We start from the raw sequence: 113,587 nt of genomic DNA, 5'->3' as shown, positions 1-113,587 counted from the left end.
TCACACAAAGCTGTGCAGAGACACTGCCAAACATGCTGACACAGAGCACAGGGCACCTAGATAGTCCCAGACACAACACGAAAGGACCTGGTGGCACTCCTGTGGCCTCCTCCCAGCACACGGACACACATACACACCACTCCACGTGGACACACAACACAAACATGGGCTCCTGCACATTTCAACCCCTACACACTGGGACCACTTACAGCTCTGGGACAGGGCCAGGGACCTGCCCCACCTGGCTCCACGTGGGCCCGTGACCACACACATCACAGCTCACAGCCACGCAACCTCAGGGGTGCACACACGTGTGCAAATACACCCTCACCAGCAATGGAGAGTCTGGAAGGAGCCATGTGACACCTCCGCCCCACACCCGCCCCCACCTCGGCTCTCACGCACACAACAGCACTCTCCTCCTCCACAGCTGAGGGGGAAGGGGCCCAGGACCCCAGGCTTCACGTCTGCATCTTGCATGCCCCCCTGCAGCCCAGCTCAGGACCTGACAGACACAGATGTGGGGACACAGGTCAGAGAGCCAGCCTGGGCAGGGTCCCTGGGCTTCTGGGAGCTCCTCCCCGACCCCCCACCAGCCCCCTGCCCAGCTCTGTGCTGCACACTCCACCTGCTGCATCCCCTCCCAACCCTCTTGGCTGCTGGCTGGGGGCCAGGCCGCCCAGAAGCTCAGAGAAAGGGACAGGGATACTGAAGGGGAAACAGAGGTCCTGGGAGAGGGGACAGAGAGCCGGAGGCAGGGCAGATTGTGCGTGTTTGACAGAGAAGGGGGTACAGAGACCCAGAGAGAGGGGGACAGAGACCCAGAGAGACAGAGGGACAGAGACTAGAGAGACAGGGGGACAGAAACCCAGAGACGGGGGACAGAGACCCAGAGAGAGGGGACAGAGACTCAGAGAGACAGGGGGACAGAGACTCAGAGTGAGAGGGAACAGAGACCCAGAGAGAGAGGGGACAGAGACCCAGAGAAAGAAGGGGACAGAGACCCAGAGAGAGAGGGGACAGAGACCCAGAGAGAGAAGGGGACAGAGACCCAGAGAGGGGACAGAGACCCAGAGATAGAGGGGGACAGAGACCCAGAGAAAGAGAAGACAGAGACCCAGAGAGAGAACGGGACAGAGACCCAGAGAGACAAGGGGACAGAGACTCAGAGAGACAGAGGACAGAGACCCAGAGAGAGAGATGGGGATAGAGACCCAGAGAGAGAGGGGAACAAAGACCCAGAGAGAGAGGCGGCAGAGACTCAGAGAGAGAAGGGGGCAGAGACCCAGAGAGAGAGGGGGACAGAGACCCAGAGAGACAAGGGGACAGAGACTCAGAGAGACAGAGGACAGAGACCCAGAGAGAGAGATGGGGATAGAGACCCAGAGAGAGAGGGGAACAAAGACCCAGAGAGAGAGGGGGCCAGAGACCCAGAGAGAGAAGGGGGCAGAGACCCAGAGAGAGAGGGGGACAGAGACCCAGAGAGACAAGGGGACAGAGACTCAGAGAGACAGAGGACAGAGACCCAGAGAGAGATGGGGATAGAGACCTAGAGAGAGAGGGGAACAAAGACCCAGAGAGAGAGGGTGACAGAGACCTAGAGAGACAGGCGGCAGAGACTCAGAGAGAGAGGGGGACAGAGACCCAGAGAGACAAGGGGACAGAGACTCAGAGACAGGGGGACAGAGACCCAGAGAGAGAGGGGACAGAGACCCAGAGAGAAGGAGACAGAGACCCAGAGAGGGGTCAGAGACGCAGAGAGATGGGGACAGAGACCCAGAGACGGGGGGACAGAGACCCAGAGACAGGGGGACAGAGACCCAGAGACAGGGGGACAGAGACCCAGAGAGAGAGAGGGACAGAGACCCAGAGACGGGGGGACAGAGACCCAGAGAGAAGGAGACGGAGACCCAGAGAGGGGTCAGAGACCCAGAGAGAGGGGGGGACAGAGACCCAGAGACAGGGGGACAAAGACCCAGAGAGAGAGAGGGACAGAGACCCAGAGACGGGGGGACAGAGACCCAGAGACAGGGGAACAGAGACCCAGAGAGAGAGAGGGACAGAGACCCGGGGGACAGAGACCCAGAGACAGGGGGACAGAGACCCAGAGAGAGAGGAGGGACAGAGACCCAGAGACGGGGGGACAGAGACCCAGAGAGAAGGAGATGGAGACCCAGAGAGGGGTCAGAGACGCAGAGAGAGGGGGACAGAGACCCAGAGAGGGGTCAGAGACGCAGAGAGAGGGGGACAGAGACCCAGAGAGGGGTCAGAGACGCAGAGAGAGGGGGACAGAGACCCAGAGACGGGCACAGAGACCCAGAGACGGGGACAAAGACCCAGAGAGAGAGAGGGACAGAGACCCAGAGACAGGGGGACAGAGACCCAGAGAGAGAGAGGGACAGAGACCCGGGGGACAGAGACCCAGAGAGAGAGGGGGGACAGAGACCCAGAGACGGAGAGACAGAGACCCAGAGACAGGGGAACAGAGACCCTGAGAGAGAGAGGGACAGAGACCTGGGGGACAGAGACCCAGAGACAGGGGGACAGAGACCCAGAGAGAGAGGCAAAAGAGACGGGCGGGGGGTGGGAGACAAATGCTCAGAGGGGATGCAGCGTCCTAGAGAAGTGGGGTTCAGAGACCCTGAGAGGAGAGAGAGCCAGAGAGGGGAGGACCTGACCTACAGAGGGGACACTCGCCCGAGAGAGTCGGCGCCTCTGGGGTCTCGGGAGCTGGGCTGGAGTAGGGTCCGCAGGGGGTGGTTGGGGGGCTGAGGGGCGCAGTGGGTACGGAGAGAGAGGCCAGCGCTGGGCCGGGCGGGCGCCGGTCCGAGTGCGAAGGGTGGAGCTTCTCTGGGGTTGACAGGTCGGTTTGGGGTAGGGGTGTGCGTTCAAGAGGAGGCGGGCCCGGGCGGGTGGGGAAAGCCCAGAGAGAAGGGGCAGGCTCCTGCTGGAGGGCGCGGGGACCCCAGTTCCGGGGCTGCACGGGGGCGCCGTGCCTCGCGGGCCGCGGGGAAGGCAGGGACCGAGGGAGGGAGGAGGACCCTCCCCCGACCCGCAGCCCAGGAGGTGGCCGGTCCCGGCGCCCCCGCCCAGATCCCTGCGCCGCCCGGCCCGCGTGTTTGTCTCTGGGTCTCTGGGTCTCCGCATCTTCGCGTCCCGGGGGCGCCCCGTCCACGCCTCCTCCCGGACCCCCGCCTCCCCCGCCCGTCTCTGTCTCTAGGGGTGTCTCAGCCCTTGTGTCTCGCTGCGGGTCTCCTCGCATCTCGGCGTCTCTCTCCGTCCAGGCGCCTCTGTCCCGGGCTGTCCCCAGCTCCGAGCCTCAGTTCCCTGCGCGCCTCCATTTCCCTCCTTCCCCCGCCCGGTCTCCGTCACCCCTCTGTCTCCACATCCCGCTTGTCTCTCCTCCCTGGCTCCACGTCTCTGTCTCTGTCCCAGGTTTGCTGTCGTCGGATCTCTGAGTGTCTGTGTCTCCACTCACCCCCGATCCGGACCCCCGAGCCCCCTCCCGGGTCCCCCACTCCCATTCAGGCCCGGGTTGTTGGGGTGGGGGGGCGCTGCGGCGGGAGCTGCGTGTTCCCAGCGCAAAATAGACTCTCGTTGCCATGGCGACGCGCGCCGGGCCTCCGAGACGCGAGGTTTCGGGCTTGGGGGGTGAGGAGGGGGGACACCTGGATCCGGAAGGCGGGGGCCGGGGGCGCCGCCGCCCGGTCCCAGGGGCTCTTCCTAGATCCCTGGGGAGAGGGATGCTGGGCGCTCCGACGCTGGGGGCCAGGGGACCAGACCTTCTGGGAGGGGTATGGGCTCCCAGGGTTGGCGGTGGGGGCTCCGATTGCCCAACGCGGGGCGGGCTGTATGACAGCTCTGACGCGGGTGTCCCTGAGGACTCAGGGGTGGCCTCTGAGGTCCCCAAGGTTGGCGAAGAGGCAAGGGCTGCAAATCTGGAACGGAGGAACTCTCCCTGGGGGTCTGCAGAGTTCCAACTCCTAGATCTGCAGAATTCTGGGGACCCCCATGTGGGTCCCGGAACTCCTGCGTCTGGGGGAGCTGGGACTACAAGGCTTTCAGCCCTTCCTTCCATCCGTCCATCCATCCTTCCATCCATCCATCCACCCATCCACATGGCTGTGTCTTCCTTCCTCCCCGTCTCCATGTCCCCTTGCCTCAGTTTCCCCCTCGCACCGGGGTGCGGTCTCGCTCACCTCGCTTTCCGGATGCGGGACCCTTGGGGAGCCGGGGGTGGCGGCGTGGGGGGCAGCTGGAGGCGGCGGCGGAGCGCGTGTCTGCCGGCAGCTGGGCTGGGCGTGCGCGCGCCGGCGGGGGGCGACCCCGGCCGCAGTTCTCTTCCGAGCAGATGCGCCGCGTCCGTGCAGATGTGTCAGCCGCCAGCCCTCGCCTTTGCCTCGCGCCGGCTTTGAGCCGAGAAGAGGCACCTCCCCCTCCCCACCTGCTGGGGACCCCGCTTTCTCCCTCCTGCAGCCCCCAGTCGCCCCCGGGATCCCCCCCAACTCAAGAATGGTTTGGTCCACAGCCACATATATGTTTATTCTGCGAGTCCGTGTCCCACAGTCTGAGACTCTTCTTCCCCTCCCCTTCCCGCCCCGTGAAGTGGCCCGGGGCCGAGCCCCGCCTCCACCTCGGCTCAACCAATTCCTACCCAGCTTCCAGGGGTCTCATTTGCATTTCCGGGAGCAGCTGTCCAATGGGAAGGCAGCACCCTGCCCCCCCTCACAAGGGGGCGGCACTCCTGGTGGATCGCACCACTCTTGGCATCCAGGGATGGGGGGAACGCGCTTCCACTGAGGTCCGGGCGACAGGAGGGTGGTCTTCCCTCAAGGCAGGGTTGGAGTTCAGTGGAGGAGGGACTTCTGGCCTTGGAAGAGGCCCAGCAGTCCGCTGTCTGGGGCGGGCTCCTTGATGAGCTTCTGGATCTGTAGGGGCAGAGGGCTATGGGTCAGGAAGCGTCTAGGGTCCTGATCTCCATGGATGACAAATCTGAGGGACACTTCTCCATCTTCATCTCTCGGACCTTCTGGCTAGCAGCTGCCCAAGACAACACTCCCTCTTCTCAAGACTTTTCCTGGGGCCTCCCTCTCATTACACGTGACTGGTTGAGCTCCTCACTGCCCGCCATCTTGGTGTGCTTTGCGGGCTTGGACCACTAAGGGTGGACAGCTCTGTGCTGGGGCTTCCTGTCTACACTTTCCTCTTCTTAAGTAACTTCATTTCTCCCATCCCTCTTCTGGGCCCTCAGCTCACAAATCCAGCCTGGACTTTGCCCCTGAACTCAACTCATCTATCTAACTGCCTCTTAGATAGACATGAGCAACCAACCGCATTTCATCCATCAGCAAGTCCCAGCAAGTTTATCTCCAGAAAATAAAAATAAAGAAAGAAAAAACAACAAAAAAGCCTGCATCCCCACTGCCTCATCACCGCTTGCCTGGGTGCCCAAATTAACCTCCTTACTGACAGGTCTCTCCCTCCTCCCCTCTGCCACACTCCCTAATCCACTGGTCACACAGTGCCAGGAAGAATTTTGTAAACTGCCGACCCGATATGGCCAGCTCCCCTGCATCAAACCCTGATGGCTGCCCATGGCTGAAATCCCAAACCTTTGGGCTGTGGCTCCTGTGTGAAGACAGGGTGCTGGCTCCTCCCGCCCAGTGCTCACCCTGGCCTGCTACAGCTCCTTGGACAAAGAAAGCTCAGTCCCCCCTCCCCTGGGAACACTGTGAGTGCTTGATGCCCCCTTCGCCTGCAGGTCAGAATTCAGGGCCACCCCTGCCACTCCTGCTCATCCCTCTGCAACTCCCGCCCCAATCCATGTTCAATGTGTCACTGAACATGGATTGATGCAGACTCTAGGGCTCACCACAGTGGCTGGCACGGAGTAGGTGCTCAGTGAATGTCCCACAGAGCTGAACTAGAAGGAAGGCAAGGAGCAGACCTGGGAGGGCCTGGGAATGTCAAGGTCTGGGGCCCCTCCAGCATCCTGAGGGCCAAGGGCTTGAAGCGGGGGGTCCAATACCTGGCTGACCCCAGTAGCAGGGCGGCCACTCTGAGGGCGGGTGTGGAGTCTGAGAAACTGGAGGAGGGGCACCCGGGCTGGAAGGGGCAGAGGCGGAGGAGATGGAGAATTGGAGATGGGTGTGGACGGGTCAAGGAGTTTCTATCTAGAGGGTCTCTGCTGGCCTGTTCTTCCCCAGTGTCCGCCTGGTCGCTCCCTCCTTCAGTTCATTCTAAAGTCACCTGCTCCAGGACGCCCCCCAGACCCTTCAATACAAACCCCCTCCTCTGTGCCCTGACCCTCTGGATCGCCTCCCCCATTTTATTGTTCTCTGTGGTCCTTGTGGTCCATCTGCGGGCTCCTTTCATGGATTTATGGCCGTGACAGTGACCAGCAGCCTCCCCTCCAAGAACCCGGCTTCCCCTGGAGGCAGCAGCCTGCTGGTGCCGAGATGTATTCTCAGAGCCCAAAGACAAGACCTTTGTCAGATGCAGGGGAGGTGGGGGCGGCCAGGCGGGCATTACCTCCTTGAACTGGGGGTGGGCGGCATCACCCACAAGCTGCAGAATTAGCCCTTCGCTGGTGGAGAGGAAGGCACCACTCTGTCTCATGCGGGCCAGAGCCACCAGCCGGTCCACCTGGCTGTGAGTGGGAGGGAGGGAGGGAAGGCTGGTGTGGATGCTGCAGTCTGGACACCCAGACACGCAGGCACCCTGGTGGGAATGCTGCCTGTGGCCCTTCCTGGGAGCCCCTGACGGCCCCCATGTGCACCCACCCAGGGAGGGGCCCTCTCACCTGCGTGAGGAGCAAGCGTCCACCACCACGTGGACCTGCAGCCCCCGGTCCAGGAGGTCCAGGGTCGTGTTCTGTGGGTAGAGAGAGGTCAGGGCTAACGCCGGATAAGAACAGGGGTCCCGGGTAAGGAATTGGGGATGGTGAGTCAGAATTAGGGGCCCAGAATGGGAGGAGGGAGGCTCGGATCAGAGCAGGGGGCCCCCCAGGTCAGGAGGGGATACAAGATAGGATGGGGCCCACACATGAGGAGAGAGGGCCCAGGTCAGGATGAGGGTCCTGCAGGGAAGTGGAGGTTTCTGGTCAGGGAAGGAGGTGAGAATGAGGGACCCCTGGGGTCAGTCAGCATCTCACCAAGATGCAGGCCTGTGCCTCAATGCCACAGAGCAGCACGGAGCGCAGCTGGGGCCGACTGTCCAGCTCCTGCTGCAGGGCGGGCACCATACTGAAGCAGGTCTTGGCCAGTGGCTGAAGGCCCTCAGCCCCCAGCTCGGGCACCGTGGGGCCTAGGCCTTGCGGGTACTGCTCCGTCAGCATGACTGGCACCTCAAGCAGCCGGGCCACCTGTGTCAGTGAAGGGGAAGAAAGGTCAGGGAGGTCAGGGTCTGAGGGAAGAAGAGCTGGGCCTGGACTCCTGGGTCTGAGGAAGGAGGGGCTGGGGGCCTGGACTCCTGGGTCTGAGGGAGGAGGGGCTGGGCCTGGACTCCTGGGTCTGAGGGAGGAAGAGCTGAGGCCTGGACTCCTGCGTCTGAGGGAGGAGGAGGTACGCTTGGACTCCTGGGTCCGAGGGAGGAGGCGCTATGCCTGGACTCCCAGGTCTGAGGGAGGAGGGGCTATGCCTGGACTCCTGGGTCTGAGGGAGGAGGAGCTGGGCCTGGACTTCAGGGTCTGAGGGAGGAGGGGCTGGGGGTCTGGACTCCTGAGTCTGCGGGAGGAGGGGCTATGCCTGGACTCCTGGGTCTGTGGGAGGAGGAGCTGGGCCTGGACTTCTGGGTCTGAGGGAAGAGGAAGTGGACCTGGACACCTGGGTCTGAAGGAAGAGGAGTTAGGCCTGGACTCCTGGGTCTGAGGGTGGAGGGCTGAGCCTGGATTCTTGGTCTGAGGGTGGAGGGCTGAGCCTGGATCCTAGGGCTGAGCCTGGATCCTGGGGTCTGAGGGTGGAGGGCTGAGCCTGGATCCTGGGCCTGAGGGTGGAGGGCTGAGCCTGGATACTGGGTCTGAGGGTGGAGGGCTGAGCCCGGATTCTTGGTCTGAGGGTGGAGGGCTGAGCCTGGATCCTAGGTCTGAGGGTGGAGGGCTGAGTCTGGATCCTGGGTCTGAGGGTGGGGGGCTGAGCCTGGATCCTGGGTCTGAGGGTGGGGGGCTGAGGTCATACCCTGAGCATGCGGGCAGCCACTGAGACGATCTGTGGGAAGTAGGCGATGTTGTGGCGGAACTTCTCCTGCATGTCACACAGAAACAGGATAGAGGATCCTGGGAGGACTCGGCCCAGGCTGGGCCTGGCAGCTGCCATTTTCTGGGGGTGGGCAGAGGGGCAGTGGGGTCAGGCCCAAGGGCTCCTCTCAGTGTCTCCAGCTGGCGCCCAGGTCCTCGCACCCAGAGCCTGGCAGGGCCCGAGGCACCTGCCAACCTTCTTCCCACCTCCAGGTCTCTGTGTCTGCTGTTCCCTGGGCCTGCAACAGGCTTCTTTCTTATTTCTGTCCTATTCGGCAGGGACGTGTCTTCCTTGGGAAGCCTTCTGGGCCACATCCACACATGGCTCTGGGTGTCCCCCTCCCGGTCCCTGCGTTCTCCTTGCTGAGGAATGCACACAACGCCAAGGAGTGCTTCATGATCCCGGTTACCATCCGCCCCGGTTACCATCCGCCCCGGTTACCATCAGCCCTGGTTACCATCTGCCCCAGTCACTATCCGCCCTGGTCACCATCCACCCCGGTTACCATCCGCCCTGGTTACTATCAGCCCCAGTTACCATCAGCCCTGGTTACCATCAGCCCTGGTTACCATCAGATCCCAGTTACCATCTGCCCCAGTTACTATCAGCCCCAGTTACCATCAGCCCTGGTTACTATCAGATCCCGGTTACATCAGCCCTGGTTACCATCAGCCCCAAAACGGAGGCTCCGCTGGGCGTCCTCCTGTGTTGGGCCAGCCCACTCCCCAGGGCCTCCTGAATGAAGGGTCCACCCTGATCCTCACCCCACTCCAAGAGGAAACTGAGGCCATATTCTTCAGCCATAGGAAGGAAGGGGGACCCTGCACAGGCCACAACCTGGATAGACCTCAACACAAAAGCCACTGAGTGTGTGATCCTGTTTTCCTGAAATGCCCAGAACAGGCAAATCCACAGACAGAAAGTAGATGGGGCTGGGTGCGGTGGCTCACACCTATAATGCTGGCACTTTGGGAGGCTGAGGCGGGCGGGTCACCTGAGATCAGTTCAAAACCAGCCTGGCTAACATGGCGAAACCCTGTCTCTACTAAAAATACAAAAATTAGCCAGGCAGTCGCCGGTGCCTGTAACCCAGATGCTTGGGAGGCTGCGGCAGAAGAATCGCTTGAAACCCAGGAGGTGGAGGTTGTAGTGAGCCGAGATCACACCACTGCACTCCAGCCTGGGCGACTGAGCAAGACTCTGTCTCAAAAAAAAAAAAAAAAAAAGAGACTGGGCTTGGTGGCACACACCTGTAATCCCAGGACTTTGGGAAGCCGAGGTAGGCGGATCATCTGAGGCCAGGGGTTTGAGTCCAGCCTGGCCAACATGCTGAAACCCCGTATCTACTAAAAATACAAAAAATCAGCCAGGCGTGGTGGCACGCACCTGTTGTCCCAGCTACTTGGGAGGCTGAGGCAGGAGAACCACTTGAACCTGGGAGGCGGAGGTTGCAATGAGCAGAGATAGCACTACTGCCAGTCCAGCCTGGACAATAAGAGCAAAACTCTGTCTCAAAAAAAAAAAAGAGAAAGAAAGAAAGCAGATGGTTGGCTGCCAGGGGCTGTGGCCGGGAGGAATTCAGGCTGACTGCTGAGAGGTGGAGGGTTTCCGTTTGGGATGGTGAAAATGCTCAGACTTGGCGGTGACGGCTGCACAACAGCATGACTCTATGAATGCTGCTCCACTGTACATTTTCAAATGGCTGAAAGGGTAAGTTTTATGTAAAGTGCATTTTACCACAATTAAAAAAAAAAAAAAGAAAGAAAAGAAAAAGAAAAAAAGGACAGGCTGGTGAAGCCACCCGGCCAGCGATTCTTTTGCAGGGAAGGAAACCTCCAGCCAGAGGGCCCGTTAACCTGCCCTAGGTCCTGCAGCCATACAGGGCACACCTGACTTCCACTCCGTCAGAGCGTCTACACTGTCAGAGCATCTACACCGCAGGGGCCCTGAATCAGCATGTCTTAGCCTGGGAGGCTTGTGCTTTTGGGTCTCCGAGTTTGCTGCACAACTGAGAGTTTGGGCTGGGCTTTTGTCTGCAGCTCTCTCCCCATCTGTGTGTACAATTTGTTTGTACTTAACTCATTTATTCATTAATTCACCAGGGAAATGGGAGACCCTGGAGGCTCACTGGAAGCAAGACAGAAGGTGTTCTGGGAAGCTGAAGGAGGCAGGGCACTCAACAAGAAGCTGCTATTTTCTTTTCTTTTCTTTTCTTTTTTTTTTTTTTTTTTTGAGATGGAGTCTTGCTCTGTCACCCAGGCTGGAGTGCAGTGGCGCGATCTTGGCTCACTGCAACCTCTGCCTCCTGGGTTCAAAGATTCTCCTGCCTCAGTCTCCCAAGTAGCTGGGATTACAGGCTTGTGCCACCACGCCTGGCTAATTTTTGTATTTTTAGTAGAGATGGGGTTTCACCACGTTGGCCAGGCTGGTCTTGAACTCCTGACCTCGTGATCCACCTGGCTCGGCCTCCCAAAGTGCTGGTGATTACAGGTGTGAGCCACCACACCTGGCTATTTTCAAAGCCAGGTAGTGAGGACACTGTTGTTCATTGTCTTTCTTTCTCTCTCCCGTCCTGGCCTCAAGCAACCCTCCTGCCTTGGCCTCCCTGTACTATTTTTTCTTTTTGAGACAGGGTCTCATAGTGTCACCTAGGTTGGAGTACAGTGGCGCAATCATAGCTCACTGCATCCTTAACCTCCTGGGCTCAAGTGATCATCCCACCTCAGCCTCTCAAGTAGCTAGAGCCACAGGTGTATGCCACCACACCTGGCTAATTTTTGTATTTTTATATTTTTAGAGACAGGGTCTTGCTACGTTGCCCAGGCTGGTCTCGAACTCCTGGGTTCAAACGATCCTCCCACCTCAGCCTCGAAACATGCTGGGATTACAAGCGTGAGCCACCGCGCCTGGCCTATTATTCTTTGAACAAAATCCATCTACCACAGCAAATGTTTTCTGTGTGCACCATATCTCAAGTTTAAAAACGAATAAATGGTTAAAATGGTGAATTTTATGTCGTGCAAATTTTATCTCATTAAATAAAATTGAATGGAAACTCCCTCTGAAACAAAACCACAGTGAATTAATCCCATAATTACAACTGTGATAAGTGCTGGGATTTGGAGGGAGCCAGATCCAGCTTGGCAGGGGTTGCAGGGTTCTCTGAGAGGAAGTGAAGGCAGAAAAATGATCTTTTCACAAAACACGAAGCTGACTATTACTCCCCTGTCTCAAACTGTCCCCTGACCCCCGTGGGTTCTCTCTGTCCTCAGGACTAAGATGCAGACGCCCCTTTTCCCCCCCGCACTGCTCTGAAGACCCTCCAGCCTCAGCCCAGCCACTCCCTCCTCTCAAACAGCCCTTGCGGTTTCCTCCCCCTGGAGTGACCCTCTCACACCCACTCACATGCTAACTCTTCCTCCCCTGTGCAGAAGGCAGGACCTGGGACACCCAGGCCCCAAGGGATGGTTCTGAGGGAACCAGGAGCTGGAGAGCTGACAGGTGGGTCACAAGGGCCCTGGAGTCTCTCTGCTGAGGGCAGTGAGGAGCCTTGGAGGGGCAGATCTGGGGGCCAGCATGTCCAAAAGCCTAGGACAGGCATCTGTCGCACCCAGGAACTCCCCCCGGCCTCGTAGGAGTGTGGGTCACAACTCCTAGGGGCAGCCGAGCAGCTGCATTTCTCAAAAAGGCTACACAAACCCTCTGACCTCAAAAGCTGCTCCTAAGTAAGCATTTATCCTACAGACATTCATGTGAAACGACACAGGGTTATTCATTACAGGACTCTTCCCCAGAGCAAAGGAGCAGAAGTAAGTATCGATGTCCACAATTAGGGTACTGGTTACATAAGTCACGCCATAACTATACTCTGTTATTCCTTGCAGCCAGAAAAAATTACGAGGAAGCTCTTTAAGTAACAATACGAAAACATGTTTGAGAGAAGTGAAAAAGAAGCAGAACAGTGTGTATGGAATGCTCCTTTTTGTGCCAAAGAAAAAAGGGAGAGGAAAATGTGTCTGTGTTGCCTATATCTATATCTGCTATCTCTGGCAAACAAGCAAGAAACGGGAGACTTAGGCGGGTGAAGCAGGCACCAGGGAAGTGTGTAGGAGCCTTTTCACTGGGTCCTATTCTGTTTCTTCTGAATTCTGGACAGTGTGCAACAAGTTGTCTAGTCAATACTATATAAAATAAAGGGTTGACATAAAGCCAAAACCCAGCAAAACTGATCTATGGCGTCAGAAGCCAGGACAGTGACTGCCCTTGGACCACAGTGATGGAAACGACGAGGGCGGGAGATCCTGGGATGTGGCGCATGTTTGACTTTTTTCTTTGGATACTTGTTTACACCAGGGTGCTCCCTTTATAAATATTTATTTAAGCTGTGTATTTGCAAACGTTTGATTTTCTGCGTATGTGGTATTATTCCAGAAAAAGTGTTCAAAATGCAAAATACAAAGATAGCTTCATGGCCCCGCCGTGCGGTTGAACTGGAGGCAAAGGCCAGAGAGCAGGAGGTCGGCACTGGGGCCCAGTGGGACAGGGGAGAGACTGGAAGGGGCAGCTGGGACGGTGGGGAAAGTCGGGGAGAAAGGCCCCTAGTTTCTGGTCGAGCGAGGGGCATGATCTGAAGATTCACAGGGGATCCCGGTGAGGGGAACTGGTTTTTGGGAGATGAAAAATTGGGGTAAGGGTGGGTGTGTGAGAGAGAGAGAGATGTGGAGGGGAGGTCTGGGCTGGAGAGAGTTGGGCGTGTCCTGCGGAACGAGGAGAGATTCAGCCTGGGTGGAGGGTAACCACGGCCAAAGGGGGCGTGGCTGGAGGTGGGCGGCAACAGGGGGCGGGGTAGGGCCGTTGATTTCCCCACGCGGTCTCGGAAACCCGGCCTTGGAGCCCGGACTTCCTGGCTGTGTGACCTTGGGCAAGTTTCTCTTTGCCTTAGCCTCAGTTTTCTCGTCGGAGAAATGGGGATTAAACCTGCCCACCCCGCAGCGCTGTTACAGACGCGGCAGGCGCGACCCAGGGACGCTTCGAGTCTCTGGCCAGCCAATTCTGGCGGGGCCAGGTGGAGTCCTTCTGGTCCTGTGACCTTGGCCCGGGACGCCCAGGCAGAGCCTCAGTTTCCCCATCTGCTAGGCGGGAAGGTCGGTCTCCAAATAGCGCCAGCAGCGAGAGAGGACTTACCCGGAAGGTGCCGGGTTCGAGCCCGGAACGGCCCCTCCGCAGGTGAGGCCGGGGACACCCTCACCTCTCGGCGTTCGGACGGCCACCGCTGAGGCCTCTTGCGGGCTTCCCGGGGTGGGTCACCGTTTCGTTAGGGCTGGACACGTGGCCCACCCCCTGCACCGTCCGCGTTCCGCCCACTTGGGCCGAGCCGTCCAATCGACACTCATCATGCTCTGCTCGCCCCTCTCTCCGGCCAATCCGCATGTGCCACTGCCCCTGCCCGCAATCGGCGCTCACCAACTCTCCCCGCCCCCTGCCTCTCAACCAATCCGCATATGCCGCTGCTTTGCTCCCGCCCCAGGGGAGGGGCGGTGCTGGCAAGGCTGTCAGTCTCAAGAAAATGATTAGCTCGCAAAGGCGCGGTGGGGGCGGGGCAGCAGCTCGTCCGGCCAATGGAGAGCAGTAGAGGGCGTGAGTGGCGGCCGACGGGGCGGAGTCGTGCGGTGGTCTCCGAAGGCTCAGATCCTGGCTGGAGAGAGGGCGTCTCGGCCGGCTCCATTGCACAGAGCAGATCGCCGAGGCCGGGAGAGAGCGAGAGGGGTCTTACCTAGAGTAGAGGCATGTCTGCGGTTCGAACCCTGGCCCTGTCTCAAGAAACGGAGGCTTACAAAGATACTCAGGCACTTTCCAGGAAGGGGCTGGCTGAGGGAGCGTCAAGTGAGGAATTTGACGCCCCCCTGTCCTTTGCGCTCTGTGCTGCCTCAGTTTCCCCATCTGTACAGCACCTGCCTCCTCGAGTGGTGTTTAGAATAATTTAGACTCTGTGCTTGGAAATGGTGGTTGAGAGAAAGAGAGACTTCCCTATCTGTCTTGGAATAAATCCAAACTCCTCTCAATTCATGGTCGGCCTTCCTGGTCCCTGCAGACCTCGCCTCTCACCACTCCCCCTGCTCACTCCGCTCCAGCCACATGGGTCTCCCTTTGCTGTTCCCTCAATGTCCCACCGCAGGGCCTTTGCATGTGTGCTCCCTCAGCCTGGAATCCTAGGACTCCCCACGGCCCAGCCTTCCAGGCTTTCAAAGCGTTTCCTGACCACCTGGTGTCAGGTAGCCCTAACATCAGGTCGCTGTTTTTAATTTTTTTGAAACGTCAAAAAAAAAAAAATTGCTCTATCACCCAGGCTGGAGTACCGTGGTAAGATCACAGCTCGCTGCAGCCTCAACCTCCCGGGCTCAAGCGATCCTCCCATCTCAGCCTCCTGAGTAGCTGGGACCACAGGTATGCGCCACCACACCCGACTAATTTTTTAATTTTTTTGTAAAGACGGAGGTCTCACTCTGTTGCCCAGGCTAGTCTTGAACTCCTGGGCTCAAGTGATCCACCTGCCTTGGCCTCCCAAAGTGCTGTGATTACAGGTGTGAGCCACCGCACCCTGCCTTGTGTTTTATTTTCTTTTCAGCACTAACTCCAATCTGAATTGGAAATGAATCTTGCTTTTTGAAAAATGCATGGATATACTCTTTTATTGTCAGTTCCCCGCCAAAACACACACATGCACACAGAACAGGGAGCTCCCTGAGGCAGGGGTCCTGTCTGCCTCGTTCACTGCTGAATCCTCAAGTCCTAGACCTGGGCCTGGCCCATAGTAGGCGCTCAATACATCTTTGGGAATAAATGAGAGGAGAGCAGACATTAGGCAGAGGTGAGCCTTGGTGAGAGTGAGGGGTGGATGCCGAGATGGGGCTGGGCAGAAGGAAGGGGGAAGGCAGGAAAGCAAGAATGGGGCCCCCAGAAGAGGTGGAGGGGGGCCTCTGGGCCCAGGAGGAGACCCCTGAGGCAGTGGTCTGAAGTGGGGGTCTGGGTTGGTTTATTTTCCCAGGGGCTGCCAGGAAGGCAGTGGACAGGTTGGGGGCTCCTGGAGAGGGCTGTAGAGCCGTCATGGAGGGGCTTCTGGCTTGTCCTGGGTTCTGGGCTGGGTTGTGATTGGCCTCATGGGGAGCTGGTCCCCCAACCCTCGGGGATCCCCTGAGAATCCCAGGCGCGAGGCACCTCCCACCAGTCCACCCAACCCCAGTCAGGAGCCACCAGATCAGCCTGTTCCCCCAGGGCATGCTGGGAAAGGGGCAGGGGGCCGCAGAAATGTGGAACCTGCCTCAGGTCTGGCTGGCCCTGGTCGCGATAGGACAGACCCGGCGCTGGCAGGGGAGCATCAGGACCAGAGGAGGGGTCCCATGGCACTGAGGCACACTCTGGGGTGAGCACAATGTTGTCAAAGAGGTCGAGGGTAGAGGTGTCCAGGGCAGCGGGACTCAGGCTGGCGCTGGCATGGGGAGCCTCAGTGGGGGCCACAGCACAGGCCACTCCCAGGAAGGGGGATGGAGGCGGCGGGGGTGGCTTTTGGAGCGAGGGTCTCTGGGGAGGTGCCTCCTGGGACAGGATGGAGAGGGCCAGGCGCTGGGTGGCGGCCTCAATCTTGGTGAACTGCCTGTGAAGACAGATGTGAGCAGGCTGGTCTCTAATGCCTGAACTCAAGCGATCCTCCTGCCCTGGCCTTTCAAGGTGCTGGGATTGCAGGCTTGAGCCACCATCCTGGCCAGCATATTTGCAAGGGTCACCTATGTGGTCGCATCACGCCATGCTAGTTATTTATTTTGGTGATTCCTGATCGTCCGCCACCGCCATGAAAACACAGCCTCCACGATGGCAAGGAACTTTATCTGCTTTGCTAACTGGCCTGGCACACAGTAGGCACTCAATAAATGCACGTTGACTGTTGCTGGCATCCAGCCCTGGGGGCTGCTCCTCTCTGTCTGTACCTGGTCTCCCCCAGCCAAGGGTACTGGTTGCTCCTTCCCCCTTCCCCCTCCCGTGCCCACCTTCCCCACCAGCCCCCTCACCTGCAGATCTGGTTGTGCAGAAACCTTCTGTGGTTGGGCCGCCTCTTGCGGGGCCGGGTCCGCCGGGGCTGCAGGGCCCGCAGCATGTGGGCAGCCGCCCCGCTCACAAAGGCACACAGCTCCCAGGGTCCGGGCTCAGAGACCCCAGGGCCTTCGGGGACCCCGGGGTGCATGGCCAGGGTGGTCTGGAGTAACTCCCCACAATATTGCTGACCAAAGCACCCCCCAAATCTATGAGCAGGGAGGGGCAGGGGACTCTGGAGGCCCAGGCACCCCAGGCCAGGGAGGAGGCAGGGCTGGGAATTGGGCCAAGGCCTCCCCACTGTGCCCTAACCCTGCCCCACCTCCCAGGAGCCCAACCTGAAGTCTGAGGAAGTGGCAGGTGGGGGCTGATATAGGATGGCAGGGAACAGGGAGGGGAGGGGGCTTTCTGGGACCCTCTAAGTGCCCAATTAGCGCATAGTTGGACCTGGGATATGGAACCCGCGTGCGTCAGCGGGGGGCAGAGAATGGTGCCTGGAGATGGCCAATTAAGGGAACAAAGGCCTCGTTCCGGAGGCGAGGCCTCCGGTAAGTCAAATGCAGCGATTGAACATGGAGGACCCTTAATTGGAGCCGTGGGGAGGGGGCGGGAAGGGAGCGGAGCTGGGCTGCACCTGCCCACCCACCCCCAGACACACCTGTGCCTCCCTCCCTCTGCTCAGCCTGGCGCCTTAGGAGGGGAAACTGAGGCTCCCAAAGGGGCTGGTGCGGGCCGAGGTCTCCAGCCAGCAGGAGGGGTTGGCTCCTGGGGGGTCACCCCCGAAATCCTGGGGGTCATAGAATCCTGAGCAGCAGAGTGAGGGAGGAGAGGGGAGGGGTGTGGCAGGACGGGAGGGGACGGGAGAACAGGGCGCAGTCTCCCCCAGGGTGTTTTATTGAGGGACTGGGACCCTTGGTGTCTGTGGGAGGCAGAGGACGGGCCAGGTCCCCTTGTTTCTGGAAGGGTGTTGGCGGGAGCGGGGACCCTCGGTCTCAGGTTGGGTAGGGGAGCACCGGGCGTGACAGCCGCAGTCTCTGCTCGGACCCTCACCCTTGGGGATCTGCACTGGGAGGCCAGGATGTTTCCCGAAGTTGGTGTAACAAATGACCACGCCTCAGTACCTAGAACCGCACGCACTGATTCTCCTGCCTGAAGCAGGGATTTGAACCTGACATCATGAGTTTGCTTCCCAGGCCCCTCATAGTACTGACCAGCAGTACTATAGGCAAGGTAAGCAGCTGAGGTCCTACCAGGCCTAGGGTGGGGGCCAGCGGGCAGCTGGCGACATACTGGGAGCTGGGGCTGAGTGCAGCCAGTGATGTTGCCAGAGGTCCAGTTTCCTGTCAGCAGGGCATGGTGAGACCAGCTGCAGTAGGACAGCCAGACACCCAGTGCCCTCACCAGCCACGGCACGCACACGTTAACTGCTACCCCTGCCATGCTGAACACTACCACTGCTGAACCACTGCACAGGTGGGGCTGCTGGGCCTGGTGTGGCTGGTGTCTGTGTCGGGGACATCATGGGCCTCCCATGTGTCTCTTGGGTGTCTCCAAGGGTCTCCAGCCTCCTAGACAGCCTCTTGTACTCTACCTCTTGGTCCCTCTGCCTGCCAGCTGTCTGTGACTCACACTAGCCCCATTGCTATCTCTCCATCTCCCCCGCCCTTGCTCTTTCTTCTTCTGCTCCTCCTGGCTTTCTGTCCATCCCTGGGTTGTCTACAATTCTCTCAACTATCATCTATCTATCACCTGCCTATCTATGGATCCATCATCTATGTATGTGTGTATGTATGTATATATCTCTTTTTAGAGACAGAGTCTGGCTCAGCCACCCAGGATGGACTGCAGTGGTGTGATCCTGGCTCACTGCAGCCTTGACCTCTTGGGCTCAAGGGATCCTTCCACCTCAGCCTCCTGAGAAGCTAGGACTACAGGCACCTGGCACCATGCTTGGCTAATTTTTTTCTTTTGTAGAGATGGGGTCTCACTATGTTGCCCAGGCTGGTCTCAAACTTCTGGGTTCAAGTGATTCTCTTGCCTTGACCTCCCAAAGTGCTGGGACACAGGTGAGAGCCACCGCGCCCAGCCTCTCTCCTCTGTATTGTCTCTCTGACTTCATCTCCCCCCTTTGTGTTCTGGTTCCTCTCCCTGTCTCTGTCTCTTTCACTGTCTCTGGAGTTTCTTTTAGTGTTTATGTTTTAGACTCTGAATGCTCTTCACTGCCTGTCTCTCAGCTTCTCTGTTTCTGTCTCTCTGTCTTCCCCAGGGCAGGGTGTGTGTGTGTGTGTGTCTGTGTGTGTGTGTGTGCTCTGTCTTCCCCAGGGCAGGGTGTGTGTGTGTGTGTGTGTGTGCGCACGCGTGTGTAATTGTTACTGGATGGTACTGTGCAGTTCCAGTCTCCTGGTGTCCAAAACAAAGAATTGGATGAGACACGCACAGACAGCAAAGGAAAGGAGCAAATGTTTATGAAGCACAGTATTCCACTCTCAGAGGGGACAGCGGACTGAGCTCTCCGAGATGAGATCAGCCCCAGTTTGTTACATTTCATGACCTTTTTTTTAAAGGACTCTTTTAAAATTTATTTTTTATTTTTGAGATGGAGTCTTGCTCTGTCGCCCAGGCTGGAGTGCAGTGGCGCGATCTCAGCTCACTGCAACCTCCACCTCCCGGGTTCAAGTGATTCTCCTGCTTCTACCTCTGGAGTAGCTGGGATCACAGGCGTGCACTGCCATGCCTGGCGAGCTTTTGTGTGTTTTTAGTAGAGACGGGGTTTCACCATGTTGGCCAGGCTGGTCTCGAACTCCTGACCTCAAATGATCCGCCCGCCTCAGCCTCCCAAAGTGCCGGGATTACAAGCATCAGCCACCGCGCCCGGCCGTACATTTCATGGCCTTTTATATGTTTTTCATCACTGGCTTAACCTCACTTTATCTCTTGTAAGTTAATTGCTCATCCTTGCCTAATCTTACTTTATCTCTTTTTATCAAATTGCTCATCTTTAGCTTTATTTTTCGTGGCCAAACTGCTACTGCAAGTCCTTCTGGCTTATTTTCCTTATCCTGCATGTTCCAATTCACTGCTTCCTCCCTTATTTCGTATGTCCTGCTTCTGCCATCTGACACGTTTCGCTTCTGCTTAAGCTAACCTATGTCCAACGGTCCCCTTCGCCCCCCAAATTCCTCTGCTATTCTCCTGCCTCAAGATGTCCGTGAGTCTGGTTCACGCCTGTGGTATTGGGGGTGGCCTGAAGGTTTCCTGTCCTGTGCCGCTCCAGGTCTCAGGCACAGAGGGAAGGGTCCAGAGTCCCTTGGCAAGAGGCCGAAGGGAGCGGACCCCTGGGTCTCTGGAGGATGGGAAGGGAAGGATTGGCTCTGAGGGCCGGGAAGGGGCCGTCGTCACGTGGCTGGGGCATGACCTTTGCTACCTTGATACACACTTTATCGTGTGTATTCACATCTGGTAGCTTTTATTTCAAAATTTGCATTCCACAGTCCAGGGGCCAAAAGCAACATCCGCCGGCCAGCTCTGTCCCACTCAGGCCGGCCAGGAATGCACAGGGCGGCCGCCTGCAGGCTGCGGCCTCGGGACTGTCCACCAGGGGGCGCCCACCCAGCCGGTGCTGGGCGGCCCGGCTCAAGGGGTGCGGCCCGAGAACTTGGGGCCCTCTCCTGTCTCCTGTCATCGAGAACAATCAACCACAGCAGGGAGCTGGCTTCATGGGGTCTTTGTTGAGGACCTGCACTTCCAGGGGCTGGAAGGTCTTCCCCAGCCTCCTCTCCCCTATCCCAGCCCTTGAAATTCTGCGTGTGTTGGGGGTGGATTTAGTCATTCAACAAACATTTATTGAGCACCTTGCTTTACTGAGCAATGGAGGAGGTGAAGTCAGAGAAGCCGAGGGGGCGCGGGGGGCAGACGCGCAGGGCTTTGTGAGCCAGGCAAGGGTTGGGCCATGAGGGTAAGCATGATGGAGAACCACAGAGGGTTTGGGGCAGGAGTAGACCCTGCCCCCAACCTCCTTTGCAGGCCTTGCTACAGCTGGAATGTGGAGACCCCCCCCCCCGTCCAATCCCCCTACAATCTGGATGGGGGTGTCAGGACCAGGCCAGGAAGCCAGGGACAACCCAGGGTGTGTCCTTCCCTGTCCCCACCCGCTCATCTGCTATCTGCTCCCTCTCATCCAGTCATTGTGGGACCTTGTTTCCCTTAATTTTTTTTTTTTTTTTTTCTGAGACAAGAGTCTCGCTCTGTTGCCCAGGCCAGAGTGCAGTGGCGCGATCTCGGCTCACTGCAAGCTCCGCCTCCCGGGTTCACACCATTCTCCTGCCTCAGCCTCTCCGAGTAGCTGGGACTACAGGCGCCCTCCACCACACCCAGCTAAATTTTTTTTTTTTTTTTTAATTTTTAGTAGAGATGGGGTTTCACCGTGTTAGCCAGAATGGTCTCAATCTCCTGACCTCTTGATCTGCCCGCCTTGGCCTCCCAAAGTGCTGGGATTACAGGCGTGAGCCACCGCGCGCCTGGTCTTTTTTTTTTTTTTTTTTTTGAGACTCTCTCTGTCTCTCTCTGTTGCCCAGGCTGGAGTGCAGTGGTGCAATCTTGGCTCACTGCAACTTCTGCCTCCTGGGTTCAAGAGATTCTCCTGCCTCAGCCTACCAAGTAGCTGGGATTACAGGTGCCCCGCCACCATGCCCTGCTAATTTTTTGTATTTTTAGTAGAAACGGGGTTTCACCATGTTGGCCAGGCTGGTTTCGAACTCCTGACCTCAGGTCATCCACCCGCCTTGGCCTCCCAAAGTGCTGGGATTACAGATGTAAGCCACCGCGCCCGGCCTCAGGATCCTTGATTGCATCTGCCAAGACCCCCCTTGCCTTCACCATATCACATAACCATCACATCCACATGATGCAAAGGCACTCACACAAGGGCATGGGTCCCTGGGGGTCATCGTAGAAGGTGGCAGCCACTCTTAGGGAGGAAATTTAGCATGTATCTGTCCCTGTCCATTTTTGCACTTAAAACGCAGGAATGTTTTACCTGTACAGATGGAACCCTGTATATTGTTGCTTCCTCCAGGGAGTCTGCCCTGGTTTTCCCCAGGCTGCGTGAGGAATGTTTTACCTGTACAGATGGAACCCTGTATATTGTTGCTTCCTCCAGGGAGTCTGCCCTGGTTTCCCCCAGGCTGCGCGAGGAATCTCCCCTGGCTCCCATGTCCTGGGCAGCCTCCATGAGTGCCTGACCGTGCATGTGAGACCTGCTTGATAGGCCTTGGAAGTGGGTGGACTCTGGGGTTGGGCACATTCCTGGTCCAACCACTTCTGGGCTGCAGGAATTACTTCCTGGTTACAAGACACTACATCACTTCCTAGTTCCGTGCTTGGCCATGAGACTTCAGAGGGCCTTGCCTTACCCCACTGTGAGATGGGGATCGCACCCCTTCTGAGTGGAGAGGCCTGTTAGCTCAGGGCCGGCTGGGGCTGCCATGGGGGCCTTAAGAGATGTCAGAAGGGAGCACCGGGTGCGGTGGCTCCTGCCTGTAATCCGAACACTTTGGGAGGCTGAGGCGGGTGGATCATCTGAGGTCAGGAGTTCAAGACCAGCCAAATTACCTGGGCATAGTGGCAAATGCCTGTAATCTCAGCTACTCAGGAGGCTGAGGCAGGAGAATCATTTGAACCCGGGAGGCCGAGGTTGCAGTGAGCCAAGATCGTGCCATTGTACTCCAGCCTGGGCCATAGAGTGGGACTCCGTTTCAAAAAAAAAGAAGCATCCTAAGTCTGTAGGAGGCATGGGCCTGCCCTCTGGGTCCCCTGTCCCTGGGGATGGCCGACAAACGGTGACTCCCTTTGCCCGTCCCCTCCGCCTTCAGCCTAAATGCATCTCTGGTTCCTTACTCGACTTGTTGGTGAAAGGACGTTTTATTTTTCGTCTCTGGCCCTGGGAATCCAGTCATTACTCCAGATACCTCCTTCAGTCCCTGACCCCACTTTCTGGAGAGGGAGGGACGGAGAATGGCAGGTCCCTTCTAAAGCCTTCGGCTGATCCTCCTGGGATCGGGGTGGATGGGGAAGAATCTCCCAAGTGCGTGCAGGGCCTCTGGGCAGGAGTGACAGCGCAGTCCCCAGGAAAGGGTGGGTACCTAGAGGGGTTGAATGGTTTACCTGGCTGGCAGGGGGCAGGGCTCGGAGTCTGAGGCTGATCTAGTTGGGGTGGGGGGAACCGTGCCCCCAAAACACCTGGGGCGGGGTGTTGTTGGCCAGAAACAGAAACGTCTGGGGCCTGCAGGGGTGCAGGGGTGCGCATCCGGGCGTCTGCTTGGTCCTGCGTTTGAGGCTCTGGAGGTCCCCTCGCTGCCCTGGAGCTTTATCCACCGCTGGGCTTTGCCCTGCAGCACTGCGCAGCGGGTAGTCTGTCTTCTTTGTTACCACTGCAGGCCCTGGGAGGTTTTGTGAGCTGTGAGCTCACTGGGACGGCGAGGTTTTCACTGGCTTTCCCCCTCCACATTGCTATGACCCAGCTCCCAGGGCAGGACCTGGGGTGGAGCCCTGGTCTGGACTGTGGGTGGGAGGGCTGCTGGGCCTGGAACAGCTGCAGCTGAGGATTCTGTGTGATCTTATCCATGTTTTTGGCTATTTGATTCTGTTTTTGTCTGTTTGTTTGTTTGAGATGGAGTCTCGCTCTGTCGCCCAGGCTGGGGTGCTGTGGCACGATCTCGGCTCACTGCAAACCTCCGCCTCCCGGATTCAAGCAATTCTCCTGCCTCAGCCTCCTGAGTAGCTGGGACTACAGGCACGTGCCACCATGCCCGGCTGATTTTTGTATTTTTAGTACAGACAGGGTTTCACCACGCTGGCCAAGCTGGTCTTGAACTCCTGACCTTGTGATCTGCCTGCCTCGGCCTCCCAAAGGCCTGGGATTACAAGCGTGAGCCACTGCACCCAGCTGATTCTGTTTACTTGTCAGCATGAGGCACCTGACGACATCCCTTGAAGGGCTACACAGATGTTCCAAGGGGTTGGGGGACAACCCCACCTCCCCATCTGGGTCCCTGAGACTCCTCCTTGGCCTGGAAAGTGCTGGACACAAGGCTGGCCTGAGTTTCCTCCTGTCACTGTCTCCAAGGGGCTGCGAGACTGTTCTGAAAACAAACCTGTTGAATCCACACCACCTTTTCAGAGACAGCAGGTTGCCCAAGGTCATTGACTTCAAAACCTTTGTTCACCTTCTGGCTGCAAAGTGGGGAATGTTAAGGAGAGTAAGAGCCAGTCTTAGCCCTGCCAATCTCTCTCTTTTTTTTTTTTTTTGAGAGAGGGTCTCGCTCTATTGTCCAGGCTGGAGTGTAGTGGTACAATCTTGGTTCACTGCAGACTTAACCTCCCAAGCTCCAGCCATCCTCTCACCGCAGCTTCCTGAGTAGCTGGGACTACAGGCATGGATACCACATGAAGCTTATGTTTTGTAGAGATGAGGTCTTGCTATACTGCCCAGGCTACGTGTCCCATCCCTTTTGTAATGCTCTGGGTGGGCAGGTAAATGAGGGGGGCTGAGCTGAGGGTCCCTTTCACTATTGCAGAGACCAAAATGGCCCGAGGCAAGGGGGACAGAAGTGGGATCCACACCTCTGGCCTGGCAGCCAGCTGGGCAGAGCATTCCCATCCATGTCCCCACCCCGCATGGCAGCCGCTTTGTGTGGTTAATGCTGACGTGAAAGGAATGTTGGGCTGAGCTGGATGCCAAGGGTTTTTACACACACGAATGCACGGAGACATCACCACCAAGATGGTGTAAGGTAGGGGTGGATCCACATCAGCGCACATCAGCCCTGAGTTCTAGCCTGCTTGTGGACTTGGGAAACGGTGTGGGAGGCTGGAAAAATCCACTAATTCAACAAACAAGTACCGTCTGCTTCTCCATCAGGGCCCATGCTGGTTGTTTGGAACACCTGGGCAGCAAAGACACGAAAGGTCCTCGCTGTCATGGGACATAGATAAATGTCGCTGAGCATGTAACAGGGACACCACCTAGCACAGGAAGCTTTCCAGCGGGATCCTGCTGGGCAGGGATGGGTTAAGGGCAGAAGGGCTTTCTGACCTGAGAAACAGCATACAGAATGGTCTTCAGACTGAAAGGACTGCCTTTGAGCAGTGGCTCTCAACTAGAGAACATTTGGCAATGTCTGGAGATATTATTTTTTGTTGTTTGTTTTGACACAGAGTCTCACTCTGTCACCCAGGCTGGAGTGCAGTGGCACGATCTTGGCTCACTGCAAACTCCGACTCCTGGGCTCAAGCGATTCTCTTGCCTTAGCCTCCTGAGTAGCTGGGATTACAGGCGCCTGCCACCACGCCCGGCTAATTTTTGTATTTTTAGTAGAGATGGGGTTTCACCATGTTGGCCAGGCTGGTCTTGAACTCTTGACCTCAAGTGATCTGCCTGCCTCAGCCTCCCAAAGTGCTGGGATTACAGGTGTGAGCCACCGCGAATATCTCCATCTGGAGATATTCTGAGCTCTCCTAAGGGGTGTGTGGAGCGAGGCTGGGGGATGCTACCCGCGTCTAGTGAGTGGGGGCCAGGGATACTGCTCACACCGTAGAGTGTGTAGGACAGTCCCCGCTGCAGTGAATCCATCCCAAATGGCACTGGTGCTCTGGTTGGGAAACTGCGTTGAATGACCCTCAGAAAAGCCGATGTGGCTGGAACGCTGGGTTGGGCAGGGGTTGAGTGTGGAAAGGAGCTCTGGAGCAGCTCGGTCTCCCACTAAAACCCTAGGCCCCATAAGGAGTCTCTGGATTCCAGCCTCCCTGAACGGAACTTTGCCCAGCAGGAACCAGGTTTCTGCAGCGTCTGGATGAGCGTGCACGAAGCACACGCCCGAAAATCCTGAGCACGTGGCTCTACCGAGGGATCGGAAGCGCTCCAGGCCTCGGTTTCCCGCTGGAGCGATTACACCCTGGGGGCGGGGCCCGCTTCACGGGAGGGATTATTGTGCAACCGTGGTGCATGGAAGGATTTTTCTGCAGACGAGAGGGAATCGGGACTAATAAAGGGGAACTTGCGACCCTGCGTCTCGAGCTGGCCGTCCCTGGCCTTGGGCTCACCGGGGCCTCGGCCCCCAAGACCTGACAGCTGGAGTCCGGGACCACAACTGGGAGAACTACAACTCCCAGGATGCCGCGCACCGCCTGCGCCCGAGCTCGACGAGGCCTCGGACAGCCAATGGGAGGGTCCGGGGGCGGGAACTCGGCGTACGTGCGTTGTGACGCGCCGACGGCGACGTCGGGGTTTGTGTGCGCGAGAGGCCGCCGATAAAGGTTGGGTGCCTCGCGCCGGGGGCCGTTGGGAGGGAGTGCGCCCCTGCCCCCCCTCCCCGGCCCCCACAGCTGCACCGCCGCTGCCGGGGCCCCACCTTCCCGTCGACCCCCGCGGGAAGGTCCTGGGGCTGCCACCCTTGTTCCCCCGATTGGGGCCGCAGGTGAGAGACCGGAGGGGGTGGGGGTGGGGGGAGGGACCGGAGGGCGGAGACGTTGCAGGGGTGGGGGGTGGGGGGGTGGTGCGTGAAACCGGAAGGGGTACCTTAAAGGGGAGTCGCTATTTCACCGCCGACTTTTGCCCACTAGGCCGGCTCCGCCCTCTTAAAGGGCAAGGGGCTGCATTGAGAGGGCGGGTCAGGCTTTGCATTTTTACAGAAGCTTTCTGACTTAAAACAATGTTTTTCCCCTAAAAGGCGGTTATCTCATTAAATGCCAGTGACCGTTTCCCAGACATTGAAGCAAAAACTCCTGAATCCTGGTTGCTTCAAAGCGATCCGTAGTTTAGCTCCACAAAGGTGGAGATAGGGCTGCAGTGGCAGCATCCCCTTAAAGGGGAGGTCCAGCCTGCTGAAAGGGTGTGGCGCGGCCTTTTAAAGGGGATGCTCTCTTGCTAAATGGGACTCCGCTCCTGCAGGGCACGGATATCTCCTTTAGGGAGATGCTCGGCCTTCTCAAAGGCCCGTGTGTGCTGCTTCTTAGCACCAGTAGGTTTTTTTTTTTTTTTTTGGAGACGGAGTCTTTGCTCCGTTGCCCAGGCTGGAGTGCAGTGGCGCGATCTAACCTTATCTTTTAAAAAGGAAGTTCTTGGCTAGTCGCGGTGGCTCACGCCTGTAATCCCAGCACTTTGGGAGGCCGAGGCGGGCGGATCACTTGAGGCCAGGAGTTCAAGACCAGCCCAGGCAATATGGTGAAACCCCGTCTCTACTAAAAATACAAAAATTAGCCGGGCGTGGTGGCGGGCACCTGTAATCCCAGCTACTCAGGAGGCTGAGGCAGGAGAATCGCTTGAACCCGGGAGGTGGAGGTTGCAGTGAGCTAAGATCGCGCCACTGCACTCCAGCCTCGTTGACAGAGTGAGACCCTGTCTCCAAAAAAACCCAAGAAGTTCTTGTAGCTTGTCCAAAGGGGATGCCTAGCCTTCATTCATTTAAAACTTGTTTACTGAGCACACACTCTGCCAGACATTATTGTAGGCACTGGGATGGCATACAACAGTGAACCAGACAGAAGCCCCTATTTTCCCGGCGTTGACATTCTAGCATGGGGAGACAGAATAAAACAGAAAGCACACTGGTTATATAGTAGCGGTTCTCATCTGGGGGCAACGGTGCTCCCCAGGGGCGACACTGCGGCTAAGACTTGGAGGTGCAGGAGTGAGCTTTGTGGACAGTGTAGAGGAGGGCTTCATAGGCCGATGTCAGGCGTCCAGTGGGTCGAGGCCAGGGGCCAGGGCTGCTGCTAAACACCCTGCAGTGCACAGGACAGCCCTCAACAGAGAATGGTCTGGCCCCACATCTCAGCACTGCGGAGGCTGAGAATCCTAGTACATTAGAAGGTGATAATTGCTGTGGGGGGAAAAATAAGGCAGGAAAAGGGAATGGGGAGTTGGAAGGGATTGTAGATTTAAATAGGGCTGTGAGGGAAGCTCTCGCAGAGGGAATTTCAGTGAAGACTCGGAGGTGAAAGAGTGAGTGGCGGGCACAGGTGGAAAGGAAGGGAGTGGTTCTAGGCAGGTGCCCTGAGGTGGGAGCAGGCCTGCCTGGCCATCCTGGGTGACCAGAGTGACCAGGAGCAGGTGGCCAGTGAGGATAGCAGGAGGACAAGTCAGGGAGGGGACAGGCTGCAGGAAGCCGGCAGGCTCGAAGACCAGAACTGTGGCAGATTTCTGAGTACAGGAATGCAATGCCCAGCCGTCCCTGTTGACGGGTTCGCTTCAGCTGCTGTATTGGGAACAGACGGGTGGGCAGGGCACGGGTGGAAACACGGAGATCCGTGGGGAGGCTGTTGCAGCTGCCTGGGAGAGAGACAGTGGTGCCTCAGATCAAGGTGGAGGCCTGTGAGAAGTGGCCAGATCTCGGATGTGTTCCGGCTGGAAGGGGAATCTGTGGACAGGGGTGATCGAGAGAGAGGAGGCGAGGAGCCTTTGACCTGAGGAAGAAGACGGCTGCCATTTTCAGAGATGGAGAAGCTATGGGTGGAGTCGAAGTTGGGGGCGAGGAGCAGAAGACCATAGTTAGATTTTGGGCACGTTAAGTTTGAGGTGTCTAGTGAGGCATCCAGATGGCACCGTCTAGCAGGTGGTGTGGCATTCAGAGGGTAGGTCTCGTAGAGCTGGAGGCCTGGAGTCATTGTTCGTAGACAGTGGAGTCCTGAGAGTGGGTTGGGGCTCCCAGGGAGAGAGGACAGACAGGACCAAGTGGTGCCGGAGCCCCGGGCGCTCCCACGTCTAGAGGTCAGGGAGGTGAGAAGGAACCAAGCTGGGGACTGAGATGGGGTGACAGGTGACGGAGGGCAGCGAGGGAGCGAGGTATCCCGGAGGCCGGGGGGGGCAGGCCACGGACCCAGTGACAAGTGAGCCGTTGTGGGCCACACGCCGCCGAGGCCATGGAGTGGGGACACCAGTGTGGGACTGAAGGGGTTTGAGCTGGGAAAGAGCGCATTGACACTTGAGTTGCTCTGCTGTAAAGGAATGGAGAAATGAGTTCGTAGCTGGACAGGGAAGTGGAGTGAAGAGCTTTTTGGTTTTTAAAGATGGGAGACATAGACTGTTGGTTCCGCAGATGGGAACGGTCCAGGAGAGGAGGAAAAGTGGAGGGTGTGGGTGGGAAGGCAGGGCCCATGGGCACTGGGTCAGGCCTGTGGGAGAGGATCGTGCAGGGTTTCTGGACCTCGCACTGCTGACATCGTGGATGGGATCGTTCTCGGCTGTGGGGCCGTCCTGTGAATTGTAGGGTGTTGAGCAGCATCCCTGGCCTCCACCCACTAGATGCCAGGAGCACTTGCCTCTCTAGTTAACAGATAACCCAAAATGCCTCCAGGCATTTCCAGGTGTCCCCTGGGTCGAAGGCACAATTTGTCCCAGTTGAGAACCACTAGTATCGTGGTCAGAATGTGAGAACCTTCGCGTCTGATTGCTTTTATTTTCACAGAGGCATGATCAAGGACGGGGTTGCCTGCCAAGAACAGGAGGGGAGAGGAGGGGCTGGAGGTTTCAGGAGAAAGAAGCATGTCAGGTAGTCACCTGGGGAGTGCATGGACCAGAGACATGTAGTGTGAGCCAGGGAGGGTGATGGTGAGGGGGCCGCAGATTTTGTGGGCTCGAAGGAAAATTGAGACTGAAGCCAGGCAAGGCAAGACCAGGCAAGGGGGTGCCTGTCATGGCCACCTGCAGCATTTGTGCAGGGTTGGGCGGGAGTGAGGATGTGGGTTGGCTGGAGGCGGCAGGGCGGGTTAGATGGTAGATAGGCTGGAGTCTAAGGATTTGGGGAGTTGAAGCACCAAGTGGGAGTGACCTAGAAGGCTTTATGGTGGTAGGAAGTAGGTTGTTGCAGGCTCAAACCATGAGGGCACTTTTTCTTTTCTTTTTTTTTTTTTTTGAGATGGAGTCTCTCTCTGTTGCCCAGGCTGGAGTGCAATGGCGTGATCTTGGCTCACTGCAACCTCCACCTCCTGTGTTCAAGCAATTCTCCTGCCTCAGCCTCCTGAGTAGCTGGGATTACAGGCACCTGCCACCATGCAGGGCTAATTTTTGTATTTTAATAGAGACAGGGTTTCACCATGTTGGCCAGGCTGGTCTCAAATTCTTTTTTTTTTTTTTTTTTTTTTTTTTTTGAGAAGGAGTCTCGCTCTTTCACCCAGGCTGGAGTGCAGTGGCGTGATCTCGGCTCACTGCAGGCTCCGTCCCCCGGGGTTCATGCCATTCTCCTGCCTCAGCCTCCCGCGTAGCTGGGACTACAGGCGCCCACCACCTCGCCCGGCTAATTTTTTTGTATTTTTAGTAGAGACGGGGTTTCACCGTGTTAGCCAGGATGGTCTCGATCTCCTGACCTCGTGATCCGCCCGCCTCGGCCTCCCAAAGTGCTGGGATTACAGGCGTGAGCCACCGCGCCCAGCCGTTCAAATTCTTGATCTCAGGTGATCTGCCTGCCTCGGCCTCTCAAAGTGCTGGGATTACAGGCGTGAGCCACAGTGCCTGGCCCCATGAGGAGGCTTTAGTTAGCATGCAAAGGCTTAGGGTATGGCAGTGGGAGGAGTGTTGAGGCCGAGGTGGAGGATAAGGTCTTGGGGGAGAGCAGCAAGGAGCGGAGCCAGGAGAGCCTCTGTGCCTGTGGTCTTCAGGGACCCTGCCTGTCTGGAGAGGGAGGGAGCAGACTCCTAAAGGCAGCGCTTGCTCTCTTGAAGGCGGGGCCCAGCCTTCTCAGACCTGGCCAGCCTCCTAAGGAGGGTGACCCCCAGTTTGCTGGGGAGTTTCCATTTCAGCACTGAAAGTCCAGCATCGCTGGCACCGGCTCAAGTCCCAAGCAAACTGGGACCATTGGAGACCCTAATCCTAAGGAAGGTCCCCTGCAAAGTGGGGGACCCGGGGAGGTAGTCCCTGTCCCTTAAAGAGCCAGTGTGTGGGTTTGGAGTTGAGATGATCCAGTGCGGGGGTGAGCCGCTGACCCACAATCCCTCCCCCAGGTGTGATGGTCGGCTCCCACGCGGACATGGCGCCGGCCTCTACTGCGGAGGGGGCCGGGGAGAAGCCAGGCCCTGCGGCCCCTGCCCCGGTGGCCCAGTACGAATGTGGGGAGTGTGGCAAGTCATTCCGGTGGTCGTCCCGGCTCCTGCACCACCAGCGCACGCACACAGGCGAGCGGCCCTACAAGTGCCCAGACTGCCCCAAGGCCTTCAAGGGCTCCTCGGCCCTGCTGTACCACCAGCGAGGCCACACGGGCGAGCGACCCTACCAGTGCCCCGACTGCCCCAAGGCCTTCAAGCGCTCCTCCCTGCTGCAGATCCACCGTAGCGTGCACACCGGCCTGCGGGCCTTCATCTGCGGCCAGTGCGGCCTGGCCTTCAAGTGGTCGTCCCACTACCAGTACCACCTACGGCAGCACACAGGCGAGCGCCCCTACCCGTGCCCGGACTGCCCCAAGGCCTTCAAGAACTCGTCCAGCCTGCGGCGCCACCGCCACGTGCACACCGGGGAGCGGCCCTACACCTGTGGCGTGTGCGGGAAGAGCTTCACGCAGAGTACCAACCTGCGGCAGCACCAGCGCGTGCACACGGGCGAGCGGCCCTTCCGCTGCCCGCTCTGCCCCAAGACCTTCACCCACTCCTCCAACCTGCTGCTGCACCAGCGCACCCACGGCGCCACCACAGCCCCCGCCCCGGGTGCCGCCCCCGCGGCCCCGCCCCCCCAGCCCCGGGAGCCCGGCGGGAGCAAGGTCTTCGTGTGCGACGCCTACCTGCAGCGGCACCTCCAGCCCCACAGCCCGCCCGCGCCCCCCGCCCCGCCGCCCCCGCCCCCGCCCGTGGTGCCTGAGCTCTTTTTGGCGGCGGCGGAGACCACGGTGGAGCTGGTGTACCGCTGCGACGGCTGCGAGCAGGGATTCAGCAGCGAGGAGCTGCTCCTGGAGCACCAGCCGTGCCCCGGGCCCGAGGCGGCGCCCCAGCCCCAGGAAGCACCCGCCGAGGCGCCCAAGGCCGACCAGCCACCGTCCCCTCTGTCGCAGCCCCCTCCTCCCGCCGCCGCCCCCGCTCCTCCTGGCTTTGCCTGTCTGCCCTGCGGCAAGTCCTTCCGGACGGTGGCTGGGCTCTCCCGCCACCAGCACAGCCACGGGGCTGCCGGTGGGCAAGCGTTCCGCTGCGGCAGCTGCGACGGCTCCTTCCCGCAGCTGGCCAGCCTCCTGGCGCATCAGCAGTGCCACGTGGAAGAGGCGGCGGCGGGGCGCCCGCCCCCGCAGGCTGAGGCTGCCGAGGTGACCTGCCCCCAGGAACCGCTGGCGCCTGCTGCCCCCGCCCCGCCGCCACCCCCGTCCGCCCCCGTTTCTGCGGAGCGGCCCTACAAATGTGCCGAGTGCGGCAAGGCCTTCAAGGGCTCCTCCGGGCTGCGCTACCACCTGCGGGACCACACGGGCGAGCGGCCCTACCAGTGCGGCGAGTGCGGCAAGGCCTTCAAGCGCTCCTCCCTGCTGGCCATCCACCAGCGCGTGCACACGGGCCTGCGGGCCTTCACCTGTGGCCAGTGCGGCCTCACCTTCAAATGGTCGTCCCACTACCAGTACCACCTGCGGCTGCACTCTGGCGAGCGGCCCTACGCCTGCGGGGAGTGTGGCAAGGCCTTCCGCAACACGTCGTGCCTGCGTCGCCACCGCCACGTGCACACTGGCGAGAGGCCCCACGCCTGCGGTGTCTGCGGCAAGAGCTTCGCGCAGACCTCCAACCTGCGGCAGCACCAGCGCGTGCACACGGGCGAGCGGCCCTTCCGCTGCCCGCTCTGCCCCAAGACCTTCACCCACTCCTCCAACCTGCTGCTGCACCAGCGCACGCACTCGGCCGAGCGCCCCTTCACCTGCCCCATCTGCGGTCGCGGCTTCGTTATGGCCGCCTACCTGCAGCGGCACATGAGGACGCACGCCCCGGCCAACACAGCTCCCAGCACCACAGCCCCCGCCGCCGGCCCCCAGCCCCCTGCTCCACTGGCTGCCGCCCGGGCCCCACCAGCCACCCAAGATGTCCACGTCCTGCCCCACCTGCAGGCCACGCTGTCCCTCGAGGTGGCGGGGGGCACGGCCCAGGCCCCGAGCTTGGGGCCAGCAGCGCCCAACTCTCAGACGTTCCTCCTGGTGCAGACTGCGCAGGGCCTCCAGCTGATCCCCAGCAGCGTGCAGCCCACTACACCTCCGCCCCCTCCCGCACCTCCCAAGCTCATCCTGCTGCCCTCCTCCAGTGCTGGGGCTGGGGGCGGCCGTGCAAGGCAGGGCCCGCGGGCAGTGGGGAAAGCGGGCCAGGGGGCGGGAGTGGTCTGGCTACCAGGCCCTGGGGGTCTAGGGGTGCAGGGAGCGGCCAGCGCTGGGGTCAGCGGGGCAGGGCAGAGCCTCATCGTTCTGCAGAATGTGGGGAGTGGGGAGGCAGGGCCACATGGGGTGCAGCTCCAGCCCCTCCGGCCAGCCCCAGAAGTAACCACGGTCCAGCTCCAGCCAGCACAGGAAGTAACCACGGTCCAGCTCCAGCCAGCACAGGAGGTGACCACAGTCCAGCTCCAGCCAGCACAGGAAGTAACCACGGTCCAGCTCCAGCCAGCACAGGAGGTGACCACGGTCCAGCTCCAGCCCATGGCCGGCCAGCTCTCCAATTCCAGTGGGGGACCTGTGGCTACTGAGGCACCCAACCTGCTGGTTGTTCAGAGCGGGGCAGCTGAGGAGTTGCTCACTGGCCCGGGCCCCGGGGAGGCGGGGGATGGTGAGGCCAGTACTGGTGTGGTCCAGGATGTCCTCTTCGAGACACTCCAGACGGACGAGGGCTTGCAGAGCGTGCTGGTGCTGAGCGGGGCCGATGGCGAGCAGACTCGGCTTTGCGTACAAGAGGTAGAAACACTTCCTCCTGGGCTGACCGAGCCACCTGCCACCGGCCCACCCGGACAGAAACTCCTCATCATCCGCAGCGCCCCAGCCACTGAGCTGCTGGACAGCAGCAACACTGGAGGAGGCGCCGCCACGCTGCAGCTCCTGGCCCCACCGCCGTCAGGCGCAGCCTCGGGCCCTGCGGGGCTCCCCGGGGCTCCAGCCTCCCAGATGGTACAAGTGGTCCCCGCAGGAGCTGGGCCTGGTGTTATGACCCCGCAGGGCCTGCCCTCCATCCAGATTGTCCAGACTCTACCCGCAGTCCAGCTGGTGCACACGTTTTGAGGAGAGCCAGTGATTCCCCTCCCGCCCCACGCAGAGACCCCGCCTCACTGCCAGCCGGGGCAGGGCAGGGTGCCGCAGGCTGGGCTTGCTAATAAAGACCCGAGTCTCCCCGCCTGTGTTTTGTTTTCCTGGGGGGAGGGAAGGGGGCAAACTCATGGCCCTAGCCCCCGCCTGGGAGCGTGGAGTCTTTAAGTCTTGCGTCCTGAGTCGCAGATAGCTTGTTCTGCGTCTTGGGGCCAGCCACTGCCTAGGGCTCAGTTACCCTGTCCTGAAACCAAAAAAGGACGCAGGGGTCATTATAGTGGGGAGGCGATGGCATCGGACTCCAGGGAGTGCCGCTTGTTCACTGTAGGTCGCCCCGCTGCCCCCCTCTTGTGAGAAATAGGGGGATCCTTACGCAGGAGGGCTCTGCGACCCCGGGCGCCCCGTGGGTGGAATGGGGTCCCTGGGGATGGGGGAGTCGGGCGCCGCTGGGCTGGAGGATGCTGAGCGAATGCCCCGGCACAGATGAGAATCCACCCACTGGCGTCGCCGCCGCGGGCTCAGGTTGCTCAGCAACGAGAGAACGCGGGGCGGGAGCTCGCGCTGGTCCCCAGCCCGCCGCCCGTCTCCTGCCGGCTTCCGCATCCGTTTTTCCCCAGGTCCCCTTTCTCCGTTGCTCCTTCTCTAGGGATAGGAGAGGTCACTTCCCGGCCCTCCGCAGGGTCACAGCTCGGTTCCTCCCCGCCCGCCCTCCGGGGAGGTTAGCAACGGTTGCTACGGCCCGGAGCGGGCGCTGCCCCGCCTCACCGCGCGCTGTCTGACGTCACTTCCGCCCGCGACCCCCTTCCAGACCCGCTCCCGAAACCTTGCGGAAGGACGAAAGGCGACCCGTGCAGGTGCTTGCGGGTCCTTGTTCTTGTGGCGCGGGACGGGGACGACTGTGGGGGGGGGGCGCTGGGGACCGGGGTGGAGCGAGCGCGGTCCGTTGTCTGGCATGCGGGGAGGGTGTTCGTGGACCCCAGTGCCTGGGAGGGAGCCCCGTGCTGCAGTGTTGGCGTCCACAGCGCGTTTAAGGGTGTAGATCGCTGAATAATACGGGGGAGGGGGGATCCCGGGAGACTTTAGCAAGGTCGCTGAATATTGTGGGGGGCGCCTGTCCTGCCGAGATCCTCGCTTGTGGGCCCCGAGGGTTCTCAGTGTCCTGATCTAGGAAGTGCTGCTGCTGCTCCCCACCCTTCGGGGGAGCTTTGGGGACAGAGGTGCCCCCCTGACGCTGACCTACTTGTGTTCTCACCAGGTGCACGACGCCAGCTCCCTTCTGGGGGGCGGGGGCCTGGGGGCTGCCATGGCCCCCAGCCACCTGTCAGTGCGGGAGATGAGGGAAGATGAGAAGCCCCTGGTGCTGGAGATGCTGAAGGTGAGAGGCAGGGGCCCCAGGGGGCCTGGGAGTGGCTGCAGTGGGGGCATTGCAAGTGGATTTAGCCACCCCCTCCCACCCACCTGAGCCAGCCTGGACCCCTGGAGCCGGATCTTTTCCTCCTGAGCCTCAGCGGCCCTGCTGCTGAAAACCACAGCAGGTGTGGCAGCTGGGGGCTCACCCCCGCAGCCCTACTGGGACCCCAGCACCAACGCCCTCCCTGGTCTCCCATCTCCAGTCGGCTCTGCACGCCAGCGCAACAGCCAGCTCTGTGCCTCCGACCCCAACTCTTGAAAGCACAGCCCAGCACCCCAACCTAGCCCAGCAGCCTCCCTCCAGCCTCCACTCCAGCCTGAGGCACCCTCCCTGTCCTTACTTCCCTGGCGCCTCACTGCGGCATTGCTACTGAATTGAGTGCCCCCACAGCTCCTAATTCACTCATCCATCCATCATTCACTCTCGTTCATTCATTCACTCCATACCCAGTGTGCCACACTGAACATCGGACCGTGCTGCCTTCCCTTCCCATTTGGGAGCCCTCACCCTGCCCCGGGCAGGGTCCACCTCCTCTCTTTGTCCAGGAGGCCCTAGCGTTTTGGATGGCTGAGCCACCCCTCCTGCCCACAGGCCGGCGTGAAGGACACGGAAAACCGGGTGGCCCTCCATGCCTTGACACGGCCGCCGGCCCTGCTCCTCCTGGCGGCGGCCAGCAGCGGCCTGCGCTTTGTCCTGGCTTCCTTCACCCTGGCCCTCCTCCTGCCGGTGTTCCTGGCTGTGGCCGCCGTGAAGCTGGGCCTGCGGGCCCGATGGGGCTCTCTGCCTCCGCCGGGTGGCCTGGGGGGCCCCTGGGTGGCCGTGCGGGGCTCCGGTGACGTGTGTGGGGTCCTGGCTCTGGCCCCTGGCACAAATGCAGGGGACGGGGCCCTGGTCACCCGCCTGTCTGTCTCTCACTGGCACCGCCGCCGGGGCGTGGGCAGGAGGCTGCTGGCCTTCGCGGAGGCCCGGGCTCGGGCCTGGGCTGGGGGCATGGGGGAGCCCCGGGCCCGGCTCGTGGTCCCCGTGGCTGTGGCCGCCTGGGGGGTGGCGGGGATGCTGGAGGGCTGCGGCTACCAGGCCGAGGGGGGCTGGGGCTGCCTGGGCTACACACTGGTGAGGGAATTCAGCAAAGACCTGTGAAGCTACAGACTTGACAGCCAGGGCAGGGGAGGAGGGAGGGGCGCCAGCACCTGATGAGCGCCTACTGTGTGCGGGTACTTTTTACCTGCCCTCCCTCGGTGAGTCCTCAGCCACCCCGGGCCCAGAAACAGAGGCCTGCCGAGGGGAGGAGCCTGGCCCCTGTCCACCCGTCAGCAGTGTGAAGTCTGTAGTGTTTGAGCTTCTCAGAGTGGAATGACTCCTTTTCCTTCCTGGCCCTCAGGGCCCTCTCGAGGTCAGCCTCTCCAACCCCTACCTCAGCTCTGTCTGCACTGAGAAACCTCCCCGGCTGATGTCTGCAGTCTGTGCTGTCCGTGCCCCAGGCTGGGAGAGCTATTTGGGGAGGGGGAGAGGAGGCCGAGCAGAATACACCCCAGAGTTAGGGTTTGCGACTCCGCCTCCCTGGGACCTGGATTGGGTCAGATGCTTGTCCTTGGAGGGGACAAGGTTGACTGCTTAGGGGGCGCCGTGCACAGGGCTGCCAGGCCTGGCCCCTCTCTGGGAAGCTTGAGAGCTGAGACGGGCAGCCCTGTCCCTTCCTCCAGATGCGTCTGGTTTTTTACACCGTTTGTTAATAAAGCCTGAAACTGCTGTGTGCCTGTCTCTTCTCTGATGCCTTTCCCAGTCTGTCTCCAGACACCCCCTCCACCCCCCCCCCCCCCCCCCGGCCCCACACCGCCCGGCTCATTTCTGTCTGGCTCCTCCTTTCCCCAGTTAACATTAATTATTGGGGGGTGGTGCTGGACTGGGAGAAGGGGAGGCTGTGAGCTCAGGGGCAGCCCCAGGCCCTGCCAGCCCTTCTGAGTCACGCTCCCCATTACCGAATTTTTTCCGCCTCACAGCTGCCTGGTGTGCAGGCAGTGGGGTGTGTGTGTGTGTGTGTGAGTGTGTGGAGCCCCTCCCCTTCCCAAGCCTTGACCCTTGTGCTGCTTATCCCCCCGGACCCCAGCTCCCTCTGGGACAGTGAAGTTCAACCTCTCCTCTCTCAGCTGGGGACTGGGGGCTTCACACTCAGATCCAGGACTGGAGGGCCGGGTCCTTCAGTCTCTTTTCCTAACCCAGGAAGTCCCTCCTGGTGTCTGGCTGCAAATCTTGCTGCTGCACCAAGAGCCCCAGGTCTACCCAGCCCCCAACCCTAGCAGTGGTCTCACTGGATTTCCCTGACCACACAAGAGAGAGACAGCAGGTGGGCCCCCCCTCCCGCTCATGCTGCCCCCCCCACGCACACGTCCCCCAACCCCTGTCCTGTGCCTTCCTGCAGCCGGCCACCCCCTAAGCCTCTCTGAGCACAGCACTTCACTGGCTGGAGCCTGCCTGGCCGTCGCCTCCATCTCCCGTGTGGGTGTCTGCAGTTGGACACCCTCCCTCCCGCCCGCCACCCCCCTCCCCCCGTGCCTCCACCGCCGGCCAGCCCCCTCCCGCCCCCCCTGTCCCCTGCCGTCTCCCTGCAGCCTCTTTCTTCTTCCTGGCAAAGCATCCAGCCCTGCCTGCTCCTCCTCGGGCCTGGGCGCCTCCGGCAGGCGCTTCCCTCCCTCTCTCTCTCCCCAGCTGCCTCCTCCTCTTCTCTCCCGCTCTCCTTCCCCTTTCACCCCATCCCCTGCCCTGGCTGCAACCATGAGGGTCTTGGCCTGCCTCCTTGGTGAGTGATCCGTTCTCCTTGGGGACTCAGGGGGCCTAGGCCCCCACCTCTGAACCCTTAGCTTGTCCAGTTTAGGGACTCAAACTTCCGGGACTGGTCCCTGGTGCTCCTGCATACCCTGGCATCCCTTCTGAGGATCCCTGCCTGATCTGCCCAGCCTTCTGCCAGCCCAGAAGCCCAAGGGACCTGCCCCCTGCCTGCCCCCCTGCCCGGCCCCCTGCGGGGGATCTCCCAGACATCTGACCTTTAGCCAAGCCCATGTGGGAGCACCAAAGCCGCGGTCCCCAGCCCTGACTTCAGGGGCCAGACAGCTGCAGCCCCACCCTCCTCAGAGACCTGTGTCTCAGCCAGCCCCTCTGTCCAGAGTCCTGCCTGCCAGCAGTGGGGTTTCTGGTTCAGAGGTGTGAGGAGTGTGTGTGTGTGTGTGTGTGTGTGTGTGTGTGTTGGGGTATTCAAGATGAGGGGCCTGTGCTGGAGAAAGGGCCACCCCCAGCCTGCCCCTCACTCTGCCCCACCCTCCGCCCTCCCTTCCAGCGGCACTGGTGGGGATCCACGCTGTTGGTAAGTGCCCAGACTCCTCCCATCTGCCCCCCCCCCACACCAGCGCTAGGCCTCCCCCTTCTGCCCATCCAGGCCTGGCCTCAGCCCCACTGGGTCCCCGGCCCACCCGAATTCCACTGTGACCTTGGCCCCTGCTCCTCGCGGGAATCCCCCAGGTGTCTGGCTGCATCTCTCTGAGCACCCAGGAGTCTGGGCCCAGGGGCCAGTGAGCAGGGCCACTGGTCTACCGACAGTACCTGCAGGACAGCCCCCTGCCCCTACAGTCGCCCTGGCCCTGGGGCCCCCAGGATGCCCCTCCCCAGTCACAGCCATTCCTCCAACCCTCAGAGCGCCTGCGCCTGGCCGATGGCCCCCATGGGTGCGCTGGCCGCCTGGAGGTCTGGCACGGCGGGCGCTGGGGCACCGTCTGTGACGACGGCTGGGACCTGCGTGATGCCGCCGTGGCCTGCCGGCAGCTGGGCTGCGGAGGGGCACTGGCCGCCCCGGGAGGCGCCTTCTTCGGGGAGGGGGCAGGGCCTGTGTGGCTCAGCGAGCTGGCTTGCCGGGGCAATGAGGGGCAGCTGGGCCTCTGCCACCACCGGGGCTGGAAGGCCCACATCTGCTCCCACGAGGAGGACGCGGGCGTCGTCTGCGCAGGTGAGGACACCCTGGCTGTTCCTTCAGGGGGAGCTCCTTTGGAGATGACCCAGGAACCCCAAGTCCTTAGCCCCAGCAAGTCTGAGTGCGCAGCAGTCCAGAGACACCCAACCTCCCATCCCCTCCAAAGCCAGGTGGCTCACTCCCTCTTCCAGGGACCCAAATGGCCTGGATTCTCCTCCTCTCCTCATAGCTTCTGTCCCTGCCCCCCCACCGCAGGTCAGCGCGTGGCTAACTCCAGGGACGATTCAACGTCTCCCCTGGATGGGGCTCCCTGGCCAGGGCTGTTGGTGGAGCTGAGCCCCAGCACGGAGGAGCCCCCGGTGACACATGGTGAGTGCAGGGGACTGCCCTGCCAACCTCCACCCAGCACACCCTCCTGCTCCCTCCAAGGGGAGGGGACCTCTGCACTATGAACTCCCAGGGGACACATTGCCCGCCCCCACCCCACCCCGTCTCCTTCATAGCCTAGGGAGTCCTCCATCACTTCAGACCCTCAGAGACGGAGGCCTGGCCCCCAGGTGGGAGGAAGGATGAGGGGCTCAGCCCCTGACCCCTGGCTGTGTCCACTCCCAGCCCCCCGCCCAGCTGGGAACCCCCAGAACGCCTCCCGGAAGAAGAGCCCCCGGCCCAAGCAGGCCAAGTCCACCCGGGCCCCTCTGCTGATGACCGGAGCCCCCCGCCAAGGTAAGCTCCCTGCAGGCTCCCCCGACCCCAAGGCTAGTTGCTGTGAGGCCTGGGGCCCGGACAAACTGAGGACCTGCGGGTGCCCTCTCCTTAGCCGGGGCCCTGGAGGGATCCCAGTGTTCACCGCGTCCCTCCCCCGGGGATTTAGACGGCCAGGCCTGGTCTCCCCTCTTCTTCCTGCCCTGTCAGGAGGCCCAGGTGTCCTGGCCCACTCAGGTCGTGGACTCACCTCTTCACGGGCTGCTGGCAGGCAGATCTCAGGCCACCGCTCCCTCAGGCCTGTTTCCCCAGGTGAAAATCGAGGAAGGGGTGTTTGAATCAGTTCTCACTGGCCACACCGTCCCCTCCCTGCTCACCCCACAGAGCGGCTGCGCCTGGTCTCTGGCCCCCACAGGTGCGCCGGACGCCTGGAGGTCTGGCACGGCGGGCGCTGGGGCACCGTGTGTGACGACGGCTGGGATCTGCGCGACGCTGCTGTGGCCTGCCGGGAACTGGGCTGTGGGGGGGCGCTGGCTGCCCCCGGGGGTGCCAGATTTGGGCCCGGTGCAGGGCCCGTGTGGATGGACGATGTGGGGTGTGGAGGAGGAGAACAGGCCCTCCGAGACTGCCCCCGAAGCCCCTGGGGCCGGAGCAACTGTGACCACAGCGAGGATGCCGGGCTGGTCTGCACTGGTACGTCGGGCTGGGGCCTGGCCCCTCCTGTCTTCCTCAGACCCCGGCTCCCTCTTGCCCCTCCAGGAAGCTGCAGCGGGCCCGCTCCCAGCTCTGCCTCCTGCCCACCTGCTTTCTGCATGCCCAGCACCCACTCACCACGCTCTCCCGCCCCTCCTTCCACGGCTCCTGCCGTTCTCCTTGCCAGGAACGGGAGGGGCAGGCTTGAGGCTGGGGCTAGTGCTCAGCCCTGTTCCGGGGCCTAGGCCAGTGACCGTTGGTTTAAGCCTCAGTTTTCCTGAAGGAGCGTTGGAGCTAAGAATGCCTGCCTCAGGCTTGAGCCAAGTCCTGGAATGCAAGAAGCCCTGGCTGCCCTCTGCCACTGGGCTGGCCACGGCAGGGACCCTCTCGGAGAGCCCTTCTCTGTGGCCAACCTCTGCTCCTTCCCCGTCCTCAAGGGAGCTGGTGGGAAGGAGGGAGGGAGGTCGGTGACTTGGGGGCATGGAGGGAGACTGAGGCAGGGTGGGGATATCCACGGGTGAGCTTCTATCTCTCCTCATACACACCCCCTCAGCAGGGGGTCTAGCTGTCTCCTGGGGGGTCCCTCCCCTCTCCCGTTCCCCTTGGACCTGGGATAGAACCCAGCAAACAGCTGTTGGGGGCTGTTAGGTGAGAGCTCAGGGGCTCCCTCCCTCCTTCTCTCCTTCCTTCCTCCCTCTCTTTCCCTTTCTCTTTCCTTTCTTTCCTTCCACAAATCTTTACACACCACCATGGCAGGGCCTGGAAACCACAGGAGAAAGGCCAGGCCCCACCCTGCTGGACTGCCCGATCTATTGAGTGTAGGAGGCCGGCAGGCAGAGGGCACCCCCCTGGCGTTTCGTCAGCGCTGGGGTGGGGACAGTACAGGGGCTGCAGGCAAAGCTGGGTGCCTGCCCAGGATGGGTAGGAAATGATGACGTCAGTGGGTATCCAGGGGGAAGAGAAGAGAGAAAGAGGCTGACCCAAGTCTCTGCTGTATGCTGGGCCCTGCGCTGTGCACGTTACCTGGGGCTGCTCTGAGCCTCCCCGAGCCCCGACGGGGTGGATCCTCATCCCTCTCTTCACAGATGTGGGGCTGAGGCTCAGAAAGGTGACGTAAATGGCCCAAGACTCAGGTGCCTAGCAAGCCCCAGCCCCAGCCGCTGACCCTTCTGGGTCTGTATAGACCCATGCCCCACGCCTGTCCCACTGCACAGTGGGCTGTAGGGACGTGGTGGGGACACAGAGGTCAAAGTGGGAGTGAGGGGCAGAGAAGGCTTGTGTGGGGTGGGGGTGGTGCCTTCATGTGCCTAGTGTACAAGCTGTGGAGGTAGAAGTGGGACCTTCAGAGCGGAGTTCATTGGAGGGAAGTTGAGGCTCTGGAGAGGAGGGGGGAAGGTGCCAAGAAAGGAAACAAATGAACTAAGGCGCCCGGTGAAGCTGGGAGCTTCGCCAGCATCTGATTTAATTCTCATGGCAACCCTGGGAGGGAGACGCTCCCCTCCCCTGTCTGCAGATGAGGAAAAGCAGACAGGTGTGTTAGACTCCTCCCCAGTTCTGTGCTCTTCTCTAGAACAGTGACTGGGGCGATTCTGCACCTGCCTCATTGGGGGACAGAGAGAGGGACTCCAGAGTCCTCCAATGATGACTCAACTCTTACCCCAACAGAAATGTACCCGAAGAGCCAGGCATGGTTACAGGCTCACACCTGTAGCCCACGTGCTTTGGGAGGATTTTTTGAGGCCAGGAGTTCAAGACCAGTCTGGGCAACACAATGAGACCCTTTCCCTACAAAATATAAAATAAAAAAAATAGCAGGGCATGGTGGCGCATGCCTGTAGTCCCAGCTACTTGGGAGAGGCTGAGGCGGGAGGATCCCTTGGGTCCAGGAGGTCGAGGCTGTGGTGAGCCAAGATTGCACCATTGCACTCCAGCCTGGGTGACATAGTGAGATCCCCTCCCCCCAAAATAAAAAGATGAAATGTACCCTATGCACCCTAAGGCCAGCAAGAGGTTAGTATCTAGACTAGTGGCTCTCAGCTGGCAAGGGAGTGAGGGCTTTCTCATCCCCTTCCTCCCCAAAGGACAGCAGGCAATGTCTGGAGACGCTTTTGGTTGTCGCAGCTAGGGGGAGGGGTTGCCACTGGCATGTGGTGGGTAGAGGATGCAGCACAGGACAGTCCCCACGATAAAGGAGGATGCCCAATGCCAGTGGTGCTGAGACTTGGAAATCTGGCTCTCTAGGATCAGAGGGGCCAGGCATGGGAGGTGGATCCAGGGGACCAGAGCCAGAGCTCCCAACATCCTCAACCCCCACCGTCCCGAGGCAAGGGACATGGGGGATGCACCAGAGTTGGACTCTGGGCCAGTGACTTCCTGTCTTGGAACCTTTTCCTCATTTGGATAGTGAAGATGGAATATTTGCTTCGCAGAGTCATCTTGGGGTTGCAGCCTGCCTGAGCATAACTTAGTCCCCGCTCATCCACCCTCGTTTCCTGGCCCTGTGCTCCCTCTCCCACTATCCAGGCCCAGCACCTCGGCTGCGCCTGGCCGATGGCCCCCACGGGTGCGCTGGCCGCCTGGAGGTCTGGCACGGGGGGCACTGGGGGTCGGTGTGTGACGACGCCTGGGACCTGCGAGACGCCGCTGTGGCCTGCCGGGAGCTGGGCTGCGGAGGGGCGCTGGCCGCCCCCGGGGGCGCCTTCTTTGGGGAGGGGTCTGGACCCATCATCCTGGACGACCTTCGGTGTCGGGGAAACGAGACGGCCTTACGATTCTGCCCAGCTCGGCCCTGGGGCCAGCATGACTGTCACCACCGTGAGGACGCCGGGGCCGTGTGTGACGGTGAGGGGGCTGTGGTGGAGGACGAGGAGGTGGGTGTGCTGGTGCTTGGAACGGAGGGGCAAGTGGGGGGGGTCCCTACGCGCCCTTCCTGCCTTCTGTCCGGACTTTCCACTCCCCCATCTTATTCCCCTCTGAATCCTCACCCTGTGTGAGTGGTTCTCAGCTGGGGGTGGCTTTGCCCCCAAGGGGACATTGGACAGTGTTTGGAAACATTTTTGATGGTCACAGCTGGGGGTGGGGGTGCTCCTGGCACCCAGAGGTTAGAGGCCAGGGGTGTTGCTCAGCATCCTGCAGTGCACAGGACGCCCCCACAGCCAAGAACAATCCAGTCCCAAATGGAAACAGCCGAGGATGAGCCTCAGCCCTGTGGCAGCCCTGGCTGGCCCTGCCTCCTGGCCCCTGGCAGAAGCCAGCCTTCTCTGCAGAAGGTCGCCTCCCGCTTCTGTGTCATCCCTAAGCTACCAGCCCTCTGTTCTCTCTGTTGCCTTGCTCCGCATTCACACCCCCTCTCCCCAGGTCAGGGATGTGGAAAGTGTGGGCTGTGTCTAGGGAGGAGGTTCGGCAGGAAGAGATCTCTGCGTGCAGCTGAGAGGACTGAGGAAGGATGACGCAGGAGGTGGGGGTGCCGGCTCCAGGATGGAGGGTGTGTGTGGGTGGCAATCACTTACCCCCTGCTCCACAGGCATGCCCCTGGGCTATGTCCCTCCCACGGCCCCCACGGACAGCAACAACTCCACGCCCAGGGAGGCTGCCTCCAGGCCCCCGTCCACCATGATGAGCCAGGCTCCAGGGACGGCAGGCGTTTCACCTCCTCCAGCCTCCCCTACTGTCCTTTGGGAGCCTGGACCGGAAGCCGGTGAGTCCCTCCATGCTCTCCAAGAAGACAGCGTCCTTCCTTCTGTTTCCTTCCCTCAGCTCTGAGACTGTCTCATGGGGGTCCTCTTGCAGAGAAAGGTGGAGAAGAGGAGCACAGGGGCCTTGCCCAGAACACTGAACTGGGTTCAATGCTCTGCTGTCACGTCTGGGAGCATGTGATAATTTTTGAACAAGGGGTCCTGACTTTCATCATTTACTGAACCCCCAAAATTCTGTAGCCAGTCCTGGATAAGAGAAAGGATGGTGGGCTGAGAGTCTGCTCTATTCCCAAGCTGCACGGTGTGGCTGTAGGATCTATCATGGGGTACTCAGGCCAGCTTCAAGGAACAGCCCTGCTCAAACATTACCTTTACTTTCCAGAGTCCGATTCTTTAGCAAATGTGATCAATGGTTCTGCCTGCCTCCTTTCCACTATATATATATATATTTTTTAATTTTTTTTGTTTGAGACTGGATCTAATTCTGTCACTCAGGCTGGAGTGCAGTGGTGTGATCATGGCTCACTGAAGCCTCAACCTCTCAACCTGCAGGCTCAAGTGATCCTCCCACCTCAGCTTCCCAAGTAGCTGGGACTACTAGTTTTTTGTATTTTTTTGCAGAGCTGGGGTTTGCCATGTTGCCCAGGCTGGTCTTGAACTCCTGAGCCCAAACCATCTGCCTGCCTCGGCCTCCCAAAGTGCTGGGATTAGAGGCGTGGGCCACCGCGCCTGGCCTCTTTCATGAGTATTGAAAGGACTGTTGTTTTAAAATATAGGTGTTATTATTACCCAGGTATGGTGAGGCCAGGAGCTCAGGAGATGACAGCCACTAAAAAGATTGTGACTAACGGTTCTCAAGAGGACGGTGTGCCACACGGGGCCACACAGGGAAGCACCAGGGCCAGGCAGGAGGTAGAGGGAGTGAGGGGGAAGCACGGCAGGAATCTTTATCTATACATTTATTTAGAGACAGGGTCTCACTTGGTTGCCCAGGCTGGAGTGTGGGGGTGCAATCACAGCTCCCTGCAGCCTCAAACTCCTGGGCTCAAGTGATCCTCCCACCTCTGCCCCACTACGGCTGCATGCCACCATGCCTGGCTATTTTGTTGTTGTTGTTGTTGTTGTTGTAGAGACAGGGCCTCACTATTGTCCAGGTTGGTCTCAAACTCCTGGCCTCAAGTGATCCTCCTGTCTTGGCCTCCCTAAGTGCTGGGATTATAGGCGTGAGCCACCATGCCCGGCCAGGTGCAGGGGTCTTTCTTGTGTTTTTTGCAGGAAGGAATAGGTGAGACAGGGTAAGCAGGCTTAGAAGTGGCTGGTTTGAAGAATTTCAGCGGGGTGGGGGGCGGGGGGTGGCGGCTCATAGGCTTGTCCTTAGTCGTCTGGTACTTGGCCCTGGGGCAGTGAGGACAGGTGCAGAGTGGCCCAGGGTGTGACAGCCCAGTGGAGAAGGTGGTTTGCACACAAAAGGCATGCTCAAGCCGTTTACCATCTCTAGGAATTAGCTAACTCTGGGAGGGGCAGTCCCTCAGGATCAGGAATGCTCCAAGATGTCAAAGCATCAGAAATACAGAAAATAAAAAGGCGTGGTTAACACAGCTGTCTCCTCAAGATGGGAAAAGGCCAAACAAAAGCAGCAACTTATTTTCACCATGATCACCATTCCCAGAGGCCTCGTTCCCCTTTCCCTGAAGGTCAGCTAACACTGAATGAGCACGTACTGGCTCCTGGTGACTGATGCTGTTCCCAGTTCTCTCAGTGTCTCAGGCCAGGTGATGCTTACAGCCAGTGGTGTGGGTACTGACAGGTCTCCATGTTACAGATGAGGCAGCGCAGCTGAGAAATGGGAGAGCCAGGATTCAAGCAAAATCACTTCTTCCAGGGCTCACATTCTTTAAAAAACAATTTTGATAAGACATACATTGGCCGGGCGCGGTGGCTCACGCTTGTAATCCCAGCACTTTGGGAGGCCGAGGCGGGCGGATCACGAGGTCAGGAGATCGAGACCACGGTGAAACCCCATCTCTACTAAAAATACAAAAAAAAAAAAAAAAAATTAGCCGGGTGTGGTGGCGGGCGCCTGTAGTCCCAGCTACTCGGAGAGGCTGAGGCAGGAGAATGGCGTGAACCCCGGAGGCGGAGCGTGCAGTGAGCCGAGATCGCGCCACTGCACTCCAGCCTGGGCGACAGAGCGAGACTCCGTCTCAAAAAAAAAAAAAAAAAAAAAGACATACGTGACATAAAGTTTACCATTTTTACCAGTCTTTTTTTTTTTTTTTTTAAACAGGGTCTCGCTCTGTCACCCAGGCTGGAGTGCAGTGGCACAATCTTGGCTCATTGCAACCTCCGCCTCCCGGGTTCAAGCGATTCTCCTGCCTCAGCCTCCCGAGTAGCTGGGATTATAGGTGTGAGCCACCACGCCCGGCTCATGCCTGGCTAATTTTTGTATTTTTAGTAGAGACAGAGTTTCTCCATGTTGGCCAGGCTGGTCTCGAACTCCTGACCTCAGGTGATCTGCCCGCCTCGGCCTCCCACAGTGCTGGAATTACAGATGCGAGCCACTGCACCCGGCCTGCTCCTCCCTGTCTTTTAAAGGACTTCCTCTGAGAAGGCTTCTCCAGCTTCCCCAGGCAGAATTTTTCTCACCTTCTCCTCGTTGTGTGTCTGCCTTGCCTTTTGGGTACTTTCACTCCTCCCTTTAGCTCGCTGAGCTGTAATGAAGTGTGTGCACGCTACTTTCTCTAAAGACCGGGAGCTTTTCAAAGCAGAGGCTGTGCCTGACTGATAAACAACAACGAAACACCTTATTATCCCTGGTGGTCTAGTGGTTAGGAAAATAAAATCTAAAAAAGAAGAAAAAAAACCCTTATTAAACCAATAATAATGAGAGAAAATTAAGGGTGGTGAAAAATTGCATGGAAAAAGACTCTTAATTGAGGTGAAATTCATGTAACATAAAGTTAACCAGTTTAAGTATACAACTCAAGTGGTATTTATACATTCAAAATGTTGTACAACCACTACTATTTGGCTCCTGTGAAAGGTGCTGCTATGAACATTCACATACCGGTATCTGTGTGAATACCTGTTTTCGGTTTATTTTGGGTATATCCCTAGTAGTAGACTTTCTAGATTATATGGTAATTTGATGTGTAGCTTTTTGAGGATCCTCCGAACTCTGCCTGACTCATTATCCCTTGTGCCTAATGCAGAAAGTGGCAGAAAAAAGGCCTCATGAAATACTTGCTGCCTGGAGGAAAGGATGGATGAATGGAGGGAAGGCCTCGATGGATGAATGGAAAGGAAGATGTGGGGAGGGAAAGGTGGATGAAGAGTCAGGAGGCTGGGCGGCTTCCCTGACTCTAATTCTTTGGGTCTCTTCTACCCCAGGGTCCCCCCAGCTGCGCCTGGTGGCTGGGCCCAGCAAGTGCTCAGGTCGACTGGAAGTGTGGCATGACCAGCGCTGGGGGACCGTGTGTGACGATAGTTGGGACATGCGGGACTCAGCCGTGGTCTGCCGGGAGTTGGGCTGTGGTGGACCTCGGCAGCCAGACCCTGCTGCTGGCCGCTTTGGCTGGGGCGCGGGCCCCATCTGGCTAGATGATGTGGGCTGTGTGGGGACGGAGGCTTCGCTGTCCGACTGCCCTGCTGCTCCCTGGGGAAAGCACAACTGCGCTCACAATGAGGATGTTGGGGTCACCTGCACTGGTAAGGAGGCCCTAGCTATCTGTTGACTCCAGGAGGGCTTCCTGGAGGGGAACAGTAACTAACACGGGCACTAACATTGATTGAACTCTTCCTCAGCCCCAGCCCTGTGCTGGGTGTTTTTGCACATATGACCACATTGAAATCACATAGTAAGTCTAGGGTGGTGTGTGTTATGCCCATTTTACTGATAAAGAAGCTGAGGCACAGAGAGGTTAGGTAACTTGCTCAAGATCACACAGCAACAACTAGCTGGCAGATCTGGGATTCCCACTGAGAGAAGCTGCTGCTTCCGCTTCCTTCCAGGAATCAAGGAAATCTCCCACTAAGAAAGGAGCTTTAGCTTTCCTAAGATGAAAGGAAGCAGGCAGGGCACTGGGAGATGGAGAGAAGCCAAAGTGAGAGCCAGTTAACATAAACTCAGGCAATGCCTGTTATTAAATGGCAGAGGCTGAGCCAGGTGCAGGGTCCTCATGCTGGGCTCATGAATGGAATGAACATGGTCTTGGTCTTTGAATAGCTCATAGCTCATGGAAAGAAATACTCTAACAAATCATTGCAAACCTGTGTGACTCGTAGTTTGAGGTCACCAAGACCACTGTCAGAGTCAATATTTTGCTAGAAGAACTCAGAATCAAAGAATCTGTTACACTCAGGGTTATCGTTTATCACAGTGAAAGGATACAGATTAAAATCAGCCAAGGGAAGAGGCACCTGAGGCAGGGCTCAGGAGAGAGCAGGTGTGAGCTTCCAACTGTCCTGTCCCAGTGGAGTTGTGCAGACAGGACTTCATTATCCCAGCAACGAAGTGGGACAACACACATGAGGAACTGCCAACTAGGGAAGTTCCCCCGAGCCTTGGCGTCCAGAGTGTTCGTGGGGACTCGGCCACATACACGTGGCTGACCATAAATCACACTGTTAGCATAGGTGATCTGGCCTGGCCCAAGTCCCCCAGGGAAAAAATCTCTTATCAGGCAAGGTGTTCCAAAGGCTTCGAAGTCATCTCCCAGGAGCCGGGGAAAAGGCTAAACCTTTCTTTGGGCAAGGTGAATCCTTTACTGCACACGTGTGCTAATCAGAAAGACGGAAGATGGAGAGTGGTGTCTCAAAGGATGGAGGCATCTCCTCTGCTGAAAACTATGGCTCTTCCCTCTGTCCCCCTCTTCCTGAGGGCCACGGGGGCACCACAGAAGGATTCTAGTTCAGGAGTGCCCTGTCAGACCTGGGTACCCCACTGGTGGTAAGAATTGACAGGGAGGTAGGGAGACCTGTCAGAAGGTACAGGAAATGAGGCCCTGACTCAGAGCAGAAGCTGAAGAGATGGAGAGGAAGGGTCAGGTGTGAAAGGGTGAGGGGGTCAGTCATGTCCAGATTGTAAATGCCAAGAAGGCGGGGGCGGTGTCGGGTTTGGCTTGCCACAGCCTCCCCAAGGGTCTAATACGGTCTGTGGCTCATAGGAGGTGCTCAATAAATATTTGTGACAATAGATGAATGAATGACGAATGAATGGGAACTGGGTGACTGGAGAGAAGGAGGGGCCTGGGTAGATGATCTTGTCATCATGGTGGTCATCATGGTGACTCCATCTTCTCTTCCTGCCCCACTCACCTTCCAGGGTCCCCAGGCCTGGACTCCATCTCAGACCCCTTCAGCTGGAGCTGGATTCCTGGTCTGGGGAGAGATCGGGATGCCTGGCTCCCGGGAGAGCTGGCCACCAAGCCCTCTGCAAGTGTGACCACCAGTGTTCTGGAGAAAACAACCACGAAGGCCCCAGGGAAAGTGCCTAAGAGTACTAAGAAGTGGGTGACAAAAAATGCAAAGAGACCAACCGCTCAACCCCCAGTGACGTCAACCACGAAACACTCCAGGGCCCAAAGCCCCCCAGACCTAACCTCACAGACCACTACAGCCCTGACCACTGAGGCCTCCCGAAGACCTACCTCTGAGTTTACCAGAAGGCCGACCACAGAGGCCCCGCAGAGATGGACCTCTCACACCACTGCCACGCTGACCCCTCAGGCCCCCCGAGAACGGACCACTAAGACCATGGCAATGCTGACCACTCAAGGCCCCCAAGAAATGACCTCTGAGGCCGCTATCAAGAGAATCCCTCAGGCCTCCCTGGAGCCATCTGCTGAGATCCCAGAAGGGTCTCCAGAGTCACCCAAAGACCCGGCCCCCTCTCCCAGTGTCAGCACCACTGGGGAATCAGGTGAGTGGCGGTGAGGGGTGTGGGGAGAGAATGGGAGAGGCTGACCCTCCCTCCTGACCTAAGGGCCTTCCATGCAGGCCTGTTCCGGGTTCGTCTGGCCGATGGGCCCAACCGCTGTGCCGGCCGGCTGGAAGTGTGGCATGCCGGACGCTGGGGAACAGTGTGTGATGACAACTGGGACCTGCGGGACGCCACTGTGGCCTGCTGGGAACTGGGCTGTGGAAAGGTCCGGCCTCGAGTGGGCAAAACCCATTACGGCCCTGGGACTGGGCCCATCTGGCTGGATGACATGGGCTGTAAGGGAAGCGAGGCCTCACTGAGCGACTGCCCCTCGGGGCCTTGGGGGAAGCACAACTGTGACCACGAGGAAGACGTGGGGCTCACCTGCACTGGTACCAGGGCATGGCGGTGGTGGTGGGGTTGTCGGGGGTGGCCAGGAGAATGGAGTCAGGGTGGGGCCAGGTGATGGCACCATGATCGACTCTAAAGAACTGGGCATGAGGGGTCGGGGTAGGGAGATCCCAGAGTTGCTCCAGAAGATTCCAAAAGGGGAGGAAAGAGCAGCAGCAAGGACCTCTGAGAAAGAGGATGGGGTCAACCATTACCCCAATTTCTCCAAAGGCTACACAGACTATGATGATTATCCGCCCTGGACCTGGGACCCCACCTCAACAGAGGACCTGGCCAAGGGGAGCACCACAGCGAGGGTACCTGGACACAGTCTCCCCTGGGGCACCACCAGGCGCCCGGGGAGCTCCTCCCCAGCAACAAGGCGCCTGCCAGACACAGGTGAGGGGCCTGATGGGGGTGGCCATGGGGGGCCTCCATAAACCTCCATTCGCTTCCCTGCAGGGTTTCTGGAAAGACACTTCTCAATGAGCTGGCTGAGGCCTCGGGGTACCCCGGAAAGGTTTCCCTTGGCTCCTGAGACCCTAAACACACTACCTCCTTGAGCTCAGTGGTGACACTTCTTCAGAGCCAAGGACACCATCTAAGAGATCAGACTAAGCTCAGCAATCCTGAGTCCATGGCCCTCCTGTAAGCCACACAATATGCACGCCTGGGGCCCTTAGTCAAACCCACAACCAAGGGCCACACTGTCATCACATCATCGTCCCCACCCCAGCTCCCCCAGAGCAAAAGAAACCTTACCCATTCTTGAAGCTCACGCTCTGGTCTGGGTCTGGTATGACTCAGACAGAGGTGGGGACTCCTGGAGTGCAGCTTCTCTCCTTACCCCGGCCGTCCCCTCCCTCTGACCAGCAGAATCAGCCTCCAAGGCCACAGCTCCGTCCCCCTCTGCTCTGTGGCCTCTGTCTCGCTGTTGCAGCTCCTTCCACACCTGGGACCACACCTGGGACCTTGCCCTGCTTTGGCCCCCACATTCTTCTGCCTTTTTCTTTGCCTGTCTTCCTTGTATCCCCATCTCTCAGGGTCCCTGTGAATCCATCTCTGCTCCTGTTTTTCACTCGCTGTTGGTCTCTTTTTCTTTCATTACCCATTTCTCACCCTCATCATCTCTATCTCTGTATTGCCTGGGATGGAGTGCAGTGGTGTGATGTCAGCTCACTGCAGCCTTGACTGCCCAGGCTCAAGCAATCCTCCTGCCTCAGTCTCCTGAGAAGCTGGGACTACAGATGTGCGCCACCACACCCGGCTCATTTTTAATTTTTGTAGAGACGGGCTCACTATGTTGCCCAGGCTGGTCTCAAACTCCTGAGCTCAGGCGATCCTCCTGTCTCACTCTCCCAAAGTGCTGGGCTTATGTCTGGGCTTATACGCGGGAGCCACCATGCCTGGCCTCACTCCATTTTCCACGGTCAAATTCTCTATCTTTTCTTCTCTGTGCCAATCTCTTTTTTCCTTTCATTTTCAATTTCTCATGCTCATCTTTATGCCATATTTTTTTCATGGTAATTTCTTTTGCTCTCTCTCTCACCATCTTTCTCATTTTTTCCTTTCGTGGTCAGTTTCATATTCCCATTTCTTTTTCCCTATGTCTTTCTTTTTCAATTTCTCACCCTCATTACCTCTATTTCTCACTCCAGTTTTCGTGGTCAGTTTCTCTTTATTTTTTTTCTCCCTTGTCCTTCTGTCTTTTTGTTTCATTATTAGTTTCACACTCTCATCATCTCTGTTTCTCACCTAGTTTTTCCTGGTCAATTTATCTATCTTTCCGCCTCAGTCTTTCACTTTTCTTTCAGATCTCACCTTCACCGCCTCTGTTTCTCACTCCATTTTTCATGGTAAATTTCTCTCTCTCTTTTTTGAGACAGAGTCTTGTTCTGTTGCCCAGGCTGAAGTGCAGTGGTGTGATCTCAGCTCACTGCAGCCTTGAACTCTCAGGCTCAGGTGATCCTCCCACCTCAGCCTTCTGAATAGCTGGGATTACAGATGCACACCACTATGCCTGGCTAATTTTTGTTTGAGATGGAGTCTTGCTGTGTTGCCCAGGCTGGAGTGCAGTGGCATGGTCTCAGCTCACTGCAACCTCCGCCTCCTGGGTTCAAGTGATTCTCCTGCCTCAGCCTCTTGAATAGCTGGGATAACAGGCACCCACCACCACGCCCGGCTAATTTTTGTATTTTTAGTAGAGACGGGTTTCACCATGTTGGCCAGGCTGGTCTCAGACTCCTGACCTCGTGATCCTCCTGCCTCGGCCTCCCAAAGTGCTGGGATTACAGGCATGAGCCACGGCTCCTGGCCTGATTTTTTGTCGAGATGGGTTCTCACTATGTTGGCCAGGCTGGTCTCAAACTCCTGGGCTCAAGTCATCGGCTCGCTGCAGCCTCCCAAAGTGCTGGAATTGCAGGCGGGAGCCACCGGGCCCAACCTGTTTCTGTGCCTTCCGTCGTCTTGTCTTTCACTTTCAGTTCTCAGCTTCGCCACCTGCTTCTCACTCCATTTTTCACGGTCGGTTTTTCTATGATCACCTCACACTCTCATCATCTCCATTTCTCACTGCGTTCCCTCCCCAGGCCCAGGGCTGGGGTATCTTTTCCTTTGTCTCTTACGGTTGTTTTCTGAGTCTCCGTCTCCCGCGCCTTCCCTGCGGTCTCCCGCGTGCTCTCTTCTCTCTGCCCCTCGTTTCTCTCATGGTCAGCCCCCTTCCCTCCGTTTCTGTCTCCCGCGGGCTCCTCTGTCCGTTTCTCACCGTCCCCGCCGCCCTCGCCGCTCCCTCACGGGAGGTTTCACTCCCCACCTAAGGGGCAGCGTTTCTGTCCTCCCTCTGTGCCCGTCGCAGTCGCTCTATCTCCGTCTTCTCCCTCCATTCCACTCTCCCGTCCTGCTCGCCATCTGGGACTGCCAGGGTTTCTGCCTCTGTCGCCCCGCGCCCCGTACCTGTGCCCTCCTGAGAGGCCCAAGCCTCCCGCTCCCGCCGGAGAGTCTCGCCGCAAGCGTCCTTTCCCGCCTTTTTTTTTCTGGCGCTCAGCACGCATGTGCAGGCGCGGTGGGCCCCGGGAATGGAGGGACGGGACGGGGCAGACGTTCATTTGCCTCGCACCTCGTGACGTCACAGGCGCGCTGCGCCTCCTGATTGGCCAGCCGGCGCATCGCCAGTGGCAATAATAGCCGGGCGAAGGGCAACCAGGCCCCAAGAAGCGGACCTTGAGGTGGGGAAAGGGAGGGAGGAAGCAGGCCCTGGAGGCGCCGTGACTTGGAGGTGGGTGGGCTCCAGTTGTGAGTTAAAGCTATCATTCCGTTTCCAGAGCCAGAAGCGGGAGCTCGGAGAGGTGATGCTCCTCGTTCGAGGACTGCCAGGGTTGCAGCGCCTCCCTAGCCCATAGCGCCCCCTCGTGGTGGAGGCGGGCACGTGCTGGGCACGGCGGCTGCGGAGACGGCGGGTCCGGCCTCGGGACCCCTCCCGTAGGGTAGGGAGGCAGCCAATGAGCAGAAATAAATGCAGAATTACAAACTGCGCCGGTGAAATGAAAAGACAGCCATGTGTGCAGCCTTATTAATAGGAAGACTTGGAGGCGTATGCTGGGTGGGGTGGGAGACAAGGCAGCCATGCATTCTTAGCTTCAGGAGCAATGTAACCTTGAAAAAGTGACTTCTTCTCTTTGAGTCCCTGTTTCTTATTTATATTGTTTTATTTATGTATGTATTTATGTATGTATGTATGTATGTATTTATTTATTTATTTATTGAGACGGAGTCTCGCTCTGTCACCCAGGCTGGAGTGCAATGGCGCTGTCTCAGCTCACTGCAACCTCTGCCTCCCGGGTTTAAACGATTCTCCTGCCGCAGCCTCCTGAGTAGCTGGGATTACAGGCACCCGCCACCACACCCGGCTAATTTTTGTGTTTTTAGTAGAGACGGGGTTTCACCATGTTGGCCACGCTGGTCTCAAACCCGACCTCGTGATCCACTCGCCTCGGCCTCCCAAAGTGCTGAGATTACAGGCGTGAGCCACCGCGCCCGGCCACCCGTTTCTTTCTCTGGAAAAAAAAAATGGGGCGCCAGGGTTGTTGGAAAGGTGGAAGGAGAGCTCACCTAGTCTGTGCTGGGCATGCATGACCCCAACTGCAGGCCATAGGAACTGTCGCTACACCTGTGTTTCAGATGGGATTAAAAAGTGAGGCTCAGAGAAGCTTAACTTAGGAGCCACGATTATAATCTGTTTTAAGTGATTTCACACGTTTTGCTCCTGGGATTGGGAACCATGTATGCTGAAATAGAAGCACGAGTCTGGAGTCCGACTCTCCTACCAGGTTCCAATCATGGTTCCAACCCGGATTAGAACTAGTTGGGTGACTGCAGGCCCCAATTCAATGAGCAAAATGTGTGTGAAATTGTTTAAAACCGCGGAGTATTGCTTGTTAGGGTTATTTGCTGAAAATGAACAACAGCTGCAGGATTCCAGGGAAGGAGTGATTATTTGTAGCAGAGAAATCAAGGAAACCTCACAGGGGAGATGGTATTATTTCATCAGCAGACCACAAGGAGAAATGAATTCTCAGAGAAGCAAAGGGTGGGATAAATTTGCATTGCCAGAAATTTTCATCAGTGTTACCCATCTCTGCTAGACTTTAAGCTCTGTGAAAGGTCTGTATCTATTTCGATTGCTGCCATAATACATCGCCACAAATTTAGTGGTTTAAAACAATGCAGACTTATTATCTTGCAGTTTTGTAGGTCAGAAGTCAGACTCGCTTAGTGGGCTAAGATCAAAGTGCCAGCAGGGTGGTTCCCTTTGGAAGGCTCTAGGGGAGAGCCTTTTCCAGCTTCTAGAGGCCACCTGCATTCCTTGGCTTGTGGCTCCATCCCCCATCATCAAAGCCAGCAACATTGCATTTCTCTGACCTTTCCTCTGTCTTCGTATTTTTCTCTCTCACTGTGGCTTAAAAGGTTCTCTGATTTTATTTATTTATTTATGAGACAGTCTCACTCTGTCGCCCAGGCTGGAGTGCAGTGGTGTGATCTTGGCTCACTGCAGCCTCTGCTGCCCAGGTTCAAGCAATTCTCATGCCTCAGCCTCCTGAGTAGCTGGGGTTACAGGCGTGTGCCACCACTCCCGACTAATTTTTGTATTTTTAGTAGAGATGAAGTTTCACCACATTAGCCAGGCTGGTCTCGAACTCCTGACCTCAGGTGATCTGCTCGCCTCGGCCTCCCAAAGTGCTGGGATTACAAGCATGAGCCACCGTGCCCGGCCGGAGTTCGGATCTTTACGAAGCAGCATTTCTTCAGGCTTCCTGGATGATGGAATTTGGAGACACAGACATCAGTTCATGTGTGAAATGCCTGCTGTGTGACAGAGCATGTACTAACTACCAGGAGGTAGTGTTAGGGAGCAAAGCAGGGGAAGGGGCAGGGGAGACTGAGGGTTGCAGTTTAAAATAGGATGGACAGGCGTGGTGGCTCACGCCTGTAATCCCAGCACTTAGGGAGGCTGAGGCAAAGGGATCGCTTGAACCCAGGAGTTCAAGACCAGCCTGGCCAACATGGCAAAACTCTGTCTCTACTAAAAATACAAAAAAATTAGCCTGGTGTGGTGGTGCATGCCTATAATCCCAGCTACTCGGGAGGCTGAGGCAGGAGAATCGCTTGAACCTGGGAGGCGGAGGCCGCAGGGAGACAAGATTGTGCCACTGTACTCCAGCCTGGGCGACAGAGACTGTCTCAAAATAAATAAATAAATAAAAATAAAATAAAAAATTCACGAAGCAGGGGCGTGCTCCTGTAGTCCCAGCTACCCGGGAGGTTGAGGCAGAAGAATCACTTCGGCCCTGGAGGTTGAGGCTGTAGTAAGCCATGGTCAAGCCACTGCACTGAAGCCTGGGTGAGTGAGACCGTCTCAAAAAAAAAAAAAAAAAGGATGGTTAAGAGACATCTTACAGGCCGGGCGCGGTGTCTCACTCTAGTCCCAGCACTTTGGCAGGCTGAGGCAGGTGGATCACCTGAGGTCGGGAGTTCCAGACCAGCCTGGCCAACATGGTGAAATCCCGTCTCTACTAGAAATGCAAAAAATTAGCGGGGCGAGGTGGCGGGCGCCTGTAGTCCCAGCTACTTGGGACGCTGAGGCAGGAGAATGGCGTGAACCCAGGAGGCGGAGGTTGCAGTGAGCCGAGATCGCGCCACTGCACTCCAGCCTGGGTGTCAGAGCAAGACTCCGTCTCAAAAAAAAAAAAAAAAAGAGACATCTTACTAAGAAGGTGCCAATTAAGTGAGAAGGCCCTGAGGCCCTGAGGTGGGTGCATGCTCTGCAGTTTTAGAAATAGCAACAAGGTGGATGGGGCTGGAGCGGAGTGTTGGCTGGAAACGGCGGCAGCGGGGGAGATGGGGAATGGACTGTAGGAGCCAGTGTGGATTCAGGGAGCCCGGGAGGTCCAGGGGAGAGTGACAATGGCTCTGATCAGGGTGGCAGTGGAGACCAAGAGAGATGTGGATGTATTCAAGCCATATTCTGGGGGTTGAGCTGATGGAGCTGAGTGATGGGTTGGGGATGCTGAGGAGAGGGAGGCAGGGAACGGGTACCTTTTACCAGGTCGGGGAGCTCTGTGAGGTGGGGCACAGCAGCCAGAGTGGGGATATCGGGAGATATTAGCTGTGCATCCTGGAGGTCCAGGGAGTGCCTGGGCTGAGGATATAACTTAGCGAGATGGGATTTGAAGCTGTGGGAGTGGATGTGACTGCACAGATAGACAGCTGTGTCTAATGTAGTTCCCGCCACTGCCAGCTGGGAAGCCGGGGAGACCCGTGCATGGGGTATCGCCGGAGGTTTATCACCCTATGAGGTCATGCAGGGAGAAGAGGATCCAGGACTAAATATGAGATTAACTTTAGAGGTTGGAAGATGATGAGGATAATGGTAGCTACTATTTTATTGTGTGCTCTCCATGTGCCAGGCGCTGTTCAAAATGCATCCTGTGGTTAAACTCCCTTCCTCCCCATGCAGCCTTGTGAGATGAGTCCTATCCTTAGCTTGATTTTACAGATAAGCGAACTGAGGTACGGAGAGGTCAGGATTGCAAAAGGCTGAACTTGGATTCAAACTCCAGATTCCACACCCTTAATGGCTCTAGCCATGGAGAGTGGTTAGGACAGAATTAGCCCTGTAGAATCCAGGGAGCATACAGCAGGGATGGTCTCATCCACAGGGGATGGGGGAGGCCTCCTGAGGGCATGGCCTTTGGACTAACGCCTAAAGGATGAATGAAGGCTTGCCAGGGAAGGAAGGGGTGAGACTTGGGAGATTACCCAGAGGGAAAGAGAACCATTTAGAACCAGGTAGATCTGCTGGGATCTGGAGCTTGATGCTGTCCCTTAGCTGTGTTACCCCAAGAAAGTTTCTTGCCATCTCTGGGCGTCAGTTTGGCCATCTGTGTGAATCAGCAGCCTCCCCAGCCACCCTCTCCCCATAAGACCAGCAAAAATGACGCTGTCTGACAGCATGAAGGCTGTAGGATAAAGGTGTGAGTGAGAATCCCCATGCACTTAGCGGGGCAGGTTTGCAGTATCTAAGAAGATACACCTGCTTCCACACAGCAATTCCACAATGAGGTGTCGAGAAATTCTCGCTCATGAGCCTAAGGACATGGGCACAAAGAGCTCACTGAAGCCATATTTGTGACAGCAAAACACTAAGAGTAACCTAAATGCCCGTCAACAGGAGCATAGATTAATACCCAGCTGTATATCCATGCAATCAAATAGTATGCAGAGGTTCACAGAATGAGCCAGAGTTATGTGTATCTTTTTATTCTTTTTTTTTTTCTGGGATGGAGTCTCACGCCTGTAATCCCAGCACTTTGGGAGGCTGAGGCAGGTGGATCACCTGAAGCTAGGAGTTTGAGACCAGCCTGGCCAACATGGCTAAACACTGTCTCAACTAAAAATACAAAAAAATTAGCTGGGCATGGTGGCAGGTGCCTGTAATCCCAGTTACTAGGGAGGCTGAGGCAGGAGAATGGCTTGAACCTGGGAGGCAGAGGCTGCAGTGAGCCGAGATCTTGCCATTGCACTGGGCAACAAGAGCGACACTCCGTCTCAAAAAAAGAAAAAAAAAAAATATGCATATGAGAATGAGAAACCAGATTTCTGACAGTGCATTCTGAGATTACACAGGAGGCTGCCATTTTAAAAGGAAGACGGCTTCAATTTGTGTTCTTTTTTTTGTTTTTGTGACAGAGTCTTGCTCTGTCACCCAGGCTGGAGTGCAGTGGCATGATCACAGCTCACTGCAACCTCCGCCTCCAGGGCTCAGGCGATTCTCATGCCTCAGCCACCCAATTAGCTGGGACTACTGGTGTGTGCCACCACACTTGGCTAATCTTTGTAATTTTTAGTAGAGACGAGGTTTCAACATGTTGGCCAGGCTGGTTCTGAACTCCTGGGCTCAAGTGATCCACCTGCATTGGCCTCCCAAAGTGCTGGGATTACAGGCGTGAGCCACCGTTCCCAGCTTGATTTGTGTTCTTCATGGAGTCTTCCTAAAACCCAGCATCTTGAAAATACATCTTTTTTTTTTTTTTTAGATGGAATTTTGCTCTTGTCCCCCAGGCTGGAGTGCAGTGACGTGATCTTGGCTCACTGCAATTTCCGCCTCCCAGGTTCAAGTGATTTTCCCGCCTCAGCCTCCTGAGTAGCTGGGATTACAGGTGCCTGCCACCATGCCGAGCTAATTTTTGTATTTTTCGTAGAGACAGGGTTTCACCATGTTGGCCAGGCTGGTCTTGAACTCCTGACCTCAGGTGATCTGCCTTCCTCGACGTCTGAAAGTGCTGGGATTACAGGCGTGAGCCACCATGCCCGGCCGTTACCACTAATGGTTTTTCAGGTTTCCTAATGGGTATGGTTATCTGGTAGGATTTTATAGCTACCCTTTTAAGGTGTCTAATAGAAATGGAAAGGTATTTGATTAAGAATGGTTTATAATACGAAGGCATGACTGAGGTGTCTGCTGTGCCTGGCATCAGGGTGAAATTTGACCCTTGTTCTATCAGCATGCAGTGTGTTAGCAGGTAACACAGCAAGGATTTCTGTAATTGGGACCGCTAGCCACAGAGCTCAAGGCGACATCGGTGAACTTGCCCAAGGTCTTGGACACTGCCCTTCTGCCTGGTTTTGCGTTTGGAATGAGACAACATCCTAACGGGCTCAGTTGGGTAGGAGATGAAGAAGAAGGGAATTCCGGGTGGGGGCGGCGGCATGAGCAGAGGCTGGGAGGTGTGAAAAGCCTGCGCGTTGTGGTCGTTCCAAGTGTTTTGCTGTCACAAATATGGCTGCCGTGAACTCCTTGTACCCACGTCCCCAGGTTCATGGGCAAGGATTTCTCAGCACCTCCTTGTGGAATTGCTTGTGGAAGCAGGCATGTCTCCCTAAACACTGCAAACCTGCCCTCCTAACTCAAGGTCCGGGTCCAGCGTGAGCAGAGCATTGTGTGGGACGAGACGGCGCTGGAGAAGCTGGCAGGGGCTGGTGATGAAGGAAGATGGTGTCTGTGGGGCTCATGCTGTGGGCCGTGGGGACTCATGGAAGAGTTTAGGCTGGAAAGGGGCAGGTGTCTGCCAGTGTTTAAGAGGCCTCCAGGGTCAGTGTTGGGGGGCCAAGGTCTCAGGGGAAGTTGGTTTGATGATTCAGATAAGAACAACCAGGGCAATGAGTATGGAGTGTTCTGTTTGGGTGATGAAAATGTTCTTAATTTTGATTGTGGCGATGGTCACACAACCTTGTGACTGTGCTAAAAAAACCACTCAATTGCACATTTTAAGTTGATGAATTGCATGATATGTGAATTATATCTCAAGAAAGCTGTTGTTGAGGCCGGGCACGGTGGCTCACACTTGTAGGCTGAGGCAGGAGAATCACTTGACCCCGGGAGGCAGAGGTTGCAGTGAGCTGATATTGCGCCACTGTACTCCGTCCTGGGCGGCAGAGTGAGACTTTGTCTCAAAAAAAATAGAAAAGAAAGCTGTTGTTCTTATAAAGCTAGGACTGAATTATCATTCTATTCTCCCTAAATAAAATGGCATACATATATGTATATATATATTATACATTTATATGTTATATAAAATTGCTATTATATAGAGATTAAGTGCATTCGGCCAAAAAAAAAAAAAAGGAAAAATAGTATTATAGAGATGTTCCAGGTGGTTAATTAATAAAGATATTATGGTTTTTCCCTCGCTAGGGCAGGAGCCTTGGGGAATTAAAACAACAAATTCCTTTTTTTTTTTTTTTTTTTTGAGACGGTGTCTTGCTCTGTTGCCCAGGCTGGAGTGCAGTGGCACAATCTCGGCTCGCTGCAACCTCTGCCTCCCGGGTTCAAGTGATTCTCCTGTCTCAGCCTCCCGAGTAGCTGGGATTACAGGCGTGTGCCACCATGCCCAGCTAATTTTTTGTATATTCAGTACAGACGGGGTTTCTCCATGTTGGCCAGGCTGGCCTTGAACTCCTGACCTCAAGTGACCCTCCTGCCTCAGCCTCCCAAAGTGCTGGGATTACAAGCTTGAGCCACCGCGCCTGGCCCAAATGCCCTTTATTTTATGTGCTAGTTTAGTGACAGTTTCCGTTGTTGGTAGCCAAAAACATCCCAGCTGAATGGAGAAGGTCTCCACAAGGTCAGGGAGGGCAGAAGTGGTGGTGCAGTTGAGACGGGATGATGCCTGAACTGGGGCTGGCCCAGGAGGAGAGAGACAGAGAGTCAAACTCAAAGGGAAGTTGGAAGACTCAGTCCTCTTCCCCATATCTGTCTAGGTGGCAAAGATGGTTACAAGCTTCCCTGGACGTGGGACACACCATCAGGAAGGGGCCTGGCTGAGGGGACCCCTACTGCAGGCAAACTAGGACCCACTCTTCGGGCTGGCGCCACCAGGAGCCCAGGCCGTCCTCCAACTCCGGGAGTCCATGGAGACACAGGTGAGACACGTGGCTGGGGTGAGGGGACTGGACGGTATTTGTCCTGGGGTAAAGAGACGGATTCCAGACTCCCCAGTGGAACCCTTACCCCAGAAAGACTCAGCAGAAATATACCCTAAAACAAGGGGTTATCGGCTGAGCGTAGTGGCTCATGCCTGTAATCACAGCACTTTGGGAGGCCGAGTTGGGAGGATTGCTTAAGCTTGGGAGTTTGAGAGCAGCCTGGGCAACATGGTGAACCCCCCAGGATATGAACATTAGCTGGGTGTGGTGGTACGCACCTGTGGTCCCAGCTGCTTGGGAGGCTGAGGCAGGAGGACCCCTTGAGCCTGGGTGCTCGAGGCTGTGGTTGTGCCACTGTATTCCAGCCTGGGTGCCAGAGCGAGACCTTTTCTCAAATAAAAACAAAAACAGAACCAAGAGGTTATTATCTAGACCACTGGTCATCAACTAGGGTCGATTTTGCCCCCAAGGGGCATTTGGCAATATCTGAAGATATTTTGGATTGTCATGGCAGGAAGTGAGAGGCTACCCATTGGCACCTGATCGGTAGAGGCCAGGGATGGTGATAAACATCCACAATGCACACAACATTCCCCATAACAAAGAACCACCCAGCCCTAAATGACAATAGTACCGAGGTTGAGAAACCCCAGCCTAGATGGCATAAGTCACTGTGACAAATAGGAAAATGATAGGAAACCCTAGATGAGAAAGAGGAAAAGATACAAACAGGTGATTCCCAGAAAAGGAAGCCCAAATGGCTGAGTGTATTTAGAAATGCCCACGCTCACCAGGAACCAGAAAATACAAACTAAAACAATGGCCAGCATGGAGGAGAATGAGAAAGGTGGGTATCATCAAGTGTGAGTGAGGATGTGGGGGACAGGCAACCCCACTGGCCAGAGCTATTTGATAAAGACAATCCAGCAATATTTAGTAAAGTTAAGCATGATTAGGCCGGGTGCGATGGCTGATGCCTGTAATCCCAGCACTTTGGGAGGCTGAGGCAGGCAGATCACGAGGTCAGCAGATCGAGACCATCCTGGCTAACACCGTGAAACCCCGTCTTTACTACCAATACAAAAAATTAGCCGGGCGTGGTGGCAGGCACCTATGGTCCCAGCTACTCAGGAGGTTGAGTCAGGAGAATGGCGTGAACCCACGAGGCGGAGCTTGCAGTGAGTCGAGATCGGGCCACTGCACTCCAGCCTGGGCAACAGAGTGAGACTCTGTCTCAAAATAATAATAATAATAATAATAATAATAGCCAGGTGTGGTGGTGGGCGCCTGTGATCCCAGCTACTCGGGAGGCTGAGGCAGGAGAACTGCTTGAACCTGGGAGGCAGAGGTTGCAGTGAGCTGAGATTGCACCACTGCACTCCAGCCTGGGCAACAGAGAAAGACTGTTAAAAAAAAAAAAAAAAAAAAAGAGAGACAGAGATAAGAAGGGAGGAAGGGAATCTGCATGAGCTCCATGATGTAGATCTATAATTTTGCCCATTTCTCAGATGAGTGAAATTGAGGCACAGACATCAGTGACTCTGACATCAATAATTATGAGAGTGCTTATTCCATGCTAGACATTACGCTAAGTGCTTTGCACAACCACAATCTCCCTGAGTCCTTTTGACAGCTCTGCAAGGGAGATACGTTGATCATCCACAGTCTATAGCTGGGGAAGAAACTGAGATTCAAGCAGTGAAGTAACTTGGCCGTGGTCACCCAGTTAGGAAGCCATGCAGCTGGGGTTTAAACTCGGACAGCCTGCCTTGAGCACAAGCCCTTTACTTAACCGCTTCTCCAATCCTGCAAACAAAAAACAAGGTGGGGAAGGAATGCGCCTGAAAGACCCTGCCCTGCAGGAACAAGTGGAAATCTGTAGATCTGTGTGGTTCAATACAGTAGCTACGAACACTGGGCGTGGTGGCTCACGCCTGTAATCCCAGCACTTTGGGAGGCTGAGGCGGACAGATCACCTGAGGTCGGGGGTTCAAGACTAGCCTGAACAACATAGTGAAACCCCGTCTCTACTAAAAATACAAAAAAATTAGCTGGGCGTGGTGGCACATGCCTGTCATCCCAGCAACTCAGGAAGCTGAGGCAGGAGAATCACTTGAACCCAGGAGGTGGAGATTGCAGTGAGCCAAGATCGCGCCACTGCACTCCAGCCTGGGCAGCAACAATGAAACTCCGTCTCAAAAAAAAAAAAAAAAAAAAAAAAAGTTAAATGAATTAACACTTTGAAAATGAAACATTTGCTGGGTGCAGTGGCCACGCCTGTAATCCCAGCACTTTGGGAGGCTGAGGTGGGTGGATCACGAGGTCAGGAGATCGAGACCATCCTGGTTAACACAGTGAAACCCCGTGTCTACTAAAAATACAAAAAATTAGCCGGACGTGGTGGCGGGCGCCTGTAGTCCCAGCTTCTCGGGAGGCTGAGGCAGGAGAATGGCGTGAACCCGGGAGGCAAAGCTGGCAGTGAGCCGAGATCGTGCCACTGCACTCTAGCCTGGGTGACAGAGTGAGACTCCATCTCAAAAAAAAACAACAAAAAGAAAACATTCAGTTTCTCATTCACACTGGCCGCATTTCAAGGGCTTGGTGGCCACATGTGGCCCGTGGCTACTGTATTGGCACGGTAGATCACAGCGCATTCCCATCACTGCGGACGTGGGATTTCATTGCCTAGACGCTATGTGCAAACAACTTGGGTTCAAGTCTTAGCCCTGCAACTTGCAAACTGTGTCTGTGTGACCTTGGGCGAGTCACCTGCCCTCTTGCCCTAATTTCTTCCATCTGTAAAATGGGGATAAAATTGGCACTCACTTGGAAGCCAGCCCCAGAAGAGGGTCAGGCTCCTCCTGCTACTCAGGCCCAAAATTTAAGGGGGTGCCCAAAACGCCAAAATCAAGATACACAATATCATAATACAGTATTTTTAAAAATGAAAATTAATGCCAAAAAAAAAAACCCATGATGAACTCAGTATCAAAAATGTAACTGAAGGCCGGGCGCAGTGGCTAACGCCTGTAATCCCAGCACTTTGGGAGGCCCAGGCGGGCGGATCACGAGGTCAGGAGATCGAGACCATCCTGGCCAACACGGTGAAACCCCATCTCTACTATAAATACAAAAAATTATCCAGGCATAGTGGCGGGCGCCTGTAGTCCCAGCTACTCGGGAGGCTGAGGCAGGAGAATGGCGTGAACCCAGGAGGCGGAGCTTGCAGTGAGCGGAGATCGCGCCACTGCACTCCAGCCTGGGCGACAGAGCGAGACTCCGTCTCAAAATAAATAAATAAATAAAATAACTGAAGACAGGATCCTATCCGCCTCACTGGGCTCACCCTAATCCTGGCCCTGTTGGATCCTGTCTCTGGTTAAAATGTTAACTTTGGTTAACTGTGGATCTTTTGGATTAATTCTGATTGTTAAAAAATACTGCATAAAAACGCTTAAGCCCAGGAACTCGAGGTGACAGTGAGCTATGATCTTGCCACCGCACTCCAACCTAGGCGACACAGCCAGACTTTATCTTAAAAAATAAAAAATTCCATAAAAGTATTTATTTTGATTACTAAAATTACCCTTTGGAGCCCTCTTTGGTCTCCCTGCCTCCCCCGGCTCCCCACATCTCCCAGTCCCCTGCTGTCTCAGACTCCTCCCGTATGCTGCACGCTTCTGAGCACTCTCGCCCCCTCCCGCACCCCAGCACCCCCCCATCCCTCCCTCGCCTCACCCTCCTGCACCCGCTCCCGCAACCCGCCTGCCCCTCCGCATCCCCAAGTCCGGAGCATCCCCGCATCCTCCCGCAGCAGAGGCCGCCAGGTGGCGCCTGGAGACATCGGAGGACGTAGGGAGGAGGGGCCCTAGGGCCGGGTGAAGTCTGCCGGTGACCCATGACGTCTCGAGGCTCTGCGCCTTTCCATTGGTCGGCTCCTCGAGGGGCGGGGCTGGACGCGTGGTGGGCGGAGCCGGCTGACCTCAGACCGTCCGTCTGTCTTTCCTCCTCCTCCAGGTTCCCCGAGGAAACCGTGGCCCGAGCGCCGGCCACCGCGGCCCGCTGCGACCAAGACAGCGCCCCCAACCCCATCCCCAGCTCCCTCCGCCTCTCCGGGACCCCCAGGCCCAGCTCTGACCTCTGACTCCAGTCCAGAGCTCACTCCCCACTCAGCCTTGACGTCCGAGGCGACCTCTGACCCTCCGGACACTTCACCACCCACCCCAGACCCGGCCTCCCGGACGAACCCCGACCTCATCTTGACAAGCCCTGACTTTGCTTTGTCCACCCCTGACTCCAGTGTGGTTCCCACGTTGACCCCGGAGCCCTCACCCACGCCCTTACCCACCTTGTCCAAAGAGCTGACCTCTGACCCTTCTACACCGTCGGAGGTGACTAGCCTTTCCCCTACCTCAGAGCAGATCCCAGAATCTGACACAACCCCAGGTTTGGACACAACTCCATACTCCAGTACAGTATCAGAATATTCTAGATCCCCAGACCCCTCCCCAAGCCCTCACCCCACTACTACCCCTGATCCCACCATGACCCCTGACCCCACCACAACCCCTAACCCTACTGTGACCCCTCACTTCCCTACCACCACTCACCCCACCACGACCCCTCAACCCACCACCATCACTCACTCCACCATGATTCCTGACCCCACCGCAACCCCTCAGCCCTTCACCACCATGCAGCCCACCACAACCCCTCACCCCACAACCCCTCACCCCACCACGACCCCTCAACCCACCACCATCACTCACTCCACCATGATTCTTGACCCCACCACAACCCCTCAACCCTTCACCACCGTGCAGCCCACCACGATCCCTCATCCCACCATGACCCCTCACCCCACCACGACTCCTCACCCCACCACAACCCCTCACCCCACCACAACCCCTCACCCCACCACAACCCCTCACCCCACCACAACTCCTTACCCCACCACAACCCCTCACCCCACCACAACCCCTCACCCCACCACAACCCCTCACCCCACCATGACTCCTGATCCCACCACGACCCCTTACCCCACCACAACTCCTGACCCTTCCTCAACCCCTATCATCACTGCTAAGTCCCTTCCAACCTCCTTGGGGACAGAACTCTCCTCTCCCACTCTAGCACCAACAGTCAAGCCCAGTCTGCATCCCCAGTTGACCTTCACAGCACCTGCCCCTCACACCTCCACATCCCAGATACCCACCCTAGAGCCCTCTCCAGCCTTGGAGTCCAGCCCCTCCAGGTCCTCCGCAGCCACAAGCATGGACCCACTGTCCACTGAGGACTTCAAGCCACCCAGAAGCCAGAGCCCCAACCTAACCCCTCCACCCACCCATACCCCACACTCAGCCTCTGACCTCACTGTGTCCCCTGACCCCCTCCTTTCCCCCATAGCCTACCCCTTGGATCATCCTCCCCTTGACCCCCTCACCCTAGGGCCAACTCCTGGTCAGAGCCCAGGCCCCCATGGTCCATGTGTGGCCCCAACACCACCTGTAAGGGTCATGGCTTGTGAGCCACCTGCCCTGGTGGAGCTTGTGGCTGCTGTGAGGGATGTGGGTGGTCAGCTGCAGAGACTGACCCAGGTCGTGGAACAGGACCGGCAGGAGCGCCAAGCCCTGCTGCTGGGGCTGACGCAGCTGGTAGAGGCTGCCCGGGGTCTGGGGCAGCTGGGTGAGGCCGTGAAGAGACTGGCAGAGATGGCCTGGACCACCAGCATGCCTGCACCAACCACCACTACCCCAGAGGAAGAAGAAAGACCTCTGAGGGGAGACGTGTGACCCTCTCCAGGATTTGAGGGGCTTAAGACACCCCCGACCAAAAAAAAAAAAAAAAAACCCAAAGTATCTAATTAAAAACAAGGTGTGAATGGTGTTTTTGGGGAATCCTAGAGAGACAGAATCACAAGACTGATTTTGATATGTGAATAGCCCAGGTGCCATGCAAGGCGGTGTTGACGATGGAGATGATTATGAGGGTGGTGATGATGGTGATGATCTTGATGGTGATGGCGATGGAGATCATGATAGGATGATGATCATTGTTGTGAGGATCATGATGATAATGGTAAGATGGTGGAGGTGATGAAGATAGTGAAATCATGCTGATGACCATGAGGGAATGGTCATGGTGATGAGGCGGTGACCATCATGATGATGATGGTGGTGGTGATGGTGATGATCACGGTGATGATGATGGTCCTGGTCATGAGGGAATGGTCATGGTGATGAGGCGGTGATCATCATGATAATAGTGGTGGTGGTGATGGTAATTATGATGATGATGATGAAGATGGTGAAATGAAGGTGATGGTGATAGTGATTGTGAGAGAATTGTCATGGTGATGAGGCAATGACCATCATGCTGATGGTGGCGGTGGTGATACTGGTGATGATCAGGGTGATGATGATGGTGCTGGTCATGAGGGAGTGGTCGTGGTGATGAGGGAATGATGGTGATAGTGGTGGTGGTGCTGGTGATAATGGTGATGATGGTGATAAGGGTGATCATGGTGATGATGGTCACATTGATGGTGATGGTGATGGTGGTAGTGGAGGTGATAATGATGGTGTGAAAGGTGATCATGGTGGTAATGACTGTGAAGGAACAGTCATGGTGATGAGGCAATGATGGTAATGATGATGATGGTGATGGTGATGATGATGTTGGTGATTTTGGTGGTAAAGATGATCCTGGTGGTGATGATCATGGTGATGGTTGTGACAATGATGAAGCTTCATGTGAGCAAAAACGGCCTTGTTCATGGATGTAGGCCCAGTTTCTAGGACAGAAGCTGATGCAGAGTACACACTCAATAATAAATATCTTTTGAATGAAAGAGTGCATCATCATCATCATCATCATGACTAATATTTGTTGGGCGCTTCCTGTGTCAGGCTCTGTTTTAAGGGCTTTGCATGGGTGATGATGTCATTTTGTCTTAACGAGTGCCTGCTGAGGAAGGTACTGTTACCACAGCTCAGCAGATGAGGAGGTGAGCTTTGCAGCCTGGATTCCGGAGTTTGAGTCCTTGCTGGGAGTAAACATAAGCCAGTTACTTAACCTCTGGGTCTGAACTTCTCCAACTATAAAACAGGGATAATAATAGTACACATACCTCATGGGGTTGCTGTAATGATTGAATAAGTTAATACCTAGGAGAGTGCTTATGATGGCTTTTGATAAGCACCCGTCATGTGAGAGCAATTATTGTATTTATCCCCATTCTGCAGATCTGGGCTTCGAGGCACAGAGAGGTTTGGTCGTGCACCCCAGATCACTCAGGGAACACGAGGTGGGCCATGCTTGGCACTCAGGGCCCTTGCTCTTAAAATAATATTTTGGCTGGCCACAGTGGCTCATGTCTGTAATCCCAGCACTTTGGGAGGCCGAGATGGGAGGTTGGCTTGAGGCCAGGAGTTCCAGACCAGAAATATAGTGAGACTCCCATCTTTATTAAAAAAGAAAGAAAGGAAATATTCCACGGCCGTATCAGATTGACCTGGGTTCAAGTCCTGGATTAACCATGTCCCGGCTGTGGAACTCTGGCAGTTTCCCTCCCTTCTCTGAGCCTCAGTTTTTTTCACCTGTAAAATGGGTAGAGCAATAGCACCTGCCTCATGGGGTCGTGAGGATTAAATGTGGCAGTGCAGATAAGGACAGCGTGGCATGTAGGATGTGCTCAGTTAACGATAGTGCTTGTGACCACGCCTGCCTGTTCTTTTCTGTGCTAACACTGCATGGACTGTTAATCCATGTACATCCAGTCCTCACCACAGCCCTTTGAGGGAGAAACTTTGATCCCCGTTTCAGAAAGGACTCTGAGGCTCAGAGAGGGCAGGCCCTTTGCCAAAGGGCACACAGCAGAGCCAGGGACTCAAACCCTGAATACTGTGATATGAATTTCCGTGCTTTGACCATGGCCTGGGTTTCCAGATCAGGGCTTCCATGACTGCCCCACTCCAAGCGACCGTGGGTGGGCTCCTTCCCATCTCTGTGCCTCAGCTTGCTGGTTTGTAAATTGGGGGCTGTCTTGGAAGACCCCGCTACTCTGATTCTGGCGCCTGCAGCCTCAGGCAGGAAACCATTTCCTCCTCCTCCTCCTCTCTCGGCTCAGAGGTCGTGGAAGGTGATGGAGGCTGGCGCCCCCGCAGTCCTGCAAAGGCCAACAGGGTCCAGTTACTTGGGCGGGAGGGGGCGGGGTGCGGATAACGTCTGGGGGTCCTGATAGATGGACAGTCTGCTCCTGCCAGCGGGCGAAGGAGCATGCTGAGAATTCTGTTCCCCAGATCTCATTAAGCCCCGAGACTTAAATAACTGCTGACTGGTTCCCTGGAGAGGCTGAGGGGAGAGCTTCTGCCCTGGGGAGTCGGGGGGTCACAGGGCAGCACCCCAACATGGAAGAAAATGGCTCCTTTTCCATGTCCAGGTGGGAGCAGATGAACGCTGGCTCTGGGTCACCCCCCACCAAAAGTAACAGAGGTCCCAGCCTGGGGTTCGGGCTCCCAGCCCCTCTCTGCAGGCCAGAGGTGGGGGGAGGGTGGGCTGTTGGGCACTCTGGCCTTAGGCCCCTCCGCCCCCTGCCACCTTCTGCCAGCTCTGTAGAAGGGAGTGCTTAATTACCCAGTCACTCTATCCCTGCTTGGCCAGGCAGTTAAGCCCAAACATCTGGCCCCAGGGCCCATGGCCAGAATGGGTGGCCAGTCCCCGCCCAGTGCTGGCCCTGGCTCTGGACACCTCCCACGGGACAGCCGAGCTCGATCCTCTGCCTGCCAGGTTGCAACCAGCGCAAAAGAGTAGCTTCATAGGTCCAGCAAGCTCAATTGAGGCAGAAAAAAACATTTGATGAAATTCAACAGCCATTATGGTACACACACACACACATACACACACACACACACATACACACAACAAAGGTGGAGCAGAGAGGACTTCCTTCATCAGGTAAGGGGTATGAAGAAGACACGTATCTTTGATTTTCCCTGGGCAATGGATATGATCTCCTTTGAGCGCTGACACAGGAGGCCCCGAAGAACACAGCAGGTAAGCGGTTTGCGTGAGTGACCGCTGGGCCCGATGCTTGATCCATACTCTAAAGTCATCTTCTCACATTCCTTGCACCTCAGAACGTGACCCACGGGCCTGCAGCATTGGCCTCACGTGGAAGCTGTTTACGAATACAGAATCTCATGCTCTGCCCACAACCACCAAAGCAAATTCTGCCTTTTTTTCCTTAAATTTTTTTTTTTTTTTTTTTTGAGACAAAGTCTCGCTCTGTCGACCAAGCTTCAGTGCAGTGGTGCGATCTCAGCTCACTACAACCTCCCCCTCCCAGGTTCAAGCGATTCTCCTGCCTCAGCCTCCCGAGTAGCTGGGATTACAGGTGTACGCCACCATGCCTGGCTGATATTTTTTTTTTTTTTTTTTTGCGATGGAGTCTCGCTCTGTCGCCCAGGCTGGAGTGCAGTGGCACAATCTCGGCTCACTGCAAGCTCCGCCTTCAGGGGTTCACGCCATTCTCCTGTCTCAGCCTCCCTAGTAGCTGGGACTACAGGTGCCCGCCACCATGCCCGGCTAATTTTTTGTATTTTTTAGTAGAGACGGGGTTTCACCGTGTTGACCAGGCTGATCTTGAACTCCTGACCTCAAATGATCCACCCACCTCGACCTCCCAAAGTGCTGGGATTACAGGTGTGAGCCACCACACCTGGCCTTTTTGTTTTGTTTTGTTTTGTTTTTGAGACAGGGTCTCACTCTGTTGCCCAGCCTGGAGTGCAGTGGTATAATCACAGCTGACTGCAGGCTTGACCTCCTGGGCTCAAGCGATCCTCCCATCTCAGCCTCCTGAGTAGCTGGGACTACAGATGCACACCACCACATCCGGCTAATTTTTGTAATTTTGTAGAGATGGGGATTCACCATGTTGCCTAGGCTGGTCTCAAATTCCCCACCTCAGGTGATCTGCCCGCCTCAGCCTCCCAAGGTCTTGGGATTAGAGGCATGAGCCACTGCCCCAGCCCATATGGTAGACTATTCAGTGTACAATAGCATCATGTCTAAAAAAAAGTATTTAATCTGGGCATGGTGGCACACACCTGTAATCCCAGATACTCGGGAGGCTGAGGCAGGAGAATTGCTTGAACCCGGGAGGCGGAGGTTGCAGTGAGCCGAGCTCATGCCATTGCACTCCAGCCTGTGTGACAGGGCGAGACTCTATCTCAAAAAGAAAAAGGTATTTAATTACATACTTTAATTAAAAATACTTTATTGCTAAACATGCTAATGACCACCTGAGTCTTCAGCGAGTCATGATCTTTTCGCTGATGGAGGATCTCGCTTCGACGTTGATGGCTGCTGCCTGATCAGGGTGATGGTTACTGAAGCCTGGGGAGGCTGTGGCAATTTCTTAAAATAAGACAATAATGACGTTTGCTGCGTCAATTGACTCTTTCATGAACGATTTCTCTGTAGCATGTGATGCTATTTGATAGTATTTACTCCACAGTAAAAATTTCTTTCAAAATTGGAGTAAGGTCGGGCATGGTGGCTCACGCCTGTAATCCCAGCACTTTGGGAGGCTGAGGCAAGAGGATCACTTGACGTCAGGAGTTTGAGACCAGCCTGGCCAACATGGTGAAACCCCGTCTCTACTAAAAATGCAAAAATTAGCCGGTCGTAGTAGCTGGCGACTGCAGTCCCAGCTACTCGGGAGGCTGAGGCAGGAGAATCACTTGAACCTGGGAGGCGGAGGTTGAAGTGAGCCGAGATTGCGCCACTGCACTCCAGCTGGGGTGACAAAAACAAAACTCTGTCTCAAAAAACAAAACCAAAACAAGAAAGAAAGAAAAGAAAAAAAGATAATACAAACTTTCAATAAACTAGTTGCCCAGGCTAGTCTCAAACTCCTGGCCTCAAGTGATCTTCCCACCTCAGCCTCCCAAAGTGCTGGGATTCAAGGCGTGAGCCACCGCGCCCGCCCATGCTTTTATATTCTTTCACACACGTGCATGGTCTCCCATACAGTGTCTTGATCTCTCACACACACTAGTCTCACAATCTCACACTCATCCTCACACATCTACACCTGTACTCAATCTGAAACGTTTATGTTCACCCCCACACATACAGCTCACAAGCTTACTCCCTCACGCTCACACACTCACAATCACCCACACACCCTCAGCCGCACCCGCACACTCACCCACACCCCCGTGCCCCCAAGCCCCTCCTCCCGCTGAGCGCGGCAGGACATCCCTGCAGGTTAATAGCAGGGACCACGCGCGGGAGCCCAGCTGGGTTCGACGCCGGGCCTTGCTCCCTGGGCGCCGCGGGAACCTGGCTGCCCCGTGAGTGAGATGGGCAGAGCCCAGGGACCCCCGCCACCACCTTGGGGACAGGTCGGGGAGCAGATGTGGCCGACCTGATTGGGGTTCAGCCTCCGGCCAGCACTAAGCATTACTTAATTAGTGTCATCCCTGCCTGCCTGTCGGGGTCAGGCCCTTCCTGGGAAGTTTACTTCCTCCCCTGTGCTTCGCCCATGACAGGCTGGTCATTATCACCTTCCAGATAATCCTCAGCTGCCGCCAGCAATCAACACCTCGTGCCCCCCGCCCCCTGCCCGGTCTCCACTCCCACCCGGCATGCCGCATCCCAGCCACCTCCAGCTTTTTGGGACACATTCTTGGCCTAACAGCTCAGGCTATTTCAGATTCACAGATAATGGGGCAGGAGGTCTTGATATATTCCACCCCCACCCCCGCCCCCCGCGTTGTTGACTCCCGGCTTCTCTCCAATGATCCCTACTCCAGGAAGCTCACCCGGATTGTCCAGGTCAGAGGCCCCAACGCTATGGCTTGAACCTGGATTCGAAGGCTCCTTGGGGTCACTCCACAGGAGCACACCTGCTGTCAGCCCCGCTGCAGGCAACACCTCGGTGGCCACGGCAGAGGCCCTGCGGGGTATGCAGGGGCCAGGGAGTGGGTGACACACGATCCAGCTCCAAGCTGTAGCCTTGCTCTGGGCCTGAGGCCAAGGAGGGCGCGGAGAGGAAGACACAGTGTTTGCAAACAGGGCAGCTGCCAAGCAGGGGCGGGGGAGAGAGGAGGAAGGTGCGAAGGAGAGAGGGCCCAGGCGACGCCCGCCCGCGGCGCCTGCGTGACCTTCCCACCCTGGCTACACATTGACAGGCATATGCGCGCACACACACGGATCCGATGTCCACACATAGCGAGTCACATTCACTCCCCATACACACAAGTCCGTCAGCACATACAAGCTCGGATGCTCATGGAGACACAACAGGCACAAAGCTGTATTATCCACGCGCAGTGAGACACACACAACTCCATCCTCCCTCCTTTCCATGCATATGCACTCACACACGTGCACACACTCATGCTCACACATGCACACTCACACTTGCACACACGTGCACACTCACACATGCACACACTCATGCTCACCCACGAATTTACACTTGCACACATGTGCACACTCGTGCTCACATGCACACACATTCACACTTGGACACATGCACACACGCTGGCCCACAATACTCATGCTCACACGACATTCACACTTGCACACATGTGCACTTGTACCCACATATGCACATGCATGCACACTTGCACACACACTCATATGCACAGGACATTCACACTTGCACATATGTGCACACTTGTACTCACACACGCACATACACACTTGCACACTCGTGCACACATTTCCACTTGCACTCATGGACACATGCACACTCACACTGGCACACATTCATGCTCACACATGACACACTTGCACACATTTGCACACTCACATGCACACACACTCACAATTGCACACACATTCACACTTGCACAATATGCACGCTTGCACGCATGCACACTCACACTCACAGACACATGCACACTCACTGGCACACACATACTCATGCTCACATGACATTCACACTTGCACACATGTGCACACTCACACATATGCACACACATACTCACACTCGCACACACACATGCACACTCACGCACACTCATGCACACATGCATATAGAGTTCCTTGATGGAAGCTTTGAGGACCATATTTTTCATTCCATTGTTGGCACACCAACTTTGGTTTGGTAAAGGAAAGGGATTCTTAGAAGCAAGTGGCTCACTCCCTCCTGCCCACAGCTCTGCCATCAGGACCCCCTGTAGGACAGCGGGTAGGCTCAGGCAGCTCATCCTCGCCCCTCCCTCTCTCTCTCTCCCTCTCTGTCTCTCTTTCTCTCTCTGTCTGCGTCTCTCTCTCTGTCTCTCTCCATCTCTCTGTTTCTCTCTCTGTCTCTGTCTCTCTGTTTCTCTCTCTGTCTCTGTCTCTCTGTTTCTCTTTCTCTATCTCTGTGTCTGTGTCTGTTTCTCTGACTCTTCCTCCACCTGTTTCTTTTTCTGTGTGTCTGTTTCTCTATCTGCATCTCTCCTTTTTCTCTCCCCCATCTCTCTGTTTCTCTGTGTATGTGTCTCTGTCTCTCTCCATCTCTCCCTGCTCTCTGTTTCTCTGTCTGTGTCTCTGTCTCTCGACCTCTGCACCGCCCCCTCCTTCCTCCACACGTCCTCTGATGCACACTCCCCTTCTCGTTCCCGAGCAGACAGACTCGCAGCAGCACTGGGATCTGAGTGCCAGATAGAGTTTATTTGCAGGGCGGCTGGGGCGAGAGAAGGCAAAACACCACAGAGAGGGCGGTGCCAGGTGGGAGGGAGACCTGACCGGAGAGAAGGAGAGAGGACGGCGGGAGGACAGGGACGGAGGGGAGGTTGCACCACACCAGACAGGCTTATTTATTTAACAGACATTTCCTGATCCCTGCTGCAGGCCACCGCTGAGTACATGGGGTCCGTCAGTAAACGGGAGGTGGCAAAGACCCCCGACTCCAGGAGCTCACAAAATAACCACAAAAAATTAGCCATACGGTTAGAAGAGGATACACACCCTAGAGCAATAGTAGAGTGGGGGGATGAGGAGGTAGACAGTAAGCATTTAGGATGCACAGCTGTAATCCCAGCACTGTGGGAGGCCGAGGTGGGAGACTCGCTCGAGGCCAGGAATTTGAGACTAGCCTGAGCAACGGAGCAAGACCCACCCCCAACCATCTCTAAAAAAAGTTAAAAATTAGCCTAGCGCGGTGGCGCATGCCTGTAGTCCCAGCTACTCAGGAGGCTGAGGCAAGAGAATTATTTGAGGCCAGGAGTTGAGACCCACCTGGGCAACATAGCAAGACTCCTCCGTCTCTAAAAAAAGTTAAAAATTAGCCTAGCGTGGTGGCGCATGCCTGTAGTCCCAGCTACTCAGGAGGCTGAGGCAGGAGGATTGTTTGAGCTGTGGATTTTGAGACTGCAGTGAGCAGAGATTGCACCACTGCACTCCAGTCTGGGAGACAGAACGAGACCCTGTCTCAAAAAAAATAAAAATGCAGGGGGCGAGGGGATGAGCCTAAAGCGTCCCGAGCAAATAGCAAGTGCAGAGTCCCTGGGGAAGGTGGCAGCAGGTACTGAGGGCCACGCGGAGGTCTGAGACCCTGGCGAAGGTGGCAGCAGGTATGGAGGGATATGCAGAGGTCTGAGACCCTGGGGAAGGTGGCGGCAGGTATGGAGGGATATGCAGAGGTCTGAGACCCTGGGGAAGGTGGCAGCAGGTATGGAGGGATATGCAGAGGTCTGAGGCCCTCATGGACCAAGGGAGGAATGCAGCCTGCAGAGAGGAGAGAGAAGGAGGACGCAGAGGGGAATCCCAAGCCCCATGGATGAAAACAGACTGAGGAGAAACCAAAAGCCGTTGGCCTTGGAGGCCCCGGGTGGGGCGGCTTCCCTTTCTGCATCCCCCGGGGCCTCCTCACTGCCCAGCCTCCTCTTCCACCGCTCCCACTTCCTCAGCCTCGCCCTCCCGCTGCCTCCAGGGGTGCCCCAGGTGCTCCCTGATGGAGCTCACAGCGCTCCTCCTTCGGGGGTGAGGGTCCAGCAGCCCCCACAGAAGCGCGTCGGCCGCGGGGGCCAGGCCGAACCAGGGCTGAGGGCGGTCCTGGGGCTGGCCCGACGCCTGCCAGATGAGGAAGTCCTCGTAGAAGGGGTCGGCCTCGGCCAGGGGCTGGTCCCAGGGGAAGTAGCCCGTGAGGAGGCAGAAGAGCAGGACGCCCAGCGCCCAGGCGTCCAGGGCGGGCTGAATGGGGAGGCCCTCGGGGAGGGGCGGGGGCGCGCAGAGCTCGGGGGCCGTGTAGGGGATGGGCGGCCCGGCCAGGCGCAGCAGGGTCCCGCGAGGCCTCGTGTGGCCGAAGTCGGTCAGCTTGAAGCGCCGGCAGTCCGGGTCGCACACCAGGACGTTCTCCGGCTTCAGGTCCCGGTACACCAGGCCGCGGGCGTGGATGTACTCCAGGGCGGAGGCCAGCTGGGCGGCGCAGCGGTGCACTGCGGGCTGCGGGAGGCCCACCTGCGGGGAGAGGGGTCAGGGCCCAGTGCCCCCAGACCACGGAAGGCAACCGAGACCGGGGTCCTCTCCTCCTCCCAGGGAGCAGGCCCCGGACACTAAGGAGGCGGGTAAGGAAGACGGTGAATAGTTGGCCCCGTGAGGCCGAGTGTGACCTGTGAGGCCTGTGGGTTTAGGAGGCCTAGGTGACCCCATAAGGCCTACTGTGACCCCGTGGGGCCCGTGGGTTTATTGGGGCCTAGTGTGACCCCATGAGACCTGTAGGTTTAGTGGGGCCTAGGGTGACCCTGTAAGGCCTAGTGTGACCTGTGAGGTCTGTGGGTTTAGGGGGCCTAGGGTGACCCCATAAGGCCTAATGTGACCCTATGGGGCCTGTGGGTTTAGGGGGCCTAGGGTGACCCTGTGAGGCCTAGTGTGACCTGTGAGGCCTGTGGGTTTAGGAGGCCTAGGGTGACCCTGTGAGGCCTAGTGTGACCCTATGGGGCCTGTGGGTTTAGTGGGGCCTGGGGTGACCCTGTAGGGCCTGTAGGTTAAGCGGGGCCTAGGGTGACCCTGTAGGGCCTGTGACTTGATTGGGGTCCATTGTGACCTGGTGCTGCCTGGTGAGTCTCCACAATGTATCGTGTGAGTTCTGTGATGTCTATGAACTCCAAAGAGGCCTAACAACTCCTGTGGGCCCCGCGAAGGGCCTCCGGGGCGTAGGGGAGGCCCAACGCAGTGGCTGTGGCTCCTGCGGCCCAGGCTGCTCAGGACATTCCTGGGAGGCCGGTGAGGCACTCGGAGGCAGCTTGGGGTCTGCCTACGCACCTTGGGCTCGATGAAGGCCATGAGGTCCCCGTGCAGGACGGGCTCCGTGAGGAAGCTGTAGGAGTGTGCCGACTCGATGCCAATGCCGTAGGCCGTCACGATGGCTGAGTGCGCGCCCAGCGAGAGCCCCACACAGAACTCGTACAGGAAGCCGCGGAGGGACGTGCGGGGTTTCGGGAGCTGCTTCAGTGCCAGGGCTGTGCCTGGGGCAGCAGGGACAGGTGTGGGAGGTGAGCAGCAGCCAAGGGCCACCTGGGCCAGCTGCTCTGTTCCCCTGTGGTCCCCCGATGGCCCCTCAGCGTGGACTCTTTCCCATAGACCATCTCCACCTCCTCCAACTCCCACCTCCCTCCTGAGCCCACCCTAACAGCATAGCCACCCAAGCAAGCATCACCAGCGGTGCCAATAGTTACAGCACGCTGGGGCCCAGCTGGGGGCTCAGGCCTGCGATCCCAATGGTTTCAGAGACCGAGGCGGGAGGATCCGTTGGGGCCAGGAGTTTGAGACCAGCCCGGACAACACAGTGAGACCCTACCTCTAAAAAAAGTTTTAAAAAGGCCGGGCACTGTGGCTCACGCCTGTAATCCCAGCACTTTGGGAGACTGAGGCGGGTGGATTGCTTGAGGTCAGGAGTTCGAGACCAGCCTGGTCAACATGGTGAAACTCCTTCTCTACTAAAAACACAGAAAACTAGTCAGTTGTGGTGGCGCATGCCTGTAATCCCAGCTACTCGGCCGGCTGAGCAGGAGAATTGCTTGAACCCGGGAGGCAGAGGTTGCAGTGAGCCGAGATTGTGCCACTGCACTCCAGCCTGGGGGACAGAGTGAAAAAAATTAAAAAAAAAATTTGCTGGGCATGGTGGCATCTCTAAAAAATTAAACAATAACAGTACGTGGTGAATTTCTACCCTGCTTTCTTACAAGCCTATAGCCATGGAGATGGAGGGATACCATGAAATTTCTCCAATGACCTCGTTTGACTTCTCATGACAGCAAACCCGTGTTTGAGGCAAAAAGGTATTTTTGAGACACCTGGGGAAAAGGTAACCTACACTGAGGAAGAAAGCCAAGTAGGAATTGTGGATTTTGTCACGTGTGGAAACAACTTCCTAGAAGCTAAACTCCCTGAAGACAGGAACTTCTGATGTCTTCCCTTTTTTTTTTTGAGATGCAGTTTCATGCTTGTTGTCCAGACTGGAGTGCAGTGGCGTGATCTCGGCTCACTGCAACCTCTGCCTCCCGGGTTCAAGCGATTCTCCTGCCTCAGCCTCCTGCGTAGCTGGGATTACGGGCACCTGCCACCATACCCAGTTAATTTTTGTGTTTTTAGTAGAGATGGGGTTTCACCATGTTGGTCAGGCTAGTCTCGAACTCCTGGCCTCAGGTGATGACCCACCTCAGCCTCCTGAAGCATGGGGATTACAGGTGTGACCCACTACACACGCCTTTTTTTTTTTTTTTTTTTTTTTTTTAAGACAGGGTCTTTCTCTGTCGTCCAGGCTGGAGTGCGGCAGCACAATCGTGGCTCCTACAACCTCCGCCTCCCAGGCTCAAGCAATTCTCCTGCCCAAGCTCCCCAAGTAGCTGGGACTACAGTCATGCACCACCACTGGGCTAACTGCACACCAAGCTAATTTTTTTTTTCCCCTGACACCAGAAATTCCTGCTAACTGGCTAAGTTTTTTAAAAAAAATTTGTAGAGACGGTCTCACTATGTTGCCTAGGCTGGTCTCAAACTCCTAGGCTCTAAGCAATCCTCCTGCCTTGGCCTCCCAAAGTGCTGGGATTACAGGCGTGAGCCACCGCGCCCGGCTTGGTTTCTTTGATTTCTGAGCCATCAGCTGCCAGGGTGCAACCTTCCCCATCACAAGGCCGTGTGTGACTGGGATAAATTCCCTCCTTATCGGCCCAGCACAGTGGCTCATGCCTATAATCCCAGCACTTTGGGAAGCCAAGGTGGGCGGATCACTTGAGGTCAGGAGTTCAAGATCAGCCTGGCGAACATGGTGAAACCCCATCTCTACTAAAAAATACAAAAATTAGCCGGTGTGGTTGCACGTGCCTGTAATCCCAGCTACTCTGAAGGCTGAGGCAGGAGAATCACTTGAACCCAGGAGGCAGAGGTTGCAGTGAGCCGAGATTGTACCACTCCACTCACTGCAGCCTGGGTGACAGAGCAAGACTCCATCTCCAAAAAAGAAAAAAAAAAAAAAAAAGAAAGAAAGGCCGAGTGCAGTGGCTCACACCTGTAATCCCAGCACTTTGGGAGGCCCAGGCAGGTGGATCACTTGAGGTCAGGAGTTCAAGACCCGCCTGGCCAAAATGGTGAAATCCCATCTCTACTAAAAATACAAAAATCAGCCAGGTGTGGTGGTGCATGCCTGTAGTCCCAGCTATTCGGGAGGCTGAGGCAGGAGGATTGCTTGAACCCGGGAGGTGTAGGTTGCAGTGAGCCGAGATTGTGCCACTGTACTCCAGCCTGGGTGACAGAGTGAGACTCTGTCTCAAAAAAATAAAAATAAAAATAAAAAATAAAAAAGTTCCCTCCTTATCGAAAACACCGGCCGTCCCCGCCCACTCTGCAGCCAGATGCAGTGGGGTCTCTTCCGCGTGTTCACAGCACTCCTGATCACTGCCGCAATGGCCACGCCACCCGGTGTTGGCGATCCCTGCCCATCTATGCTCCCCACAGTGCCCTGAGCTTCTTAACGACGGTGGCATGCTCAAGGCCCCAGCATCATGCAGCCCAGGGGCAGGTGTGCTGGAGGTCTCCAATGCAGGTTCAGTGAAACGCCCATGGAGGGGCCTCATTGGCAACGGCCCCGCCCGTTACTGCTCATGCCTCCGGCTTTGCGAGCACCCAGGGCTGGATCTCTGCGTCTGCGGCTCTTCCTGAGGTGTGCTGTTGTGTGGCTGTGTTATTGCCCTCTGTGTTATTACTGAATTGTGTCTCCCCAAAACTCGTATGTGGGAATCCTAACCCCCCCATTGCTGAATGTGGCTGTATTTGGAGATGGGGTCTTTAAAGAGGTAAAATGAGGTCACTAGAGTGGGTGGGCCCTCATCCAGTGTGACTGGTGTCCTTATAAGAAGAGCAGAGCAGGACACAGACGCACACAGAGGGACGACCATGTGAGGACACCGGGAGAAGACGGCCAAATGCAAGCCAGGGAGAGAGGCCTCAGGAGAACCAACCCTGCTGACATCTTGATCTCAGGCTTTCAGCCTCCGGAGCTGTGAGGAAACAGAGCTCTGTTGTTGGCCGGGCACGGTGGCGCACGCCTGTAATCCCAGCACTTTGGGAGGCTGAGGCAGGAGGACCACTTGAGGCCAGTTTGAGACCAGCCTGGGCAACACAGTGAGACCCCATCTTGAAAAAAAAATTTAAAAATTAGCCGGGCATGGTGGCATGTGACTGTAGTCTCAGCTACTTGCAGGGCTGAGGTGGGAGGAACCCTTGAGCCCAGGAGGTCAAAGCTGCAGTGAGCTATGACTGCACCACTGCACTCCAGCCTGGACAATAAGACCCTGTCTGAAAAAAAAAAAAAAAAAAAAAAAAAGAAAAGAAAAGAAAGAAGGCCGGGCACAGTGGCTCATGCCTGTAATCCCAGCATTTTGGGAGGCCGAGGCAGGCGGATCACTGGAGGCCAGGAGTATGAGACCACCCTGGCCAACAGAGCGAAACCTCATCTCTACTAAAAAAGAAAAATACACACAAATGTAGCTGGGTGTGGTAGTGCATGCCTATAGTCCTAGCTACATGGGAGGCTGAGGCAGGAGGATCACTTGAACCTGGGAGGTGGAAGTTGCAGTGAGATTGCGCTACTGCACTCCAGCCTGGGCGACAGAGCCAGACTCTGTCTCAAAAACAACCAACCAACCAAAAAAACAAAAAACAAAAAACACACAGCTTTGGAGGGTAGAGATAAGACTTGATTCAGGCCTACCAGCCTCCCCAGCCTGGGCTACCCCAGGCCCGTGCCCCGCCCCCAGCTGAACCCTGCCACCTCCGGCTCCACAGCCTTGTACCTTTCTGACGATGGGTGACCAGAAGGACGCGGCCATAGCGACCCTGGCCCAGGGGACGCACTTCCTCGTAGAGCTCGTCCACCTCGGCTCGGACCAGGGTCTGAGCACTCAGTGTCATCATGTCCTCCAGCGCCCGGGCAGCCTCCTGGCCCTGCTGGAGCTCCTCTAACGTCAGGCCACCCAGACCCTCCTCCTCGCTGTCCTCTGAAGCCCCTGCCTCCGCCGGCCCTTCCTCAGACTGTTTGCCAGGCATCTCTGCAAGAACAGAGAGGGGAACCCAGGCTCAGGTCCCAGGCCCAAGGGAGGAGGGGACTGGAGGTCTGGACTCCTGGGTCTGAGGGAGGAGGGGCTGGGGGCTCATCGCACTTCTCATTGTGACTCAGTCTCCCTCTTGGTGAGAGGTGGGGAGACAAGTCTGGTGTGAGTTCAAGCCCCAGGTCACAGATGTCCCTGCCCCCACATCCCTGCGCGGCGGCCGCCACCCGCCACCCTGAGGTTGAAAGATGAACCAGATAACTGAGACTCCCCCATCTTGTTTCCAAAGCAAACAGACCTGGGCCCTGGGGGTGGATGAGTAGACGCTGTCTCCTGAGAACAAACAGGTGCTCTTGGGCTCAGGGCTGGAAGGGCGGGCTGTGCAGAGGGCCTGGGACGCCTGGGTCCTGCATGGGACTGAGCACTTGGGATCAGTCCCCAAGCTCCTGACAGGCCTGGGGTCCCACTTTCACAGCCCAGCCACCTCCCTCAGACCCAGCCCCCCAGCCCCTCCTCCGCCAGACCCAGGGGTCCAGGCCCCCCAGCCCACCTCTCTCCCGGAACCTCATACAATTCACACAACTGGGGACCCCCCCGATTCTGTTTCCCTCACCCTCCACTGCTCTACAGCTTCCAGGTGCAGCCCGAGCTCCCCTGAGGGACCGAGGACTCAGGCCACCTGGCACAGTCACCCTCAGGTGCTGCCCATCTCAGGCCAGGGCACCTTGCCCACCTCCCAACCTGGGCTCAGACCTCCAGACCTCACCTCCTCCAAGGCCCGCCTGACCCTTCGGCCGCTGGCTGTGGTCAGTGCCCGGCACTTAGGGCCCATGCCAGCAGAGGCCTGCCCAGGAGCAAGACCCCGCCCCGACTTTGGGGGTCGTAAGGCCCCGCCCCTGGGCCCGCCCCTTCTGCCCCCACTGGGAGCAGAGCGACATCGTGCGATGACTCCTGGAACTGGCTGTGGTTAGGCGAATACCCTGACCCAAGAGCTGAGCCCTCCTCCCTCAGACCCAGGAGTCCAGGCCCCCAGCGCCTCCTCCCTCAGACCCAGGAGTCCAGGCCCCCAGCCCCTCCTCCCTCAGACCCAGGAGTCCAGGCCCCCAGCCCCTCCTCCCTCAGACCCAGGAGTCCAGGCCCCCAGCCCCTCCTCCCTCAGACCCAGGAGTCCAGGCCCCCAGCCCCTCCTCCCTCAGACCCAGGAGCCCAGGCCCCCAGCCCCTCCTCCCTCAGACCCAGGAATCCAGGCCCCAGCCCCTCCTCCCTCAGACCCAGGAGTCCAGGCCTTAGCTTCCCCCACCCATTTGAAGTTTTCAGGCAGAACTGAGGGCTCCCCTACCCCCCTCAAGGGCCCTCTCTTCCCAGTTGCTCCACCACCTGCTTCCCGCCCCCCTAAGTCTGAGGTCATCCCACACTGCATCGTTCTGGAATCTCATTGTCTCATTCTTTCCCCAAACAAGACCCCAGCATCTGATCCCCCGGACACCCCTCTCCAAGCACTTGTGTCTGACCTGTCAATGGGGCATTGATGGGGCAGCTGGGTGGGGTCAAGGCAGGGGTGGGTTCCAGAAATGATTTCATTTGCTACACGGGACCCGGACTCCTGGGCCTGAGGGAGGAGGGGCTTGAGGACCTGGACTCCTGGGTCTGAGGGAGGAGGGTCTGAGGGCTCCTGATTCCAAAGAGAGGAATCACAATAAAAATAGTTTGAAAGCGCACAACAGGAATACAGGCCAGTGAGTGCCTCCCTGCTGTAAGCACAGGGAGATTGAGCCCCACGCGGAAGTCCCCAAGCCTTGGGCCACAGTGGGACTTCACACCCCTGTTTTTCTCTGGGACGGTTGCACCCACCCTTCAGGGTTTTTTATTTCTTTTTTTTTTTTTTTTTTTTTTTGCTTTTTGAGACGGAATCTCGCTCTGTCGCCCAGGCTGGAGTGCAGTGACGTGATCTCGGCTCACTGCAACCTCCAACTCTTTGGTTCGAGTGATTCTCTCGCCTCAGCCTCCCGAGTAGCTGGGATTACAGGCGTTCGCCACCATGCCTGGCTAATTTTTGTATTTTTTAGTAGAGACAGGGTTTCACCATGTTGGCCAGGATGGTCTTGATCTCCTGACCTGGTGATCCACCCGCCTCGGCCTCCCAAAGTGCTGGGATTACAGACGTGAGCCACTGTGCCTGGGCTATTTTTATTTTTTTGAGACAGGGTCTTGCTCTGTTGCCCAGGCTGAGTGCAGTGGCCCGATCTCAGCTCACTGCAATCTCCACCTCCCAGGTTCAAGTGATTCTCATGCCTTGGCCTCCGGAGTAGCTGGGACTACGGGTGCCTGCCACCACTCCTGGATAATTCTTATATTTTTAGTAGAGACAGGGTTTTACCATGTTGGTCAGGCTGGCCTCGAACTCCTGACGTCAGGTGGTCCACCTGCCTCAGCCTCCCAAAGTGCTGGGATTACAGCCGTAAGCCACCGTGCCCGGCCCACCCTTCAGGTTTCTACTGCCATGACTGATGTGAAATCACTTAATTTTTTTAAATAAACTTTTTATTTTGGAATCATTTTAGGTTTATAAAATGGTTGCCAAGATCCTGCGGAGAGTTCCCATGCACCCTCCCCCAGCCTCCCCCGGTGTCGGCATCGCGATGCAAACCATGAGACGTCTGTCAAAACTACGAGGCTTACAGTTGGGCCAACACCAGACTGTTATTTCAGCAGTGCTTCCACGATGGATGGAGCCCAGGATGCCGTGTTGTATGTGGTGAGCTCACTTCCCAGTCTAGAAGCATATCTTCCTACTTAGGAAACACAGTTTCCGGTTCCGGACCCTCCACTGGGCTGGGGTCTCGGATTTGGATCTAGTTCGTCCCCGTCCTGCAGGTGTGAACCTGCACAAGCCAGGCTCCGTGTCCTGTCTGGGAGGTGCCGTGGGACCGCGGGGCGCGGGCTGGCCTTGGTGAGGAAGGAGACCCATGGGTACCAGGCCTGGCTCTTAGGATTGACGGGTCTGAGAAAGGCGGACGGAGCTGGGACAATCACAATGCGTGGTGCTCTGTGGGAGCAGAACTGGGAAGGATCTAAATATGGAGAAGACCAGGTCCAGCCTGGACAGTCAGAAAGAGACATGGATTGTTCTAATACAAGTTCCCCAGGAGGCCAGAGAGGGCTGGGGGTGGGGGACACTTTCTGGAGCCATGGGACAGGGGGAAGATGCTCTCGGTGGAGGCCACACAGTGTGCCAATGTCTGACAGCAGCTGTGCGTGCATGTGTGTGCATGCGTGTGTGTGCATGCATGTGTGTGCGCATGCATGTGCTTGTGCGTGCTAGTGCATCTGTGTGCACATGCATGCATGCGTAAGTGTGTGCATGCATGTGTGCGTGTGTGTGCGCATCTATGCGTGTGTGTGTACGTGTGAGTGCATGCATGTGTATGTGCATATGTGTGCGTGCATGTGTGCACACGTGTGTGCGTGTGTGTGTGTGTGCATGTGTGTGTTCTCACATGTGTAGATTTAGGTCCAGAACAGATGAGTGGCTCCTGTGACATCACCCACAGCCCAGAGAAATGGGAGCAGTGGAGGGTGAGGTTTACATGGTGTCGGATCTTAAAGTTCAGATCTTGTGACATGGACAGTGGGAGCCACTGAAGGTCTTAGGGGACAGGAGTGATCCCATCAGAACTCCATGATGGCCAGGCGTGGTGGCTCATGCCTATCATCCCAGCACTTTGGGAGGCCAAGACGGGTGGATCATTCGAGGTCAGGAGTTCGAGACCAGCCTGGCCAACATGGTGAAACCCCCACCTCTACTAAAAATACAAAATTAGCCGGGTATGGTGGTGCGGGTGTAATCCCAGCTACTTGGGAGGTTGAAGCAGGAGAATCACTTGAACCTGGGAGGGGGAGGTTGCAGTGAGCCGAGATTGCACCACTGCACTCCAGCCTGGGTGACAAAGCGAGGCTCCTCGAAAAAAGAAAAAGAGGTCCATGATGAGCATTCAGCATGTCCTCAGCACAGAAACACACCAGGCAGGGTGTGGGTGGTGGTGGGGACCAGTGCCTTCCTTCAAGAAGACACACTCTGGGCCAGACGCGGTGGCTGACGCCTGTGATTCCAGCACTTTGGGAGGCCGAGGCGGGTGGATCACGAGGTCAGGAGATCGAGACAATCCTAGATAACAAGGTTAAATGCCGTCTCTACTAAAAATACAAAAAATTAGCCGGGCGTGGGGTGGTGAGTGCCTGTAGTCCCAGCTACTCGGGAGGCTGAGGCAGGAGAATGGCGTGAACCCGGGAGGCGGAGCTTGCAGTGAGCTGAGATCGCACCACTGCACTCCAGCCTGGGCGACAGAGTGAGACTCCGTCTAAAAAAAATAAAAATGAAAAAGAAGACACTCTGGATGGAGGGAAGAGGAAAGGTCCTTGAGGGAGGGAGGGCTGGGAGCCTGGATCCTGCATCTGAGAGAGAAGGGGCAGGAGCTGGGCTCTTGGGTCCTCAGTTGGAAGAGGAATGTGCGTCCAAGCCCAGCGTTCCGTAGGGAGAGTGTAATGTGTTCCCTCTCTGTCCTCCCGGGTGCAGCTGTCTCTCCATCCAGGTGGCCCTGGGGGCTGGGGGAAGGGCCTCTGGCCCAGGCTCTGGCCACCTGTCTCCGTCACCTGGTCAGGGAGCTCCCCCATCTGTCCCCGTCCTCCCACCACTTTTGCCGTCATCGCCCTCATCTGTCCACTCTTCCAGGCTTGAGCCTCCCTCCTCCCCGTCCTCATAGGACACGCTCCCCAAAACCCCAGGTCCCTCTCTGTTCCCCTGCAACCCCCAGTCGTCCCCCAGGAAGTCCAGGACAGCCAGTGGGGGGCTCCTAGTCTCGGGATCCAGGTCCAGAAGCCCCTGGAGCAAGGCCAGGGCTGGGGGCGCAAACTGGTCCCAGGGTGGTGGTGGCCGAGGTGGCTGAGGCTTGGTGGTTACCCAGCTAGCAAAGGCCTCGAACTCAGGGTTGGGGGCCAGTGCCACATCCCAAGGGAAACAGGCAGTGGCAGCACAGAAGAGAAGCACCCCCAGGCCCCAGGAGTCCACGGCTGGCCGCAGAGGTAGGGTGTCGGGCGGTAGCAGGAGGCAGAGCTCAGGTGGTGCCGTGGGCAGAGGCACTGGTGGGGCAGGGGTCGGGCTGCCCTCTGGCCGGGTCAGACCCAGGTCTCCCAGGGCCACACGGCTGCAGACCGGGTCGAAGACCAGCACGTTGTCCGGCTTGACATCTGCATGGACCAGCCCCCGGCTGTGGAGGAAGTCCAGAGCTCCTGCCAGCTGGGCCACCACCCGCTTCACCAGCAGTTCTGGGAGGCCCTGAGGTCAAGAAGACAGGAGGAGGGTCAGAGTCTCTTGGTTTTGTCTTTTTTATGTTGTCCAGGCTGGTCTCAAACTCCTGGCCTCAAGCGATCCTCCTGCCTTGGCCTCCCAAAGTGCTGGGATTATAGGCATAAGGCACCACACCAGTGGCTTCCTTCTTCTGAATAATTCTTGAAAGAGGCTCCAGGCTCCTAAGTCCTAAAAGTGTGACTCTTGGGGTTTGAGAATCTAGAACCCCAGACTAGTGGCTACCTCCAGTGTTCCCACCACATGCCCCCAAAGACTTTCTCTCCATCGTCCTCAACCTCAACCTGCAGCCATATCTGCACTCCCATAGACCAACTCCCAGCTGGTGTCCCAGTTTTCCCCACTGGAACCCCAGTTATAACCAGTAGCTCCTTCTTTTAGCTTCTTTCAAAGATTCTCCTAACTCAAATACTCAGGCCCACTGTGAACTTTTCTCATATATCTTTTGTAAACTGACCATCCAGATCTTCTCCAGTGAGAACTCAAATTTCATTCTTAACCCTAATCTTAGTCTTATATGAGACTAAACCCCATCTCTAACTCAGAGGCTTTTCTAAAATTCCCCAGTTTATTTCATCAATTGATTATCTATCCATCTAGCCAGCCAGCTGGCCAGGCAGCAATTCATCCATGAAGCCATCCATCCTTCCAACAGTATTCAACAGTGTGTCCATCCAACATCCGTTCCACCAACCAGTCAGCAATCCAATACGTTGTTCTATTATTTAATGTCAACATCCATATATTCATCCTCCCTTGCTTCCTTTCACCCATCCACTCACCATCCATTTATTATCCATCCACCAATCCTTCCATCCACCCACCCATCCATCCACTCAACCAATCCTTCCATCCACCCACCCACCCATCCACTCATCAATCCATCCACTCACTCACCCACCAAGCCTTCCATCCATCCATCCATCCATCCCTCCATCCATCCGTCCGTCCATCCATCCATCCATCCACCCACCCACCAATCCTTCCTTCCATCCATCTATCCATCCACCCACCCATCCATCTACCAATCCTTCCTTCCACCCATCTATTCACCCATCCATCTGTCCACTCACCAATCCTTCCATCCTTCTAATTCTCAATGAGACTCATTCATCCACATGTACCTTCCTCATCCCCTTCCTTCTTTTGTTCCTTCCATTTATCCCTAACTTTATCTCAAATCCAAAATCTATTCCTGAAACTATCCCTATCCCTAATCTCCAAACTCAAGAGACCCTAGAATCTCATGGGTTCTGTCCTGACCTGGTCTCCTTTCTAGAAGAAACCCCATTACAGCCCATCTCCAACTCAGTCTATATACACATCCTCAACCATCTCTGCTTCTCTCTGCAACCCCATTCATGCTTTTCTCCATACTCACAATCAATCTATAATCAACTCTAAACTCAACCCACTCAACTCCACCTGTGCCTATGGCCTAACCTCAGTGTCAACCAAAATCCCAAACCTGTCTCCCTCCCCACCCGCTTCATTGACTCCAGTCCATCCTCAATCCCACCCCCAGCTCCCTGCCCTTCCACGCTTGGGTTTGGGTGATTGGATGGATTAGGGTTGAAGTCAGGCATGGAACCTCGTTGAGAATTAGAAAGGGGGAGGTCATGTGGGGGCTCAGGGTGGAGATGGGTTGGGCGGGCCCTGATTTGGGGGTCAGAGTTGGAGATAGAGGCAGGGCTTGGGACAGAGTTGGACCTGGGATAAGCGCTCCCAACCTTTGTCCCTCGTGGCCTCACCCTTTCCTGCAGCATCCCGCTGAGGTCCCCACAGGGCGCGTACTCCTGGGCAAAGGCAAAATAGCGGGGGGTCTGTAGGGGTCCTGCCAGGGTCTGCAGCAGGCCTGGGTGTGCAGAGACGCAGCGGCCCACACAGAACTCCCTCAGGAAGGTGCTTCTCAGGACCAAATCCCGACGCAGAAGCTTCAGAGCCACAGCTGGACCTGCCGGAGAGATGGGTCGGAGGGACACTCAGGTGGCTCCAGTCCTGCTGTGGGGCCTGAGGGAAGCCGTGTAACCTCTCTAAGCCTCACACTTCTCATGGGCAGCACGGGCTCCTGTCTGTGAAGTGTGGGTGGGAGGAGACCTTCTTTGAAGACCCTCCTTGCTCTGCCTCGGACTGTGGCGTGGGCTTGCACAGCCGCCTCACCCTCTCCGGGCCTCAGTTTCCCCTGGCATCAAGTAAGAGACATGGTGGTGACTTGGGTTCCAACCTGAGTTGCATACCTGTCTTGCTGTGGGACCGTAGGCAGCCCCTCACCCTCTCTGGGGTGGGGCCTGTGTTTCTCAGAAGATCCCAGAGCTCTTAACTTCCAGAGGGCCCCCACCGAGAAGGGTCCCCATCAGCTCCTCCTGGGAATGCCCGCTGTCTGGGTGGCTTCCGAGAACGCTTATTGTGGGGCAGTTGGGGAGGCTGCCCTTGGGTGGCCAAACTCACCCCCCTGGTGAGGCTGGGCGAGGAGCACGCGGCCGTAGGAGCCAGAGCCCAGCTTCCGGATGAGGTGGTACCGGTCCCGAAGGCTCCTCACTGGGGTCACCCTGCTGGCTGTCAGCTCCACCAGCCGTTGGAGGGCTGTGGCTGTGTCCTCCTATGGGAGAGGGGCAGGGTGAGGAGGGGGCGAGTCTGGGGTCCACTGAGAGTGGTGGGGGAGGAGGTCACGGCACAGCCCCGGGATGGAGGGTGGGGCAGGGGACAGGGGTCACTGTCCCCAGAGAGGAGGATGAGTCACAGTGACTCACCCAGACTCTGGCCACCTGTTTTTGTGTCCTGGCGAGGTTAGGGGGTCACTATCACAGAGGCCCCGCCTCCCCTGTTTGTGGGAGGGGGCCAGGAGCCTCCAGCCCTAAGTGGGGGTGCATCCTCAGCCCACACAGCCCCCCCCGCCCACCCTGGTCTCTCTCCACCGTCCTCTTCCCCTGTGCATCCCGCTGTGTGTTTCTGAGCCCATTTCTCTGGGGGCCTCGGTCTCGCTGTGTGTCCTTGGATCTCTGTCATCCTCTCTCCCTGGGTCTGGGTCTCTGAGGTCTTTGCGTTTCCCTGTTTTCTGTTTCTCTTCCTCACTTTCCCCGTGTTGTCTCCTGCCTCGGTCTCTTCTTTTCTCTGTCTTCCTCCCCTGGCTCCCGTCTCTCACCTCTGGGTCCCCATCCTCAGGGGTCTCGGAGACCCTGCGCTCCATCTCAGGGCTTCCTGATGTGGGGTGGCCCTTGGGCAGGACCCCCCCCGTCAGGGCTCCCCAGAGAGCAGCCAGCACCCCACAGATTCTCGCTGTGCAGAGCCAAGGGATGGAAGCTCGTCTGCAAGGTCAGCCTCAGTCGCCCCTTGTCTGTCCGGGTCTGTCTAGCTGGAGGAGTGTCTCTGCCTCTCTGTGCCCTCCTGCCACCCTCTGGGTGTATTCCTTGCTGTGCTTCCCAGGTGATAGCCCTTACTCCCGGCACCCTCTCTTCCCCTCCCTGTAGCCAACCCCAGTCTCTCCTTCCTTCTACACAAACACCTTTCTGTCAGCCTCTCTCTTGCTCCCTCTGTCTCTCCTCTCTCTCTGTGTGGCTTCGTCTCCTTCTCTCCCCGTCTCTCTCTCTCCGCCCTCCCTGTCTCTGTCTCGCCCTTGGGTCTCTGGGGTGGGACTCCCCCTCCCTGTCCCGTCTCTGTGGGTCGCCGGCCCCTCTCCCCTGTCCACACACTATCTCCACTCTTTCTCCACCAACTCTGGGGGGTGTCTCCACGCTCTGCTCCCTGCCTGCTCCCCTCTCTCTGTCTGTCTGTTTCCCGTCTCTCCCGGCCCCTCTGGGCATCTCCGTCCTCTCTCCCCAGTGTCTCTGCGTCTCTCTCCTCCTCTTTGTTCCTGACTCTCTCTCAAAGCCTTTGTCCCTCCCTTTCTCTGGGCCTGGGACAGGGGTGTGTGTGACAGCTCAGAGACAGAGACATCCTGTCCCCCCACACCCCTCCCTCGCCCCCTCTGACCGCTGCCCCCTCCCTCTCCCTTCCAAACTTAGACCAGCTTGGACTCTGGGCTCCAGTCCCAGGACAGATGGGACAAAACATATTGTGAACCCCCAACAAGGCCCAGGCCTGAGGGCAGAGGAAAGGGTGGGACAGACCCCTCCACACACCTGAGCTGGGATGACAGGCCCAGAGCTGAGCGCCTCTGTCTTGCCCTGGAGGCCAGGAGCACTGGTGTCCAGGGACCAGGGAACAGTTCCCAAAGCCCTCCTCCTTCACAGGAGTCCTGGTCCCAGCTCCTTCTCCCTCACACCCAGGAGTCCAGGCCCCCAGCCCCTCCTCCCTCAGACCTAGGAGTCCAGGCCCCCAGCCCCTCCTCCCTCAGACCCAGGAGTCCAGGCCCCCAGCCCCTCCTTCCCCCAGACCCAGGAGTCCAGGCCCCCAACCCCTCCTCCCTCAGACCCAGGAGTCCAGGCCCCCAGCCCCTCCTTCCCCCAGACCCAGGAGTCCAGGCCCCCAACCCCTCCTCCCTCAGACCCAGGAGTCCAGGTCCCCAGCCCCTCCTCCCTCAGACCCAGGAGTCCAGGCCCCCAGCCCCTCCTCCCTCAGACCCAGGAGTCCAGGCCCCCAGCCCCTCCTCCCTCAGACCCAGGAGTCCAGGCCCAGCCCCTCCTCCCGCAGGACTCAGGAGCTGAAGTAGCTGTGGGAAGCGCCAGGGACAGAGGTGCTCTCATGTTCTCAGCACCTGTTCCGCGCCTAGCCCTGTGCGGGGCTTTACACTGGATCCTCCCAGCTGCCCAGAGGGTCAGTATTTATCCCCAGTTAACGGAGCAGGAAACTGAGGTTCCGAGAAGCGATCGTGTTACACAAGGTCAGAAGGGGAGCGGGCCCTGGGCCAGGCCTGTGTGACTCAGAGGCCTGCTGCCTGCCCCACTCGTGTTTCCACTACTACTACAGCCCTGCTATTAATAAAGACACAGCAACAGCAGCGACGCGTAGGCGCTGGAAGGATCTGCAGGAAACCGGCTGCGGCGTTGGCCTCTGGGGAGCTGGATGGGGCCCAAGGAGGGGCAGAGGTAGAAGTTCCTTTGCGGTTCTGAGGTTAGATTGGGGAAAGTCGCAAACCTACAGAAAAGTAGAAAAAGTGCTGTCCGTGCCTGTAATCCCAGCTACCGGGGAGGCCGAGGCAGGAGAATTGCTTGAACCCCTGGGGGCAGAGGTTGTGGTGAGCCGAGATTGCACCACTGCACTCCAGCCTGGGCAACAGAGCGGGACTCCGTCTCAAAAACAAACAACAAACAAATGAACAAACAGGAATAACAAAACAAAAACAAACAAAAAAGCGCTGTCATGAACACCCATTGGCTAAACTTCACAGATGTGACCATTTGGCCATACTTTCTTGATCTTTATTTCTTTGTCGGAGGGGTGCATGCGAACTAGTTTCAAGTAAATGATAGATACTGAAGTCTTCTGGAAGTGGAAATGCTGAGCTGCCTGCTGTGTTTGCTTTAAAATCGTCTGGCCGGCCGGGCACGGTGACTCATGCCTCTAATCCCAGCACTTTGGGAGGCCAAGGCGGGCAGATCACCTGAGGTCGGGAGTTCGAGACTAGTCTGACCAACGTGGAGAAACCCCATCTCTACTACAGATACAAAAATTACCCAGGCGTGGTGGTGGGCGTCTGTAATCCCAGCTACTCAAGAGGCTGAGGCAGGAGAATCGCTTGAACCCGGGAGGCAGAGGTTGCAGGGAGCCGAGATGGCACCACTGCACCCCAGCCTGGGCGACAGAGCGAGAGTCTGTCTCAAAAAAATAAAATTAAATAAAGAATTTAAGATGGAGTCTTGCTGCATTGCCCAGGCTGGTCTCAAACTCCTAGGGTCAAGTGATCCTCCCACCTCCGTCTACCAAAGTGCTGAGAATACAGGTGTGAGCCACAGTATCCAGCCCAACAATTTCTCGAAATCAGATAATAACAAGTCTGTCTTCAATTTCTCACATTTATTGTTTTAAAAATGCCTTGGCTGGGCGTGGTGGCTCATGCCTGTAATCCCAGCACTTTGGGAGGCCGAGGCAGGTGGATCATCTGAGGTCAGGAATTGGAGACCAGCCTGACCAACAAGGTAAAACCTCCATCTCTACTAAAAATACAAAAATTAGCTGGGTATGGTGGCAGGTGCCTGTAATCCCAGCTACTCGGGAGGCTGAGGCAGGAGAATTGCTTGAACCTGGGCGGTGGAGGTTGCAGTGAGCCGAGATGGACCACTGCACTCCAGCCTGGCGGCACAGTGAGACTATCTCAAAAAAAAAAGAAAAGAAAAAAATGGCTTATTTGCTTTATGAGTCAGGAATCAACGTCAATATCCTGTATGACTTTCAGGGAACTTTTTACCACTGTGCCTTTTACATTATTTGAATTTTTCCTGTGAGTATGTGTTACTTATTCAAAAATTTTTAATGAAATAATACAGTGATGGTGATACGGTAATATGGTAACACTCGGTGCTTACTTGCTGCCAGGTCCTGGTCACGCTCTCTCGGTCTCTGTCTCTTTTTCACCTAAGACTGCATGGAGTCCTCCCAACAAGCCATGGGTCGGTAGAATGATGGTTTACAATTTCCTGATGGGGACAGTGAGGCATGAAGCGGCAGAGTCATGGGCCGCAGAGCCACAGCCAGCGAGAGGCAGAGCTGGGATGCCTCGAGGTCGGGTGACTCCAGGCTCCTCTGTGGCCCCTGCCCAGGCAGCTCCTGTGAGGCCGACCTCAGGTGCCTGGCTCCAGCTGAGCTCCTCCACTGGGGACGCAGGGCTGGCTGTGCGCTGACAAGCAAGCGCATCTGCTACTCTAGGGCCGAAAGGTCGGACTGCAGAGCCGGCCACCTGGGTGCCCCGGGAGGAGAGTGAGAGGGGACGCTGCAGGCCTCCAGCCCTCCCCCAGAGGCTCCCTGGTGATCCGAAGAGCTTTGCACCTCCCCATTTAGTAACGCCACTCTGCGGGGTCACCCGGAGTGACCTCAGCACACAGGTGTGGTGGGGGAGGTTGCAGTCCTGCAGCCCCAGGGTACACACACACCCCTCATTAAAGCTGGGCGGTGTGCCTCTCTCCTCCCCTCCCTCCTGCCCACCAGTCTCCGAGGGCTCCTTTTGTGACCGTTTCCTGGCTTTGTCCCCTCCTGGCCGAACGCGGGCATGCACACCCACAAGTTCAGTGTGTTAACAACAACAATAATAATAGTGTCCAACACTCATACTGTACTCGGTGCTGTGGCTTGTGTATTCATCTGTTATTGTCATTGTTGTGATGAGTTTTTGCAGAGACGGGGTCTCACTCTGCGGCCTCTACCCTCTCACTATGTTGGAATTCGAGGCTGCTCTTGAATTCCCGGGATGCCTCTGTGCTTTAGTTTTCCCCTATGTGGAATGAAGGTCATCCCCAGCTCCCACCCACAGTGCTATTGTTAAGAAAATTGATATGTATAATGCATAAACTAATGTACATTATAACATTATATCTGAGATAATTATTTTAGATATGATATATACTACCCTATATTATATATTAAGTGATATATGTAGTATATATCTTATGTATTATATATGCTTATGTTATTTTTAAAGTATATTCAATTAAGAAAATATATACTGAAAGAACATATAAAAATTAATTTACACTTCAAAGATTGTTCAGTTGACAATGTAACCCACCCACCATCCCACTCCATCCTTGGGCCAAAAAAGGTGAAAAGAAAAACAGAAGGAAAAACATTAAACTGATTTGCTTTATCTGGAACGAGTTAGATTATAAACTAGTAGACCAAAATCTCAGCCTTTAATAGTCATCCTGATGAGTTAACCGACCTTCACAGGAAAGGTGGAAATGTTTTCACTCCCGATTTTTATTTTTTTGTTGTTGTTTGTTTGTTTGAGACGGAGTCTCGCTTTGTCACCCAGGCTGGAGTGCAGTGGCCCGATCTCGGCTCACTGCAACCTCCACCTCCCGGGTTCAAGTAATTCTCCTGCCTTAGCTTCCTGAGTAAAGTGCTGATTACAGGTGTGAACCACCGCGCCCGGCCCACTCCTGTTTTTTTTTTTATTTTGTTTTTAAGACAGGGTCTCACTCTGACATCCAGGCTGGAGTGCAGTGGCACACAGTCACTGCTCACTGCAGCCTTGACTTCCTGGGTTCAAGAGATACTCCCACCTCAGCCTTCCAAGTAGCTGGGATCACAGGTGCATGCCACTGGGCTGGCTACTTTTTAAGTTTTTTGTAGAGATGGGATCTCACTATGTTGCCCAGGTTGGTCTCGAACTTCTGGCCTCAAGCTATCCTCTGGCCTCGGCCTCCCAACGTGCTGGGTGGGATTACAGGCGTGAGCCACCTGGCCCTTTGCTCCTGTTTTAAGACAGTAGAGCTATTTTCTTTCTATTGCACCACGTATACATTGAAAAAATATTGTTAAATAAAATAACGGATGAAAACACAAGCCATACCACCGAGCATAGTGAATGCTTAACAATTATTATTGTTGTCGACGAATGCGCTTACAGCAGTTACTATGGGCCAGGTACCGTTCTGGGGCTTTGTATACCCTTACAGTAATCTCATGTAATCCTTTTGTTCTACCTGTGACATGGGAACTATTATTTCCCGAGGCACAGACAGGCCACACGTGCTAACACGCAGCACAAAACCTTGCTGGGATTCTCTGTGACATGAAATATTTCACACATATCCCCCAAAATATAATGAGTATTCATGTCTCCACCATTCTGTTTAAGAAATATAATTCTCAGCCAGGCGCGGTGGCTCACGCCTGTAATCCCAGCACTTTGGGAGGCCAAGGTGGGTGGATCACGAGGTCAGGAGATCAAGACCATCCTGGCTAACATGGTGAAACCCCGTCTCTACTAAAACTACAAAAAAATTAGCCGGGAGTGGTGGCGGGCACCTGTGGTCCCAGCTACATGGGAGGCTGAGGCAGAAAAGTGGCGTGAATTCAGGAGGCAGAGCTTGCAGTGAGCCGAGATCGCACCACTGCACTCCAGCCTGGGCGACAGAGCGAGACTCCATCACAAAAAAAAAAAAAATTATATATATATATATATATATATATATATATATATATATAATTCTCCAGATATAATAGAAACACTGCATGCACTCGCCTCTCCAAATCCCTTCCCTTCCAAAAGTCACCACCGTCTCTGATGAGGCATTTATTATTCTTTGATTACAAAAGACTTTTGTTACATAGTATAAATCCATAACTGCTAGAGAGTATTCTTGCATGTTTCTAAATGTTTGTATAAATAGTATGGTGTTCCCGACCTTCTGCAGCCTGTTTTATCCTCACCAGCTGGACACTGCTTGCAAGGGATTGTTACACACAGCTCAGGCCCCTTCCTTTGCAAAGACGTTTAATCTTCCAGTACGTGGACATACTGTCTTCCAGGGATCCATTCTTCTGGTGATGGACATTTTAGGTTTCTCCAGTACTGTGCTCTTAGTAGCAAGCAGGGCAAATACTATTCTTTTTTTTTTTTGAGATGGAGTCTCACTCTGTCGCGAAGGCTGGAGAGCAGTGGCGCGATCTTGGCTCACTGCAAGCTCCGCCTCCTGAGTTCACACCATTCTTCTGCTTCAGCCTCCCGAGTATTTGGGACTACAGGCTCCCACCACCACGCCCGGCTAATTTTTTGTGTTTTTTTTTAGTAGAGACGGGGTTTCACCGTGTTAGCCAGGCTGGTCTCGATCTCCTGACCTCGTGATCCGCCCGCCTCGGCCTCCCAAAGTGCTGGGATTACAGGCGTGAGCCACCGCGCCCGGCCAAAGAATATTCTTGTACGTGTTGCTTTGTGCTAAGTGCCATGTTTTCTCTGGGGTATTGGCCTCAAGGTGGAATTCCTGGGTCAGAGGACAGGAGAATGGGCAGCTTTCTTAGACATTCTCACGTGACTCTCCAGGGTGGTTGTATCTGATATTTTTGGTTGTTTGTGGGTTTTGTTGTTGTTTTGTTTTCAGTTCAGAGATCCCTTTGAGAATCTGAAGAAGGCTGCAGAGACTTGTGTGGTCCAATACAGAAACCACTGGTCATGTGTGGCTCTAAGGCATTAGAAACGTGGCTGTTTCAAACTGAGACGTGCTGTCAGCATACAATAAACTCTGCGATTGAAAAAGAGAGTGTTGGCCAGGCGCGGTGGCTCACGCCTGCTGTAATCCTAGCACTTTGGGAGGCTGAGATGGGCGGATCACGAGGTCAGGAGATCGAGACCACCCTGGCTAACACGGTGAAACCCCGTCTCTACTAAAAATACAAAAAAAAAATTGGCCAGGCACGGTGGCTCACGCTTGTAATCCCAGCACTTTGGGAGGCCGAGGCGGGCGGATCACGAGGTCAGGAGATCGAGACCACGGTCAAACCTCGTCTCTACTAAAAATACAAAAAAATTAGCCGGGCGTGGTGGCGGGCACCTGTAGTCCCAGCTACTCGGAGAGGCTGAGACAGGAGAATGGCGTGAACCCGGGAGGCGGAGCTTGCAGTGAGCCGAGATCGCGCCACTGCACTCCAGCCTGGGCGACAGAGCAAGACTCCGTCTCAAAAAAAAAAAAAAAAAAATTAGCCGGGCGCGGTGGCAGGTGCCTGTAGTCCCAGCTACTCGGGAGGCTGAGGCAGGAGAATGGCGTGAACCCAGGAGGCGGAGCTTGCAGTGAGCCGAGATGGTGCCACTGCACTCTAGCCTGGGTGAAAGAGTGAGACTCCGTCTCAAAAAAAAAAAAAAAAAAAAAAAAAAGAAAGAAAAAGAGAGTGTCAGCTAGCTCTGATTTATTATTTATTTGTTTGTTTGTTTGAGACCGATTCACTCTGTTGCCCAGGCTGGAGTGCAGTGGTGCCATCTCAGATCACTGCAACCTCCACCTCCTGGGTTCAAACAATTCTCGTGCCTCAGCCTCCAAAGTAGCTGGGATTACAGGCGTGCCACTGCATCAGGCTAATTTTTTTGTATTTTTAGTAGAGATGGGGTTTTGCCATGTTGGCCAGGTTGGTCTCAAACTCCTGGCCTCAAATGATCTGCCTGGCTCGGCCTCCCAAAGTGCTGGACACCAGCCACCCTGCCTGGACAACTGATTTTTATATCAATTACATGTTGACATGATAATGTTTGGATACACAGTTGCTCTCATTTGAAGATTTCGTATTCACAAATTTTCCCATTCCCTAAAATTGATTTGTAACGCCCAAATCACAGTGCTGGCCCAGTGTGGTGGCTCACACCTGTAATCCCAACACTTTGGGGCCCAGGCAGGAGGATCATTTGAGCCCAGGAGTTCGAGAACAGCCTGGGAAACACAGCTGGTCTTGCCAAGACCAGCTTAGGAAACGTATTGAGACCCTATCTCTATAAAAAAAAAATCTATTTTTATTGAGACAGAGTCTCAGTCACCTAGGCTGAAGTGCAATGGCATGATCTTGGCTCACTGCAACCTCTGCAACCTCTACCTCCTGGGTTCAAGCAATTTTCCCGCCTCAGCCTCCTGAGTAGCAGGTATTACAGGCACCCGCCATCATGCTCAGCTAATTTCTTTTTTTTTGGTATTTTTGTAGAGACGGGGTTCCACCTTGTTAGCCAGGCTGGTCTTGAACTCCTGACCTCAGGTGACCCACCTGCCTCGGCCTCCCAAAGTGCTAGAATTATAGGCATGAGCCACCGTGCCCATCCTACAAAAAATGTTTAACAAATTAGTCAGGCATGATGGCATGCACCTATAGTCTCAGCTGTTTGGGAGGCTGAAGTGGGAGGATCGCTTGAGCCTGGGAGATGGAGGCTGCAGTAAGCTATGATTGTACTGATCGTACCATTGCACTCCAGCCTGGGCAACACAATGAGACCTTGTCTCAAAAAAAAAAAAAATGATAATGATGATGATCATCATCACAGCGCTATCGTTAATAACAATGCATTGTATGCTCAAAAATTGCTAAGAGAGTAGACTTTAAGAATTCTCACAGCTGGACGTGGTGGCTCACGCCTGTAATCCCAGCACTTTGGGAGGCTGAGGCAGGCAGATCACGAGGACAGGAGATCAAGACCATCCTCGTTAACCCGGTGAAATCCCGTCTCTACTAAAAATACAAAAAATTAGCTGGGTGTGGTGGCGGGCACCTGTGGTCCCAGCTACTCAGGAGGCTGAGGCAGGAGAATCGCTTGAACTTGGGAGGCGGAAGTTGCAGTGAGCCGAGATGGCGCCACTGCACTCCAGGGCTCTCCAGCCTGGGTGACAGAAGGAGACTGTCTCAAAAAAAAAAAAAAAGAATTCTCACTGCAAAAAAAAAAGAAAAAAAGCATGTGAGGTAATGCATATGCTAATTATACCAGTTGATGTAGCTATTTTCCAATCTGTGTGTGTATGTGTATATCTATATAAACATCATGTTAGCCAGACACGGTGGGACACGTCGAGTCTAGGAGGCTGTCATGTCATGTCTGTCTAGGAGGCTGAGGCATTTCTCGAGGCCAGGAATTCAAGAGCTAGAGATGAGTTTGTGAAAAACGCGCACCGCACTCCAGCCTGGGCAACATCGCGGGACCCTGTCTTTTTTTTTTTTGAGACGGAGTCTGGCTCTGTCGCCCAGGCTGGAGTGCAGTGGCGCAATCTCAGCTCACTGCAGGCTCCGCCCCCCGGGGTTCACACCATTCTCCTGCCTCAGCCTCCCGAGTAGCTGGGACTACAGGCACGGGCCACCACGCCCGGCTAATTTTTTGTATTTTTAGTAGAGACGGGGTTTCACTGTGTTAGCCAGGATGGTCTCGATCTCCTGACCTCGTGATACGCCCGCCTCGGCCTCCCAAAGTGCTGGGATTACAGGCGTGAGCCACCGTGCCCGGCCCCCTGTCCTTAAAAATAATAGAAAAATCGTGTTTTACACAACAATTGTATACATTCTTTAATTGTCAAGGTGGAACAAAAATGATAATAATAAGGGGGGAAAGAACAACAGCAATAGCAAAAGAGTGCTTTTGCAGGTGCGCCCAGAGCTGTGAAAAACGTGAGTTGCCAATGCACACATCGCCAGCTGAGGCTGAGGAAAGCGATGCTCCGTCTTTTCGTGTCAGCCGCTCCTACAAACAAGCGTCTCTTTTTTTATGTTGGTGCCACGATTTTCACATTTCTGTGGTTTTTGTTGGTGATTCTGCAGGTTTGTGCTTTTTGTTGGTGATTCTACACTTCAGCTCCCATGCACAGTGCTGAACAGGGTCCCCGTCATGCTTAGGAATGTTCTGCGGTGCCTCACGTAGAAAATCTGGCCAGGCACGGGGCTCATGCCTGTAATCCCAGCACTTTGGGAGGCCGAGGCAGGCAGATCACTTGAGGTCAGGAGTTCGAGACCAGCCTGGCCAACATGATGAAACCCTGTCTCTACTAAAAATACAAAAATTAGCTGGGAGTTGTGGCACACGCCTGTAATCCCAGCTACTCGGGAGGCTGAGGCAGGAGAATTGCTGGAACCCAGGAGGCAGAGGTTGCAGTGAGCCAAGACTGTGCCACTGCACTCCAGCCTGGGTGACAGAGCGAGACTCTGTGAGAAAGAAAGAAAAGAAAGAAAGAAAAGAAAGAAAGAAAGTCCATGTGTGTTAGATGAACTTCGTTCAGGTATGAGCTGTACTCCTGCTAGCGGTGAGTTCAATGACGATGAATCAACAATATATATGTAAAAGGTGTCTTTAAACAGAAAGGCAAAGTCAGTGAGGTATTGATTGTTTGATGAAGATGTTGTAACCAGCGGCCTGCAGGAATCTAACCCTGTATTTCCCCTGGTGGCCATGGCTCGCTATTTGCCAATTTGGTGTTCTCAGCAACTTTAAGGAAGATAACCACCATGAATAGGGAGAATCGAGTGTGTCGAGTGAAATGAAACAGATCATCAGGACTATTTTCACCTTGTTTGCATTTACTTTTGTAAAAATAGAAACACAGTTTGGCAGACAACATCAGGGATTATAGATGCCACCGAATCATCTATGGATCTCCCTAGAAGTCTGCAGGTCACAGGCTGAGAGTTATTACATTCTCCATCCCCTGAAGCTGTTCCCCAGACCTCACCCTCTCCTGTGTGGATCACAACCCCAGCTTCTCAGCTTCTTCCTGGCCTCCCCTCTCGCCTCTGGACTGCCCCATCTGACACACAAAGGTTCTCCCTCCTTCCCTCCCCCCTCATCCCTCCCTCCCTCCTTTCTTTCTTTCTTTCTTTCTTTCTTTTTCTTTCCTTTTCCTTTTCTTTCCTTCTTTCTTTCTTTTTCTTTCTTTCTTCCTTTCTTTTCCTTCCTTCCTTCGTTTCTTTCTTCTTTCTCTCTCACTTTCTCCTTTCCTGTCCTGTCCTCCTTCCTTCCCTCCCTTCCTTCTTTCCCTCCCTCCCTTCCCTTTCTTTTTTGAGGCAAGGTCTCACTCCATCACCCAGGTTGGAATGCAGTGGTGCAATCACAGCTCTCTGCAGCCCTGACCTCCCACACTTAAGTGATCCTCTTGCCTCAGCCTTCCAAGTAGCTGGGACTACAGGTGTGCACCATCCTCCCCAGCTAATTTTAGAATTTTCTGTAGATACGGTCTCTCACTATGTTGCCCAGGCTAGTTTCAAATCCCTGGGCTCAAGTGATCTTCCTGCCTCAGCTTCCAAAAATGCTGGTATTACAGGCATGAGCCAGCACACCGGCCATCATTCTAACACTCACTTCTGACCCAGGCCCTCTCCTCCTCAGTAGCCTCCCATGGCTCCCTCTTGCTCTTGGGATGGAGTCCACGCTCCCCTGCCTGGCCTCCGAGCCCTTCTGGAGCTGCACCTGTTGCAACTTCTTTCCACCTGGTGCATCTCACCCAACACCCAGGCACATGGAAGAACTCGGAATGTCCGAGCACACTGGACTCTCTCTCTGTTTCTCAGGAAACGTGTGCGGAATGAGGAGACGGATGGATGGCCGAACGTGGCAGGTTTGTAATGGCTTCAAAAACCCCATGCGATTAACAATAATTATAGCCAGCATTTACTGAACGTATTACCAGCCCCAGTGCTAATCCTCACAGCACCCCGGGGAGGTGGTCCTATTAGTAGCTCGGCTTCATCGTTGAGGAAAGTGAGACTCATAGAGACTAAGCCTCCTGGCCGGTGTCTCGCTATAGATCAGCAGCAGGAGGGACTGAAACGCCAATCAACCCTGCAGTACACACCTTCGGCCCCTCTGCTATTCGTAGATGTTTGTGGGTCGGGAACCAGGGGCAGGTGTAGGCCAAGGTTGCTGACTTCTCTTCTTTCCATTCAAACACAACACACATTTCCTGGGGACTTTGTATGCAGAGCCCTGAGCTGAGGCTGGGTGCTGGGAGACCACAGACAGACTCTGTCCCTGCTCCGGAGGTGCCTGGAAGGTTCCGTGAACCAGGATGCAGCCGTTAAGAAGCAAGGTGTGCCTCTTCATAAAGGCGACCAAGAGGGGCCTAGAAGTGGCTCTGAGCCATCCTGACAGGAAAGTGGGTAGGTGAGGAAGGGGTTCAGAGACCTGGTGGATAAGTAAATTAACAGTAGCAAGAGAGGCCAGGCCAGTGGTGACTGGGATTCAAATTAAAACAAAATTGATTAAATAAAGATTGAAGGCCGAGTGTGCTGGCTCTTGCCTGTCATCCCAGCAGTTTGGGAGGCTGAGGCAGGTGGATCACCTGAGGTCAGGAGTTCTAGATCAGCCTGGCCAACATGGCGAAAACCTGTCTCTACTAAAGATACAAAAACTAGCTGGGCGTGCTGGTACGCACCAGAAGTCCCAGCTGCTCAGGAGGCCGAGGCAGGAGAATCGCTTGAACCCAGGAGGCAGAGGTTGCAGTGAGCTGAGATTGTGCCACTGCACTCCAGCCTGGGCAACAGAGCGAAACGCCATCTCAAAATAAATAAATAAATACATTTAATTTAGTTAAAAATAATAACAATTGGATACCTACCTGCTACCACGCCGGACTCAAGCATTGCTGCAGCATCTGGGACACACCTCAAAGCGAAGCCGACTCCAGCCCTCGGGAGGATCTGCAGAAACAGGAAGCAGATCTGCGCCTGCCTAGGACGTGGGGGGCAGGAGGCAAGTACTGGGGGGCTATGGCTAAGGGGTGCAATGTTTCTTTTGGGGGGTGATGAAAAATGTTTTAAAATTGTGTTAGGCCGGGCGCAGTGGCTCACGCCTGTAATCCCAGAGCTTTGGGAGGTCAAGGTGGGCGGATCACGAGGTCAGGAGTTCGAGACCAGCCTGTCCAACATGGTAAAACCCCGTCTCTACTAAAACTACATAAAATTAGCTGGGCGTGGTGGCAGGTGCCTGTAATCCCAGCTACTTGGGAGGTTGAGGCAGGAGAATCGCTTGAACCTGGGAGGCGGAGGTTGCAGTGAGCCGAGACCGTGCCACAGCATTCCAGCCTGGGCAACAGAGCGAGACTCCATCTTAAAAAAAAAAAAAAGAAAAGAAAAATTAGCCAGGTGTGGTTGTGCACACCCGTAATCCCAGCTACGCAGGAGGCTGAGGTGGGAAAAACGCTTGAACCTGGGAGCTGGAGGTTGCAGTGAGCCGAGATTGCGCCATTGCACTGCAGCCTGGGCTACAAGAGTAAGACTCCATCTCAATAATAATAATAATAATATATATAATTTTTATGTATTTTATATATATATATAAGCTTTCTTGCTTTCTTTCTAGCTTGCTTTCTCTCTCTCTCTCTCTCTCTTCCTTCCTTCCTTCTTTTCCTCTTTCTTTCTTTAGAGATGGAGTCTCACCATGTTGCTCAGGCCGGTCTCAAACTCCTGGGCTCAAGCAATCCTCCTGTCTTTTCCTCGCAAAATGCTGGTATTACAAGCATGAGCCACCACACCTGACTGCCAGTTATTATATTATATATATATATATATATATAGTGTTTTTGAGGGAGAAATATTTAATCATTGACCTTGTTTACAATTGCTGGCACTTGGTGACACTGAAAAGCAGACCAAGCTGGGTACGTGGCTCACACCTATAATCCCAGCACTTTGGGAGGCTAAGACAAGAGGATCACTTGAGCCCAGGAGTTCGAGACCAGCCTGGGCAATATAGTGAGTACCCATCTCTATGAAAAAAATCATCATCATAAAATTTAGAAATTAGAAAGAAAAGCAGACCAAACTTTTGGTTGGTCATTTTATTGTTTTCACCTCCTCTATAGCCAACACCTCCCTTATTGCCTGCGTCTGGAGCAGGCCAGTCCTGCTACCCCTCCACCACCCGGTAAGCCCCTATAGGGAGACCCCAGTCACACCCATGAGAGAGGCAGAAACTGGGAAGTGGTTGAGGATGTGGGGAAGTGGGGAGCTGGAGGCATTGCTGGTCAGGGGAGGGGGGTAGACTGGTGGGGGAGATGAAGGCTGTAGCGGGGAAATGGGTCTGAGGCGTCCTCTTCTGGGTGTACACCCCCGAGAGAGCTTCCCACATGTCCTTTGCCACATTGTGTGTGTGATGGGAACGGAAGGCAGTCGGGAAGCGCTGGACAGCTTCTATTTGTCCATCCAAGTCTCCTCTCTGTCGGGGTGACCCCCTCTGACTGGAAGGTGTGCAGCCAACTGGACTCCACCTGGCTTCTCTTTGGGTTCAGCCAACAGGAGGCTTCAGCAGATGATGCAAAGGTGTGAGGACAGGTGCTATGCTGTCCAGTTCTCTCTCCACTGGGCTGCAGCGTGGCAGGGGCGAGGGCCAATGATGGCCATGCTATGAGTCCGCTGTTGCCATCCACGCCATTCTCTGCAACTGAAATTTGAAAATTCTAAGTAATTCTAAGAAAACAAAGATATATCATCACATCGAGTGATGATGGAGACTAGCACGTGGAGAAATTGCAAAGGAGACGCCTTCGACAAACGTCAGTCATTATTTATTTATTTATTTATTTGAGACAGGGTCTTTCTCTGTTGCTCAGGCAGGAGTACAGTGGTGCAATTATAGCTCACTGCAGCTTTGACCTCGAGGGTTCAAGTAATTCTCCCACCTCAGCCTCCCGAGTAGCTGGGACTACAGGTAGATACCACCAACAACCACACATGACTACATTTCTTTCTTGCTTTCTTGCTTTCTTGCTTGCGTTCTCTCTCTCTCTCTCTCTCTTCCTTCCTTCCTTCCTTCCTTTCCTCTTTCTTTCTTTAGAGATGGAGTCTCACCATGTTGCTCAGGCTGGTCTCAAACTCCTGGGCTCAAGCAATCCTCCTGCCTTTTCCTCGCAAAATGCTGGTATTACAAGCGTGAGCCACCACACCTGACTGCCAGTTATTATTATTTAACAATGAAACAACAATAGTGGGGTGGCTAAAAGTATAAACTCTAGAGCCAGGCTCTCTGGCTTTACCCCCCACCCCTGCCACTTACTGGCTTTGGGCAAACATCTCTGCCTCTCTATGCCTCCATTTCCTCATCTGTAAAATGGGGATAATAACAGTATATATCACCTAGGCTTGTTATAGAATTAAATGGGTTAGTACATGTGGATTAGTTTCTACTGCTGAAGTTACCTTCAAAACTTAGCTACTCAAACAACACCCATTTCTCATCATTTCTCTGGGTCAGGAGGCTGGACCCAGCTCAGCCGGGTCCTCTGTTTCAGGGACTCTCATAAGCCTGCCATCAAGGTGTCAGCTAGGCTGCGGTCTCATCTGAAGGCTCAACTGGAAAGATCTGCTTCTGGACTCACTCCTGTCTTGGCTAGAGTTGGTTTCTCACAGGCTATTGGACTGGGGGGGTCTCTGTTCCTCCCAGGCTGTTGGATAGAGATCACCCTCAGTTCCTTACCCCGTGGACTGCTCTATAGGGCAGTTCCCAGCATGGCAGCTGGCCCCGTCAAAGCCAGGAAGCCAAGCCAAACAGAGAAAGTGGGGGTGAGGGTGGGAAGAGAGAGAGAAACAAGACAGGAGTCACAATCTTTTGTAACCTAATCTGGAGAGTGACATCCCATCACTGTTCCCCTGTTCTATTAAAAGTCACTATGTCCAGCTCACATTCAGAGGAAGGGGATTACTCAAAGGTGTGAGCACTGGGAGGCAGGGACCACGGGGGGCCTTTTCAGAAGCTGCCCACTGCTACATAGAAAAGACTTAGGGCCAGGTATGGTGGCTCATGCCTGCAATCCCAGCACTCTGGGAGGCCAAGGTTGGAGGACTGCTTGAATCCAGGAGTTCAAGACCAGCCTGAGCAACATAGTGAGGCATTGTCTCTACTAAAAAAATTTAAAAATTAGCTGGGTATGGTGGTGCATGCCTGCAGTCCCAGTTACTTGGGAGGCTAAGGTGGGAGGATTGCTTGAGCCCGGAAGTTAGAGGCTGTAGTGAGCTGTGATCTGTGATCGCATCACTGCACTCCAGCCTGGGCAACAGAGTGAGATTCTGTCTCTGGAAAAAAAAAAAAAAAAAATATATATATATATATATATATATATATATATGTATATATGTTGAAGTCCTAACCCTCAGTACCACAGAAAGTGGCCTTACTTGGAAATCGGGTCGTTTTGATGAAATTAGTTAAGATGAGGCCGTACTGGAGAGGAGGAGTCCTACTCCAATACGACTGCTATTCATATACACAAGGGAAATTTGGACACAGATTCCCACACAGGGAGGATGCCTGTGCCGATGAAGGCCGAGGCTGAGGTGATGCAGCCACAGGCCAAAGGATGCCAAGGGTGGCTGGTGACACCCTGGGCCACATAGTGAGACCCCATCTCTACAAAACATCAAAAAAATTAGCCGGGCATGGCAGTACCTGCCTGTAGTCCCAGCTACTCAGGAGGCTGAAGTGGGAGGAGAGCTTGAGCCCAGGAGGTTGAGGTTGCGGTGAGCCAAGATCGCAGTGCTGCACTCCAACCTGGGTGACAGAGCGAGACCCTGTCTCAAACAAACAGACAGACAGACAGATCGCTGGCAGCCACCGGAAGCTAGGGAGAGGCAAGGAAGCACTCCCACAGGAAGGCTGTTCAACCTGCAGCCTGCAGGCCACATGCAGCGCAGGACAATTTTGAGTGTGGCCCGACACAAATTCATAAACTTTCTTAAAACATTATGAGGATTTTTCTTTTTGCATTTTTGCATTTATTTATTTATTAGTTCATCAGTTAGTGTTAATGTATTTTATGTGTGACCCAAAACAATTCTTCCAATGTGGCCCAAGGAAGCCACAAGCTTGGACGCCCCTCCCATACAGCCTTCAGACGGAGTATGGTCCTGCTGACATCTTGATCTCAGACTTCCAGCCCCCAGAGCCCTGGGACAGCAGCCTTCTGTGGTTTGGTTTTTTGTTGTTGTTGTTGGTTGTTCGTTTTTTTTGTTTTGTTTTGTTTTGTACAAAGTTTCACTCTTGTTGTCCAGGCTGGAGTGCAGTGGCACGATCTTGGCTCACTGTAACCTCCGCCTCCTGGGGTCAAGTGATTCTCCTGCCTCGGCCTCCCAAGTAGCTGGGATTACAGATGCCCACCACCACACCCAGCAAATTTTTTTTGTATTTTTAGTAGAGACGAGGTTTTATCATGTTGGCCAGGCTGGTCTCGAACTCCTGACCTCAGGTGATCTGCCCACCTCGGCCTCCCAAAGTGCTGGTTTTATAGGTGTGAACCACCGCGCCTGGCCTTCTGTGGTTTTAAGCCACACGGTTTGTGGTACTTTGCTGCAGCAGCCCCAGGAAGTGAACACAGATGGACGGACTTGAGAGAATTAAACAGACAAAGAAACCAACTTACGTTGATGGTGTGTGCCAGGAAGGAAACAAAACGGAGAGACTGCTTTCATCCTCCACACTGGGAAGCACGCGACCACAAACAGCTGCTTCAAACAGCACCTATTTATCCGCTCCCAGCTTTGCGGGTCAGGAGTCTGGCACTGCACCTCTGGGGGCTCTGCTGGGGGTCTCACCAGGCTGAAATCGAGGTGTTGGCTGGACTGGGTTCTCTCTGGAGCTCGGGACCGTCTTCCAAGCTCCTTCAGGCTATGGCAGGATTCAGTGCCTCGTGGTGGTGGGATGAAGGTTCCCACCCCCTCGCTGGCTGTGGCTGGAATCCGCTGCCTGCATTGCTTGCCCCAGGGCCTTCTCCACCTGCCAAGCCAGCAGTGGTGAGTCCTGCCCCCCAGGCACTTCAGGAAGAGGCTTGTTCCTTTTAAGGGGTCACCTGATTAGGCCAGGCCCACTGAAGGGCACCTCCCTTTTCTTCGTTGTTGTTTTTTGAGACAGAGTCTTGCTCTGTCGCCCAGGCTGGAGTGCAGTGGCGCAATCTCGGCTCACTGCAAGCTCCGCCTCCCGGGTTCACGCCATTCTCCTGCCTCAGCCTTCCCGAGTAGCTGAGACTACGGGCGCCCGCCACCACGCCCGGCTAATTTTTTGTATTTTTAGTGGAGACGGGGTTTCACCATGTTAGCCAGGATGGTCTCGATCTTCTGACCTCGTGATCCACCTGCCTCGGCCTCCCAAAGTGCTGGGATTACAGGCCTGAGCCACCGCGCCCGGCCTGAGCATCTCTCTATTTTCAAGTCAGCTGATTTGGAATCTTATTTATTATTATTATTATTATTATTATTTTAGAGATGGCAGGGTCTCACTTTGTTGCCTAGACTGGTCTCAAACTCTAGGCTCAAGTGATCCTCTTGTCTCAGCCTCCCAAAGCACTGGGATTCCACGCCTGAGCTTGGAACCTTTTTTTTTTTTTCGAGATGGAGTCTCACTCTGTCGCCCAGGCTGGAGTGCAGTGGTGCAATCTTGGCTCACTGCAACCTCCGCCTCCCAGGTTCAAGCTATTCTCTTGCCTCAGCCTCCTGAGTAGCTGGGATTACAGGTGCCCGCTACCACACCCGGCTAATTTTTGTATTTTTAGTAGAGATGGTGTTTCACCACGTTGGCCAGGCTGGTCTCGAACTCCTGACCTCAAGCGACCTCCCCACCTCGGCCTCCCAAAGCGCTGGGATTCCAGGCCTGAGCCACCGCTCCCTGCCTGAACTTGGAACATTAATTCTACCTGGGGTAACTCTGCACCTAGAGCAGCATCTGACTGAAGGGCTGGGAGCAGGGATGTGAGCACCTGGGGAACAGGGGTCTTGAGGACCCTCTTAGAATTGTGCCCACAGCAGGGATTGATAGAGAGAGAGATGGTTGTGGGAGGGGTAGGGAAGGTCGTGGGGGTGTATGTAAAGGGAGGCCTGAAACCAAGGGTGGGAGGTCATTCCAGGCAAAGAGAGTTGTCAGTGAGAGGCGGCAGAGGAGAGCGCGTGGCCTGTGCTAGGAACCGACAGAGTGGAGGAGATTAAAGGAGTGAATGATGTGTGTGCAGTGGCTGGCACTGGTGAGCGGGTGAGGTAATCAATAGCAGCAGGGTTATTATCCCGCCGTCAGAAGGCTGGAGGCCACCCAACCGCCTCGCTCCCGCGCTCCGGGTCTCTGTCTGCCCAGGGCTTTCCCCCTCTCTCTCTGTCTCTCTCTCTCCCTCTCTAGCTCCTCTGTCTTTCTGTCTCTCTTCCCATCTCTGTCTCTCCCTCCATTTCTCTCCCTCACTGTCTCTCTGTGTGTCTCTTCCTCTGTCTCCCCCTCACTGCCCCCTCTGTCTCCCCCTCGCTGCCCCCTCTGTCTCCCCCTCAATGCCCCCTCTGTCTCCCCCTCTCTGCCCCCTGTCTCCCCCTCAATGCCCCCTCTGTCTCCCCCTCGCTGCCCCCTCTGTCTCCTCCTCGCTGCCCCCTCTGTCTCCCCCTCACTGTCCCCTCTCTCTCTCTCCCTCTCTGCCCCCTCTGTCTCCCCCTCGCTGCCCCCTCTGTCTCCCCCTCAATGCCCCCTCTGTCTCCCCCTCAATGCCCCCTCTGTCTCCCCCTCAATGCCCCCTCTGTCTCCCCCTCGCTGCCCCCTCTGTCTCCCCCTCGCTGCCCCCTCTGTCTCCCCCTCACTGCCCCCTCTGTCTCCCCCTCACTGCCCCCTCTGTCTCCCCCTCTCTGCTCCCTCTGTCTCCCCCTCGCTGCCCCCTCTGTCTCCCCCTCGCTGCCCCCTCTGTCTCCCCCTCGCTGCCCCCTCTGTCTCCCCCTCACTGCCCCCTCTGTCTCCCCCTCTCTGCTCCCTCTGTCTCCCCCTCGCTGCCCCCTCTGTCTCTCCCTCTCTGCCCCATCTGTCTCCCCCTCACTGCCCCCTCTGTCTCCTCCTCACTGTCCCCTCTCTGTCTCTCCCTCTCTGCCCCTCTGTCTCTCTCCCTCCCACTGTGTATGACCTTGGGTGGGTCCCTCTCCTCTCCCTGGTTCCTCATCTGCTTCCACGACTGCCCCCTCCCTCCCTGAGCCCAAAGAGCTGATGCCTGGGGAGGGCCCAGCCTGGACTAAGGCCCAGCGGCGGGAGGAGCCTGGGTTGGGAGGCCAGGAGCAGCGGGGCGAACGGCAGCAAATATTTATGGAGCCGGGTCTGTGCCAGGCTCAGGGCTGGGTGTGGCGAGATAAGGGGGCCGGGGGAGGTGCCCAGACTTGGCCTCCAACCTGCTGGCCCCAGGGAGGCCGGGAGCCGGGCAGGGCGAGGTGCCTGGGAAGGAGGGCTGGGCGCTGAGGTCGTGCAGGCAGGGGCCCCCGTGGAGCCTCGGCCCCTCTGAAGAGTGATTCACACTTCGCAGGTCAGCTCCAGCCTCGTTGGTATGAAGCCTCCTCCCACCCAGAAGCCCCAAGCACCCTCGCTGCGGTGGCACCTCCCAGCTCTGTCCGGCTTCCCCTTGGGCACCAATCCGTGTTTTGTTGATAGCACCTGAGGTGGAAACAGGTGGGCTTCAAGGAAGCAAGTCACATGGAATTGGACCCGAATCCAGATTATCAAATAAGTATCTGTGAGTCTACACTGATACAAAGAAATACGTGGATGAGGCCGGGTGTGTTGGCACACGCCTGTAATCCCAGCACTTTGAGAGGCTGAGGCGGGAGGATCACCTGAGGTCAGGAGTTCCAGACCAGCCTGGCCAACATAGTGAGACCCCCGTCTCTACTAAAAGTACAAAAATGAGCTGGGCGTGGTGGCACGCGCCTGTAATCCCAGCTACTCGGGAAGCTGAGGCAAGAGAATCACCTGAATCCAGGAGGCGGAGGTTGCAATGAGCCAAGATCACACCACTGCACTCTAACCTGTGCGACAGAGTGAGACTCGAAAGAAAGAAAGAAAGAAAGAAAGAAGGGCCGGGCGCGGTGGCTCACGCCTGTAATCCCAGCACTTTGGGAGGCCGAGGCGGGCGGATCACGAGGTCAGGAGATCGAGACCATCCTGGCTAACACGGTGAAACCCCGTCTCTACTAAAAATACAAAAAAAAAAAAATTAGCTGGGCGAGGTGGCGGGCGCCTGTAGTCCCAGCTACTCGGGAGGCTGAGGCAGGAGAATGGCGTGAACCCCGGGGGGCGGAGCTTGCAGTGAGCCGAAATCGCGCCACTGCACTCCAGCCTGGGTGAAAGAGCGAGACTCCGTCTCAAAAAAAAAAAAAAAGAAGGAAGGAGAGAGAGAGGGAGAGAGGGAGGGAGGGAGGGAGGGAACGGGGAAGGGAAAGAAAGAAAGAGGCAGATGAGCGAGTTAGCAGCGAAAGGTGAAGGAACACATCTCTCTTACAGAATAATTCTTTTTTTGTTTGTTTTTTTTTGAGACAGAATCCTGCTCTGTCCCCCAGGCTGGAGCGCAGTGGTGCGATCGCTGCAACCACTGCCTCCTGGGTTCAAGCGATTCTCCTGCCTCAGCCTCCCGAGTAGCTGGGACAACAGGTATGCGCCAATGCACCCGGCTAATTTTTTTTTTTTTTTGACACAGAGTTTCGCTCTGTCGCCCAGGCTGGAGTGCAGTGGCGCGATCTCGGCTCACTGCAAGCTCCGCCTCCCGGGTTCACGCCGTTCTCCTGCCTCAGCCTCCTGAGTAGCTGGGACTACAGGCGCCCGCCACCACACCCAGGTAATTGTTTGTATTTTTAGTAGAGATGGGGTTTCACCGTGTTAGACAGGATGGTCTCAATCTCCTGACCTCGTGATCCGCCCGCCTCGGCCTCTCACAGTGCTAGGATTACAGGCATGAGCCACTGCGCCCAGCCAATTTTTTATATTTTTAGTAGAGACAGGGTTTCACCATATTGGCCAGGCTGGTCTCGAACTCCTGACCTTGTGATCCACCTGCCTCGGCCTCCCAAAGTGTTGGGATTACAGGCATGAACCACCATGCCCAGCTGTATTCTTAAGAACTATCTCTCTACTCCCCCATTCTGAAGAAGGGAGCTTAATTCCCCCACAGCCCAAATCCCCCATGGGATGCACTTAGTGGCTTGTTTACAAAGACTAGAGTTTGGAAAGGAAAGGAAGTGGGGTCACATACAGTGGGGAGAGCTGGCAAATATCACCCCTGCCAGGTGACCAGGGTTACTAGCAGCACGGGTGAGAAGACATGAGAACGCGCACCTCCTGATAGGAGGCGAAGAGAAGGGATTTTTTTTTTCATATTAAAAAAATTTTTTTTGGCTGGGCATGGTGGCTCATGCCTGTAATCCCAGCACTTTGGGAGGCCAAGGCGGGTGGATCGCCTGAGGTCAAGAGTTCAAAACCAGCCTGGTCAACATGGTGAAACCCCATCTCTACTAAAAATACAAAAATTAGCTGTGCATGGTGGCATGCGCCTGTAATCCCAGCTACTCGGGAGGCTGATGCGGGGGAATCGCTTGAACCCGGGAGGCGGAGGACGCAGTGAGCTGAGATCATGCTACTGCACTGCAGCCTGGGCAACAAGAGTGAAACTCCATCTCAATTTATTTATTTATTTATTTTTTTTGAGACGGAGTCTCACTCTGTCGCCTAGGCTGGAGTGCAGTGGCGCAATCTCGGCTCACTGCAAGCACTGCCTCTCAGGTTCATGCCATTCTCCTGCCTCAGCCTCTCCCAGTAGCTGGGACTACAGGCGCCCGCCACCACGCCCGGCTAATTTTTTGTATTTTTAGTAGAGATGGGGTTTCACCGTGGTCTCGATCTCCTGACCTCGTGATCCGCCCGCCTCGGCCTCCCAAAGTGCTGGGATTACAAGTGTGAGCCACCACACCTGGCCTTCAATTTAAAAAAAAATATTTTTTTGAAGAGATAGGGTCTCACTATGTTGCCCAGAATGGTTCTCTAACTCCCAGGTTCAAGCAATCCTCCCTCCTCAGCCTACCAAATAACTGGAACTATAGATGTATGCCACCAGGCCTGGCTAATTTTTAATTTTTAAAATTTTTTGTAGAGGTGGTGTCTTGCTATGTTGCCCAGGCTGGTCTCAAACTCCTGGCCTCAAGCAATCCACCCACCTCAGCCTCTCAAAGTGCTGGGATTACAGGTGTGAGCCACTATGCCTGTCCCAGAGGGGCATTTTGTGTGTGTAGCTGTCGTCCCAGCTAC

The 113,587-nt window shown here is 55.9% G+C and overlaps 7 protein-coding genes across 15 annotated transcripts; 3 read left to right on the top strand and 4 right to left on the bottom strand.

The window, feature by feature from the left end:
• Nucleotides 1-4,516: 4,516 nt before the first annotated feature.
• Nucleotides 4,517-13,646, bottom strand: ISOC2 (isochorismatase domain containing 2). 5 transcript variants are annotated; one of them, XM_055237705.2, is made up of 6 exons: nt 13,419-13,646; nt 8,175-8,315; nt 7,154-7,363; nt 6,803-6,873; nt 6,532-6,649; nt 4,517-4,928 (listed from the first exon to the last, which is right to left on the bottom strand). In XM_055237705.2, the coding sequence occupies exons 2-6, from the start codon at nt 8,310-8,312 to the stop codon at nt 4,848-4,850; spliced, it is 618 nt and encodes a 205-aa protein (XP_055093680.1). In that variant the 5' UTR covers nt 8,313-8,315; nt 13,419-13,646; the 3' UTR covers nt 4,517-4,847. The 5 variants fall into 5 exon arrangements, with proteins under 5 accessions (XP_055093680.1, XP_063471455.1, XP_055093681.1 ...); XM_063615385.1 differs by having other exon boundaries at nt 8,175-8,596; nt 13,419-13,586; XM_055237706.2 differs by lacking the exon at nt 6,532-6,649 and having other exon boundaries at nt 8,175-8,240; nt 13,419-13,591.
• A 1,259-nt stretch (nt 13,647-14,905) lies between these two features.
• C13H19orf85 (chromosome 13 C19orf85 homolog) lies at nt 14,906-16,666 on the bottom strand. The gene is made up of 2 exons (XM_055237711.1): nt 16,298-16,666; nt 14,906-15,885 (listed from the first exon to the last, which is right to left on the bottom strand). Exons 1-2 carry the CDS (start codon nt 16,468-16,470, stop codon nt 15,390-15,392), a joined length of 669 nt encoding a protein of 222 aa, XP_055093686.1. The 5' UTR covers nt 16,471-16,666; the 3' UTR covers nt 14,906-15,389.
• Nucleotides 16,667-25,581: 8,915 nt separating this feature from the next.
• Nucleotides 25,582-33,637, top strand: ZNF628 (zinc finger protein 628). Of its 3 annotated transcripts, XM_055237676.2 has the most exons (4): nt 25,601-25,792; nt 28,781-28,864; nt 30,312-32,827; nt 32,861-33,637. In XM_055237676.2, the coding sequence occupies exons 2-4, from the start codon at nt 28,858-28,860 to the stop codon at nt 33,521-33,523; spliced, it is 3,186 nt and encodes a 1,061-aa protein (XP_055093651.1). In that variant the 5' UTR covers nt 25,601-25,792; nt 28,781-28,857; the 3' UTR covers nt 33,524-33,637. The 3 variants fall into 3 exon arrangements, with proteins under 3 accessions (XP_055093647.1, XP_055093651.1, XP_063471330.1); XM_055237672.2 differs by having other exon boundaries at nt 25,582-25,792; nt 30,312-33,637; XM_063615260.1 differs by lacking the exon at nt 25,601-25,792 and adding an exon at nt 25,872-26,538 and having other exon boundaries at nt 30,312-33,637.
• A 501-nt stretch (nt 33,638-34,138) lies between these two features.
• NAT14 (N-acetyltransferase 14 (putative)) lies at nt 34,139-36,707 on the top strand. Its single transcript, XM_055237712.2, has 3 exons — nt 34,139-34,401; nt 34,803-34,922; nt 35,550-36,707. The coding sequence occupies exons 2-3, from the start codon at nt 34,851-34,853 to the stop codon at nt 36,096-36,098; spliced, it is 621 nt and encodes a 206-aa protein (XP_055093687.1). The 5' UTR covers nt 34,139-34,401; nt 34,803-34,850; the 3' UTR covers nt 36,099-36,707.
• A 684-nt stretch (nt 36,708-37,391) lies between these two features.
• On the top strand, nt 37,392-67,150 carry SSC5D (scavenger receptor cysteine rich family member with 5 domains). 2 transcript variants are annotated; one of them, XM_055237668.2, is made up of 14 exons: nt 37,402-37,755; nt 38,290-38,316; nt 38,644-38,952; nt 39,172-39,285; nt 39,529-39,639; nt 40,003-40,311; nt 42,835-43,152; nt 43,835-44,008; nt 47,397-47,714; nt 49,330-49,926; nt 50,004-50,318; nt 50,548-50,715; nt 61,132-61,293; nt 65,314-67,150. In XM_055237668.2, exons 1-14 carry the CDS (start codon nt 37,731-37,733, stop codon nt 67,086-67,088), a joined length of 4,722 nt encoding a protein of 1,573 aa, XP_055093643.1. In that variant the 5' UTR covers nt 37,402-37,730; the 3' UTR covers nt 67,089-67,150. The 2 variants fall into 2 exon arrangements, with proteins under 2 accessions (XP_055093644.1, XP_055093643.1); XM_055237669.2 differs by lacking the exons at nt 61,132-61,293; nt 65,314-67,150 and adding an exon at nt 53,637-53,862 and having other exon boundaries at nt 37,392-37,755.
• A 7,809-nt stretch (nt 67,151-74,959) lies between these two features.
• SBK2 (SH3 domain binding kinase family member 2) lies at nt 74,960-82,704 on the bottom strand. 2 transcript variants are annotated; one of them, XM_055237696.2, is made up of 6 exons: nt 82,609-82,704; nt 82,141-82,249; nt 81,588-81,842; nt 77,560-77,762; nt 76,261-76,755; nt 74,960-75,212 (listed from the first exon to the last, which is right to left on the bottom strand). In XM_055237696.2, the coding sequence occupies exons 3-6, from the start codon at nt 81,838-81,840 to the stop codon at nt 75,114-75,116; spliced, it is 1,050 nt and encodes a 349-aa protein (XP_055093671.1). In that variant the 5' UTR covers nt 81,841-81,842; nt 82,141-82,249; nt 82,609-82,704; the 3' UTR covers nt 74,960-75,113. The 2 variants fall into 2 exon arrangements, with proteins under 2 accessions (XP_055093671.1, XP_055093672.1); XM_055237697.2 differs by lacking the exon at nt 74,960-75,212 and having other exon boundaries at nt 75,595-76,755.
• Nucleotides 82,705-86,306: 3,602 nt separating this feature from the next.
• Nucleotides 86,307-90,391, bottom strand: SBK3 (SH3 domain binding kinase family member 3). The gene is made up of 4 exons (XM_055237695.1): nt 90,347-90,391; nt 89,653-89,803; nt 88,956-89,158; nt 86,307-87,174 (listed from the first exon to the last, which is right to left on the bottom strand). Exons 1-4 carry the CDS (start codon nt 90,389-90,391, stop codon nt 86,497-86,499), a joined length of 1,077 nt encoding a protein of 358 aa, XP_055093670.1. The 3' UTR covers nt 86,307-86,496.
• Between the last annotated feature and the right edge of the window lie 23,196 nt (nt 90,392-113,587).

Source organism: Symphalangus syndactylus, chromosome 13 (genome assembly GCF_028878055.3).
Source record: "Symphalangus syndactylus isolate Jambi chromosome 13, NHGRI_mSymSyn1-v2.1_pri, whole genome shotgun sequence".
In the NCBI taxonomy this organism is placed as follows: domain Eukaryota; kingdom Metazoa; phylum Chordata; class Mammalia; order Primates; family Hylobatidae; genus Symphalangus; species Symphalangus syndactylus.
The sequence above is the reverse complement of the archived record's forward strand: the minus strand, read 5'-3'. Positions and strand labels throughout refer to the sequence as shown.

Excerpts from the sequence above, each read along its gene's own strand:
- ISOC2 (XM_055237704.2), bottom strand. The coding sequence starts at position 8,312 with ATGGCAGCTGCCAGGCCCAGCCTGGGCCGAGTCCTCCCAGGATCCTCT. Across the intron at positions 7,364-8,174 it reads TGGCTGCCCGCATGCTCAGG|GTGGCCCGGCTGCTTGAGGT; the intron begins GTATGACCTCAG and ends TCACTGACACAG. Across the intron at positions 6,874-7,153 it reads AGGCACAGGCCTGCATCTTG|AACACGACCCTGGACCTCCT; the intron begins GTGAGATGCTGA and ends CTCTACCCACAG.
- C13H19orf85 (XM_055237711.1), bottom strand. The coding sequence starts at position 16,470 with ATGCACCCCGGGGTCCCCGAAGGCCCTGGGGTCTCTGAGCCCGGACCC. Across the intron at positions 15,886-16,297 it reads CTGCACAACCAGATCTGCAG|GCAGTTCACCAAGATTGAGG; the intron begins GTGAGGGGGCTG and ends CTGTCTTCACAG.
- NAT14 (XM_055237712.2), top strand. The coding sequence starts at position 34,851 with ATGGCCCCCAGCCACCTGTCAGTGCGGGAGATGAGGGAAGATGAGAAG. Across the intron at positions 34,923-35,549 it reads TGGTGCTGGAGATGCTGAAG|GCCGGCGTGAAGGACACGGA; the intron begins GTGAGAGGCAGG and ends TCCTGCCCACAG.
- SSC5D (XM_055237668.2), top strand. The coding sequence starts at position 37,731 with ATGAGGGTCTTGGCCTGCCTCCTTG. Across the intron at positions 44,009-47,396 it reads GGAGCCTGGACCGGAAGCCG|GGTCCCCCCAGCTGCGCCTG; the intron begins GTGAGTCCCTCC and ends CTTCTACCCCAG. Across the intron at positions 47,715-49,329 it reads TGTTGGGGTCACCTGCACTG|GGTCCCCAGGCCTGGACTCC; the intron begins GTAAGGAGGCCC and ends CTCACCTTCCAG.
- SBK2 (XM_055237696.2), bottom strand. The coding sequence starts at position 81,840 with ATGCCTGGCAAACAGTCTGAGGAAGGGCCGGCGGAGGCAGGGGCTTCA. Across the intron at positions 77,763-81,587 it reads GGTCACCCATCGTCAGAAAG|GCACAGCCCTGGCACTGAAG; the intron begins GTACAAGGCTGT and ends CTGCTGCCCCAG. Across the intron at positions 76,756-77,559 it reads TGGCCTTCATCGAGCCCAAG|GTGGGCCTCCCGCAGCCCGC; the intron begins GTGCGTAGGCAG and ends CTCTCCCCGCAG.
- SBK3 (XM_055237695.1), bottom strand. The coding sequence starts at position 90,391 with ATGGAGCGCAGGGTCTCCGAGACCCCTGAGGATGGGGACCCAGAG. Across the intron at positions 89,804-90,346 it reads CTGAGGATGGGGACCCAGAG|GAGGACACAGCCACAGCCCT; the intron begins GTGAGAGACGGG and ends CCTCTCCCATAG. Across the intron at positions 89,159-89,652 it reads CGCCCAGCCTCACCAGGGGG|GTCCAGCTGTGGCTCTGAAG; the intron begins GTGAGTTTGGCC and ends TCTCTCCGGCAG.